The following is a 144,179-nucleotide window of genomic DNA, read 5'->3' as shown; positions in this document are numbered from 1 at the left end:
GGGAAATTCCAGTGATTTAGTCCTGCTTTTCTGGTCCGGGGGGGGGGGGGTGTAGGGGTACTGTGTTACTTACCTCTGTGGTTTTCCAGTACTCCAGCTCTTCTCTGCACATTCCACTTACCTAGGTGGGAGTCCTGTGTTCGCATTCCATTCTTTTAGTATATGGTTTGAGCTCGCCCTAGGGTCACTATTATTTTCTACATTTGCACTGTTTTCTAACCTTTTCTATGCCTTTTACTGTTTACTAGTGTATATATGTAGTGTATTACCCCCTATTGGATGTTTGCTCTTCTAGTATTTTGTAGTATTGTGTAACCAAAAATAAAATACGTTTATTTTTGTACACCTGAGTGTTTTCTTTCATGCGTGTAAGTGCTTTGTGACTACAGTGGTTTTGCATGAGCTTTGCTTGTCTCCTAGATACGCCTTGGCTGCTCATCCACCACTACCTCTAGAGAGCCTGGCTTTTGGACACTGCCTACACTTCACTGAGAGGGGAAACCTGGACCTGGTATAAGGTGTAAGTACCTTAGGTACCCACCACACACCCGGGCAGCTTCCTACAGCCATGATTACGAACAATGTGTAAGGAGGCTTCAGCTGCGGGTAGACTTTCGGATTCCCAAAGGGAGGCGATTATCATCTTCTTAGGCAAACTGAACAAAAACCCCATGCTTACCAGTTCCTATCAATACTGATTATACAATATTAGCAAAAATACTTGCAGACTGACTGGCAATACTGGTTCCTGGCCTGGTTCATGCAGACCAAAATGGGTTCATGCTGGCTTGCAACACCACTGTAAATCTACGTTGCTTCTTCAGGGTTATGACATGTGCCACCCAACATTGGCCTTGTGCAGGCTGTGTGGTCTTAGACCTAGAAAAGGCCTTTGACTCACTGGATTGGGAATATCTTTTTGCAGCGCTGTCACATTACGGTATTGGCCACTGCTTTATGCCACTGGTAAGCTGCTATATACTGACCCTCCTAATAAGGGTCAGAACAGGACCTCTCGTAATCTAACACGATTCCCATACACAAAGGAACAAGACAAGGCTGCCCTCTGTCACCTTTACTGTTTACACTAGCAGTGGAACCTGTAGCTTTACACATGCATGATAAGGGAACAGTTCGGGTATCCCACTAAGGAATGGGATGCACGTGGTTTTGTTATATGCAGATGACATCCTATTATGTATTTGGTATACACAGAGCAAAATGACACAATTCTACAATTATTGACACGCTTTGTGAACATATCTGGACTACAGGTAAACTGGACCAGGTCGTGCATGTTCCCCTTTTTATCTGCTGTTAATGACCCCATCTGCATTATCACGGGAACGCCCCTAACGTGGCAGCAGCACACATTTAGCTATCTGGGTGTCTGTGTGTATCATACTCAGACCGACCTTTTTGATGGTAACATCACACGTACAGTGACTTCAACAAGGAGGAAATTGGCGTTTTGGCGCACTTTGCCCTTGTTAGACTGGGAGAGTAGCTTTTTTCGAAAATGGTGGCTCTGCCTAGATTGCTATATTTTTTTTAAACTAATTTGCCTACTTATATACCAGCCACCTTCTTCAAAGTCTTTGACCAACAGCTTCACAACTTTATCTGGCATGGCTCAAGGCGCCTTCCTACAGACAAGGGGGATTTGGCCATCCCGCACTTCGAACACTACTGCTTGACTACCCAAGTTCACTGGATTGCCGAATGGTTAACAGGATTGCAGTTACAGGACACTGCTATATTGCTACATTGTCACCTAGTTGGAGTTTATCAGCTCTACTACATCGATTCCATCATTATTGCAAGGTATGACCTATCAATGCTACCGACAATGTCTTGCCATCACAAAACAATCTCCTCCATTTGTGCCAGGACTGCCCCTGCCGGGAATACCCAGACTGACGGGACTCACATTAGCAATGGAACTCAACACATGGCACGATGCAGGGCTGCACACATTGCGTAACCTATACAGAGACTGTATCCTAACCACATTTAAAGTACTGACAACGGAAGAAGACTTACCACCTGGACAATTTCTGTTATACAATTCATTAATCACCACACTGGAGGGTCACTAGGGTGACCTTTACACAGAGCCACCGACACACCTCACAGTACAGTATTTACATGTCCTGGGACGTGGGAGATGCCTTGTGCTGGTTTGCCGACTCCCTTTGAGTCGACACAGCCCCCTCCCTTTCATAACTGCGACGTTGTTGGGAAACTGACCTCACACGTCCCTATATTGGTCGACAATGGATAACTAATGGAAGGTCCCAACCAGATACCTCGTAACACCTGTTTTAAAGCTATCTGGCTATATATTGTACATAGAGCATACCTTACTTCTGTGAATATAAACCAGTTTTATTAGAACTGAGGCGGCCTGCCCATGGTGCAAGTTGGTAGATGCCCACTTTTTACACATGTTATGGCATTGTCCCAGTCTTTACACTTACTGGCTCACTATTACTTCCACCTTAACAGCATGCACAGGACACGCAGACCTCCATAATTGGGACTCATGTTTGCTGGGACTCTATCGTAGAAATAAGAAACAAAGGGTGACTTCCCGCTTTCTTGACCTGGGATCTATAGTGGGCAAAAGGCTCATTACGGGAAGATGGAAGTCATCAGACCCCGGAGATATATTGTCTGGAAACATTCCCTGCATGTAGTGTTGTGCAGAGAAGATACCTTGGGGCTTCATAAATATTCCACAGCCATACTGGGACAGCATACTTGCAAAATTACAGATTGACACAACATATGCTTCTGATGACAACAAGCGTATTATGGCTCACTCACTACCTACTTAACACTGAATACTAGTGAGATATCAAAAGCACCAACTGGCAAAATACTCCTTATATGTGTCTTAACTTTAGAATTTCTAAATAGTGGGGGGAACTATGCTGCTGTTTCAGGGCATTGCTTGAACAACAGAGAGGCTGCTGTTGGAGCTTAAAAGTCTAGGAAGTTGTTTTTGTATTGTTTTTCTTATAAAGTGATTGTTAATTATATGAATATATTGACCTGAACATAGGTGACTAGCCTACCACACTGGTATATTCCTCCTGACACTATGGCCCACATTACAACTTTGATGGTAAGTACCGCCTACCGCTGCAGCAATGGCCGCCAAAAGACCGTTTGCCGCGGCTAACATCCGTCCGCCATAATATGACCACAGCCGGATTTCTGCCACAAGAAGGGTGGAAATCTGGCTGTGGCCATGCTGGTGGATGGTGTTAAGGTGGCACTACTACCACCAGCAGCGCCACACCAGTAGACCGCCGCCAGACGTATTATGAAAAATAATACGGCCTGGCGGTGTTCTGCTGGCATTAGCAGTGCCCCGTCACGTTCCCCTGCCGGAAGACTCCCTGGATTCAGGTAAGTCGGGTTTCCGACAGGGGAAGGGGGTGTTGTATGTGTATGTGGGGGGGAAGGATGTGTGTATGAATGTGTGAGTGTATGCGTGCATGCACATGAGTGTGTAGTGTTGCTCGTGTGTGTGTACATGTCTGAGACTGCGTGTATGAATGCAAATGTGAATGCATGTACGTTTGGATTTGTGTACGGATGTGTGCGTGAATGAACGGATGCATGCGTGTATGCCTATGTGAGTGAGTGAGTGTCTGAATGTGTGGTGTGCCTGCGAGTGTGCGTGTATGGGGGGAGGATTGGAAGGGGGTAACATGGGTGGGGGTTGTCTGGAGGGTGTTGTGGGGGGCTCCTACCAGTTACAGGGTCACAATGCCGCCGTCGGGACAGTAGCGGCCTCTGGGTTAGAGATTGTTATCTCCAGCCCGGCGGCTGCTACCGCCATAGGGAGTGATGTGGTACATTGGTGGATTGGCTTCAGCCAACCCCATAATGTGAAGGTATGTACCACCAGCCTGTTTGTGGTACTACCGCCACATTTCCACCGACCGCCGGGGTCATAATGACCCACTATATGCTTATTCATGTATCCAATGGATATATATTGATATTATATACTGTTAATTGTCATACTTAGTATAGATGAAACCTTGGCTGTACTCCTTAATGTGATAGTGTACATGTGAAACCAATAAACAGATTCAAACAAAATTCAACTGAAAACAATCCAGAAATACTTTAAAGTCCATAAGCATTCACTGAATTACTGATGAAACCTAGACATTTTAATAGTTCTTTTATACAATATTTACAAACTTTGCATGTCAGAACTCTCAGATGAATAGGGGTAGATGTGTGTCTCATTAAACGTTTGTTCTGGCCTCATTTAATTACTCTCCAAATCAGTATTAATGTTGCTTTGTGTCTCAGAGCTGCATTTGGGGTTCAGAGTTTACAATGTAGATGTGTAGAAGTATTCACTTTCCAGACAGCCATCTACTGTAGTAACTCAAATGGTGCTCCCAAGGCCTACATCCTTTTATCCAATGTCTGATGGCTTTGCAGATGGTCTCCCACCTAGTGGCAAATTTCTGACGTTCAAAAGAGTGCACATGAAGGTTCAGATGTCCTGGTAATAATACCTATGATTTACAGAGCTTACACACCTAAAAAAAATACAAATTCTCCATCACGGGAATCTTCCCTGAATTCATAAATACTAAAAAGCACTGCCTGTTGCCAGCATGAAACACAGTATAAAAAGGGTATTTTCTAAAAAAAAAACTAAAAAAAAAAACTCAATTGGTCATGCTACTCTCTAACTATTAGACAGTCTTCATTGTTTGCTTCCAAAATTCACAAAAAGCACATCGACAGTTAGTGTCCTTATGTTTTTTAAACAGAACATTGCCTTGACTCTGTCCAATTGAGTTTCCATCTCTACATAGCGCAGAATCTTCTCTTCTTGAAGTCTAATAAAGTTAGTTCACATAAATGAATCAGGCAGTTCTGATACTCCTTGATGTTTCCTGTACTGCTGTGGGACATCTGCTGTACCTGACCAGACTCACATTAGTTGTCACCGCTCAAGGCCACTTTGGTTTCCATCTTTTCTCTCCCAACACTCTCAAGTAGTTCCTTGGAACTCCTCACACCCTTATCATTTGGTCCAACAACATAGTACATGAAATACTAACCAAGCCAATATTGAAACCTTTAAATCATTGGTGACGTTATCCCAATCCAGCAGTGCTGTGAGGCATACTAAACGCAATACCAGGTAATACAGATCTCTGTTCACATAACCTAAAGTAAGCCACAAGTGTCCAGTGTATGCCAAGGATGGACAGATCCATGCCAGATTTTCAGGATAATAGTAAATTAGATTTACTGCATGTATACTTTTATGTCTATATCCTAACAGTCAAAACAGTGAACATTGGCTTACTTCATGCGTGATGGATTTCTTGTTACATTTACCAGACTTTTTTCCGAACTCCTGATTTCATACGACAGACAAGGGTTCCTTGGCGGCTCTTAAGGACTTGGCAGCTGGGGCATCGGTGTTGGGAAGCATCCTTGTCCTGAACTATATCTTCTGCTTTTAGAGAAGCAGAAGTTTTTAAAGAATGCTGCTTCCTGTGCCCTCTTGCCTCGCAACTCTTAGTTTGTTGCACGGCTTGCATGCTAAACTCAACAGTTTGGTAATCCCTTCCACTCCTAACACCTTGTTGTTTTTCTCCAAATGCTCCCCTTGGGGCTTCCTTTCTTCCGTTGTTGGAGACTACTACCTTGCCCCTTTTTAACCATTCTACTGGCACTTGCAGCTTCCACACGGCTGGTCATCTGACCGCTCCTGCTAGATTTACAGTGGCCTATTCTTGGAAGATGGTAAATACAGTTTGCATTCTATAATTGGACTCCTCAGCACTCTGATTATGGTTATAGTGGTGGAGGAGATGTATGTGCTACTTTGTTTGTGGTGCACACATTGCCTTGATGTTCTGGTCCCGAGAACCATAGTGCATGGACACAAGAAGTAGGTGCCAGTTCTCACCCATCAGAGACCTAAGGCTGCAAGTACTCTTTCTTCTCACTTGCCTCCTCGGCACCCTTTCCACCTAAAGATTGCCTTCTGCTCCTGCAGGTGTTCTTAGTGAGAGTTGGAAAGACAAGGGAACCGAGTGACTTGGGATCAAGATAATGTTGCATTTCATCACTAGGAGGAAGAGAGTAAAGTGCTGAGTATAAACGCTCAGCAAAAAGGTGTAATCTCAGGTACCATCTCTGTTCATGAGACAGCAAAGCACCTAGCCGAGAACCATGATGGCTCCCAGTCCTGGAAGTAAAACCATTGCTTCGAAGGCTGCCTTGGACTGTCAGATCAGCACCCTGTCTTTGTCTAGGGGTGGAGCTCCCAAGCTGCAACGCCAGTCTGTCCTTCTTGACGCTGTGGTACTGGCTCATTGCACCAAGAAGTTAAGGACATTTTCATCCCTCCGAGTTTTTAAGACTCATCCTGTTCCGGGGCATTTGCATGGGTGAGTAGAGTCCTGCTTCTTGTATGAGCGCTTTCTATCTCATTTCTATTTGATGAGGCCTTTACTAGTGGATGCTTCAGGAGGTACACCAAGGGAGTACGAAGCTTCTGTAGATATTTTCTCCTGACATTCTTCTCCCACAAAAGCCATGTTTTGGGGGCTTGAACACAGATTCCAATGCTGGTGGCAACAAACACTCCCTCTAACCAAGTGGTACTACTTAGTGCCAGCTCAGACCCTGTTGCTCTGCCATAGATACACCACTGCCACCACCAGAGAATGAGGGTACCTACCTACCGACGGCTGCCTCTGCCTGCAACCTAATCTCCCCTCCCCACTACCTGCCCCCCCACTAATACAAGTTCTCATCATCATGCTTAAAGTCCTGAGGCAGCTACAGTGTTCTGGAAAAGCTAACACTTAAGACAACAAATATCAGACACCAAATAACAAATCCATCCTTATCTCTGTGAGGCCCACAACTCAGTGTGTCATGGTGATGGACTCCTTTTTGTAGGACCGAGCTTAATTCATCCTCCCAAACAGACAAAGCAAAATATCTAAAGCCCTATTGCATAAAGATTTTAATTTCCATGTGTTTCACTCAGACAGTCTAATGCCAGTGCCATCGTGGCAATCTAACAGCAGCCAACTTGAGTTCCTCTGTCCTCTTCCTCTGTCTATGCCGTGAAGGAGTATAATTTTAGGCTTAAGATGGTCAAAGAAGTAGCTGAACAGAAACTGCAAATGTCTCTGGACCTCATTGACAACACTGCCAGGACGATTAACACTCAAATGTTTATGCATTTGTGAAGAATTCAGCCTCCAACCTAATTCCAAGGAGAAAGGGGTCGACCTCCCATACCTTGGAATGAACATGTTTAACCAACCCCCCGGCCCTACACTCCCTTCCCCTACGGATAAGTTATTTCAGAAGTTCAAGAGTGAGCAGTCATGGGATAATTACAAATGATCGTTCATGTAGTAAAAGTGTGACCAGGCCTCTTTTCTAGTAGAAGAATGTGTTGCAGTCATTCAAGGTCAGAACCTCTTTTTGTTATAGGCCTCTGAAACTTGCATCTTCTTCCTCGAGCTTGGTCCCTCGGCGGTCAATGTCAAGGCACTCCCACAGGCCTCAGTAGTGACTATGAAATCACACATACATCCACATGTCAGGAGCCCACTCAAGTGAGGTGACTGTACAAATCACCCCTGCAGCATGAGTCCTCGTAGCACTATGAAATACTTATATAGGATCCCATGAGCCATACACCCATGCCACTGATTCCACCGTCGAACATTTCAAGAGCTTTTGCATTACCCCAAGAGGGTATTCTTTTTAGTAGTAGCAACACAGTTTTCACTCTCAGACGGGTGCAGGGATATTAATCCAATTTACAAGGAAAATGGAAGGAACGCTACACATCATATGATATTACCCAACTCCTTCCAGTGCAAAATTTCTGTATATTAACTGTGGCTCATTCATTGCTTGATACCACTCCAGAAAAACAACTTGCTGTGATTGTTAAGTAGGGTTACATTGTTTTACTCGTCCCACAGGAAAATTGATTATACCTTATTTTAACAAACAGAAATCAGTATGATCAGTAGATAAAGATGATGCTCATTGGACTACATGCAGCTCTCTGGGTCTTCCCTGGGATTCTTGCCCCAGTGCCAGTCTTTCTTTAGGTGCAGAAGATCGATTGCTACAGCTACGTGGTTGAATGCCTCATGAGAACCTCATTAAGAGTGTGTGCAATGCCAGACCTGACTCTTAGCCTCGGGTCCATGTTTGATTTTGAGTGCATAGTGAACTACCCAAAATCGTCACTCACCCCAACAGAGTATTGCACTTTTCTGGGCTATTCTGAATTGGGGCTCAAAAATCTCATCTCTCTACTAAAGAGTGTATTGGCCATTAGTCAGACCTTGGAACACTTCTTTAGAAACAGCATTAATGGCCTTGTGATTCCACAGGAGTCTTGGTCAGTTGTGTCTCTTGTGCCAAAATTTCACTCCACTCCCTTCAGCTCCTCCCGGCAAGGCAGTGGGATCAGTTGCTGGACAGTAACCCCTAGTGCTAACCCTCAGATGGCATGGCATGCGCCCAACTTGTGGTGTGATGCTCTTTCCAATTACCCTAGACACAAATTGGAAATAAGGTTTGAGTGGGAAGTTCACAGTGGAGATCTCTTTATTGGTGACTTGTGCACTGTATCATATCAGATGACTGCACAAAATATTCTGAGGTGCAAGGCAGTCTTACAGACTCCATATACACTCCATATGAACAGCCTTCCTTTATATTCGGAAACAACAGGATGCTCATTCCCTGCATCTCTGATATTTGACAAGAGTGAACCAACAGAAAATCCTTGACACACCCCCCCCCCCCCCATCACCAAATTCTAGCGATTCCAAATCATTGACAACTTTGTCACCCATCAGACCTCGAAGTACACTCAGCATCTAGACTCTTGATTGGAAAAGGATGGTTGATGCGTGCCTTTCCTCTGACTTTCTGATCCCGAGCTTTCTCCCAGAAGTATAAGAGAAAGCCCCAGATGCTGTGTCATTCCTGTGGGCAAAGTTGCCCTTATGAATCTTTCGACTTTCATTCCCAAAGCGTTGTCTGAGTTCTACTTTAAACAAGAGATCTTCCGTTTTTTTCTCATGGCACAGGTTACATAACACAAACTCAACATCAGGCATACGTTTTTTAAATGTGGCTAGAACCTGGGCGCTGCCGTCTATTTAGAAGTCCTTTGTGATCTTTGGAGACAGTGATATTGGCTGAGCAACGGCTGACAACACCGTTGCAGGACAGAATCAAATATTGCATGTCCGGTCTATCATCTTTCACTGCCATATGTCCCATGTAACTAACCCCTACTCCCGTGTGTAGTCACACTCCATCCGAGTTAATGCAATTTCAGTGGAATTCTTCATGTATTTAAGTGACAGAGAAATGTGTAGTGCGACTACCTGGACGCCATTTTGCAAAAACAGCTACTTTTCGCAGGCCTCCTCTTTAAAGCTCAGTTTGGCTACGGAGCATCTCTTGGCATATTTCCCTAGGCTTAGGCTGCCCAGTAATGCCCTCGTTCAATAGACGTCACTACTTCCCGTTTCATGGCAGCAAAATGTAACTTATTTTAATGTCACTGCTGTCTTTTACATTCGTACATCTTAAGTTCTTGCTTGTAAGTCTAATTTTTAGGGTTAATATTCTGTTGTACTTGTGTGCTTTCAGCAAATGGCAACAATGATACCCAAGCATCAAAATCAAAACGTGCCCACAAAAAGCAAGCTCAGCTAGATGTTAGGCAAGGGGCAAGCCACCTAGAAACGGAGATTTTGGAGAGCAATACGGAGAAAGGACTGGAAAGGACGGGGGCGATCCAGCAAGAGGCAGAAACAAGTGCTGCAGAGGAATCAAGGTCGATGCCTGAAGGTACTCCACCAAGGTAAGCCGGCATTGCACAGAGAGTGACATAATGTCTGAACCTGACCCAATGTCCTTTTCTTTCTGCATCTGAGAAAAAGTGCAGACCCTCCTTCACTGCATCAGCTCATTTCGAAATCGTGCCCCTGTCCGAGTCCTACTTATGGGGATCTCCAGTAAGTGGGATGTGTAAAAGTGTGGACAACTCATGCCTAAACATTAATCTTCAAAGGTGGATGCACCATGTAACCATTATGAGAGGGTTTATAAATGAAATGTTAACCTCGTCTGGACCTCAACAACAGAGTAAAATCCCTCCATAAATTGCACCAGCAAGTAGTCCCTCACGATTTCTAAGCTGCTAATTTCTGTCAGCGAAGCCTCTTCATTAATTTAACATTGTGCTTGTGATCTGTGATCATTTCCTCTATTATTTATTATGCTACACATTATAGTTTCAGGGGAACCTCTAATCCTGTGGAACAATGGTAAGATGAAACATGAGAGTTAAAAGGCATTTCTAGAGGGTTTTAATTAATAAAACAAGTTCATACGCTGAGGACAGACTTTAAATTGCCCCGGGGATTTTTTACTTTCTTTAATGTTTCTTTAGTTCATATCAATGTTCAGCAAAAATAAAATAAAGTAAGTGGTTGCCGGATAAGGCACATTCACTCACAAACAGCCACCTCTAGTTCTTGGTGGATGGTTCACCAGGGGGGTGAAGGTCATGACCTACATCCCATTGGGGTAGGACTGTCCGTCCTATTTAAAGTAGATTCTGACCCATGTCACAGGAATAAAACTTTTTTAAGCTTTCGAGTCAAGAATTTTGAATTCTATTAAGGTCATGGAGGCGAGGATTATGATCTTTTTCTTTACTTCAAATTTTCAGCAGTCAATCATGTTAAGTAAAACAAAAACTACATTATATATGTCCCCCAGAACATCTCATATCACATCCTCCAATAGTATGCAATCACCACACATAAATATAGATGCCACCATTTTGTACCCTTTTTCTTTGTAGGCTAATGCCATAAGTACTGCATATTTCATGAGAAACAGGGTAATAGTCACCAAGTCCATATGGATCCAAATGTGGATTCCATAACTTGCAAATGATCCAACGGGGATGTTACACAACCAACCAGGCCAATGGACAAATTCAAGACTAGAGACCCAATTATGAATTAGGCAACAAGCTCTCCATAACTATGCTCCAATGGAAATCCTGACCCAGATGAGCTGAAACTGTTTAACGGTTCTTTTGTTCATTTCCTGAAATACAAGAAAAATCTCTGTAGCATCCTCCAAATGCAAAAGACCTTACAGACAACTGCAACAATTACAGGAAGGGAAGAAATCATCAAAATTGTACATTAATACTTAGATTTCACATTTGATATACACAGATGTAATACTATTGATTACCATTCTTGTGATTAGTGGGTGGGATAATCCTTGCCGAAAGCTAGAAAATGTTTTATTCTATGCAGGACCGGAGGCTCTGCTTATGCTAGTTTAAAGCTGCATCACTACCACAGACGCTACATTCGCAATAGGCTTATAATAATATTTTTGAAATGTAGATTCTGATGACCAGTCTGCATCTCTCATAATGTCCTCAAAACGGGACCCTAAAGCGTACGACTTGGATGCCATAGCTCCCCTGGCTGAATGAGCACCAAAGACCGAGATGTCAATACAAGCTTCTGTAAGCAGCCATCTTACCCACCTGACTAAAGTCGCTAGTGACACCAGTCTAAAAGGTTTCTGTAATACAATAAGTAACTGTCCACCAGACTCCTGTCTTCACAGTCTGTCAGACATTGAACTACACAAAGTTGTATTATCTGGAAAACTTGGGTATGTTACCAACCTTGAATTAGACTTGGTCCGTCGGGTGGTAGTTAAATGTACCACCTTCCGGAGAAAAAACTTTGCCTGCGAGGTCAAGGGCCTGGACATTAGACACCACCCTCTTACATGATATCAGGCATAGGAAGATGGTCAGCTTAGTGGAAATTTGTTTATGCAATAGGTAGTTGTTAGTTGGCCATTGCTCTAGAAATCTGAGAACCTCATTCACATCCCAAAAGGAGGCATATTTGGGCCTTGGAGGATTGAACATATGAATATCTCTCATCAATTTGCATATCATTGGGTGTTCGCCAATTGGCTTACCATCCACCTGAATATGTCCAGCTGAAATAGCAGACGTAAAATTATTTACAGTTCTATATGCTAAACCTGAGGATGCAAGATCCAAGAGGAAATTTATTACCATACAAGATTCTGCCCCCATAGGATCTATACACCGTTCATTGCACCAAGCACACCATCTCCTCCAAGATGAGGAAAAACGTTTGTGGGTGCTACAAGACCAGGCTTGTCTAATGAAGTCAGCAGTTTGTTGTGAAATACCTGGGGTATACCATCTTTCCCTAAAACCATCCAGGCCATCAACCTGAGTTGATCTGACATGACTAGCGGGTGAGGGCATCCCTCTGGGTCCAATAAGAGATCAGGGAGGATAGGAAGTCGAACTGGAGGAGCACTTGCTAGAGATTGGCTATTGGGATCCAAGGCTGAGCTCTCCTATAGGGAGTCACAAGAATGATCTCTGATTTCTGACGTCTAAGCTGAGTCAGGACCATGGGTATCATGAGGAATGGAGGAAAGGCATACCCCCGGAACTGAGACCAGCCTTTGAGAAAAGCGTCCATGGCTTGGGCATCTGGATCCGGGCGCCAGCTGAAGAATTGTGGAAGCTGTTGATTGAGCTGAAACGCAAACAGGTCCACATTGCACGGGCCTCATCTCTTGTGAAGTTATTGGAATACTAAGGGATTCAATTTCCAGTCGCTGAAATCCCATAGATGACGGGATTGCCAATCTTCTATCATATTGTTCTTGCATGGGAGATATTCCACTGTGAAGAAAATCCAATGACTGAGGCAATAATGCCAGAAATCCTTGGCAGTCTCCACTGAGAGCCTGGAATTCGTACCCCACAGCTTGTTGACATAGCGGACCGCTGAGATACCGTCCATCTTCAGCAAAATACAACAATGCGTCTTGATAGGGGAGAGACTCCTGATGGCAAAGGAGCCTGCCAGGAGTTTGAGGCAATTGTTATGGAGACCCATTTCCTCCTCTGACCAATGACCCCGCCACACCTCACCCCCCCAGCCAGAAAGGCTGGCATCTGCTTCTATCACCACTTCTGGGGGGGTGCCGAAAATGGCTCTGCCATTTCTAGACTCCCTGTATTACAACCACCAATTCAGTTCCAACCTGACTTCTCTGATAGGGGAACTTGATCCGAGTAGTACAGACCCTTCCATAGATGATGAATTTTTAATCTCTGAAGCGCCCTGTAATAAAGGCGTCCAGGGAAGATGGCTTGGATCAAGGAATCCAAAAGACATACAATCCTGGCTGTTTATCCAGCTTGTCTACGCAGTTCCAACCTCAGTTCCCTCTTGATGTTGCAAATCTTCTGGTGGGGTAAGATAAACTGCGTTTGAACCGAATCTGTATGGAATCACAAAATTCCATCTGTTGGGCCGGAGACAAGACTGACTTCTGCGAGTTAATTAAAAATCCTAAACTCTGCAAGAGTTGGATGGTCCAAGATAAGTGAGTTCTGAGTATCAGCGGATCTTGGGCCATCAAAAGGAGATCGTCCAGGTAAACAATTAGACGGACCCCTTGAGGTCTCAAGGATTCCACTACCAGTCTCATCAACTTGGTGAAGCACCAAGGAGCTGATGACAGGCCGAAGGGAAAGGGACATGAATTCTAGACATCGCCCTCGCCAGAGGAATTGAAGGAATGATCTGTGAGGTGTTAAAAATGGGGACTGACAGGTACCGGTCCTTTAAGTCCAAGCTGACCATCCAGTTGCCTTCCTGGAGAATATCTCTTAGCAAATTAATTACCTCCATTTTGCAGTGTATGTACAAAATCCAGACGTTGAACTCTTTCAGGTTTTAAGCCAATCCGAAACCTCCTCCTTTCTTTTCGACCAGAAAAATGGGGCCTATGAGCACCCTGGGGTGGGGAGTCATTGCAGTTATTGTCCCTTTGTCCAATAGCGTTTGAATTTCTGACTGTATAAAAGTCTGTTCTGTATGGGGAAAAATACATTAGTTTTGGAGGGGCAGACTGGACTGGCGTGTCGAAAGACTCTAGTTTGAATCCCAAGATGGTGTCTAAGACCCAAGCGTTCCTGGACATTTATCTCCAGTTGTTTGGGAACAAGCCCACTCCCCAGCCCCTTGAGAGTTCCTCAACAAAGGGACCTCTGAAGAGCAGGCCTTCTGCCACCAGGCCGGCCTAAGATGTGGCTAGGTCTTTGAGTTTAGGGTCTATACCCATAAGAATAGATCTTTGACGATCTGTCGAAATAGCACAGTTGGCCCAACAGACAAATGACTCTCTGTGCCCAACCAATTAAGTCCTCTAGATCTACTGGACAGTTAGACTCTTTGGCTTAGAATGCAAGCTCCAGTATCTTTGTTAGTGGTCCAGCCATGTCCAGGAACTTGTCCTGGCAATTTCGCCACTCTCTGTCAAGGCCCTTCTTTGGGTCCTTGGTGTACTTTTTTAATAAAGGTGACCAGGTAGTATCTGCACTTTGCCTGCCAAATCTGGTCTTGAGCATTCTTTTGCAGGCGTTCACGGACCACTTTATTACAGCTTTGTCGGAGGTGGGCTTGAACATACTCTGTAGGAGGTGCCCAATTGGATGCTCTGAGGTGAATTATTTCTACCCGGTCAAAAGTCAGTACCCAAGGAGTTTTGTACTGGACCCTTTTCTTCTTACTAGGGGCTGGATTGTCATCCTCATCGCCATCCTCAACATGTAAGGAGGAGTCCAAACCCTAAGTATCCGCAGCTGGTGAAGTGCGAGAATGAGAGGGTCCTCCTGGGGGTGAGAGGGCACTGTAATCATGCTCCGGGTCTCTCTTACGCCTCAGTTGCTCAAATGCGTTAGCATAAATGTCTGGCTGACACTTAGTTTTAGATTTTCCCTTTTTTGAAGGGGCAGCCTCGTCTCCAGTTGGAGGGGGCATGGGTTGCCAGCCCTGTTGGTGCACATAATCATGCAAATGCCCTGTAAAAGGGCCTGATGCTCGAACAAGGGCCTTATTCACTGATTGCCAGACACTGCAGCCACGAGCCTTCCCTAAGTCTAGTTCAAACTGGTCACCAGCTTTATCAGGGTAGTACTGTACCTCAGTCTCGTAAGGCTCCCATTGTGCCGACGCACGCTTTGTTTGTCAATTTCAGCGCTTGTTTGCAATTCTGCAAGTATGCTGTGTGGTACAGACAATTGTCCTAGAAATGGGACTGTGTGAGTCTGCAAGATGCGCATAATCTGCTCCCGGCGCCTGCTCCACAGAGCTAAGACCGTTAGAGCCCGACCGCTCGAAGCACCGTCACAAGCATAGCCTTGCATTGTAATCGCAGCGTCTTGTCAAAAGCATTTATCACACATGGTTTTAGCCAGTGTCCCAGCGTCCTCCGTAATGGGAGAAAAAGCATGAATAATTCACTGCTATATAGCGCATTAATAATAGAAAAAGTACTTATCTAACCGTGAAGCAGCAAAAAAAGAGGACTCAAAATGGTGGCATCTATATGTGGGGTGATTGCATACTATTGGAGCATGTGATCTGAGATGTTCTGGTGGATATGGGTAATGTAGTTTTTGTTTTACTTAATGTGATTGGCTGCTGAAATTTTGAAGTAAAGAAAGAGAAGCATAATCGGAGCCTCCAGTCCTGACATAGAATCTTTGTGCCACAGCAGCTCTATTTACAGCACTGGAGGTTTGCTGAGTTGGTACGCTGTCTAGAATGAAGTGTTTTTATTCATGTTTTGGACCTTGACACATATCGACGCCTGCAAACAACTGGCCGACAAGGAGATAAATAATTAAAAGCACAATAGTTTCCTGAGTCCTTTTTGAAACCATCCCCTTCCTCACCATTAACATGATTGCTGAGTCCCCATCTTCAGATGCAAAAAAGAGGCGCCTATGACAATTCAGTTGCATTCTGCAGGTTTGTCAGCTTCAGGAAACACCTGTAATTCTCATCTTTTGAGGATTTGTATAATTTCTGGTGGGACAATCCTTAATTCTGTGTAGTAATGCTGGCTGGTCAACTCACCAAACCTGGATGATGGGTGTTTCAATAAGGAAGACCGATCGCATTGTTCATTGTACGCAGCTATTTTCTGCATTGCCTGTGGTGCCCAAATCGAGTACAGCTAATGTCTCTCAGTGGCAGGTGTGTCCTTTCCCCAAAGGGGCACTATGAGTTGGATGGCGGGCAACAGCAAGAGGACATTATGCTTCTCCCTAAGGGGTTTGTAAGATATACCTCTTTGGTATGGAAGACTTAACAGTACCAACTGAGGATCCCGTGGAATGTAAGTGTTGAGCATCAAGTTTACAGACTGAAGAATGTAATTCCAAAAGGTGCCTAGTTTTAGGCATTGTCACAGCAAATGCAGAGGAGATCCTATTTTGCCAAAAACTCTCCAGCATGTAGGAAAGTTTGTGCTGTGCCATTTGTGTGTGTTTTCCTGTGTATGATAACAGTATGTAAGAAGTTTTTACATAATCTGCCTTCCATTCACACACCTTATCGTGACTCTAGATTTATCATGAGCTTTTCCAAAGTTGGTGATGGAGTACTGCACATTTCAGCCTCCCAACTTCCCTAGGCTGGGATTTTAGGGACTTGTGTATAAGACCTTCGCTAGTATCAACATTTTCACTGCAGCAATCCTGCCCATCAAGGAAAAGTATTGCATGTCCCAGTGTTATAATTTTCTGCAGAAATTTGCAATCAGTACTGTGCCTGAGCTTCCCGTTTTTGTGCTGTAGGGTCCTTCTACCAATCCACCACCAGGTCGCCCCATACTGTCTTCTCCGTCTGCCTCTGTAAATATGTCATGGCATCTTTCAGGAAGGTTTATTGATTTGCATCTGGGCAATAGGACTTGAAAGTAAACATCTGTGAGCCTAGCTGAAAAAGCATAGTGACCGGTCTGACAGTTTCATCTTCCAAGACATGTTTGTTTTCCAGCTGAATATGTTTCACCCTTAATATAGCCACTCTTCATTTCTTAGTGGGGCACCATAATAAAATATTGTTTGGGGAACCATTTATATCCAAGTGTAGAGGAAACAACTCTTGCTACCTTGTGATCTCAGAAGGTTGATAACTTCAGGTGTTTGGAACGCACATTGAATCCTTTGGCATTCATGCTAATTATTTTTACCGCAGTATGTATATAATATGTAAGTTGAGCAATGGGGTGAGCCTTGATTCAGATGCAGTGTATTGTGAGGTCCATCTATCCTGGGGACACACAAGCCCCGTTCTCTCTCTACCAAGTACTCCAACTAAACATAGCATAAAATCCTATTACACAAAAAACTAGTGATAACTCAACAATTTTCACACCTTCAATAACCCTCCCTAATGTGCAGCAGCATGGTCAACATGTCTGTTTGGGGAACTCTCCCGCTAACCCCCAACTAACCTGATGGAACATTCTTACCCCCAAGCTGCTGTCAAGGCGTTAGTGATGAGGGAGGGCAGTTCCCTTATCGCCTTCAGTTCTAGTCTGCAGAGTCTCTTGTACTTTCATTGCCACAACCAGCATTTTGGTTATGAAGCTTCCCAACCATCTGTAGTGCCTCTGCACTAGCCTTCTTGATTTTTCCAGCTGAGTACACCGTGTGTCAATGTTTGCTCTTCACTGTCATCCATCACCAACCCCTCACTGCATTGCCATGATCCCTTCCTTCAGCAATCTCCAGGATGGCATGGCCTTTAATAGAGACATCATCTTGTGCTTTTTGTCTTCCCACTCAAAGACGAGTTGGAAGGTATGGATACCTTGGGTAGGGTATTTTGCAGTAGTCTAGCCAGTCAGTAATGGAAAGCAGATCTCTCCTCCTTTTCAGGGTTGTGGCCTCAAGATCATGGCCCAACTGCAGTTGTGCCCTTCAAAGTCAACATGGCTAGAAGAGTGCATGAAGGCCATGACATTTTCTTTCATAAATATGGACGCCTGTCAGGATGTCAGTTGGAGATTCATGCTAAGCTCCAAGCATTGGTAAGCTATGTGTTCGGCCTAGCCATATCAGGGTTGAGAGGTCTGTTCCTTACATGACATAGGAAGTGTTGTACGTTTGCCTGAATACTTTGCCCTTCCATGTTCCTTAGAACACCCTGGACCCTGATGTCGTAGACCTATTTTTAAAATTTTGAGTACAACCTATTGGTACTGTTCCTCCTGTGCACTGATCTCGTCACCCAAGAAGTTGTTTTCATCAGATCAGTCATGAGAACTTTCCTTAAGCCATCTACTCTAATTCCCAGTTTACCCACATCCTTTTGCAGCTTTCTGAAGCAGGACTTTAGGTTGCTCCTGATCATTACAATTTATTCCTTTATTTTAGACATGAAGTGATGAAGGAACTCTTGAGTAATTGCCATATGGGGGTCCTCTTCTATCCATCTCTCAGGTGAAGACAAAGTGGACCATGGAGGTTTGCCACCTTTTTAATTCTCATATTTTTCGAGGTCAACATGTCCTTAATGCAGATGTCCTTCCACCACCTGCTGGCTGCCTTGGCTTTAACTTTGAAGTGCTTCCACCGCGGTTAGGCTTATTGTCAGGATGGTTCCCCTGCCACTGACTGTACTGTGGCTTCATAGTAATGTCCTCTTTAAAGCTTTGACTGACCTTCTAGATGGCCCTGCAGGATTGGAATGTGCCATGGATCCACTTTGCCTCTGAGACCGAGGCAGCAAGCTCCAACGTTCCTTGCATGTCCCTTAGTGTATGTCAACGCATGCCCTTGTCTGCAAAACCAACTCTCAAGGCTATGCAGTGTCTGTGGTTTACGGGAACCACATACACGTATTCTGCCCCGAAGTTCTACCTGCTGGTGCTGCACATATGTGTCATCCAGGCCAGCGATCGGTCCTAAAATAAGTTGTCTTTGGCTCTCCTTTTAACCAGTAGGGGCTGCTTTAATTTGTGGGGCTACTGTTTCGGGGGTTTGCTTCCACCCTCTGTAGTTTGCAAAGAGCGCTAAGTGTTTCTGTAGGTTCTCCCATCTTGGCTTGCAAGGCATCACCTCTATAACTCCTTGTCCTAATTGGGCTTAATTCGACACAGCTGCTCCAAGCATGTCTGGGCTTCCTCTATTCTCTTTACCAGTTTGTGACCTGTTCAGTCAGCCTCCACTCCTCCCAGGTGGTAGAATCGCACGATCCATGATTCAATGGGCATTAGATAGGCAGGCTCAGCAAGTCACTTACAGGGGACCGGGCAGCTTCCATCTGCCTTTCAGTGCCATCTGGACTCCTCTCCACCTCTCTGTCGTCACTGGGACCTTCCAACACTGCGCAAGCTTCCAGACCAGAAGGCTCAAGATGGTGGCTGCCATCTGCGTTGTTCCTTTCCTTTTCTACTTTGCTCTGCAGAGCCCCTGAGCTCTTGAGTTCCTGAATGGTGGTCCATAATGGTCCTCCCTTGCAGACAGCGAAATTCGGGGGCAGCTGGGTTGTAAGTGAATGCCCAAATCAGCAGGACTTGAAAGTTATAGACAAGGCTCACATGTGGCCAGGTTCCATCCCAAAACTCCCTACACTCCCTTCCCAGGTAGCATTGAACTTTTTCGTCAGAGAAACAAAAGTCAGAAATTGCCTTGTATAAACAAAAAATGTCTCTACTGGCGGGACAGAATGGGATATAGCCAACTTGCCAGATTACTCTAACTAGGCAGCCCCTTGTGAGACAGTGCTTGCCCTTTGTTAATAGAGCGGGGGAAGCTTGAGTCTAGCATGGCGGGAGCGCCGGCGATTTATGGTAGTGCTTTTGTTCTGCACAACTCTAAATGAGGCATATAGTCCTTAATTTTTAACAAACAGTTTCATTAATCAAAACAATATTCTTTCTACAATTCATATTTATTTACATTATATAAAGAAATCAAGTTTAAGGATCACTAGATGTAAAGAAAACAAAAGGTTTTCATAGGAAAGCATTCGGAAAAGACCTTCAAAGTTATCCTCAAAGAAATGCAAAAATATTTTAAAACAAATGACTAATTACGAGTCTAGGTGGTATTCATGGCACATGATAAGTAATGATGCCATGGGGTACGTTATTCATTAGGTGAGATAAAAAAATACCTATTACGAGTTGTTGGGGAATACCATGCAGATTTTGGTGTTTAATCCACCAAAATGCGCATTATACCGTAAATACTGTATGGTTGTCCCCCATTACATTTTGACAGGTTTGACCTACTGCAGTTTAACAATGGTTGAGTCATTTACTCACCCGATAATTATCAAATGTGTTAAATACCTAGCAGCTTGTAATTCCCATCTTTGTGCAAGGGGTGGAATTTAATGAGCAACTCGGAGTCAGGCCCTATGGATCTCAATTAGAACATGACAGATGAGTAGCTAGGCCACTGGGGCGTCGGAGGCCCTTTCTTCTCCAGACATGCAGTAGCCTACTCTCCGTATTTAAGTATCACCTCTGGGTCAGTAGGATTTCTTTTGAAAGAGCTTACACCAGCAAAATTGGGAGCTCTTTTGGAGAAAATACTCAATGCCGACTATTCAGTGAAGTTATAGTGGTATGGCAGGCCAGTGCAATTTATTTTTGGTTTTCAAAACAAATCCCTAATGCAGGCTTGTGTTTTTTAAATTGAAACATTCAGGGTCCTTGATGTGCCTAGGAGTTTTCTCTCAGTGCTCCGAGAACATTGCTCTATTTTTCCAGCCGGCACTGCCATGTTATGCATAGTGGTCCCAGACAAGAAAATATTGTATTGAAGCCCGTGCCTAAATAAGGTGACCTTCAGATGCCATGGGAATGGTGACACTGTGGTGTTTGGCTGGCCATGAAGTGAGTTCTGAAGTTAGAGACAGCTGAGGCTCCACCATCATAAATGAAACAGTCCTCTTCCTCTCAGTGTAGTTAGGAACTAAGAGGAAGGTGACTGTCCTTATACCTGCATCTTCTAAATGACCGCCTCAGTGATCTCTGTGCAGTTGGCAGGAGGGGTTCTCTCATTGAATGCATTCAGATACAAGTTGGTGAATGGTCTCATAAAAAATTATAACTTCAGACCTAACACATTTTCTGGAGGAAAAAATATATTTAGTGGGCTTTTTGAAGACAGCATCCAGCAGGGGCTTCATAGTGGTAGATGCATTGATCAGCGACCCCCACTGTAGACATGACCTTAGGCCAAAAGGCACAAAGTGTGAAAAGCACACAGTTGAACACACCAATATATCATCTTGTTTGAGACTAGCGTAGCAATTGTCCACCTTTTCACAAGTTGAAGCTTTTGTTTTTATAAAGTCCCACCTATTTCCATAACTTCTGATAGCAGCACTGCCTTCAAAAAGAGTTATCACATCATCTGACTTGGATCCTGGGCATCTAGTCCACTCCCTTCAGATGAATATGCAACCCCACAATTCAGATTATAGGTTCAAAACAAATTTCCATTGCCAAAAGGGCAGCTTTATTTCTTCTAGGCAGGGATCTTCTTCTGTCTCAGGACCTGCTATACCTTGCAGTCGCTGAATGGAAGTTACAGGTGCAGAACTCTTTAATGGCAGAACCTTGGCCTCCTTTAGACTTATGAGTTAGCAGGAATCTGGCGCTACAAGCCCCATGGAAAAATGGTGGAAGTGGAATTTTAGTTGTCAGAAGTCAACGTGTTAGGGTGCTAGGGTGTTAGGGTGCTTTCTGGAAGGCATGCTGGAATTTATCAGCAAAACAGGGATCATTGTCTTCTCTCATGTTTAAAAGCAGTCAAATTCCCTCTTATTAATGGATCATGCTAGGTGTTTTAAAGCAAAACCCTCTCAGTCATTGGTCTTGAAATGTAGTCAGCCCCAACTCGTAAGTGGTAAAGGCTTGTTTCAGTTGTAAAGAGCTATTTCTTGTCTTCCACGGTTATCCTTGTATCTCTAAGTTTAGCCCCTTTAGCTTTAAAGGAAATCTCCCCAGACCCATTGTTTGGCTCAGGCTCCCTCTGAGGCACAGATCCACCGAATCGGCTGGACCTCCTTACTGCATAAGGAAAGGTATTATAAGCTCTTATCAGTCAAAGATGTTCTACGTGGTCATCCTTAGTGGACTTCGCTCTCCTAACTTAGGCATTGTGCGCTCTTTCCCTTGATATGGAACATGGAGAAAAGGGTCATCAGAAAGTGGGATGTAAATGTACATCCAGACAGAAATGTGAATGTCCTTGGAATGTATTTAGCTGAGCCCTCACAGATTATCTTTCATATCTCATAATTGCTGGAGACGTAAGTAGGTAGGTGGAAAATAATTTCCATGCTGGTATCTCTGGCTTTGGTTACCTAGACTCTGGATTTTCTGTTCAAAAGTTACAAGTTAAATGTTACTTTACTTTTTATTTAGCTGGAGATGTATTGTGCAGCAAGGGCTTCCAGCAAAGTTTGCAATTTTAAATCACAGTTGATGTTTTAGGAGCAGGTGGGAAAAACATAGCTTTCACTTCTGCTGTCATATCTGCTTTTGGGTGAACGATTACACATCGGCATCTGCCTTACATTAGTGACAGTTAAAGCAGAAAGCTGTGAATTAAAACATCTGTCCTTCAAAAAGAGCTCTTGGGGCTGGACCTCTTCAACATGCAGTTGCGACTGCGGAGGTCAGATAGACCAAGCAAAATTGAGGGAACACAACAGAATTATTATCCCTGCAATTGCATTGGTCCAACCAAACGTATTAATAACCTGTTACATCTTGCTAATAATTGTGATAGCATGCATAGTAGTATTGATTAGAATACAATGTTAAACTTGACAAGGAAAGCAACCCAAGATGGCCAAAAGGATTATGTTGCAGCAATCTGAGTGATTACCAGAATCACTGGGTTTGCAAACACAAAAATCATTTTTGTGATACAGAAACCCCATTTTCAAGTTTGATTTTTTCCTGATTCATAAAATGAGTTCAGAAGACCTACTTAACACATTTGATAGTAACTTAAGAATCTTTAAACTATTCACTTTGCATGTAGCCTGAATAAAAGGGTCTTCGTAGAAGACAAACATGACTGTCCACATTGTGTGTTCCTGATGGTGTCTCTATTATTTTAAACCCTTTAGACAGAATCCTCTGTATTGTTTCTTGTGCTTTGATCATAAAAACATTTCAGAGGGATATAGAATTTTCGCTGCACCCCATCTTGGTCATGACTGCACAGAGAAACACCCCTGAACACACTATGTCACCTTTTGTGTGCCAAGACACTCTGTTAGATTGTGTAATGTTACTACATTAGTTCTCGGTCACATGACTTTTTAAACTTTTTTTGTTTTTGGCTAGTTACTAATTTTATTATTGCATGTAGCTGATTCACCAACTTGTTTGTCCTAATTTGATGGTCAGCAGTTCAAACTGAAGTTGGTCTTTCTGATTAACACAATTAGGGTCTTAATTAGGATTTGGAGAGATTGTTGATCTTTCATGCTATAATCTTTGTATCAAAAGAATCGAGAACACTGACAAATGTGACATATATGGTTTCTTTAAAATTATAATACAGTTCCATTAAATCATCTGTCATGGGACCTTCTAATTTAATTTATCAATTTCCTAATTTTCCACTAAAGTTGATATAAGTCAACTTCGATGCAGTTTCTGTAGGAAACGTTGATACATCCAGTTTATTTCGGTACTGTTTTCTCTCATCTACTCTTAATTTGTTAGGATTGGTAGGTCTTGAAAGACAGAGTCTAATGGCAACCTGCCCCAGTTCCCAGAATGCAATTCTGTCTGTATGTGAATAAACACAGAAAGCAAAGCTAAACACTGGACGGAATGGGGGGGGGGGCAGAGAGAGAGAAGAGACAGCCAACGTCTCACGGTCTCATTAGGTACATGCCTCTCAAACTTCAAAGTATTCATAACAATGTTCTTATGGGTTGTCAGTCTCTTTCTGGATAAGTATACACTATTTTTGCATTAAACAAACATCATTTTAATATGATTCACATTTTTAGAGTAACAGCAATTAGATTTATAGGTGTTATGCCTACCAGCTTCAAAGAAGAAGGACTTAGTGAACCTAAGCCAGAGTTGGGGAAGAGGGGACAAGGAATAACAAACTCCAAGTCGATTGCGATGTGGAAAACAAGTAATTGGGAGAAACGGAGCTAACAACAGCAAATTGAAATTCACACAAGTCTAAAGTCATGCAATGGATCAGGAAACCTAGGGAACAAAATAACAAAAGTGAGGAGCAGAACAACGGTGAAAAAGCTGAAATAGTAGCAGAGGCACAAGTAGTCAGGCACCTTCTTAAGAGAAGTGAACTGTTATAGAGGACCACTGCCATTCATGAACCAGAAATCCACTCCTTATGCCTTTCCAGGCTAGTAGTCCAGGGGTTCCAGCCACTGTAGGCCGGTCTGCAGTTGTCTCATAAGGATTCTTTCACAGATTCGGCTCCTTAATGCATGACCAAACCATTTCATATCATGCTTATTCCTGGCAGTACCCCGACTACTTATGGCCTTCCCCTCTGGATGCTGGTTTGATTTGGAACTTTTGACGAATAAGGCTAGTAGGGGCATGAGCAAATCTCACATGTTCCCAGGAGCACTGTGCTGGTCCAGAACCCTTTCAGGGTACTAGAAATTACAATTGTCCTTTCATTGTTCTGTCCTGGAATCAACAATAGCCTCCACCTCAAATGCCATTGACCTATCATTAATAATTGGAGGAGAAGTGTTAGGTTAACATGTGTAAGGTTTCATTCTAGCATTGTGACTGGATGGATCTGCCACCCCTTGCAAACGTCTAACACAGGTCTCCAACCTTTTCTGCAATCAGAGCTGAGCTGCGGTAGTGATATGTGTTTTGAACACTGACTTTGTGTTGCACCAGGCTTAGCTGTCCACTGTCACATTAGTGGTCACCAGTTACAGACTCTGTTTTGTATTCAGCTTAGCCTTAGCTTCACTCCCACATTAAAAGCTGAAAATGATTTTCCACATTGTACAATGTGCCTTTCTATCTTGTTTTCGTACTTTTTCCCCGCCAAGGGCTTTGGATGATAAGAATGTTCTCAGACAGCAGGGAACGGCCTTGTTTTGTGTTGGCACTTTGGGATTTTGGCCACATCCTGATGTTATTTTCAAAGCTAGCCAAAAGCAATCAGCATTTCTTTTGAATAACTAAACTTCTGCAGGGAGAGGGAAGTCAGGAATTTTCCTATCTTGTTTGTTTAAAGTATAAGTGGCCGGGAACAGATTGGCCAGGGACAGAGCAGATCTCAGGCGCATCCAGGGCGCTGGAGTGTGTCATCCTTCCTGTGAGGATAATTGATCTCTCTCCTCGATTGATTCTGGGATCTGGCGATTTGATGCTGATTAGGAGAGGGATGGAGTGTTGTCCTTACCTCATGATGATTGTAGGAAAATGCCACTGTTGGCATGTTTACCCCCTAACATTTTGCCTTTTGTTGATGCTAGTTATGATTGAAAGTGTGCTGGGACCCTGCTAACCAGGCCCCAGCACCAGTGTTCTTTCTCTAAACTGTACCTTTGTCTCCACAATTGGCACAGCTCTGGCACACAGCTAAGTCCCTTGTAAATGGTACCCCTGGTACCAAGGGACCTGTAGCCAGGGAAGGTCTCTAAGGGATGCAGCATGTATTATGCCACCCTGGGGACCCCTCACTCAGCGCATGCACACTGCCTCACAGCTTTAATGTGCTGGTGCGGAGAGGAAGACTAAGTTGACATGGCACTCCCCTCAAAGTGCCATGCCCACAACCCACTGCCGGTGGCATAGGTAAGTCACCCCTCTAGCAGGCCTAAGGCAGGGTGCACTATAGCACTGGTGAGGGCATGGCTGCATGAGTACTATGCCCCTACAGTGCCTAAGCCAATTCTTAGACATTGTAAGTGCAGGGAAGCCATAAAGAGTATATGGTCTGGGAGTTTGTCAAACACAAACTCCACAGTTCCATAATGGCTATACTGAATACTGGGAAGTTTGGTATCCAACTTCTCAGCACAATAAATCTACACTGATGCCAGTGTGGGATTTATTGAGAAATGCACACAGAGGGCATCTTAGAGATGCCCCCGGCATACCAGCCCAACTACCAGTGCTAGGCTGACCAGTTTCTGCCAGCCTGCCACATCCAGATGGGTTTCTGGCCACATGGGGTGAGTGCCTTTGTGCACTCTGTGGCCAGGAACAATGCCCCTACTGGGTGGAGGTGCTTCACACCTGAACCTGCAGGAACTGTAACACCTGGTGGTGAGCCTCAAAGGCTCAAGCCTGGTGTTACAGCGCCCCAGGGCACTCCAGCTAGTGGAGATGCCCTCCCCCTGGTCACAGCCCCCACTTTTGGTGGCAAGTCCGGAAGAAATAATGAGAAAAACAAGGAAGAGTCACCCTCCAGCCAGGACAGCCCCTATGGTGTCCTGAGCTGAGGTGGACACTGCGTTAGGAAATCCTCCATCTTGATTTGGAGGTTTCCCCCAGTAGGATTAGGGATGTCGACAGTCCCACCCCCCACAGGGAGGAGGCACAAGGAGGGTGTAGCCACCCTCAGGGACAGTAGCCATTGGCTACTGCCCTTCTGACCTAAAACACACCCCTAAATTGAGTATTTAGGGGCGACCCTATCCCTATTCAGATTCCCGACGACCTGAATCAAGGAGACAACAACTGACTTGGCCCCAGCCCTACCGGCCTGTCTCGAGACTCAAAGAACCTGCACAGCAACACATTTAGCAGGACCAGCGACCTCTGCCGACTCAGATGACTGCCCTGCAACTCAAAGGATCAAAAGACTCCCAAGGACAGCGGCTCTGTTCAAACAACAAAGAAAGAACCAACTTTAAAGGGACTCCAGCCTCACTCCGGAAGCGTGAGTCCCCAACACTCTGCACCTGACGCCCCTGACTCGTGTTTAGAGAAACCAACACTGCAGAGAGGACCCCCAGGCGACTGCAACGACGTAGACACCCTGAGACGTCCTCCCTGCACCCCAACAGCGACGCCTGCAGAGAGAATCCAGAGGCTCCATCTGACTACGACTGTCCGGTAACAAAGAACCGGATGCCTGGAAGAAGCACTGCACCTGTAGCCCCCAGGCCCGAGAGAAACCAACTACCGGTGCAGGAGTGACCAGCAGACGGCCCTCATCGTTGCCCAGTCGGTGGCTGGCCTGAGAAGCCACCCTGTGCCCTGCTTGCATTCCCAGAGTGACCCCCCAGGTCTCTCCATTGATTTCAACCTAAAATCCGATACCTACTTTGCACACTTCACCCGGCCCCCCTGTGCTGCTGAGGGTGTATTTTGTTTATCCAGTATTGGATCTTTCATAAATTCACATGCTTGAATCATCCCCGTTGTCGAAGTGGGAGTCCCACTGTACATAGAATAGCAATAATTAACAAATAAAACTTTTTGCCATAGGCTATAGTGGAAACAGTAATTGCTCATATAGCCTATCCATGTCCTTTTGTGAAAAGGTCCCAAACCTGCCTGCTGACCAATCGGGCACCAGCACCCTCTAGAACACTCTCCAGAGACGCTCATTCCCTCAGATTTTCTACCACACATCGTGTGAAGGGAGTCTCCCTGAGCTCTGCTCAGTTTTCTACTTCTTCAGAAGCTTTTTTCTCTCAAAGAAGTTAAAATATGTCGGATTCTTCTAGAAAAGGCCTTTTCCGCCCTTACAAGACCTGTGGAAAGAAAAGGTTCCATGTGGATGATCCACATAAAGACTGCTTGTATTGTCTCTACCCACAACATCAGGTGAAAGACTGCAAGATATGTCGTACTTTCTCCACAAAAACCCTCAGAGACCGTGAGGGTAGACTCCTGACATGGTTACAGGCTAAATCCTGTACTTCAGGTGAGGAGAGTGGGTCAGAGAGGCCACACAAAAGGTCCAAATCTGAGGACCTGGGCCAGACAGAAAAATCCAGAAAGAGGCAGAAATTAGCCCATGGAAAAGGCTTATAGACTTAAATTTCCTCTGAGCCATCCTCTCCTCTTCAAAAGAAGGAGTCCTACCGTCTTTCTCCTTCCTCAGAGCCTGATACCTCTAGAAAGGTGACTATTAAAATCAAATCAACGACGACACCACTGTCGACGACCGTGATGATGACGACGGTACCAACAGCTACCGTCTCCACTGCATCGTCGACCAGACCATCGTCAGCGACGACTACTTTGACATTAATGGTAAGGGATCCTATCCCCTCAATCAAACCTCCGTCTACAAGGACTCCAGAATGGAGTGCGTCGTTGACATCATCGACGACAACAACATCGTTGCTTAGAACACCGTCGACGACAGCCCCGTCGACTATAATATCAACGATGGCAGCGTCATCGGCTGTCTCACCGTCGACGAGGACACCGTTGAAGAAGCCGTTGTCGATGAGACCACCGTCGACGAGACCACAGTCGACGAGTCCATCGTCGATGGAAAAATCATCACTGGCCACATTACCGTCCACGGCATCTTCAACTCTGACACCATCTATGACTACACTGGTGCCTGTCAGGCAGATAGAAGCTACTCCTACCTCTTCCAGGTCTCCGGATCTCAGAGCCATGGTCAGGATCACATCTCTGCCCAGATCAGACATTTATCCCATGGACACGTCTCCAAGCAAAGTGTCAACTTTAGTACCCAGTCATCTTCTTGACTGGGAGGAATCTGATGAGGGTCCATTTGGAGATGCACACAGCCCATCACAGCTCCACGTTAAATATCAAGAGGAAGATGATGAGTATGAACAATACCAACCATACTACTCACATCAAGAACATTATTACCAACCAAGAGAGCCTCAGCCAAGAGACTCTACAGATGCCTTCCTCCTTAATCCAGGACTTACAATCTATGCTACAGGATTATAGGAGAAGGTTCCCAGTAGCAGCAGCAGATCAGCCACCACCGCCAGTTTCTCCTGCTACACCAACCAATGTCCCTCCTCCTCCAGCTACTCCAAGAATGACACCCCACTCTGTGTTAGCTGCACCCCCTAGAGAAGAAGGTTCCACTTCAGGGGAAGAAGAGGAAGAAGGAGAGATTTCTACCCCACAACATCCTACCTAGGCATGGGATGACTACTTGGCCCCCACTCCTTCTCCACCACCTCCCTGCCCTTCTGATCCTCCACCCGAGGATATAGGTGGTTTCCACAATCTTATGGACAGAGCTGCTGCACGCTTCCACCTTCCAACATCTGTCTCCCAGTCGGAATGTTTCCTGCATGATTTTAAGGAGCAATCAAGGAAGTCTGTATGGTCCATTCCGATTATCGATTTTATATGGAGCGAGGGTATAAAGATTATGCGCAACCCGGCAACAGTCCCACCATATAAATCAACCAAAGATTCTCTGGCATGTCTTACTGGCCACCCAAAGCCTGACTCGGTTATTTCACAAGCTGCTCAAAGACGATCTAAGAACCCATCGACGCCTATCTCTACGGCTCCAGACAGAGAAGGAAGGAGATTGGATAATGTGGGCAAAAGATTCTCCTCCATGTCAGCAATCACTGTCAGAGCAGCAAATTCATTGGCAATCTTGGGTCATTATGACTGGCAAATGTGGTCTGATATGCAACCTTTCTTGGATCTCATCCCTGAAAGCAAGCAAGCAAGCAGAGGCACGGAAGATCCTCCAAGAGGGTGAGCGTACGTCGGAAGAAATAATCGACTGCGCTCTTGATATAGCTTCTACTGGTTTTCGCCAGCTAGCTGGTGCCGCTGTCTTACGCCGCCAAGGTTGGCTCAAAGCCACATCTTTCTGGCCGGAAGTGCAGTCCCGTATCCTCGACATGCCCTACGATGGCGAATCTCTCTTTGGCAAGCGTGTAGATGACGTGCTGCAAGCCATCAAGACCGACACAGACACTGCCAAGTCCCTAGGTACCCTGCAGTACCGGAAACAGCCCTTTTGGGGTGCTAGAGGAAGAGGTTTTACCTCATTTCGAGGTTCCTTTCACAGGCAGTAGCAACAACCCCAATATAGGCCTTCCTACCAACAACAGTTCTGGAAACCATCTACGGCTTCCTACGCCAGACAGGGAGGAAAGAGAAGACAGGGTTCACAAAGCAGAGATCAACCCAGAAAGCAATGATCTTCTCCAGGCACCGGCTATGCTTCCCCAATGTTCACACCATCAACAAATAGAAGCAAACATTTCCAACTACATCCAGGGGTGGAAGAAAATAACATTAGACAAATGGGTGCTGGATATAGTGACAAGAGGTCATACCCTGGAATTCATACAAAAACCACTGCATCATCCACCAAGAACAGGCAGACCTCTCCATCTTCGTCTGCTTCAACAGGAGGTATTCATTATGCTTGCCAAGGGAGCTATAGAGACAGTCCCAGTTCAGCAACGAGGTCTCGGATTCTACTCCCGTTTCTTCCTAATAAAGAAGAAGTCAGGGGATTGGCGTCCGATACTAGATCTCAGGAAACTCAACAAGTTCCTTCGGAAGCAATCTTTTCGGATGATCACACTGTCAGATATCCTGCACCTCCTCAATCCTGGAGATTTTATGACAAATTTAGATCTCCAGGATGCCTATTTCCACATACCAATACATCAGAAACATCGCAAATATCTCCGCTTTACTGTAGCCGGTGCCCATTATCAGTTCAAAGTCCTACCATTCTGGCTGAGATCAGCTCCAAGAATCTTTACGAAATGTCTTGCCCCAGTCGCAGGTTTCCTCCGCAGCAAGGGTTTCCTGGTGTTTCCATACCTGGACGACTGGCTCATAAAAGCTCAGTCTACGCTACTAGCCTCCAAAGCGACAAACGCTTGCTTAAAATTATTCCACAGCTTGGGGCTAACAGTGAATCTACAGAAGTCGGTCACACTTCCCTCATGCAGAAGAGTTCTCCTGGGTGCAGAATTACACTATCCAGAACAAAGCATATCTCACTCCAGCAAGGCAGCAGAAGCTAACCCACTTAGAATCTCCACAAAAGAGTTTGTTTCAGTACGACTGTTCAAGTCGCTTCTGGGCTTGATTTCCTCGGCCATCGTCCTAGTTCGACTAGCAAGGCTGAGAATGAGACCGTTGCAAGAAGAACTACAACTCCAGTGGACCCAGTCGCAAGGGTCCTTCGACGACTTAATAACTATCACACCAAAAATTCGGCAGGCGTTGAAGTGGTGGTCTCAGACCAACCACCTCTCCCAAGGTCTTACGTTTCTAGCACCAATAACAGGCTTTGTCATCACCACAGACGCTTCCTTGGAAGGCTGGGGAGGCCATTTGCAAGACATGCACATTCAGGGCAGATGGTCCAATCTCCAGAAAGGAATGCACATAAACCTGCTAGAACTGAAGGCGATCCATCTCATGCTCAAAGCTTTTCTTCCACGCATCGCAGGGTCCTCAGTGTTGGTCAGGACGGACAACACGACAAGTATGTTTTACATCAACAAGCAGGGAGGAACAAGATCCCTCTACCTCTCAAGGGAAGCTCAGTCTCTTTGGGACTGGCTCACACTGCACAATGTTCGCCTCAGGGTGGAGCACCTGCCAGCGGTCAACAACGCCCTAGAGGACTCTCTCAGCAGGACGGACGACAACTTCCACGAGTGGGAACTCAACTAGAACATACTCGACGGCATCTTCCAACGATGGGGTCAGCCGATCCTAGACTTGTTTGCCACCAACCTAATCGCCAAATGCCAGTTCTACGCCAGTCAATACCCACTCCCGGGGTCGTGGGGAAATGCTCTTTTGATGAGATAGTCCGGGATCTTTGCCTATGCTTTTCCCCCCATCCCTCTGATTCCCAGGCTTCTCAGGTAAATGAAGTCCGAATGCTGCAGGATCATTCTCAAAGCCCCCAGAAGGCCCAGACAGTACTGGTACACGGAGCTCCTACTCCGGTCCGTGGCCAATCCAGTCCGCCTTCCTTGCAACCACAACCTTCTCACGAAGATTCAGGGTCTCATCCTTCATCGCGACCCAGCTTCGCTGCAATTGCATGCTTGGCTCCTGAGTACAGAGAGTTTCACGATATGAACATCGATCAGCAATGTAGACTGATATTATCTAGGGCACGAGCAGAGAGCACAAATAAGACGTACAAACTCAAGTGGAAGAGATTTTGTGTTTGGTGCTCTCAGAACAACTTCCACCCGTTACAAATTAACCCTGTACAAATTCTTTCTTACCTGCTCTCACTCTCCAATGCTGGTCTTTGCCAAGCATCAGTCAAGATTCACCTAGCAGCTATAGCCTCCGACAGGCGATCGGCTGAGATGCCCTCAATCGGTTCATTCAGAATCATTAAGCAGTTTATGAAAGGACTTTTACCTCCGCCAGAGTGGCACCTTAATATAGTCCTGTCTCAGCTCATGAAAGCTCCTTTTGAACCCATTCACAGGGCGGAACTCAAGTACATCACATGGAAAGTGGCAACCCTGCTTGCTCTCACTTCTACCAGGAGAGTCAGTGATATACAGGCGTTCACGACTAAAGAACCCTTTTTGTTTTTTTCTGATGACTTTGTTATGCTCAGAACCAACCCCAAATACATTCCCAAGGTGCCATCTTCATTCCATCTCAATGAGCCTGTGATACTACAAACCTTTTTTCCAAACCCAACTACAATCGCAGAAAAAACTCTACACTCTTTGGACATCAAACGATGCCTCAAATTTTGTCTTCAAAGTACCAAACAAATCAGAAAATCAGATCAGCTCTTGGTATCTTTTTCTATTGGACGACAGGGAGTAGGAGTCACCAAGGCCACTATAGCCCGGTGGATTTCCTCGACAATACAATTCTGTCACACCAAGGCCGGCAGACCGTTGACTAGGCGCCCGAGAGCCCACTCCACGAGAGCAGTCTCCACATCAGCTGCTTTGTTTCAGGGTATTGCCCTGGATAAGATATGTCAAGCTGCGACATGGAAAACTACGCACTCCTTTACGCAGCACTATTGTTTGGAGTCATCACAGAGAACCGACTCTCTAGTAGGACAAGCTGTTCTACGCCATCTCTTTCATTAATGTGAGACCTTTCCTTGGTTATACAGAAATAGTTTGATATGCAAATAACCGTGATTTCCATCATATATACTCTGATATGCTTCTATATAAGTATATATATTTAGTTTATATGAATATATATATATATATATATATATATATATATATATATATATCTATATATATGTGTGTATTTATAACACGAATGTTCAGTATATGTGTACATGTGCTTAGAAGTATCTATATTTCTCTGAAGTTCATAATGCAAGATTTATGAGCTAACTATTTTATATTGTGAATAAAAGATTTTTATGCTCCCACCCTCCATCCACTGCGGGTATAAGGTTTATCAACAGTACTGCTGACTATTCAGATTCAAGCATGTGAATTTATGAAAGATCCAATACTGGATAAGAAAACAAGTTACTTACCTGTAACTACAGTTATCCAGTGTTGGTATCTTTCATAAATTCACATACGACCCACCCTCCTCCCCTTTGACGCTCGCATTTCCTCTCAGGTTATAATCTTTCACTCTCGTGCTGGAAAATCTGAGGGAAGGAGCTTCTCTGGAGAGTGTTCTAGAGGGTGCTGGTGCTTGATTGGTCAGCAGGCAGGTTTGGGTCCTTTTCACAAAAGGACATGGATAGGCTATATGAGCAATTACTGTTTCCATTATAGCCTATGGCAAAAAAGTTGTATTTGTTAATTATTGCTATTCTATGTACCATGGGACTCCCACTTCGACGACGGGGATGATTCAAGCATGTGAATTTCTGAAAGATACCACTACTGGATAACTGTAGTTACAGGTAAGTAACTTGTTTTCGTGCCTATTTGTGAACCCCCCTGGTCTGCTCCCTGAGGACACAGGTACTTACCTGCTAGCAGACTGGAACCGGAGCACCCTTGGTCTCCATAGGCACCTATAATGTGTGGGCCCTACTTTGAGCGCCGCACCTGACCGGCCCTGTGTTGCTAGTGCTGGGTGTTTGGGGTTGACTTGAACCCCCAACGGTGGGTTGCTTATGCCCCGGAGACTGAACTTGTATGTGCTTTACTTACCTGACAAACTAATTTTTACTTACCTCCCCCAGGAACTGTTGATTTTTGCACTGTGTCCTCTTTTGAAATAGCTTATTGCCGTTTTTACCAAAACCGTGTACATTACTGTTTTAATTCAAAGTTCTATATTTACCTATGCCAAGTACCTTACAATTTATGTACTTACTTGAATTATGAACCTTGTGGTTCTAAAATAAATTAAGAAAATAATATTTTTCTATATAAAACCCTATTGGCCTGGAGTTAAGTCTTTGAGTGTGTGTTCTCATTTACCGCCTGTGTGTGTGCAACAAATGCTTAACACTACCCTCTGATAAGCCTACTGCTCGACCACACTACCACAAAATAGAGCATTAGTATTATCTAATTTTGCAACTATCAACCTCTAAGGGGAACTCTTGGACTCTCTGCACACTATCCCTCACTTTGTGATAGTATATACAGAGACAACGTCCTACAGTGATGCATACTTTTTAATTCATTATTTGCTTTGCATTATAATATAGATACATATATTTGCTGTATATATTGCAGTGGAGAATTATTTGTACATCATTGCTGTGACCATTTTTAAACGTGTGCTTTCAACATGCTAATCTCCTTTTAGGAACATTGCGTAGTGAAATAATAAGTGTCTTCTTTGGACTAAGAAGCACATTCCAGAGATTTTTGTCAGTGTGTGAGTGTTTCAGCTCAGTCATTAGTGAAGCAAAATAGCTACTTATGTTCAGTAATAAATCATCCCAAACTACTAATATTATAAGTGTTGTAACAGTGACTACATCAGACTAGATTCTATTAGTGGCCACTGTGTGAAAAATTACTAGGAGTAATCAATCACCTCTGCATCAGGCTGGCTTTCCAGCAATAATGTTTAAAAAAAAAAAAAGTAATGAAATTAATAATAAGTCTCTCCAGCGTGGCATGATTTGTCACTCAAATATCAGCTGTAAATATATTGAAAATTCAGCTATTTTTCTTCAATCATCAGCTTATGATTTCTAAAAATATGTACATCTATGTCTTGAATACACACTTTTCAGTGTAGCTATACATATATCAATTCAACCAATCAAAAGCTTCAAATTTAGTAGGCTAGGCTGTATGTAGGACAGCTACCAAATAGTAGCTGGCGAGCTACTTGTTGGAGAAGCCTTGTATAACATTACTACACTTTGTCCCACTAATCGTAGCACAGGATTGGTGGGACAAAGTGCAGTCCATTTTGGATAGAATCTAGATAGAATCAAAAAAAGGGCGAATAACTAAACCAAAACCTCTTTTTCATAATTAAGAGTTTTTTGACAATTGTCAGCTGTAAGGAAATGCCTCCTTGGCATGGTTACCCCCTGACTTTTTGCCTTTTGCTAATGCCAGTTATGATTGAAAGTGTGCTGGGACCCTGCTAACCAGGCCCCAGCACCAGTGTTCTTTCCCTAAACTGTACCTTTGTTCCCACAATTGGCAAAGCCCTGGAACCCAGATAAGTCCCTTGTCAATGGTACCCCTGGTACCAAGGGCCCTGATGCCAGGGAAGGGCTGCAGCATGTCTTATGCCACCCTGGGGTCCCCTCACTCAGCACATGCACACTGCCTCACAGCTTGTGTGTGCTAGTGGGGAGAAAATGACTAAGTCGACATGGCACTCCCCTCAGAGTGCCATGCCCACTACATACTGCCTGTGGCATAGGTAAGTCACCCCTCTAGCAGGCCTTTCAGCCTTAAGGCATGGTGCACTATACCACAGGTGAGGGCATATGTGTATACCCCTGCAGTGTCTAAGCAAAACCTTAGACATTGTAAGTGCAGGGTAGCCATAAAGAGTATATGGTCTGGGAGTTTGTCAAACACAAACTCCAAAGTTCCATAATGGATACACTGAAATCTGGGAAGTTTGGTATCAAACTTCTCAGCACAATACATGCACACTGATGCCAGTGTGAAATTTATTTTATAATGCTCCCAGAGGGCATCTTAGAGATGCCCTCTGAATACCAGTCCGACTTCTAGTGCAAGGCTGACCAGTTTCTGCCAGCCTGCCACAACCAGATGAGTTTCCGGCCACATGGGGAGAGTGCCTTTGTCACTCTGTGGCCAGGAACAAAACCTGTACTGGTTGGAGGTGCTTCTCACCTCCCCCTGCAGGAACTGTAACACCTGGCGGTGAGCCTCAAAGGCTCATGCTTTTTGTTACAGCACCCCAGGGCATCCCAGCTAGTTGAGATGGCCGCCCCTCCGGCCACTGCCCCTACTTTTGGCGGCAAGGCTGGAGGAGATAATGAGAAAAACAAGGAGGAGTCACCCACCAGTCAGGACAGCCCCTAAAGGGGGCCTAAGCTGAGGTGACCCCTGCCTTTAGAAATCCTCCATCTTGAGAATGGAAGATTCCCCCAATAGGATTAGGGATGTGCCCCCTCCCCTCAGGGAGGAAGCACAAAGAGGGTGTAACCACCCTCCAGGTCAGTAGCCATTGGTTACTGCCTTCCTGACCTAAACGCCCCCATAAATCTAGAATTTAGGTGCACTCCAGAACCCAGGAAATCAGATTCCTGCAACCCACAACAACAAGTAAGACTGCTGACCTGAAAGCCCTGCAGAGACGACGGAGTCGACAACTGACTTGGCCCCAGTCGTGCTGGCCTGTCTCCAGACTCAAAGAACCTGCACAGCGATGCATTTGACAGGGACCAGCGACCTCTGAAGCCTCAGAGGACTGCCCTGAACCCGAAGGACCAAAAAACTCCCAAGAACTGCAGTACTGTTCAAAAACAGCAACAGCTTTGCAACTTTCTTGCAACTTTTAAAGACTTCACTTTTCCTGCCGGAAGCGTGAGACTTCACCCTCTGCACCTGACGCCCCCGGCTCGAGCTCCAGAGAACCAACACTACAGGGAGGACTCCCAGGTGACTGCGACCTCGTGAGTAACCTGAGACGACCCCCCCCCCTTAACCCCCACAGCGATGCATGCAGAGAGGATCTAGAGGCTCCCCCTGACCGCGACTGCCTGGACCAAAGAACCCGACGCCTGGACCAAGCACTGCACCCGCAGCCCCCAGGACCAGAAGGAACCAAACTCCAGTGAAGAGTGACCATCAGGTGACCCTCTGCCTAGCCCAGTCGGTGGCTGGCCCAAGAAGCCCCCCTGTGCCCTGCCTGCACCCCTAGAGTGACCCCGGGTCTCTCCATTGATTCCTTTTGAAAACCCGACACCTGCTAAGCACACTGCACCGGGCCGCACCTTTGCTGCTGAGGGCGTGTTTTGTGTGGCTGCTAGTGTCCCCCCCACTGGTCTGTCCTGGTCTGTCCTCCGAAGATGCAGGTACTTACCTGTTGGCAGACTGGACCCAGAGCACTCCTGTTCTCCATAGGTGCCTATGTGTTTTGGGCCCTCCTTTGACCTCTGCACCTGACCGGCCCTGTGTTACTGTTGCGGTGTCTTTGGGGTTGCCTTAAATCCCCGGCGGGGAACTTGTAAGTGCCTTACTTACCTGAAAAACTAACCAATACTTACCTCCCCCAGGAAACTGTTGATTTTTGCAGTGTTCCCACTTTTAAAATAGCTTATTGACATTTTAACTAAAACTGTGTATGTTACTGCTCTAATTCAAAGTTCCTTACTTACCTGTGTGGAGTACCTTGCATTTTATGTATTTACTTCCAATCTTGAATCATGTGGTTGTGAAATAAATTAAGAAAATATATTTTTCTATATAAAACTATTGGCCTGGAGTTTAGTCTTTGAGTGTGTGTTCCTCATTTATTGCCTGTGTGTGTGCAACAAAAGCTTAACACTACCCTCTGATAAGCCTACTGCTCGATCACACTACCACAAAATAGAGCATTAGAATTATCTAATTGTGCCACTATATTACCTCTAAGGGGATCCCTTGGACTCTGTGCACACTATCTCTTACTTTGAGATAGTTTATACAGAGCCAACTACCTACATCAGCATACCCTTATAATTAGCTTTTGTTTGTTTTAAGTGCAGTAGGGTGCTAGTTTGTACTGAAGCCATAGTGAACAAAAATGCTGTAACTAAGGGAACAGAGGTGGACTGTGCAATATCGGGAAATGATTGAGGGTTGAAACCAATGGAACAGAAGAGGGAAGAATGTTCTGAAGAATAATGTATGTTAATATTATAAGCAAATTCCACTAATGACAACCAAATAACCCATTGCCTCTGTGGAATCATAGTATAGCAACAAAGCTACTGCTCAAGGGAGCAATAAAGCCGCTCAGATAGTTGTGTAGCCGTTTTAGTTATAGCTTCATGCACGTTATTTTAACATACTAGGCCTGCTGCTGTGCACTTTAACCTAGATATATTTTATTCGGCTTTGCTTTATTATTGTTACATTAGCCACTTTTACGGTCTTGTTTTATTTTCTCTCTATCTGACTGTTTTTGCCTAGGCCAGCACTATGTTCTCAAACAAGACATTCTTGCTCACTCTGTGCTTTTTTTCCAAGCTGCAGGAAGATAGGTTGTTGGTGAACGTGGTATAGGTTTAGTCTCTGACAATCATAGAAAATACACATCCTTACGTAGGGACATTTTCTAAGAACTCCAGCTGTTTTATTATAAAAACACTTCCCTGTCCTTTACATGTTAGAGGGAGATTACAGCCAGAGAACCACAACTCTATGCTGATTGCCAAATGCTTCGCTACAGCTGTCTTTACAGACTTCAGGTCTTTGCTCAGGTATAGGGGATGACATCTTCCCAGGGGAACCTAAAGGGCAGAATTAGAGCTTAACACGCTGTGCTTTATCATAGCCTAGGTAGGAATTAGTCTGTTGACTCTAGTGACAATATGGTAACATTATTTTAATGTTTCACTCTCCTTGTCACAATTTTAATCTTGTCATGCTGTATTGTCCTGGTTATTGTAGTCCACGTTTTGCTATCTAAGATGCAGTCTCTTTATTAAAGCATTATTGAAATATATACTGCCTCTGTTCGTCATTTTGTATGTGAGACTAATGTAACTGGGAGAAACGGATGAGACCTGAGTGATCACGGCTTCCCTGAGAAACCAGTTATGTCATGCGCTCGGCTGCCCAATCATCCCTGCCCTTGGGTAGAGATGAGGCACTGCTAGTTAGACTTAGCAGAACCTGGATTGGAGCAACAGGTGTCACCTATAGCGGGTTAGACTCAGTCTCCCACACCACAGGCGATTCTGTCACTTGAAATCCAGTAGTGTCATTAGAATAATGAGAGCCTACGCGACATGGCGCTGCCAACGTTTGGTCAGGCTCTAATTTTCGGGTCCTCCTGAGTATCTCTGTCTCATTATATACAATGACACCTCTGTACTATGTACGGAGACGTCCGTGGTATTGTGGATTTCCTCCTGAGCAAAGTAGGACATCCTGTCTGATGCTGGAGGTTGTTCAAGCTTGAACTCTAAAAGGATACTCCCCATTTGGAGTGCCTTCTCTGAACAAATTTATCATTTATTATGGTGAATCTGCAACAGGTAGCAATTGCAGTAAATATGAGACAACCCCTGACTGCACATTTATTGGCAAATGGCCTAACGGCCCAGGGGAGTCCAGTCACATTTGTTGTTGACGCAGATGCAGCTTATAGAACAGAGCTATTTTATTCTTGGGTCACATTTCTAGCAGTTAATGGGAACACAAATACATTTCGTCACTATACACTTGCAAACTTAACTGGACAATACAGAGCATATGCATATTTAGAAATACCTCTATCTTATCAAGAACATAATAATTGGCTTGATGGCGCCCTATCCCACACAATCTTACCAGTTAGGTTAGGTCCTCTAAGTAATGATAGTCCTAACTGGCCTTTATTGGCCACTTATACACCTCAACCTGCAGTAGCAAATTTAGCAGTAGCATAGGTTTGTCGCTTCTATACTGAACTGACAACAATATACAGACGATTAGTACAGTTTGTAATGCAAGCATTGAATACAAACCCAGCACATGCTGCTCCATCGCAACCACATGCAGTGACGCCAGATATTAACCCTGCAACTGTACATTCAATTATGGGTAAAGTACCCGCCAAACGAGAGGAAACACCGTTTTGGTTAGCTCAAAAAATAAATGCACTGGAAGCAGTATTTCCCCATACGGGACCTCAGGATAAACATAGAATTCTAACGATGTGCTTGCCATTTGGAATGGTCCCCACAGTAGATAACTGTAATACATGGGGACGGTATTTGCCGCGCTCTATACTACCGCACATGGTACACCAACACTTGCCAATTTACCGGAAGTGTTGAAGCAAATTCAAAATGAATAAGGGGCTGCCACGGCCCTGGACTTGGGGATGCAATTAATGAGCAATTTTGCCACAGTATCCGCCATTATTTTAAGCAATCTTAAAGGGGAAGCAGTCACACTAGCAGTGCACATGCAGCTCCGTGATGTTCTTCAACAGGATCAGGAACGCAAGCTGCCCAAGATTATCGCAGAGACCTATTCTAGCATTGGTCGAGATGGTCTAGGGGCCAGCCCAACTAAACCACAATTTCAGGGCAAATCGAATAAAGATTTTTCCAAGCAAGCTCCTGAGAGTAACAAGAAACGCTGGGATAAAAAAAATAAAAAATAACTCCTAAAAAAGAAAGGGGAGAATCTCTGCGTATGGAGACCCCGCAGAATAGATATAATTTCCGAAATAGAGATAATATAAAAATGCCTTTCAGGACTCATCGTAAAAACGCAGTGAGAAAGGTGGGCGATCAGAGCGAAGAACAGAGTACGTGAAACCGAGACATGACTCACAACGCTCATCAGAGGTTTCTGTAAAAAATGGTAGACAAACCTCCCCAACAAAAACCCCAATTTAAAAAGAAAAAAGTGGCAGCACTTGCAATACGACATGCCGCTCAAGAAGAGGTTCCTCTTGAAGAACAGGAAGTGGGCACTAGCGCTGCTAGACAGCGCGGCAGAGGTCACAATAGTTCGCCGGAGTCTTCTAGAGCATCTGGAGCTGAAAGCAACTGATGACTTTCTACAAGTAGAAACTGCGGACATGCGAGTCTCCACACTTGATAAGGTGTATAAAGTGACATTACAGTCAGAAGGAGACATTGAACGCACAATAGACGCAATCTTTTGGGATCGCATGGTAAATATATTTGATATCTTAATGGCCGAACAAGATTGGCCACCTGAATTTGTCCGTACCTGCCCATATGGAGAAGAAGTTATTAAACCTTCTTTCTCGCCCCTTGTTCCGGAGGGACTCGCTGAATCCTACGCCATCGATTTAGCATTGGCGAAGGCACCCGCATTATATCGCAACCATGTAGGATGGGATAAAGAATCCCCCTACCACGTAATACCTATTAAAAATGAACCTCAACCTCAGTATCCAATAAAACATGATGCAAAAGCACCTATGAGAGAAATCCTCACACAACTAGAGTACCAGGGCGTAATTGAACGCTGCGTCTCCCCAATAAATAATCCTCTATTGCCTGTAGCTAAACCGGACCATTCATATGGAATAGTCTTAGACTACAGACATTGAAACAGTCATACACGCACATATGCTATACAAAACTCACACAGCACAGCACTAATGAACAACATAGTGCGCAAAAAATAGAAAGCAACACTGGACATTTCCAATGGTTTCTTCTGCCAGAATATAGCACCTGAGAGTAGAGACTTAAGTTTCAGGTTCTCAGAAAAAAATCTATTGTTTACCTCAGGGGTACAAGAACAGTCCAGGACTGTTTGCAGCTCGTGTGACTGCAATTTTGCATGACATTGACCCTGAAGCATTGTCCTATGAAGATGATATCTATCTTACGGATGATGAATTACTACAACATTTCAGACGGGTAGCCCGCATTGTTGTGGGATTTGCTGAATTTGGCTACAAATTCAACTTCAAAAAAACAAAAATAGCCTTCCTCAGCGTCCTGTTTCTGGAATATGAGCTATCGAGTGAAGTCAAGAGCCTATCTCCACAATTCTTAGAAAAGTGCGCACAATTACAACCTCCAAATACAATTAAAAAAACTCCAGTTTCTATTGGGTTTCCTAAATTTGGTAGAACATATACTCCAGATTATGCGCCATGCACAAAACCCTTATATGACTTAATACGTCCTGACTTCTGAAGCAAATTTTGGACCGTCGAACACACATGCATTCTCAGAGACCTACAGACAGACATGCTTGCAGTACAACATCTACACACAAGGGACAACAAAACACACTTGGTCATCACAGTGATTGCTGGTGCCATCGGTTTCACCTAGGTAACCTTCAATGAGGGTGAGACTATCCTGATTGCATGCAAATTACATTTATACTCAGCAGCAGAACAACGCTTTGCTCCTACTGAGAAAGTTCTCACTGCTGTTCAGATGGCTGTCATTAAAGAAAGACCTCTAGCCTAGGGCAAACGCATTATTGTTGTTTCTCCCATCCCAGCCCTAGAAGCTGTCACAAAAGCCAGCGTTCCTAACGCAAAAGCATTACATCAACGTTGGATCCAATGGGCCACATCTTTGGCAGCCACTGATGTAGATTACATTTTTGACCCAAAGTTACAAACTCAAGAATTTTTGCAGTACGAACTAGAATACCCAGTTCCAGCAAACACACTGCCTATTGAACAATATCAGAGTCATGTACACCGATGGCTCTGCACAACCTGCAATTGGCACAAAGCACCATTACTCCACTGCTTGCGCAGTTGTAAGCGGCTACATGGAGGATAATACATTTTGTCCCCTACACACATTTACGTAAACCCTAGGGCAGGGTTCTGCAAAGTCGGTCCTGGAGAGCCAGGTCCATGCCAGATTTTTAGCATATCCCCATTTAAAAACAAGATGTTTCAGAAATCTACATTTTTCTAAATGTGGATATGCTAAAAATCTGGCATGGACCCGGCTCTCCAGGACCGACTTTGCAGAACCCTGCCCTAGGGGATTGCACAGCACAACTAGCAGAGCTAAAAGCTCTGGTGATGGCACTGGAACATACGGATCCTGCACAGCGCCCTGATTGTTTGTGATTTTTACTATTGTGTCCAGTCCTTCAATTAATACCTGCATTATTGGCACCAGAATGGGTTCAGAGATTCTAAAGGCAATACCATTAAACACAGATTACTGTGGGGTAAAGTAGCGGATCTGAAGGAAACGCGATCAAATGTCTATGTTGTGCATTCACTTGGACACCAGCGTGATGTAATACACGTGGCTGGGAATACACTGGCTGATGAAGCCGCAAAGTCAGCAGTTGGTACAGCTACTGTTGCTGCAGTAACCCGCTCAGGAGCGAAACCGTACGCAGACATCTTGACTGCCGTGAAAGCTATGACTGGTGGTACGCCCTATCCAAAAGCATTCCATGCTAGGTATATTCCTACCGAATGGGAGGCTTCCTAAATGCTGAAATTAAAATACCAGGCGTAGGGGTTCGAAAAATTCCCAATAAAGATATAAGACCAGAGTTGATTAAAGCAGCGCATGAGGGGGCAGCATCTGCCCATGCTGGGATGGTCGCTATAATATCATTGCTACAGGCCTGTTTTTGGTGTCCAGGCCTATACAAGGAGCCCAAGCAGTATGTCCTTTGTTGTGACATCTGTCAAAAAATCAAAGTTTCCACTGCTAAATGCCCACCGCAGACACCTCTCCAAGGGCCAGATGTAGCAAACTTTTGCGAGTCGCAAATGGCCCGATTCGCTATTTGCGACCCCGCAAAATCGGAAATGGGATGCAAAAATCCCATTTCCGACTCTCAAAATGCGATGCGAGCAGGTACCGACTCGCAAAATTTGCGACCCGCAAATAGGAAGTCGCAATTTGCGAGTCGCAAACCATATGCAGTAGCAACTCGCTAATTGCGACTAGTCGCAAAAAAAACATTTTGCACTTCCAATTTACCACTAACTCAGAGCAGGTGGTAACCATTACAAAAGTATAAAAGGAGACCCAGAAGGCATCTGGGTTACTCAAGATGGCGTAGATATACCTGATAGCAGTGAGGAGGAGAGCCCACGCAGCCCAGCAGAGGAGGAGGAGGAGCCAGAGACAGGAGAAGATATACAGAACAAGGCAGACACTCTTCCAGCAAACTGAGGAGGAAATTTATGACAAATACAGACTTAGCAGCGCAGCTATACTAGATTTAATAGATTTACTCAAACCACAGCTAGAACGCCAGACTGTGCGCAGCTGCGTAATCCCTACGCATGTGCAAGTGCTATGCTCACTGCACCTCTTGGCCTCGGGTAGCTATCAGGGGGTCATTGCTGTGGCAGGTGGGGTATCCCAAAGTGCACTATCACGGTTCCTCAGGGCATTCCTAGATGCCTTACTCACACACATGTCCCAATACATATACCTACCCAGGAATGAGGCAGAAATTAACAGCACCAAGTTGGACTTTTACCAGATTGCCAACTTTCCCCATGTCATAGGGTGTTTAGACGGGACACATATTCAAATATGTCCTCATGCAAACCTGGAATATCTGTTCCGCAATAGGAAGTGTACCCACTCACTCAATATTCCGGTGGTTTGTGACGCCCATTATGTCATCACTGACATGGTTGCTAAATTTCCAGTCAGTACTCATGACTCCTACATTTTTAGGCACAGTGGGATACACCAATGCCTGGAACGTGGGGAGTTTGGAGACGGATACCTCCTAGGTAGAGCTGAATACACCTTGTAGACATGCACACAGATCAATGTGCAAACCACCCATGCCTTGCTAACAGTGTACGTTTTGTGCCCAACAGGTGACAGTGCATATGCACTACGGCCATGGATACTGACTCCTTACTTAACACCCAGCAATGAATGTGAGAGGCAATATAACAGTGCACATAAGAGGACCAGGAACATAATCGAAAGAACCTTCAGACTGCTAAAAGCAAGGTTCAGATGCCTCCACCGAAGTGGAGGTGCCCTCCAGTATACCCCCATAACGGCATTCAAAATAGTTGTCGCATGCGCTATCCTGCACAACATTGCCTCCCGACGTGGGCTACCTCTCACCCCTGCAGACCCAGATTCGGAGGATGAAGAGCAAGAGCTACCACATCGCCATCAAGGGGATAGGAGCATCGCAAATCAAGGCAGAATGAGACGGGAACACATTGCAAACCAATACTTTGGAAGGTACGTGCCAACTTCTACCATACTCACCAATAGAACAAACAGTCCATGTGTTAAGTGGAACGAACAAATGATTTAATAAGTGCAAATTACCAAACTATATACAAGAAAAAACTGTTCAGGGACTTCAATAGTCCACCTGGCATGGGACACATTGCCATCATGTGCCCCAACATCAGGGACAGTGTTTAGCTCACACCCTACGGTGGGCTCGGCCAGCCTGGCTGGTACTAGGTGGGTCAGCAGTGCTCTGCCTTGTACTCCCACTCCGTAGCACCCTGGTGTCACCGGCAGAGACACTGCTGACAGTGGAGCCCTCCTCACTGTCTTGTGGGGTGTCACCTGTACCCCTGGACACCTGCCGTGCCTCCATGAGGTCTATTGCATGGGTGATCCGGCCCAGTCCCCGTGCCACATCACCCGCAAAGTGGCCCATGTCAACCTGGAGGCTGACTGTTCTCCTAGACAGCCCAGTTGTGTTAACTGCCAGCCTGACGATGGAGGAGGCCATCCTGTCCAGGCGTTGCAGAAGCTGACGGTCCCTGCGCCGTGCACCGTCACTTTGTGTTAGCAGTCCAGCCACCAGTTCGCGCATAGACAGGGCAAGGTCACCTCTGTGGTTCCCAATTACCTCCAGTTGTGAATGCACCTGCCTCATGCTGTTGGCATGGTTCCTCTCAAAGCGCTGCAAAACCCCACTAATCCTCCTTAACTGTTGGTTTTGCAGGCGCTGACCCCGTAGCAGTTGGGCCTCCGTTGGTGTTGTGGAGGGGAGCCCTGACTCTGCCTGCTGCTCTGCTGTCATCATCCTGCATCGCCTGCGCAGCGGTGGAGGCCCTGTAATGTCTGATGTGGCACTCTGGCTTGTACCTGGTGCAGGCTCCAACACAACTGTTGCAACAGGTGTTGCCAGAGAGGGGATGGTGTTGGTGGTGCAGGTGGGAGTGGTGGCTGGTCCTGTTGTCTCCTCTCTGTGCTGGCTGACCATTGGCACCTGGCTGCTTGGGCTGGTGGGGGTGTCTTGTGGGAGACCTGTGGGACATGGGGAAAACACTGTCAGTGTCTACTATCAGTTAAAAACTTCCTAATAAACAATAGCCTATGAAATGCCTACATGACTACATTGCCCATAATGCATCATTCTGATGTTTGCTACTCTGAAATGGAGCTATCTTGGTTGTGCATGCCCCTGTGTACATGGTGGGTGGGGGTATGGCATTGATGGGGGTACAAGCATATCACATGGTACTCACCGGTTGATGGTCCGGGCTCAGAGGTGTCAAGTTCTCCAAATCCAGTGACAGCCTCCGGCTCAAGGGTCTCCTCAACCCCTTCCTCCAGGGGTGTGGGTGGTGGTATGGTAGATGGTCCCCCTCTTGTGCCTCTCATCTCCCGGAGCCGCTCTGCCACCTTCTCCAGACGGTCGTACCACCTCTTCTTTAGTCCTTCCACACTCCAGTGGCTGACCCCCAGGGAGTTTACCTTGTCCTGGATATCCTGCCAAATTCGTTTTTTTTCAGAGTCTGGCACAGTGAGGGCTGCCTTGCCAAACAGCTCATCATGGTGCTGACAGCACTCATCCATTAGCATCTCCAGCTCCTTCTCAGCAAACTTGAGCTTTCTCTTCCTGTGAGTGCCAGCCATGGTTGCTGGTGCTCTGTTAGCTGTGCTGCAGTTAAAAAGGGTGTGGGCCTCCCTCCTCCCAGGTGTATTTGTAAACTTCCTGGCTGTGATGTCATCATCATGTGCCAGGAAGTGTTTTCCTCAGTGTTCTGGAGTGGTTTCTAGAGTGTTCTGCAGCACCTGCTTTCAATTTTCAGCACAGTCGCAATTTGCAACACCCACTCGCAAATTGCGAGTCAGTTTTTTGCGCGGTCGCAAAAAGCAACCTCGCAAACAGCAGACTCGCTATCTGCGGTGCGACTCCGGGTGCGAGTCGCAATTTGTCCGCGCACTTTCTACCTGCATTGCAGTTAGCGACACGCAAATTGCGAGTTGCAAATGCTCACAATTTGCGAGTCGCTATTTTTTTCCTACCTACATCTGGCCCCTAATTTCTAATCCACCTTTACAATGTGTGTACTTGGACCATTGCGGTCCCCTAACACCGGATAGTGCATACAAATATATTCTAGTCGCTGTTGATTCCTGCTCCAGATTTCTATGGTTGTGGCCACAACCCTCGGCTGACGCTTGGACTGTTATTAAATATTTGCAAGTCTTTATCGGTGCATATGCAGTTGCGGCTTTCCACTCAGACCAGGGCCCTGCTTTCGCCTCAAGGGCTTTCAGGGACGCACTGGCTTCCTTGGGGGTCCAACTCCAGTACTCGTCTCCATTTCATCCGGAGGGAATTAGTGTTGTGGAGCGAATAAACCGCATTTTAAAGCAATCCTTAACAGCCGGAGTCTTAGGTACAGGTCTCAGTTCAAATCAAATCAAATCAAATCATTAACATTTATAAAGCGCGCTACTCACCCGTGCGGGTCTCAAGGCGCTAGGGGAAAAAGGGGGGGTTATCGCTGCTCGAACAGCCAGGTCTTTAGGAGTCTCCGGAAAGCGGAGTGGTCCTGGGTGGTCCTGAGGCTGGTGGGGAGGGAGTTCCAGGTCTTGGCCGCCAGGAAGGAGAAAGATCTCCCACCCGCCGTGGAGCGGCGGATGCGAGGGACAGCAGCGAGTGCGAGGCCAGAGGAGCGGAGGAGGCGGGTGGGGACGTAGAAGCTGAGGCGTCTGTTGAGGTATTCCGGTCCCTTGTCGTGGAGGGCTTTGTGTGCGTGGGTGAGAAGTCGGAAGGTGATCCTTTTGCTGACTGGGAGCCAATGCAGGTGTCTCAGGTGTGCGGAGATGTGGCTGCTGCGGGGTATGTCGAGGATGAGGCGGGCCGAGGCGTTTTGAATGCGTTGCAGGCGATTTTGGAGTTTGGCTGTGGTCCCGGCGTAGAGGGTGTTGCCGTAGTCCAGGCGGCTCGTGACGAGGGCGTGGGTCACGGTTTTTCTGGTGTCGGCGGGGATCCAGCGGAAGATCTTGCAGAGCATGCGGAGGGTGAGAAAGCAGGCGGAGGACACAGCGTTGACTTGCTTGGTCATGGTGAGAAGAGGGTCCAAGATGAAGCCGAGGTTGTGGGGCGTGGTCTGTGGGGGTCGGTGCGGTGTCGAGGGCCGTGGGGCACCAGGAGTCGTCCCAGGCGGACGGGGTGTTGCCGAGGATGAGGACTTCCGTTTTTTCAGAGTTCAGCTTTAGGCGGCTGAGCCTCATCCAATCTGCGACGTCCTTCATACCCTCTTGTAGGTTGGTTTTGGCGCTGGCGGGGTCCTTGGTGAGGGAGAGTATAAGTTGGGTGTCGTCGGCGTAGGAGGTGATGATGATGTCGTGCTTGCGTACGATTTTGGCGAGGGGGCTCATGTAGACATTGAAGAGTGTCGGGCTGAGTGATGAGCCTTGGGGTACGCCGCAGATGATCTCGGTGGGTTCTGAGCGAAACGGAGGGAGGTAAACTCTTTGGGAACGGTTTGCTAGGAAGGAGGCGATCCAGTCCAGGGCCTGGCCTTGGATCCCGGTGGAGCGGAGGCGGGTGATTAGGGTGCGGTGACAGACGGTGTCAAAGGCAGCCGAGAGGTCGAGCAGAATGAGGGCGACTGTTTCACCGTTGTCCATCAGGGTTCTGATGTCGTCAGTGACTGAGATGAGGGCGGTTTCAGTGCTGTGGTTGGTTCGGAATCCGGTTTGTGAGGGGTCGAGCAGGTTGTTGTCTTCCAGGAAGGTGGTCAGCTGTTTGTTGACGGTCTTCTCTATTACTTTGGCTGGGAAAGGCAGAAGAGAGATGGGGCGGAAGTTTTTCAGGTCGCTCGGGTCAGCCGTAGGTTTCTTTAGTAGGGCGTTGACTTCGGCGTGTTTCCAGCATTCGGGGAAGGTAGCAGAAGAAAAAGAAGAGTTGATGACGGTCTGGAGGTGCGGGGCGATGATGTCGTCGGCTTTGTTAAAGATGAAGTGAGGGCAGGGGTCCGAAGGGGCGCCGGAGTGGATAGAGTTCATGATGGATTTGGTTTCTTCCGTGTTGATGTGGGTCCAGTTGTTGAGGGTGATGGCCGTGGATGCCGGTTCGGTGGTGTTTGGTTGGGTCTGGTGTCCGAAGCTGTCGTGGAGGTCGCTAATCTTGCGATGGAAGAAAGTGGCGAGGGATTCGCACAAATCCTGTGAGGGCGTGACGGCGTTGGCGCTGGGGTTGGAGAACTCCTTGACGATGCTGAAGAGTTCTCTGCTGTTGTGTCTGTTTTTGTCCAGTCTGTCGGTGAAAAAGTTCCTTTTGGCAGCGCGGATCAGGTGGTGGTGTTCGCGGGTAGTGTTCTTGAGGGCGGTCATGTTGTCAGCGGTGTGGTCCTTGCGCCAGGCTTTCTCAAGGGCGCGACAAGTTTTCTTTGATTTTTTGAGGGTGTCAGAGAACCAGAGAGGTTTTTTGGTGTTGGTCTGTTGATGCGTGCGTTTGAGGGGAGCAAGGATGTCTGCTCAGTTGGAGATCCAGTTTGTGAGGTTGAGGGCTGCGTCGTTGGGGTCGGTGGTGAGGGTGGGTTGGTTGGCGGCGAGTGCGGAGAAGAGTTGCTCTTCGGGGATCTTGTTCCACTGTCGACGAGGGATGGGTTGGGTGCGGAGGTGGCGGGTCTTGCGTCGGAATGTGAAGTGGACGCAGCTGTGGTCAGTCCAGTGTAGGGCGGAGGCGTGGCTGAAGAAGACGTGTTTGCTGGCAGAGAAGATGGGGTCGAGCGTGTGTCCGGCGATGTGCGTGGCGGTGTTCACCAGTTGTTTGAGGCCGAGGTTGGCGAGGTTGTCGAGCAGGGTGGTGGTGTTGGGGTCGTTGTTTTGTTCCAGATGGAAGTTGAGGTCGCCTAGGAGGATGTAGTCCGGAGAGGCGAGGGCGTGCGGGGAGATGAAGTCGGCGATGGCATCGCTGAAAGGGGCGCGTGGCCCGGGAGGACGGTAGACGAGGGATCCTCTGAGGGTGGTCCTCGTGTCGGTGCGAATCTGAAAATGCAGGTGTTCCGCGGCGAGAGGGGTGTCCTCGGTGGAGGTGGTGACGCTGATGGAGTCTTTGAAGACGATGGCGATACCTCCTCCTGCTTGGTTGGTGCGGTCTTTCCTGGAGATCTTGTAGCCTTCGGGGATGGCGGTGGCGATTTCTGGAGCAGAGGAGGCGTTCATCCAGGTCTCTGTGATGAAGGCGACGTCCGGTGCTATGGAGTCCAGGAGGTCCCAGAGTTCAACGGCATGTTTGTGGACGGAGTGAGCGTTGACTAGGATGCACTTGAGGTGGTTGATGGCGCGTGGGCTTGTGGACGTGGTTGTTGCGTGGGGGAAGATGCGTTTGCAGGAGTTGCAGGCGAAGGGTTCATGGGTGCGTTTGGGGTGAGCTTGGAAGCAGGTGTTGGAGCGCCCTGGGTTGAGGGCGTGGAGGGTGGTGGGGTCGTAGCGGATCAGCGGGGTTTGGGAGAGCTGGGGACCAGGGGTCGTGGCGTTGGGCGCGGGACAGGCGCGGATGGGCGCAGATGGGCTTGCCTCTGGCGCGCCAGCGGCGCGGTCGCGCAGCGGCTGCCATATGAGGTAGGAGGGGGGGAGGGGTCAGCTGGGGGCGAATGGGAGCTGGGGGGCGGGGGCGTGCAGGAGGTCGCGGCAGGAAAGCGTGAGGGAGGGGGGGACAGGTAGGGTGAGAAGAGCTGGGGGAGGGGGGTTTAAGGGTGGAGGGGGGTGAGTGTTAGGAGGTTTAGGAGATTAGGGAGAAAGATAGGAGTAGGGTTGTGAAGATAGGGGAGGGGGGTTTGTAGAGGTGGGTGAGGGTGAGAGGTAGAGTGAGAGGATAGGAAGATAGGTAATAGAGGGGGTGGTGGGAGGGGGGGAGAGATAGAGAAATAGATAGAGAAAATAGATAGATAGGGAAATCGATAGATAGGGAAATAGATAGAGAGATAGGAAGATAGGAGGAGGTGGAGAGTGAGGGAGTTAGATAGTGGGATAGAGAGATAAAGAGATAGGTAGATAGGAGGAGTGAAGGAGGTAGATAGTGAACGGGTTAGATAGGGGAGATAGAGAGGGGGATGCGAGTGAGGGAGGGGGATGAGGCAGGAGCAGGAGGGCAGGCGCGGGGAGAAGAGGACGGAGGAGGCAGAAGAGCCGAAGGCAGAAGATAGAAGATAGAAGACAGAAGACCGGAAGAACAGAAGACCAGAAGACCGGAAGACCAGAAGAACAGAAGATAGAAGACAGAAGACCAGAAGAACAGAAGACCGGAAGGAGAGAAGAAAGGAAGACCGGAAGCACGGAAGAACACAGAAGAAGATACAGAAAACGAAGAACAGAGGGCAGAAGACCACAGAAGAAGATGAGGAAGAAGAGAAGAAGAGTGAAGACGGGGAAAAGAAGAGTACAGAAGAAGATTACAGACGAGGAGCGAGGAGGAAGAACAGAAGAACAGAGAAGAAGAAAAGAAGAAGAGAAGCAGGAGCAGGAGAGAGGGTGAGTAGCGCGGGGCAGAGCGAGGGGCTGGGAGGTGGGGGGTACTTACTGTGAGGTGGGTCTCAGGAACTCAGGAACCTGGAGGGGCTGCAGCGGCAGGGGGAGCGACCTACTCTTGGGTCAAGGGTCGCTACCACTGTCGCGCAGCGGCCGCCATATGAGGTAGGAGGGGGGGAGGGGTCAGCTGGGGGCGAATGGGAGCTGGGGGGCGGGGACGTGCAGGAGGTCGCGGCGGGAAAGCGCGAGGGAGGGGGGGACAGGTAGAGTGAGAAGAGCTGGGAGAGGGGGGTTTAAGGGTGGAGGGGGGTGAGTGTTAGGAGGTTTAGGAGATTAGGGAGAAAGATAGGAGTAGGGTTGTGAAGATAGGGGAGGGGGGGTTGTAGAGGTGGGTGAGGGTGAGAGGTAGAGTGAGAGGATAGGAAGATAGGTAATAGAGGGGGTGGTGGGAGGGGGGGAGAGATAGAGAAATAGATAGAGAAAATAGATAGATAGGGAAATCGATAGACAGGGAAATAGATAGAGAGATAGGAAGATAGGAGGAGGTGGAGAGTGAGGGAGTTAGATAGTGGGATAGAGAGATAGAGAGATAGGTAGATAGGAGGAGTGAGGGAGGTAGATAGTGAACGGGTTAGATAGGGGAGATAGAGAGGGGGATGCGAGTGAGGGAGGGGGATGAGGCAGGAGGGCAGGCGCGGGGAGAAGAGGATGGAGGAGGCAGAAGAGCCGAAGGCAGAAGATAGAAGACATAAGACCAGAAGAACAGAAGAACGGAAGACCGGAAGGAGAGAAGAAAGGAAGACCGGAAGCACAGAAGAACACAGAAGAACACAGAAGAAGATACAGAAAACGAAGAACAGAGGGCAGAAGACCACAGAAGAAGATGAGGAAGAAGAGTGAAGACGGGGAAAAGAAGAGTACAGAAGAAGATTGCAGACGAGGAGCGAGGAGGAAGAACAGAAGAACAGAGAAGAAGAAAAGAAGAAGAGAAGCAGGAGCAGGAGAGAGGGTGAGTAGCGCGGGGCAGAGCGAGGGGCTGGGAGGTGGGGGGTACTTACTGTGAGGTGGGTCTCAGGAACTCAGGAACCTGGAGGGGCTGCAGCGGCAGGGGGAGCGACCTACCCTTGGCTTAATCACCTCTATGGTGTCCATAGGGAGGTCGTACTTCATATGAGTGCCTGTTCGGAACTCAAATGTATGTTCCAGATCTTGATGGTCTGGCGTGGAGGCGGCAGAAACCCTTTTGACATAAATGAACGTGTCAGTGTCTTAGAGGAATTACAGCAGTTCCGTGACAACAACTCTTCTGCCAGTGCTGCCCCTTTAGGAATTAAGGATGTACTTGTAACTCCTACCGACTGGATTCCTAGAGTGGGGGATCTAGTACGTGAAAAGGTTGCTGTGAAAAAGGAATTTGGCCCTTCTTATCGTGCTCCGGTCCCAGTTTTGGGAATACACAGTACCAGAACTGTCATTCTACTGCCGTTGGCTGGTGACAAAGAAAATAGTTTTGTCTCCATTGACAATGTCAAACTACACCATGTGGCTGATCCTGCACAGCCAACCAAAAGGAACAGTCAGTAGTTCGCAAATCCCTCTCACTACTGGTCAAGAAGTTCCCCTACAAGTTGTAAGCAGCAATACTGACACCTCTCTGGGCTTGGGGAGGGTGGAAAATGATTTTGCATTAGTTCCACTGATATCAAATAATACGGAAATTACTGATCAATTTGATACAGCTTTGACACAGACAGATGGTGCTATTTATTCGGTGCCGCCACGGGAAACACCAACTCCACCAACAAACACGGCTCCAGTCTTTGTACAAACTGCTTCTGGATACTTTGCCGACATCAATGATGACTTTTCGTACTCATTCACCTCTTCGACACCTGATCTGTCAAAACCACGTAAGCTGATAAATTGGCTTAAAGCAACTTACTTCATTCTTCCATGGAGCTATCTATGGCTTTCTTTGACTGTACTAGCTTTTTCCTGCTTTGGATTGGGTTTGTCATCACTTTCTTTTTATTAATACATGGTCATTTCCTTCCTGAAAAATCAGCAGTTTAAGAGGTGGATGAGGTCCTAAAACAATATTTTTCTTCTCACAAGGTCCACAGAGACTTGTCGTTTGTGAACATTTCCGCTATACCAATTCCTGATGGGATTGTTTGGGATAAAGTAATATTTGATATATACGGCCCTACGGAGGTCATTCAAATACCATATGTGTTTAAACTTTCAATGAATGATGTAATAATACCCAGGGTTGTTTCTGATAATTGGGATGTGAAAACAGTTGATTCAATGATGACTGAATTGCAGTTTCATACTGTATTTGAAAACAAAGATGTTGATCAATCTAGAGAAAATTATGGTGATATGTTTTGCTATAATTATTATGGGCATCATTTCATCCACGGAGCAAGCAGCCCAAAGACTGTTTTTAATAATACAAAATGGGAACATTGTCCAACTCCACCACAAGGAAGTTCTAAAACGTATTCTGAAAAGTTTACATATTTTTCTGGACACAATGTTAAAAATGCTGAGTCATAATATTTTAAATTACCACCTACAGAAAACATATGCATACTATTGACAAATACGAAATGTATATATTCAGATTCCTTTGTTTCCCGATTAACTATAGAAGGCTATAAATATTGGCTAAAGTCTATTGACTTGAAGAGTGTGTGGGGAACTAGACATTGGCAAATACAGGGGAAGGAAGCTTTATTTGGAGCATGCCTGATACCTGTTCAAATGATATTTTTAAATGAAATTGTACAACAAACAAGTTGTTTAGGCTTAGCAAAGATTAAGGAATTGAACACGCCCAGTATACCTGCCCCTGCAAAATTGTATAAATGGCAAAAATATATAAATGCAACTGAAGATCAGCTCGATGAATGGGTCCAGAATGGCACATTTAATGTTTCATTGACACGTCCTGGCGGGTGGTTATTGTGGCCAATAGATACACAGGGTGTCACAAATGTTTTATTAACTCCTCGGGGGTTTTAGAACAAGTAGGCCGGACCCTCGCTATATATCGTCCGAAAATGCGGGTATAGTAACAACATACAGTGTAGGGAAACTCTGCCAGCAATGGTTAAAGACTTTCTCACTAGACATAGTTACAGAACACCTCAGTCTCCTGTCTCATAACACCGACTTACAGGACTTCCTGTTAGGCCCCAGAAAACAATGCAGAAAACGCATCTTATATGAAGTATATAATGAAATTTGGAAGCTTTCACAACAAGAAGCAGCTGCCAGGTTAAGGCAAATAGACCAGGAAAATTTAAAGAAGGCATTAACTGTTGTGGATTATGGTATTAATACCCTGTCTGACCGAATATATACCTTAAATAACATTGGGGTCATTACAACATTGGCGGTTAAAGCCGCTTACCGCCCTGCAGAAGACTGCCAACACACCGCCGCTGCAGTGGAATTCCGCCACGGTCATTATGACCCACAGCTCGGAATTTGCCCACATTTAGACACCCACACAAGTCCGCCACACCAAAGGTCAGTGATACACTGGCGAAAACAGAACCTCCACCGTCACGCCAACAGGAATACGCCCACACTATCACGACCCACGAATGCACACGGTGGTCTTTCAGCCGCGGTATTCCATTGGCAGTACACACTGCCGCGCTCAAAATACACACACATTTATAAAACGCTACCACATTGGGCAAATCGAAATATACACACACACCTGATACACATACACACACCACTCCCACACACCCAATACAATATAAAACACACACCCACATCACCCACAAACCCCTACGACCAAAATACCGAAAGAAGGCCAGAGAGAGACACCACAATCTACAAACAAGCATCCACAGGCACACAACACCATCACCCACATAACATCCACGCACCTCACACAACACACCACTACATTTCACCCCTCATATCACAACACACACCACCCCACACATCACCCACACCACCCCATGGCACGGCAAAGACACCCCAGCTTCTCTGAGGAGGAACTCAGGGTCATGGTGGAGGAAATCATCCGGGTAGAGCCACAGCTATTCGGATCACAGGTGCAGCACACCTCCATAGCTAGGAAGGTGGAGCTATGGCGATGAATAGTGGACAGGGTCAATGCAGTGGGACAGCATCGAAGAAATAGGGATGACTTCAGGAAGAGGTGGAACGACCTACGGGGGAAGGTGCATTCCGTGGTCTCCAGACACCACCTTGCGGTTCAGAGGACTGGCGGCGGACCCCCACCTCCTCCCCCACAACTAACAACATGGGAGGAGCAAGTCTTGGCTATTCTGCATCCTGAGGGCCTCGCAGGAGTAGCAGGAGGATTGGACTCTGGTAAGGCAAATCTTTACTACTTTATCCCCCACCCTACCTGCATGCCATTACATACCTTACCCTTACACCCGTCACCCCAACAACCCACAGATACCCCACCAACACAACCCACACATCCCAAAAACAAGCCCTGCATGTTACACCAATGCATGGAGACCCATCACCAAAGCATGTCCACTACAGATACCCACACAGACCCCAAACCAACTATCACACAAGGACCAAGGCAAGAATGCAAGCACTGGAGTACAGGGTTACTCACCCATTGCACATGATGGTACACACAGATGCAGTAATCATGCCTTTACACCCCTACAGGACCCCTACCCGGCGTCACCGGACAGGAGGTGCCAGACATATCCAGTCCCCCCACAGAAGAGACCCACAGTGATGACAGCAGCTCTGCACAACTGGATCAAGATGACCAGCCTGGCCCATCAGGGACCTCGGGACAGTCGGTTCCCCTGACACTGTCACAAGCCACCACAGAGCCTCCCCCCTCAGGAAACACCAGCACAGCACCCACCCAGAGGGCCCATCCCTCTGTCCCCAGGACACATCAATCAGCAGTGTGTCCACCACTACAGGGAACCCAGGCACCCCCACTAACACAGGATGATCAGGGACCTGGGGCAGTGTCAGTGGGCACACGGTTCAGGGGACAGAGCATAGGACAACAGGGAAGCTGGAAGGACTGCTGTGCGACAGGGGGAGGACAGGCCTAGGGAATCCACTCTCCACGAGGCACTTTCCATCATGGGAGCTTACCATCATTCCCAGGAGACGATGGCAACGGTACTGGCCAAGTTTCAGGAGACCCAGCGGCTGCAGGAGGAACACTAACTTGGGATCAGGTAGGACTTGAAGTCCATTATCAACAGCCTGATCACCATTGCAGGGGTGCTGCAAGACCTTGTCAACACCAGGAGGGCCACAATGGCACAACAAGGGGCCCCTGACACTATCCTGGACGATGAACAGCCCTCCACCTCCGCCGGCGCTAGTGGACAGGAGGCACCGCCACAGGAACACAACACCAGCACCCCACCCCCCTGCAGATGGAGAACCACCCCGCAAACGGTCTCTGAGATCTAGGAACAAGACAGAGAACATTGCCAAGACCCCTGCCAGGAAATTAGACCCCCCTGAATGTCACCCTTCTGTCCCACTTTGTCACCCTGTCCATCCTTAAATTGACATTGCTCCACTTCCTATGCTCCTTTGGACAATGCACCTGTGAAACAAATAGACTTCAATCACAAACACTCTGGAGTCAGTCTGTGCTTTCACAAATGTGTAATTTCAATAACCATGGAATACAGCAATGTCAATTTACTTGTGCCCATACCAATGTAACACAGCTGTAGGCCTGGAGGAAATATAGCAGAGGGCACAAAGTGGGACCCACATCTGTGAAATGGAAAGTCAAAGTGACAAGTCAGGGTCCATACACTGAGTGAAAATGACAGACTTATGCTAGCTCCAAAAATTGTATGAGATGTGCGAGGCACTGACAGCTTCTTACCTGTGTCTCACTGGAAGTATTGCATGATTATGTTGTTTCGATTGTCGATATCCTCTTCTTCTGCCTCCTCTTCTTCACTGTCCACAGGCTCCACAGCTGCCAAAAGACCACCAGCTGGCCCATCCTCCTGCAGAAAAGGCACCTGGCGTCTCAAAGCCAGGGTGTGCAGCATACAGCAGGCCACGATTATCTGGCACACCTTCTTTGGTGAGTAGTAGAGGGAACCACCTGTCATATGGAGGCACCGGAATCTGGCCTTCAGGAGGCCGAAGGTGCGTTCGATCACCCTCCTAGTTCGCCCATGTGCCTCATTGTAGCGTTCCTCTGCCCTTGTCCTGGGATTCCTCACTGGGGTCAGTAGCCATGACAGGTAGGGGTAACCAAAGTCACCTGCAAATATCGAGGGACAACTTTTAGACACACACTAACCCTTAGGGACAACCCCATACCCAGACACCTATTCACACTGTATTGGCCCCTTGGCCTCACCTATTAGCCACACACTGTGCCTCTGGAGTTGCCCCATCACATAAGGGATGCTGCTACGTCATGCACCGAGCCTGGAAACTTGGCATTCACATGGGAGATGTACTGGTCTGCCAAACACACCATCTGCACATTCATAGAATGGTAGCTTTTGCGGTTTCTGTACACCTGTTCACTCCTGCGAGGAGGGGTACTAATGCCACATGTGTCCCATCAATGGCACCAATGATGTAGGGGATATGTCCCAGGGCATAGAAGTCACCTTTCACTGTGGGCAAATCCTCCACCTGAGGGAACACGATGTAACTGCGCATGTGTTTCAGCAGGGCAGACAACACTCTGGTCAACATGTTAGAGAACATTGGCTGGGACATCCCTGATGTTATGGCCATTGTTGTTTGAAAAGACTCACTTGCCAGGAAATGGAGTACTGACAGGACCTGCACTAGAGGGGGTATCCCTGTGGAATGGCAGATAGCTGACATCAGGTCTGGCTCCAACTGGGCACACAGTTCCTGGATTGTTGCACCATCAAGTCTGTAGGTGACTACTATGTGTGTCTCTTCCATTGTCGACAGGTCCACCAGCGGTCTGTACACCGGAGGATGCAGCCATCTCATCACCTGCCCCAGCAGACGTGCCCTATGGAGGAAAACAGCAAGCAGAGAGTCAGCCAACACTGAGGTATCCCAAAATGTCCTTTGCACACATTTATTAATCCGCAATGTGCCTGTAACTGTGTGTACTCCAGGCCTACATAAGTGTGACGCAGTTATTATTAATGCCATGTGGCCCCCTGAAATGGCGGCTGCCTGACCTGTAAGTTGGGACAAGGGGAAATGAGGTAACTGCGCTGGCGTACACCGTTGCGGTGGGCGGTCGAAGACCGCAGCGCAATTCTGCATTGGTTAACATTGGGCCCTATGGGTCCGAGGAGCCAATGACGATGTACGCCGACGGGGTGACGGTACGCACCGCCGCGGACGTGACCACCATTTTCTGTCTGTTCACTCACTTGATACCTGACCTTCAACAGGAGAGGACCTACACTGCAAGTGCTACTGTGACCTGTGTCTGGAAGCGACGATGGCTCATGTGTCTGGGGAAAGGGCCCGTGCCTTTACTTCGGAGGAGTTGGAGAAACTAGTGGATGGGGTCCTGCCCCAGTACACGCAACTGTACGGTCCTCCAAACAAACAGGTGAGTACACTGTAAGCATGCTGAATGGGCAATGCCTGCTTTGAGTGGTGTGGCTGGAAGATACAAAGGGGGGGCTGAGGCCTACATGTGCGGATGGGGAATTTGTGTGCGTCCTGGCATTGGTGGGAACTGGTGGGCAATGAGTATGATGGTCCGGCCGGGTGAGTAATGTCCTTTCCCCCTGTACCATTCCTCTAGGTCAGCGCCCACCAGAAGAAGGCTATTTGGCGTGCCATCGCCAAGGACGTCCGGACCCTGGGGGTCTACCACAGACGGAGCACCCAATGCTGTAAAAGATGGGAGGACCTGCGCCGCTGGAGCAAGAAGACGGCGGAGGCCCAGCTGGGGATGGCCTCCCAACGTGGGAGGGGTACCCGTCGCACCATGACCCCCCTGATGTTTCGGATCCTGGCGGTGGCCTATCTGGAATTGGATGGGCGCTTGAGGGCATCACAGCAGCCACAAGGGGATGAGTACACTCTCATTCAGCTGACTTTGCTCGCATTACGAGGTGTCTGGGCGGGGGAGGTGGGCAGTGGGTTCCCCTAGGCCAGGGCGATCTTGGTAGGCAAGGTCCCTTGTGAGGCAGGCTATGTGGCACCCCAACCCCACTAGTGGTTAGAGCCATCTACACCTAGTCAGGCTCCTGTGGCTTCCAGTTGTTCAGCAATTGGGCTTAGCCTTGTACACCATGGGCATGTGATAAATCTAGGAACTATAAGTGCATGGCGTAGTGCAGAGGGCTGCTCACTGTCTGTTGTGTCCGCCAACGATAGTAGTGTTGCATGTACTGAACGTGTCTTTCTTCTGTCTCTCCCCCCCCCTTTTTGTGGTCTCCCTGTTCTTGTGTGCAATAGCATCATCAGGTGGACGGGCATTGGCACCGGAGCAGGAGGGAGATGCATCCTACTTGGCCCTGGAGGGTGGAGCAACGGAGTCTGAAGGCACCAGTGGGACGGAGGGTGAGGGGAGCTCCACGGCGGGGACAGGAGAAGAGACCAGCGACTCCTCCTCTGATGGGAGCTCCCTTGCGGTAGCGGGCCCCTCTGTGCCCACCGCATCAACAGGTACAGCCGCCCCCCCCCCCCCAACCAGCACCGCCCTCCCAGCAGCCCCTCAGCGTCTGTCCCGTGCCCACTCACCCAGGAGGGTGGGCATCTCCTTCGCCTCAGGCCCTGCCCCAGTCAGCCCTGCTGCCGTCAGTGGGGAGGCTATTGACCTCCTGAGATCCCTCACTATTGGGCAGTCTACCTTTGTGAATGCCATCCAGGGTGTTGAGAGGCATTTGCAACAAACAAATGCATACCTGGAGGGCATTCATTCTGGCCAGGCAGCCCAACAGAGAGTATTTCAGGCTCTGGCCTCAGCACTGATGGCAGCCATTGTCCCTGTGTCCAGCCTCCCTCCTCCACCCAGATCCAATCCCCATTACCTCAGCCTATCCCAAGCACACCATCAGACCAGCCTACACACACATCAACACACGAGTGGCTCAGGCAAACATAAGCACCACAGATCCCACAGGCACTCACAGAAGCACCATACCCATGCACACATACCAACATATACTTCCTCCACTGTGTCCCCCTCCTCCACGTCTCCCTCCTCCCTCCCAGTCTCGTCTCCACTCACATCTGCATGCACTACATCCTCATCCACTGCCTCCATCACCAGCACGCCACTCACCACCCCCACTAACATTCACACATCACCAGTGTCCTCTACCAGTGTGTCTGTGAGCCCTCATCCCAAAGTACACAAACGCAGGCACCCACCCACCCAACAGCCATCCACCTCACAACAGCCTCCAGCCCATGCACCTTCACCCAAATTCAGCAGAGGTACACCTCCTACAACTACTACCTCTTCCTCCACTCTCAAACCCCCTCCATCTACCCGTCCCAGTGTGTCTAAAAAACTTTTCCTGGCAAGCCTTGACCTCTTCCCTTCACCTCTCCCCACCCGTCCTTCCCCTAGGGCCAGGCTTTCCCGGTCCCAGCCCAGCTCCTCAGCCACCACATCCCCAGGCACAGTGGTGCCAGCAACTGCGGGATCATGGAATGCGCCAACCAGCAGGGCTGCCAGTGTGCCACGTAGCGAGGGCAAGGACATTCAGCCACCTGCCAACGAGAAAAAGGTGCCCACATCCCTCAGGGAGAAGCAGAAAACACCAGGCACCAAGGGGTCAGTGAAAACGAAAGGGGATAGTGGCAAGACAACTGCGCCACCATCAAAGGTGGGAAAGGGCCAAAAACAGAAGGGCAAGTCAGGAGAGGGCATGGTGGAACAGACTGAGGGACCAGTGTCACACCTTCTGTCCACGCCAACATGTACGGCGGCGAACACCTCCACCTGCACGTCTACAGCTGCTGCGACAGTCCCCAGCCTCTTCCCCGGTGGGCAGCCGTCCGACGCTGCAGGAGACATCCTGCTTTCTCCCTCAGCAGGTGCTGACACATGCACCGCCGCCACAGACCCTGCAGCCAGCACCGCCACCATAGACCCCGCAGCCAGCACCGCCGCCACAGACCCCGCAGCCAGAACCGCCGCCACAGACCCCGCAGCCAGCACCGCCGCCACAGACCCCACAGCCACCACCGCCGCCACAGACCCTGCAGCCAGCAACGCCGCCACAGACCCCGCAGCCAGCAACGCCGCCACAGACCCCGCAGCCAGCAACGCCGCCACAGACCCCGCAGCCAGCAACGCCGCCACAGACCCCGCAGCCAGTACCGCCGCCACAGACCAAGCCGCCAGCACCGCCACGACAGACACCGCCGCAAGCACCGGCAGCGACCCTGTGACGTCCTCGTGCAGTGCCACCACCGCTGACATGCCTACTATACCAGTGGTCAGTCGTCCGAGGCTGGTGGTGAGTTCCAGGACCCTGGGCAGCTTCCATGAAGCATTACCGTCATCACTGTTGTCATGAGCAGGTAGAATGCGAAGCCACAGCAGTGTGGGGTATGTCGGTGCCTCCATGGAGTATCATGTTACCTGTACCTCGGCAATCTTGTGGCACACACACCCAGGTGAGGGAATTGTACCGGCCCCACTGCACTTGGAGCACTCTGGGCACCAGGCCCCCTCCAGAACCAGTGGAGAGATACATCGACTACCTCAGTCCTTGGCAGGATGAAGCACTCTGGGCACCAGGCCCCCTCCAGAACCAGTGGAGATTGACATCCACTACCTCAGTCCTTGGCAGGATGAAGCACACTGGGCACCAGGCCACCTCCAGAACCAGTTGAGAGATGCATCCACTTGAGAGACCGTGGCTTTGCACTCCCCAGGATAAAGCAGTGGGAAAACCACCCACTGGAGAGACTTGAGAGACTGTGGCTTTGCACTCCCCGGGATGCAGCAGTGGGCAAACCACCCACTGCAGAGACTTGAGAGACTGTGGCTTTGCACTCCTCAGGATGCAGCAGTGGGCAAACCACCCACTGGAGAGACTTGAGAGACTGTGGCTTTGCACTCCAAGGATAAAGCAGTGGGCAATCCACCCACTGGAGAGACTTAAGAGACTGTGGCTTTGCACTCCCCAGGATACATCAATGGGCATGGAGCCCCCTCTTGCAGCCGTGGCGTCATGCGTTCATCTGGCTGAGGTGCCCCCCTCCCCCTGAGGTGCCTGTTTCATTTCGATCTGACGCCCCTCCAGTGTTCTCTCCGTTTCCAGCCAGGTATCATGTGTGATCTTCACCCATGCATTTTGGGCCCAGTGGTCCACGGACAAAGATTGGTGCACTATCCGGACTTGTGTAGTTGGTGTACATAATTGTGTTTTACTGGATTTTGAACTTTGATAGTGAGATTTCACATGATTACATTCGTTCAAATCAATTCCTTTTGTCCTTGTGTTCTGCCAGTGGGTGGGGAGGGGTGGTGTATGTGTACTGTTGCTGCATGTATTTGTGTGTATGGTGTTGTGGGTGGGTGTGTTGCGTGTGTGTGTGTCACTCTCTTTTCCCTCCCCCCTTGGTGTTGTAGGTGCAGTACTTACCGTGGTCGTCGCCGGCGTCGTCGGTGCTCCTGATAGAAGAGAAGGAAGACCAGAATTGGCTATCCTGGTTCCTCGTGGGGTGTGGAGAGGTGGGTGTTTTCCCTTCTGTGTACTGTTTCCGCCGTGTTTTTGTTCGCGTTGGTTCCTCCCCGGAAAAGGTAGCGGATAGGCATCTTGTGATAGGGTGGCCGGTACATTGTCTTCCGTCTGTCTGTTGGCGGTTACCGCCGCGCTGTTTGTTTGTTCCGCCGTGGTGGTCGGAGTGTTAAAGTGGCAGTCTATGTTGGCGGTTTCCGCCATGGTCATGATTCGATTTTTTTATTTCCCGCCGGCCTGTTTGCGGTATGACCACCGCTTTAACACCGACCGCCAGGGTTGTTATGAGGGCCATTGTCCTGTAGAATAGGCAAACATTGAAGTGGTTGATGTCTTCAGCTTGATCCAGCATCACAAAATACAAGATGCAGACAGATGGCAATACAACAGTTTCTGATAACTGTGCCATTATAATTCAGTGCTCATGCATCTGGTGTTATGACACAAACATGTCAGTGTTTTGGCACAGGCTCTGTGGTCTACAATGATGAAACATATCAACAGCTAGGTACAGGTCATACATAAAGTGTTTAGCCAATGTGAAGGGGAACTGACATGGTTGTGGCCTAGGACTACATTTTGTCAGACCACATGATGCATCAGGGCCACCACAGGACACAAAACAAGTCCAGAGGACACTTCTAAACTTCCATTTCAACACTGCAAGCTGTCTTGGCACCGGTCTCCTACACCCAAATTATGTGACCTACATTACCTGGAACAACCCATGTCCACTTTGTATGTTAGAACAGCATTGTGTACCTGCCAATGTCACAACTCTGAAATGCCCACATGATAGATGTCATGGTGAAGGTACCTCTACAAAGAACAAACAAGGAGTATAGGCTTGAAACCATACATATGACACAAGTCACATAGCAAGCATCTGGGAAACAAAGTACATTGCAAGAAATCTGACACAAACAAAGCAACATCATCAAGGTCGGGATGTGTCAAAAGCTATCTCATCAAGCAGCCTGTGGTGGCGGTGACCAAATGTGGGAGGTGGACAAAACCATAGAAGTCAGCCTTCACATTGGCTAACTACTCACATCGGGGGAACGTGATATAGCTGTCATTGTGTTTCAGCATTGCTGAGAGGAGATCTCTCAACACCAGACTGAACATAGGTTGGGACATAACATTAGATAGGGCTATTCTATGTTGGAACGACCCTGTGGCCAGGAAGTACAGTACGACCATGACTTGAACAATTTGTGGTATGCATTATGGATAAGTATTTGCTGGCATCATATCTGACTCCAACTGATGCCATAAATCCACTATTGTTTGCCCATTCACATGGTACAGCTGGATAATGTGGCATTCCTCCATGGTTTGAAGGTCTGGCAATAGAGAGACAGGAGGTTGTCGCATCCTTCCTCTCCCAGGGTACCTATGTGTGAAAATGCATGATTTGGAACCTTAATCACTGTGTCCACATCAACGTACATGATGCATACCAACAAACTCATGTGACAAAGCATTTCTAACTGGAAATACATTACACCCAGTGCACATCACAACTGTCACCTACACAAGGTTCAAATGAGACCCCCCCATGTTTGTGAACACGTGTCCACAACATGGATTTAGGCGACAACCAACTATCTGCTACTCAAGAGCCCCTCGAAATGTGACAGTCTTTTCCGACTGCCAAAAAACTGTCAGCGGTGGTGGACAGTGCACCGCTGTCATATGCCATCTGTGTCCTGCAACACACTACACTGATGGTTGTGTAGTAGGACCTACACAACAAGACAGATTTAGGATGTTTGTGATTATCCTACACATATATTGTTGTTGTGATACATTTAACATTCTGTATTTCAAACCGCCAAAATAACAGATGCCTGACCTATTCCACTGGACATCAGGAACCCCCCATGGCCGCCGGTGGAAGTCATTCACAAGATAGGCGGTACCAACCACGGCAGACACAGCCATAGGCTAACATTGTTGCCTGTGGCAGTTGTGAGTCACTGGGTGTGGCCGTCTGCAGTGATGACCACGTATGTAGCGTAGGTGTGCGCCGGGTTTTGCAAAATCAGTCACTTGACTCCTGACACTACTGCCATCAACACCTCCACCACTTCAGTTGCTGTGTGCCGCCTCTGGGAGCAATCATGCCACGTCCAGCAGGTGAAAGGGTCCCTGCCTTCTCTCCAGAGGAGCTGGAGAAGCTTATTTATGAGGTCCTTACCCTGTATGGTCAATTCTATGGCTCACCAGAGGAGCAGGTAAGTGTCTCATAGGCACAGTTGACTCTGTCATACACCATCCTTTCCCTCCTCACAGGCTACAATATGCTCCTGTGTACCAGTTAGTCTTCTTATATGCCTGTTGTCGCAGTTTGTGTGGCATTAATGGGATGAACATGGTACAGATATTGGAGAAAAGTAATGAATGTCTTGGACATTCACATTGTATTGTGTGATATGTTTTGAGGCCTAGATCCTCCTTGTGTTGGATGCATATATATAGGTAAGGCCATACAATGAAATTTAATTGGATATGATGGTTGAAAATGTTAGATAACATCTATGTGCATGACACCATAAGCTGTGTATGCATCTTGTGTGAGTCATTTGTGATCTTGTAAGTAATACGTATTGTGCCACCGATCTTTCACCCCACATCTGGCCTTGACAAACTGTTGTTTGGGAGGCATAGCATGACTCACTGTGCCCATCAGGATGCCACACAAGACATATTGATGTTGGCCACATGGTGTACTGTCATGCATGTAAGTGATGGAAATGTGAATGTCATGTAGGTTCTGCATGCTCAGCTTGTAGAGAGCAGGGCCTGTCAAATGTATCTCCCAGTATGGGACATAATCCAGACTGTGGACTGTGCCCACTCTCTGTAGACCTGCAGATCCTGTCATGTGGCGAATATGAGGCTCTAGTGGCAAAGCTTGCTCTGACTGGCTCAGTTCATTGACTAGATTAGGAATGGGAGCTGAACTAGTCAATATGTGCATTTTGCATCATTGTCATTGTGTGTCTTTGATTCATGACAGGTCCCTTACTCCCACAGCTCTGTTGTCACCTTCACATTAGTCATATTTGCCCAGTACAGGCGTATTGCACAATTGACAAACCCACAGTGTAGATAGTGTGTAGATTCCAAGGAGGCCATGACATGTAACTCAGAGGCTTGGTTACATAGCATATATTGAACCAAACATACCTTTGTATGTTGTATGCCAACTCTGTAGGTTCGCCACGTATGCTTACAGGTGTGTTCTATGGTACAGGTACATACCACAGAAACCCACCATGAAGTGGCATGTGTCTGCAGGCCACATGTCCACTCATGCACAAGGTAGAGACTTTTCGTGCCCAACATGCCAGCCTTTCATTGTCACTCAAGTCTTAGGGTGAAGTCTGTACTATGGCAGTTGCCTGTAGGGGCTGTATGCATTGAGTCAATGTTGGAGAGTGTAAATATGTTGGTCCAGTCGGGCCAAAAGAGTTTACCTTTCAGAGGCCACAATGGTGTGTAGTGTTTCGTTGTGTCTCGCATCACAGTACATGTTGCTTGAGGCTGGGCTAACTGATGTCAGTAGGCTTGCCAAGTCATTGTAGGCCATGAGCAGGGTAGTGGTTGGTCTGCAGGTAACCTCAAAAGTGTGTAGTCATGTCCCTGTACTTATCAGCATGTGTGCTTTAAATTGTGGTATGTTGACAAGCTGCAAATGTTGTGCTTGGAGTTTCTAACGTATGTGGCTCAACCATTTATGAAAAAATGTGTGTTTGTGATCTTTGGATTTGTCTCTTTCATTCATACAAGCCAATGCATATCAGAAGAAGGGCATCTGGAGAGCCATTGCCTGGAAGATGCGGACCCTGGGGGTCCATAGCTGGTGGGGGCACCCACTGTTGGAACAAGTGGAGGGACCTGAGATGCTGGGCCCAGCTATAGCTGTCCTACCAACATGTGCGGGCGCACGTCGGAGCCTGACCCTCCTATTGGCCAACATTCTGTCAGTGGCCTCCCCAGAGCTTGATGGGTGTTTGAGGGGAGCACAGCAGACACAAAGTGCTTAGTCCCTGCCATATTCCTGTCTATCACATTGCTAAGTTGATGTGTTTGGTTCCAGCTGGGTCCAAGCTGGGGTGGCTTGGTGAGCAAAAGAACGATGGATTAAACCCAGATCTGTGTCTGGGGTGAGTGTTTTGCATTGTTCAGCGCTCTGTCCATCATCCTTTTGTGTTGCTAAAGTTGCCCTAAGTGTGAAGGGTATGCCCAGATGTGGGTCCTGTGCTCACTGTGCCACTGTATTTAAGCTAACATGGCTTATGAAGGGTGATACCCAGAAACTGGTCCCAGGATGTGTGTTTCCAGTCCAGGGCGAACCTGGCCTTGCAGTTTGGGCTGGACTGTTCCCATGAGGAACAGGGTCAAGACTGATTTGTATATGGCTGGGTTCAAACTAGGGTGGCAATGTGAACAAAAGAATGATGGCTTAAACCCAGATCTGTGACTGGGGGTGAGTGTTTGCATTGTTCAGCACTTTGTCCATCATTCTTTTGTGTTGTTAAAGTTGCTCTAATTGCGATGGGTATGCCCAGACGTGGGTCCCGTGCTAACTGTACCACTGGATTTAAGCTAACCTGGCTGATGAAAGGTGATACCCAGAAACGGGTCCCAGGATGCATGTTTCCGGTCCAGGAAGAACCTGGCCTGGCAGTTTGTGCTGGACTGTTCCCATGAGGAACAGGGTCAAGACTTATTTGCATATGTCTGTGTTCAAACGGGTGGCACTCGAAAATATTGAGTGTATTGCTTAAGGTATTAAGACAAATATAGAGTAAAAGGTGTGAAAGGAACTAGAACCTACAGCCTTAAGGAATTGCGCAATCCCAGTAGTACTGGATGCGTTAAATATTCATCACACGAGTTCACCAAAGTGTCTCGGAAAGTTTTACTTAAAAGGGACTGTATTTCTGTAGATGACCTTGCAAATTGAAGTGCATAGTTCTGGAGCGCAGATGTAATCGGCACATGTTTTGGAAACAATAAAGCCTTGAGTCTGCTCAGCTTGTCAAAATTCAGATTTGAAATAGCAATATGAGGCCAAATATCTGCTACTTTCCTCTGTTGTGTAGGGGGACAAAAGGTCATTCCCATAACAGGTGACAATTTGGGAGACAAAAACGACATAAGCTCTTCCGGCTCCTGTTAAGGAGCACATAGCTTCCATTCAAGAGCACCTAGAACCAGGTCTAATGAAGGGGACTGGAACTCCCTTTAGATAGCAAGGTAGGTTCGCTGCCGAAGCATTACACATCCATGCAAGGACAGCTGCTTACAAACCATCGAATGACTCACAGAAGTCTTGCATTCACTGCGACTAAGAAAGACCTCTTTCATGCCATTGAAACATTTGTACGAAAAGGGAAGCTCCCACACCTCGTGTATGTAACTATCTACCAGCCTTTCAATGGAATCCGAATAAATCAATTTTGTAACAGTTCTTAAAATATATGACTTTCTATGACTGGCAATTTAAAATAATACAACTCAGCATTTTTCACTTTGTGCCCAGAAAAATGTGCAAACTTTTCAGAATATGTTTTGGAACACCCCACTGGCAGAGTCGGACAGTGTTCCCATTGTATATATTTAAAAATAGTCTTTGGTGTACTTGTTCTGTGAATGGAATGATGTCCATAATAATTATAACAGAATATACCTCCATAATTTTCTCGCCATTGATAAACATCCTTACTTTCAAATACAGTGAAATATTGCAAATCAGACATCATGGAATCAACTGTTTTTACCTCCCAATAATCAGAAACAACTCAAGGTGTTATTATATAGTTCATGGAAAGTTTAAATACATATGGAATTAGGATGACCTCTGTTGGGATATATATATATATATATATATATATATATATATATATATATATATATATATATCTCAAATGAGACTTTATCCCAGACAATCCCATCAGGAATTGGTATGGCTGAAATGTTCACTAAGGAAAATTCTCTTATGGGAGGAGAAATGTGGTTTTAAGACCTCATCTGCCAGTTCAGCTGTAGAGAGTTTGAGAATGTAGTGACCATGTATTATTAAAAAGAAGACAATGACAAACCCAATCCAAAGGAGGAAGGCAAGTACAGTTAATAAAAGCCACAGATAGTTCCATGGAAGAACAAAATAGTTAATTTTGAGCCGAATTATCAGCTTACATTGTATTGACAGTTCTGTTGTAGAAGAGGCAGATGAGCTCTTGGAAGTGTCATTGATGTCGGCAACATATCCAGAAGCAGTTAGTGCAAAAATAGGAGCTGTGTTTGGAAGGGGAGAGCTGGTAGAAGTCTCCCTTGGTAGTTCATAGTAAACTATACCATCCGTTTGTGTTGAATTTGAGTAGAATTGTTCAACGTTGTTGACATTATTTGTGGCAGAAGAAGTTAATGGTACTAATGAAAGATCATTTTCCACCCTCTCCAAGCTTGGAGAGGTATCAACGTTGCTGGGAGTGAGTGTTAGAAACGTTTCAGCACTCCTTCCATCATCCTTTTGTGTTGCTAAAGTTGCCCTAAGTGGGAAGGGTATGCCCAGATGTGGGTCCCTTGCTCATGGTGCCACTGGATTCAAGGTAGCCTAGCTGATAAAGGGTGATACCCTGAAATCAGTCCTAGGATGCTGGTTTCCGGTCCAGGGAGAACCTGGCTTGACAGTTCGGGCTGGACTGTTCCCATGGGGAACAGGTTTAAGACTGATTTGTATATGGCTGGGTCCAAACTGGGGTGGCAAGGTGAGCAAAGGAATGATGGATTAAACCCAGATCTGTGACTGGGGGTGAGTGTTTGAAAAGTTTCAACACTCTGTTCATTATCCTTTTGTGTTGCTAAAGTTGCCATAAGTGGGAAGGGTATGCCCAGTCGTGAGTTCCTTGCTCACTGTGCCACTGGATTCAAGCTAGCCTAGCTGATGAAAGGTGATACCCTGAAACAGGACCTAGGATGCTTGTTTTCGGTCCAGGGAGAAGCTGGCTTGGCAGTTTGGGATGGACTGTTCCCATGAGGAACTGGGTCTAGACTGATTTGTATATGTCTGGGTCCAAACTGTGTGGCATGGTGAGCAAAAGAACAAGGGATAAAACCCAGACCTGTGACTGGGGGTGAGTGTTTGAAAAGTTTCAACACTCTGTCCATCATCCTTTTGTGTTGCTGAAGTTGCCCTAAGTGGGAAGGGTATGCCCAGACGTGGGTCCCTTGTTCACTGTGCCACTGGTTTCAAGCTAGCCTAGCTGATGAAGGGTGATACCCTCAAACTGGTTCTAGGATGCTTAGTGGCTTGGCACTTCGGGCTGGACTGTTCCCATGGGGAACAGGTTCAAGACTGATTTGCATATGGCTGGGCCCAAACTGGGGTGGCATGGTGATCAAGAGAATGATGGATTAAACATGATCTGTGACTGGGGGTGAGTGTTTGAAAAGTTTCAACACTCTGTCCATCATCCTTTTGTGTTGCCAAAACCTGTAGAGGAACATCCTGGTCTGTAGTGCGAGGGATTCGAGTACTATCCAGGAGTCCTCTATGTCTGCCTGCAGCATCGGCCATATGGTGTAGCTTGACATTTTCGATGGAGACAAAACTATTTTCTTTATAACCAGTTAGCAGTGGTAGAATGACTGTTCTGGTATTGTGTATTCCCAGGACTGCAACCAGTGCACGATAGGAAGTACTCAACTCCTCTTTCACAGCAATCTTTTCACGCACTAGATCCCCAAGTTTAGGAATCCAGCTGGTAGGTATTATTGGTGCATCTCTTATTCCCAAAGATGCAGCTCTGGCAGATGTGTTGTCATCATGGAACTGTTGTAAGTCCTGTAAGACAGTGACATGTTCATTTATGTCAAAAGGTGTCTCTGCTGCCTCTGCGCCAGGACCATCAAGATCTGGAACATACATTGGTTTTCCAAACAAGCATTCATATGAGGTTCACCCCCCAAGGACCTTCTGGGTGGATTATTAAGTGCTGTCTAGATTCCGTACAGGTGATTAAGCCAAGTATGACCTGTGCCTAATACTCTAGTTGTTAAGGATTGCTATAAATCCTGGTTTCTTCGCTCCACTACAATGTTTCCATCGGGATGAAATGGAGTGGAATAATACAGTAGGCCCACTAATGAAGCCATGGTGTGCCTTAAAACCCTTGAGACAAAAGCTGGGCCCTGGTGGAAAGCTGCAACTGCATATGTGCCGATAAAGATTTGCATATGTGGCGATAAAGATTTGCAGATCTTTAATAACAGTTCGAGCATCAGCCGAGCGTTGTGGCCAAACCCACAGAAATCTGTAGCATGAGTCAACAGCGACTAAAATATATTTGTATGCACTATCATGTATCATGGGACCACAATGGTCCAAGTACACACATTGTAAAGGTTTGTTGGAACTTTGGAGGGGTGCCTGCGGTGGACCCTTTTATTTGCTGACAGATTTCACAACAAAGGACATCCTGCTTGTCTGTTTGTATAGACCTGGCCACCAGTAGCGTGCTTGCAACAATAAAAAAGTAGCTGCCACACCAGCATGGGCAGAAGCAACTCCGTCATGCGCTGCTTTGATCAACTCTGGTCTTTGATCTTATTTGGGGATCACAGGCTCATCCTCCCCTGGTATTGTTACTAGGGCAGTATTGAGGCTTGATATGTGGTAGAAGTATTTGGTAGGATATGCCTTGGGCATGGGCTTGCTGTCAGCCAAAGCTTTCACAGCAGCCAGTGTTTCATCACCCAATTTCATTCTAGAATCAGTTACTGCAGCAACAGAAGCCATAGCTACTGCTGACTTGTCTGCTTCATCAGCCAAGGCATTGTCGGTAGCTTGTATTTCAACAAGCTGATGTCCCAGTGTATGTAAAACATGGACATTGGGTAGTGTTTTTCACATCTGCTACTTTCTTCCACAGGAGTCTGTGTTTGATTATGTTGCCTTTTGAATCTCTGAACCCATTCTGGCGCCAGTAATGCAGATATTCATAGAAGGACTGGACACAATAGTACGAATCAGGCGATTAATGTTAACTGTTCTGCATCTGTGTCTTCCAGTGCCATCACCAGAGCCTTAAGCTCTGCTAATTGTGCAGTGCAGTCCCCTAAGGTCTGCGTGTAAATGTGTTGTGGATGGAATTCACCTTCTTTCATGTAGCCACTCATGACTGTGCAGATGGCAGAGTATTTATGTTTAGTGCCCACTGTGGGTTGGGCTATGCCATCAGTGTACATAATTATTTGATATTGTTCAATAGGCAGTGTGTTTGCTGGAACAGGATATTCAAGTTCATGTTGCAAAAATTCTTGAGTTTCTAATTTTGGGCCAAAAATATCGGCAACATCAGTGGCCATCAGAGACGTTGCCCATTGAATCCAACGTGAATGTAGTGCATTAACGTTAGGAATGCTAACTTTGGTGACAGCCTCTAGGGCTGGGATCGGAGACACGAAAATAATGCGTTTCCCCTGGGCCATAGGTCTCTCTTTAATGGCAGCAGCAGTGAGAATTTTCTTTGTGGAAGCAAAGCTGTAGAATGGAAAGACGATTTGTATGCAATCGGGACGGTCTCACCCTCATTGAATGTTACATAGGTGAAACTAATGGCACCAGCAATTACTCTGATGACCAACTGTATTTGTTTGTCCCTTGTGTATAAGTGTTTAGCTGCAAGCATGCTTTGTTGCAATGCTCTGAGAATACATGTGTGTATGACTGTCCAACATTTGCTTGAAAAGTCAGGACATATTAAGTCATATAATGGTTTAATGCGTTGTACATAATCTGTATTGTACCTTCTACCAAAGTTTTAAAAGCCCAAGAGCGAACAGAGCTTTTTGATAGTATTTGGAGTTTGTAGTTGTGCGCATTTTTAGGAAAATGGGCTCTTGCCTTCATCCGAATTTATGTCCCAAAAACAGGACACTTAGGAAGGCTATTTTTTTTTTAATTGAATTTGTAGCGTAATTCAAGAAATCGAACAACAATTCGGGGAACCCGTCATAAATGTTGTATGAGGTCATCATCTGTAAGGTAGATGTCATCTACATAGGGCAGCGCCTCAGGGTCAATATTGTGTAAAGTAGAAGTAATCCGAGCTGAAAACAGTCCTGGGCTGTTCTTGTACCCTTGTGGGAAATGGCAAAATTTCTTCTGAGTGCCTAAAGTGCTGAAACTTGTTAAGTCCCTGCTTTCAGGTGCTATATTTTGGCAGAAAAACACGTTGGAAATATCCAAGGTTTTTTTTATTTTTTTTAGCACTATGGCCCACATTCTAACTTTGGCGGTATGTACCACCTACCGCTGCAGCGACAGCCACCAAAAAGACCATTGCCACGGCTAACATCCGTCCGCCATAATATGACCACAGCCGGATTTCCACCACAAGAAGGGCGGAAATGCAGCTGTGGCCAAGCTGGCAGACGGTGTTAAGGTGGCACTGCTACCACCAGCAGCGCCACGCCAGTAGACCACCGCCAGCCGTATTATGAAAAATAATACAGCCTGACGGTGTTCTGCTGGCGGATGCTGCTGGCGGTAGCCGTACTCCGTCCAATCCCCTGGATTCAGGTAAGTCAGGTTTCCGACAGGGGATGTGTGCATGAATGTATGAGTGTTTGCATGTGTGAAACTGCGTGTATGAATGCAAATGTGAATGCTTGTCTGCGTGTAAGTTTGGATGTGTGTATGGATATGTGCGTGAATGAATAGATGCATGCATGTATGAATGCGTGTATGCCTGTGTGAGTGTATGAATGCGTGGTGTGCCTGCAAGTGTGCATGTATGGGGGGGAGGATTGGAAGCGAAGGGAGCGTAGTAGTAGTAGGGCCTACCACCATGGTTTCCGTGGCGTTATGAATGCCACAAAAACAGTGGCAGTAGGCAGGGTCATAATGCCGCCGCCGGGACAGTAGAGGCCGCTGGGTTGGAGATCGTTATCCATGACGGTCGGTGTTGTACATTGGCGAGTTGGCTTCAGCGCACTTGCCAATGTCATAATGTGGCGGTATGTACCGCCAGCCTGTTGGCGGTACTACCACCACATTTCCACTGACCGCTGGGTTCATAATGACCCCCTATATTTTTAAAAGTGCTGTGTAAATGTCTGTAGTCTAAGACTGTTTTATATGAAAGGTCCAGTTTAGTCACGGGGAACAATAGATTGTTGATTGGTGAGACACAGCGTTCGATTACGTCCTGGTACTCTAACTGTGTGAGGATTTCCTTCATAGGTGCTTTAGCTTCATGCTTAATTGGATATTAGGGTTGAGGTTGGGGTTGGGATCTGATTGGTATTACATGATAGGGTGAATCTTTATCCTACCCTACTTGGCTGCAGTATAATGTGGGCGCCTGCGCCAATACACAGTCAATGGCGTAAGCCTTACTGATCTGTCTAGGAACAAGGCGCAAGAAAGAAGCTTCAATTACTTCTTCCCCATGAGGAGATTACAGAACAATTCTGGTGGCCAATCCTTTTCTGCCAGCAAAATATCATAAATGGGAATGACGCAATCCCAAAGGATTGTGTCTATTGTGCACTCAGTGTCTCCTTCCAATTGTAATGTTACTTTGTACACCCTATCAGGTGTGGAGACACAAGTGGCTGCAGTCTCAACTTGTAGGAAGTCATCAGTTGCTTTCACGTCCAGATGCTCTTAAACATTCCTGCAAACTATTGTGATCCCTGCAGTGCTGTCTAGCAGTGCCAGTGCCCACTTTCTGTTCTTCTGTAAAGCTCTCTGCCTGAGTCGCATGTCGTTTAACAATTGCTGGCAATTTTTTATTTTTGAATTGCGGTTTTTGTTGAGGAAGTTTCTCTTCTTTCTTTAAAAAAACCTCAGACGAGCGTTGAGTCCTTTTTTTTGTTTCAGGTACTGTGTTCTCTGCTCTCTTTCACTGCGTTTTTCCTGTGAGTCCTGAAAGGAACGAGATTGGGTGTATCAGTATATTGTGTCAGGTGTTTTTATATTATCTCTATTTCCAAGATTATAGCGATTTTGAGGGGTATCCGATTGCAGAGATTGTCGCCTTTCCTTTTTTAGGTTTTTGTTTATGTTTATCCCAACATTTTTTAGAACCCTCACGTGCTTGCTTGGTAGAATCTTTATTAGATTAGATTAGATTTACCCTGTAATTGTGATTTGACGGGTCTGGCCCCCAGACTCTCGCGACCAATGCTAGAGTAGGTCTCAGCAATAATATTTGGCAGCTTGCGTTCTTGATCCTGTACAGGAATGTCTCTGAGCCACATACGCACTGCTAGTGTAATTGCTTCCCCTTTAAGATTACTCAATATAATTGAAGATACAGTGGCAAAATTAGTTGCATTCCCAAGTCCAGGGCCGGGGTAGCCCCGCATTCATCTTGAATTTGTTTTAACACTTCCGGAAGATTGGCAACTGTTGGTGTACTGTGTGCGGTAGTACAGAGCGCAGCAAATACTGTGCCCGAAGTATTGCAGTTCTCTATTGTGGGAACCATCCCAAATAGCAACCACATAGTGAGATTGTTTATCCTGAGGTCTCATATGGGGAAAGCCCTGTTTGGCTGGTACCTTACCCATGATTGAATGTACAGTTGGAAGATTAATGGCTGGCGTGACTGCATGTGGTTGCGCTTGGGCAACAAGTGCTGGATTAGTATTTTTTAATGTCTGCATTATAAACTGTACTAACAGTCTATATTTTGCTTTAAACTTAGTATACAAGCGTTGAATCTCATCAACAGGTACAGCCGCCACCCCCCTACCAGCACCGCCTTCCCAGCAGCCCCTCAGCGTGTGTCCTGTGCCCGCTCACCCAGGAGGGTGGGCATCTCCTTCGCCCCAGGCACCTCAGGCCCTGCCCCAGTCAGCACTGCTGCCCTCAGTGAGGAGGCTATTGACCTCCTGAGATCCCTCTCTGTTGGGCAATCTACCATTTTGAATGCCATCAAGGGTGTTGAGAGGCATTTGCAACAAACAAGTGCATACCTGGAGGGCATTCAGTCTGGGCAGGCGACCCAACAGAGAGCATTTCAGGCTCTGGCCTCAGCACTGATGGCAGCGATTGTCCCTGTGTCCAGCCTCCCCCCTCCAACTTCCTCCACCCAGACCCAATCCCCTGTACCTCAGCCTATCCCAAGCACACCATCAGACCAGCATGCACACACATTAACACACAAGAGTGGACATGGCAAACATAAGCACCACACATCGCACAGGCACTCACACAAGCACCATCCCCATGCAGACACAGCAACATCCACTGCCTCCACTGTGTCCCCCTCCATGACGTATCATGCTACCTGTACCTCGGCAATCTCGTGGCACACACACCCAGGTGAGGGAATTGTACCTGTCACACTGCTCGTGGTGCACTCTGGGCGCCATGCCCCCTCCAGAACCAGTGGAGAGATACATTCACTACCTCCGTCCTTGGCAGGATGAAGCACTCTGGGCACCAGGCCCCCTCCAGAACCAGTGAAGAAAAGCATCCACTTCTCTTCCAGGGGATCCTCATCAATAGTCATAAACATTGAATATTCCTGCCCTCGTGCGGGGACCCCGGTAGATCGACTGGTCAGGGATATTTCTCTACGCTTTTCCACCGATCCCCCTCATACCTGCGGTGATCAACAAACTCTACAGATCCAACACCAGAATGATTCTCATAGCTCCGCAATGGCGTCGTCAGTTCTGGTACACAGATCTCCTTAACCTATCGGAACAGCTTCACAGGAGGCTGCCGTGCAGACCGGATCTCCTTTGCAGGCTGGGAGGCAGGATTCTTCACCCCAACCTTCCCTCTCTGAGCTTGACGGCATGGCTCCTGAATTCCTGCAGTAGGGGCACCTAGGGCTCTCGCAGGAGTGCATGAACATCTTAAAGGAGTCCAGATGGCCTTCCACGCAGCGTTCTTATGCGTTCAAGTGGAAGAGGTTCTACATATGGTGTCGTCAGCAAGGTCAGAATCCTATACTGGCTCAGGAGGAGGTTATACTGTCTTACCTACTCCATTTGGCAAAATCGGGTTTGCAGGTGTCATCTATTAAGGTACATTTATCTGCCATTACAGTCTATCGTAAGTCACCTTCTCAGGAATCCTTTTTTACAAGACCAGTAGTCAAGGATTTCTTAGAAGGTTTGAAAAAAGTTTTTCCACCCATTCGGAAACCCTCCCCTCCCTGGGAGCTGAACATAGTGCTATCAAAACTTATGGGCCCTCCTTTCGAACCTATACACAAAGCCTCTTTGCAACACCTTACGTGGAAGACGGCTTTTCTGGTAGCTATTACTTCCGCGAGGAGGGTTAGTGAAATTCAGGCTTTGTCCTCCAAAGAACCATACACAGTCTTCCACGAGAATAGAGTGGTTCTACTAACTCATCCATCCTTCTTACCGAAGGTGGTGTCAGATTTCCACATCAATCAGACTATTTCACTACCAACTTTTTTCCCCAATCCGGATACTCCAGCAGAGAAAGCTTTGCACTCCCTAGATTTGAAAAGAGTGCTGAACTTTTACTTGGACGAAACCAAACTAATTAGACAATCTAACCACTTATTTGTAAATTATGGTTGTTTGAGAACAGGCGAGGCAGCCTCAAAACGAACCATATCTAGATGGATAGTTTCATGGATTGTTACTGCATATCAGATGGCTAATAAACAACTACTTGCTAGGCCTAAGGCGCATTCGACAAGAGGAAAGGCGGCTACGGCTGCCCTCCTTAATAATGTTCCAATCTCTGAAATTTGTAAGGCTGCTACATGGAAGTCTGTACATACATTTACTAGGCATTACTGTTTGGACTCAGATGCCAGAGCAGACGCCCAAGTTGGGCAAGCATCTCTGAGAAATTTGTTTGCATGATACAGATCGATTCCTGCACTTCTATTAGACAGTCCGCAGAATTAAGGGATGGGCTTGCTAATCTATTCAATGTTTATGACTATTGATGAGGATCCCCTGGAAGAGAAGGATAAGTTACTTACCTGTAAATCCTAGTTCTCTTCCAGGGGTATCCTCATCAAAGTCATAAACAACCCACCCTCCTCTCCGGACGCAAGTCTTCTAGAAGTGCAGGACACACTATCTTTTGAATCTGCTGCACAACTTGTTACCGTAAAAAAAGAACTGACCTAACTGTGAACCAGCTGTCACCTCTCCTTCACCCCTGAGGCATGGTGGGATACTGGAGGTGCTCAGGGTCTTAAAGGCACGGGCTTTGGAAAGTGTTTTTTTTCTTATTGTAATTTTGAAAAGGACTGTTTAAAAATAAATATTATAGTCTGCATTGCTGTTTCACACATGTATATATGAGTTGAGTATGAAAATGTGACTACTAAAAATGCTATATATATATATATTTTGTGTGTGTGCATATTTCATACTTTATATGTGTGTATTTTATGTATGCTCCGGGGTCCCCGCACGAGGGCGGGAATATTCAATGTTTATGACTTTGATGAGGATACCCCTGGAAGAGAACTAGGATTTACAGGTAAGTAACTTCTCCTTCCCCAGTCCTTGGCAGGATGAAGCACTCTGGGCACCAGTCCCCCTCCAGAACCAGTGAAGAATGACATCCACTTGAGAGACTGTGGCTTTGCACTCCCCAGGATAAAGCAGTGGGTAAACCACCCACTGGAGAGACTTGAGAGACTGTGGCTTTGCACTCCCCAGGATAAAGCAGTGGGCAAACTACCCACTGGAGAGACTTGAGAGACTGTGGCTTTGCACTCCCCAAGATAAAGCAGTGGGCAACCCACCCACTGGAGAGACTGTGGCTTTGCACTCCCCAGGATAAAGCAATGGGCAAACCACCCAATGGAGAGACTTGAGAGATTGTTGCTTTGCACTCCCCAGGATACATCAATGGGCATGGAGCCCACTCATGCAGCAGTGGCTTCGTGTGTTCATCTGGCTGAGATCCTCCCCCTCCCCCTGAGGTGCCTGTATATTTTCGCTCTGATGCCCCAGCCGTGTTCTCTCCGTTTCCAGTCAGGTATCTTGTGTGGGCTTCACCCATGCATTTTGGGACCAGTGGTCCACGGACAATGATTGGTACACTATCCGGACTTGTGTAGTTGGTGTACATATTTGTATATACTGAATTTTGATTTTTGACTATCAGATTTTTTCATGATTACACTGGTTACAATAATTTCATTTTGTCCTTGCATTCTTCTAGGGGATGATGGGGTGTATATGTAATGTTGCTGCATGTATTTGTGTGTATGGTGTTGTGGGTGAGGGTGGGTGTGGTGGGGGTATCGCGTGTCGCGTGTTGCGTGTTGCGTGTGTGTGTGTCACTCTTTTCCCTCCCCCGCTCCCCTGTGTTGTAGGTGCAGTACTTACCGTGGTCTTCGACGGCGTCTGTCCTGCTCCTGATAGAGCAGGAGGAAGAGCAGCATTGGTAACACCTGTAGTTCGGGCTCCATGGCGTCCTGGTTCCTCGTTAGGTGTTGAAAGGTGAGTGTTTTCCCTTCTATGTACTGTTTCCGCCGTGCTTTTGATAGCGTTGGTTCTGCCCCGGAAAAGGTGGCGGATAGGCGTGTTGAAATACAGTGGGCGGTACTTTGTCTTCCACCTGTCTGTTGGCGGTTACCGCCAAGGCAGTCTGAGTGTTAAAGTGTCTGTCTATGTTGGCGGTTTCCGCCATGGTCGTGATTCCATTTTTTTTCCGCCGGCCTGTTGGCGGTATTACTGCCGCTTTAACACCAACCGCCAGGGTTGTAATGAGGACCTTTATCTTTTGATAAAGTTTTGAAGAGACTTGTCCTTTGTGAACATTTCAGCCGTTCCGATTCCTGGTGGGATTGTTTGGGATAACGTACCCTTTGACACGTATGGTGCTACTGAGTTCATACAAATTCCATATATATTTAAAATATCAAAGACTGATGTTATTACACCAGGAGTTTTTTCCGATGACTGGGGTGTTAAAACAGTAGATTTTATGCTGGCTGAGCTAGACTACTACACTGTTTTGAAAGTGAAGATGTGTATATGAACACAGCAAATTATGGGGAAACGTACTGTTACAACCATTGGGGACATTACGTTCTGCACCGAGCTAGTAAACCCACAGTAGTATTCCCCCTCCACAAAAGAGATAAGAGTAGCGGAATTGTGGCCCCACATGGCTACTTTTAATGTACATTTTGACAAGCTGAGCAGACTAAAGGCGCTAGTGTTTCAAAAACAAGTGATCCTGACATCAGCCAGAGACGTATGATCTCCAGATAGCGAGGTCATCAGGTGAGATACAGGCCTTATTAAAAACCAGTTTCCCGAAGCACTTTGGAGAGTTGGTCAACAGAATGTTTAACGTCTCTAGCACTGAAGGGATTGTGCACTTTTTTTTAAGGATTTCGGTCCTGGGTTTGTCAGCACCTTCCAGGCCATGTTTGGAGTCATACCTTCAGCAATACACTCACTGTTTTCAAGTGTCTTTGGAGGATTCCCATTTACTTTGGCTTTAATTGGTGGAATATTGCTACTATTATTTTCTCTATGCAGCGGCTGTCCTATTTCAGCCAAGCTAAGTGATGGAGCAAACACCAACCCCTCTGAATAGTGGTTGCAGGATGCAGTACTTCAGTGCCTCTTTGATGGAAGAACTGGAGCATGATTGGTCATTGACATTTAGACAATCCTAACCTGTGTGCAGCTGGTTAATCACTGTATTTGGTGTACCTTTGAATGTGCACCAATAGTGTGTCTTGCCATGCAGCCCTTTCCTCCTGTGGAGAAGGATCTGTTAATGTTGTTGATGAGGGTTCATTCACAGACATGCCCCTTCAGACTGAGATTGCTATGCAAGGCATCTTATGAGCCACCGTTTGTGGATTTCCTGCTCCAACGACATCCGGCAGAGTGGATGGTATCGCCTCCACAGGTCATTCTGCCCTTGAGGTACCTGCACACTTCTGCTTTGTGAATCCCTCTGCTAATCCTTTGATCCAGCTATTGTCTGCTGAAGTGGAGTCCTTTCTTGTCTCAGTCTCCATTGATGCCATCGGAGAACTTTTGCAGGACCATGATTATTGTTGATTTGACCATTGGCTTTTTTCTAAAAAATATAAAATGTGACACTAAATTGCCTTTTAATTCATCCTGTCTGCCAGCCTGTTTTGCTTGTCACTGTAGACAGTATGCCCCTCACTATGATTTTGGCGGACGGAAAAGGCAGTCTGCCAATGTCCTGCGGTCGGGTTGCCGCCAGTGCGGTTCGCTTCCCGTGGCCTCTCTTAAGAGTTTCCTGCTGAGTCAGCAGGCAGAAACAGAGCCAGGGTCGTAATGAGGGGCTATTGCGGTCATTATGAACATTGCGGTAAAGACCGCCGACCGCCGTGGCGGCGGTGAACAGAATCCCGGCAGCGAATGGAAACCTGCCATATAATGAACAAAAAACCCAACCCCGTCAAACATTCCCACACCACCACTCCCCACCAGGACCCTGTTGGCAGGAATCACGGCCCACCCCGCCACCGCCAAGCACACCCACATCCCACCCTCCAAATAAAGATGCCCAAATCACCTCGGCGGACAGTGGAGGCCAGACGACCATTGGCGGCTGCGACCGCAACGGGTGGCCAGTGGGCCCAACAGCAACCACTGCACACATTGGCTAGGCTTAGCACCCACACACCTGACACACATCCAGAACACCATAAAACACCCCCAGACACACCCCACAATCCCTTGCAAGGAAACCAGGACCAGAAGACGGAGAGCACCAGAGCCAGACAGAGAACGCCAGCAGACAGGACACGCATAGCGACCTGCACAGGAGCACCCAAACACTGTGCCCAGTGCCAACGCCATCCACCACCCTCACCATGTCCCCCCAAAAAAATCCACGCTTCAACGAAAGGGAGCTAAGGACCATGGTGGACGAGATCCTAAAAGTGGAGCCACAAATATTCGGCTCCGAGGTGCAGCACACACCCATCCCCCTGAAAATGGAGCTGTGGCAGACCCTCGTCAACAGGGTGAATGCAGTGGGACACCATCCACACACCAGGGACGACATTCGCAAGAAATGGAACGACCTGCAGGGGAAGGTCCGGGCCATGGCATCCAGGCACCACATCGCAGTGCAGAAGACTGGGGGAGGGCCGCCACCAACACCCCCCGACTACACCGACTGGGAGGAGAAGGTACTCTCCATCCTGCACCCAGAGGGACTCACTGGAGGAATGGACTCGGGTAAGTCGTCTACATTTACCCCATATACACCATACCTGTAATGCATGCACCACCCCACCCACACCCACCTAGACCCACACCCCTCCCAGCCATTACCCACCACATCCACCACCCTGCATCACCCACAACTCACTACCAGGCCCACATCACTCCCGCTGTACACAGCCACCCACCTCTTCTCGTTCCCACAATGGAATAATAACCCCCACCACAATGTAACACCACCACTGCCACTAGATGCTATGTCCACCTCACAAAGGCACCCCTAAGGCCACTGAAAGGCACACCAGCACTAAATTGTGCAGTACTGCCCACCTCAGACCCTCTTGCCTATGTAATAAACACTTCTATGTCCCACAACAGGCACCACCACCCATGCAACCCTAATGGAGGGGACAAGGAGTGCCACAGAATTCCAGGGAGACAGAGGCACATCACGGGACACTGGTGAAGGATCCCTGGACACTGATAAGCAGGCAGGCCCCTCACACAGCTCTGGATGCTCACCATGCAGCAGCCCCACCCAGGAAAACACTGTCAGCAGGCCAGGGGAGGCGTGCCCACACCAGTGGACCCAGGGCACAAACAGGTGGACCACAGCAACAGAGGCCACAGACTCCCACCCCCAACATGCAGGAAGACGAGGGCCCCAGTACTAGTGGCACGTCCAGACCTGCACAGGGGACACAGGCACAGGGGGCCAGGGCAAGGTCAAATGCCCCAGTGGGTCAGGGGGTAGGGCACCAGATAGATGCAGCAGCCTACAACGTCATTACAGAGGTATTGGGGGCATACCAACATACCCAAGACAGGTTGGCACAGATTCTAACCACCCTGGAGAAAAGTCAGAGGATGCAGCTGGAACACCACCAACAGGCCATGGAGCAGTGGAAAGAACACAATGCCACAATGGCCACCATTGCTGGAGCACTGCTGCAGTTGGTCAACAAACCCTCAGACACCCACACTGGACAAGAGCCCCCCACAACAGCCCTGGACAAACAGCAACAGTTGTCCCAAGCAGGTGAAACAGCACAGGAAAAATCCTGCCAGGAATCACAAGGGCGGACCATGTCACCCCAAGTAGGTTCACAGCAGGCGCCCAAACGTAGCCTCAGGCCAAGATATGGCACTGGAAACCCAGCAAAGAACAAGGCCCCTACCAACAATTGACACTGCTGCTACTACCAAGCAACCAACACACCCATTCACAAACTGCACTTAGCTGAGGGCTAAATGATGAATAGAACTACAAATAGGACCAACCTAAGAAATCAAAAAGGCCTGCCACCAAGTCGGTTTTTAGGACAACCAACCATAACTGCTTCCATCACTGTACATAGCACATTTCACTGTATTCCACCAATAAACAACATATCTCACCTGTAACACTGTCCCCTGTCTTCAATGTTGAACAAAGTGGAGTTATGATGCAACAGGCAGGGTTAAACTTTATTGTCAAATTGTGCATGCTGCTGGTACAGTGTGTTTCTAAAAAGTCAAGAAGGGAATCCTTATGTTGTCTGTCTGTACCATGCTGAAGAGGTCCATGACTCGCATGTCATGACCAATTCCCCCTAGTTGACATGACACACTTACAGTATCAGTCACTAACCACATATACAGGCTGAAGTCCTTATTGGAAGTAGAGTTGTATCAGTTGGTTTCTGGAATTTACATCTTCCCCTTCCTCATCCTCACCATCACTCTCCTTACCTCTCTGAGGTAACAGATCGGGGCCTATAGCACCCTCCACTTCCAAAAGGGGGATTGAATGTCTCACTGCCACGTTGTGTAGCATGCAGCAGGCCAACACTATCCTACAGACCTTATCAGGCCCATAGGCCAGGGAACCCCCAGAGATAAGTAGGCACTGAAATCTAGCCTTCAGGAGACCTATAGTACGCTCTATCACCCTCCTAGTACGTCCATGGGCCTCATTGTATTTCCTCTCTGCATCCGTCCTGGGATTCCTCACTGGTGCCAGGAGCCAACGCAAGTTTGGATAGCCAGAATCACCTAGAGAAATGGTCAATACAGAGTCGTCATTGGAATGTCCTTAGTCTGACAGGCTGTTTTTCAGCAATGTGTCAGTTAGTGACAGGCACACTTACCTATGATCCACCCTCTGTCCTCTTGGAGTTGTTCCATCTTTTGTGGCACACTACTGTTCCTCAAAACAAATGAATCATGGACTGAACTAGGAAACATGGCAGTCACATGGGATATGTACTGGTCTGCTGTACATACCAATTGGATGTTCATGAAGTGAGAGTTCTTCCTGTTTCTGTACACCTGTTCACTCACTCTTGGGGGGATGATGGGTATGTGGGCTCCACCGATGGCACTAATAACATGGGGAATGTTTGCAAAGGCATAGAAGTCTGACTTGATGGCAGGGAGCTCAGCACTTTGGGGGAATCGCACATAGGATTGCAGATGTTGTACAAATGCATTTAGAAATCTTGTAAGTAACTGGCTGAACATTGGCTGTGAGAAACCAGCACCCATGCCCACTGTCACTTGAAAGGAGCCTGTGGCCAGGAAATGGAGTGCGGAGACCACCTGCACCTCAGTTGGAATGGCATGCTGATTACGATTTCCGGGAGTCAGTGCAGGATCCAGTAATGCCCATGGGTCCTGAATAGTTGCACGTGTGAGTCTGTAAGTGATAATGATCTGACGCTCCACCATGGTCCCCATATCCACAAGTGGTCTGTACACAGAAGGTGCCCTTCCTCACCACAAGGGTCTGTACCTGTGAGGGGTAAGAACAAGGAGTCATGTGCACACATACACAGGCATATTTGCTAAACACATTCACTGCATTCTTCATAGTAGTGTCTGTACAATAACTGCAACCTGACAGATGTACATTGTCATCACTGAGAGGGAACAGAGTAAATCATGTGTGATAATATACTCTATGGATAGACATATGTGAATCATATGGCTAGTAGGCCCAGCATTGTGGGAATTTCAAGATGCGTAGGTGATGGCAAAATGTCTGCCCACTGTAGTTCGGCCCCTTCGTTGTGGAAGTGACCTAAGACCGCTAGCGGTTGACGTCACAGCGTTCGGCGGTATTTACCGCTGTTTGCACCCTCATTGGATAACATGGATGCCAATGGGGAAGCTTGACGTATCATGATTGCCGCCGGCGGTGACGGTGCATTCCGCCGCAGAACGTACGCGCGTTCGTCATTTTGTGCTTACTTGATTCCCTGATCTTGTGCGGACAAGTACTCCACTCCGTGTATTGCTGTGGCCTGCCTCTGGCTATGGATGTTCCACGTGGTGCAGGGGAAAGAGCCCCGGCCTTCACCCAGGAAGAACTGGAGAAACTGGTGGAAGGGGTCCTGCCCCTGTACAGCAGACTCTAAGGCCGGCCAGAGGTACAGGTGAGTCCGGGTTTGAGGGGCACTGTGTGTGTAATGGATGGAGTGGATTGCTCTGATGTGCATTCCTGTGAGCCAGGATGGGGCCTGGTGCATGGAATGCTGCGTGCCACTGTCCTGCATGTCTGGGAGTACTGTCTGTCCTATGTCTAACAATCAGCCAGCTATTGCCATCATGCAGGTGCCTAACCTCTGTGTTTCTTCTCTGTGTCTCCCTACTAGGTCAGCGCCCACCAGAAGAGGGCACATTGGCATGCCATCGCCAAGGAGGTACGGAGCCTGGGGGTCTACAACCGGTGGAGCACCCACTGTCGGAAGAGGTGGGAGGACCTGCGGCGCTGGGCGCAGAAGATCAGTGAGGCCCAGCTGGGAAGTCCTCCCAACATCGGGCACTGACCCCCTTAATGCGAAGGATCCTGGTGGTGGCGTACCCAGACCTGGATGGGCGCTTGAAGGCTGCACAGCAGTCACAAGGGGGTGAGTACTTACAGCCCATACTTCAGCCTGGAAGGATGAGTATGTGTGCGATAGGGTTCATGGGGCTTAGGGCAGGGTTTTGACTGGTATCCAGCTACTGTCTGCTCCCCAAAGGGTGTAGGGGTGTCCCTGTCAGGTTTCACCTACCTCAGCTTCAATGCAATGACAGGATATGGGTGTAGGTCAATATACTGCTCGGTAGTCGGGGCCGTGGTCATGGGCCTAGTGCACGGTGCTGCCTGTTGGGTGTGTCTGCTGGGTAGGTGTATGTCTGGCCATTGTGTATCAGCATTCAGCTACTTACAAGTGTCTCTCCTGTTTTGTCTCCCCATCGCTGTTCTCTTTTGTGTGTCTGGTATAGCATCAACATCAGGCGAGGGAGCTGAGGCACCGGCTAGTGGGGAGACAGCAGCCCATGGATCCTCGGAGGCAGAGACAACGGGCGCCCAGGGGACCAGTGGGTGGGAGGGCGAGGGGACTTCCACGGGGGAGGCTACTACCACCGGTGGTAGTGACTCTGAAACCTCCTCCGATGGAGGCCCTCTGGCGGTGGCGGACACTAGTGGACAAATCACGACCGTGACATATTCCGCCCATACCATCAGTGCCCTCCCTTCTGCTCCCCACCGAGTTGGCCGTGCCCGCCCACCCAGAAAGGTGGGCGTCTCCTTTGCCCCAGGCACCTCCTCCCCTGCCGCAGTCAGCCTTGCTGCCCTCACAGAGGAGGCTATTGACCTCCTGAGAACCATCTCTGTAGGGCAGACAACCATTGTCAATGCCATCCAGGGGCTAGCATCAGAGGTGCAGCAGACTAATGCCTGTCTGGATGGCATTCCCGGTGCCGTGTCTGCCCTACAGAGATCTTTTCAGGCTCTGGCCTCCTCTTGGACTGCAGCCAGTTTCCCTGGCCATTCTGTCCCCCCTCCAACCTCCTCTACCCCTTCCAGCACCCCACTCCCTTCACCCGTCCAAGGCACACATCAGACATGCAGTCAAGCACTTCAACACAAAAAAAACCCACTTCCAAACACAAGCACCACACCTCCCACCACAAGCATTCACACAGCCAACATATACCTGCACACACAACAACGTCCACTTCCCCCAGTGTGACCGCCTCTTCCGCCTCCCTGTCTGTCCCCTCTACATCCACACCCTCATGCACTGCACCGTCACTCACTGTTACTGCTCCTCTTCCTGCACTCACCACAATAGCAGACAGCCATACATGCACCCCATACACCACACCTGCACTCACCACCTCCACTGTAGTTGACACATGCAGCACACTCACCTGACTTGCAGACACCCACTCAACATACATCCACACTAACTGTCTGTCTTCTCCCACTGTGTCCACCCCCACCTCCCAAAACACTCAAACGCAGCAAGACACCCACCCATCAGACATCCACCACACCACAGCATACTGAGCAGTCACTGGCACCCACTACACGCACACCTTCATCCCATATATCAACTCCCTCTGCCTCCACTCCCACGCCCTCATCCACGCCCACCCCAATTGCTCCCAAGAAACGTTTCCTCTCTAGTGTAAACCTGTTCGAACCCACTGGCCCACCCCGTCTTGTCCCGAAACGTGCTCACCTCCTTGCCCTTTCCGCTCCTTCCACATCGCAGCCCACCCCGGTCCAGCCTTCCCATTCCCGTGCCCCTTCTCCAAATAAGAAGGCCCGCTCTGAGCCTAAGGCATCCAGCTCCGCCCGTACCAAACAGCCCCCACCCCCTTTTAAGGAGAAGCCCACCTCCCCTCCAGCCTCCTCACGCATGTCAAAGTTCCACCCCTGTCGTAAATCCACCCCCTCCCCCCAATTCCGTGAGGTGCCTGATCCCCCCTGTGGTGCCCTGTTGAGTGGAGTACCCAGCCCTTGTGGGAGTCGGGTGTGGCCAGTTGTGGCCAAGGAAAATGGACTTTTTGTGGACTGGTCATTGGCCCTGTTTTCATTTCGCTCAGTGAGCTTCATAATAACGTTTCGGTGTGGCCTGTGTTTGGGATGCACGCAGTTCCACCCTGGTGTTTGTTTATATAATTTATGGCTGTGATGCTAGGCTGTGGTGCTATTGAATGTCCTATGGCCAAGTTGCAGTGGCCTTCGGTCAGGTACGTCCCTCTTGGTGTGGGGTCTGACAATTGCTGCTGGGTAGGGTTGGGGGGCTTTGCGGGTGGGTGGAGTGGTTGGGTATGTAACTTTGCCCTTTCCTCCCTTGGTTTTGTAGGTTGCGGTACTTACCGTTGTCGTCTTCGTTTGCGGTCTCGGTCGTGTAGATATAGGGCAAGGAGCAAGGCTGGCATGATCTGCAGCTCTCTGTCCATGGCTGCCGCTGCACGTTTTGTTGTGCTCCGGTGAGTGTTTCCTTCTATTTGTTTCATTTCCGCCTGACTTTGCGTGGCGGTGGTTCCCACCCTGGAACTGGCGGCGGAATGGTGGTTCATAATTTGATGGGCGGGTTGGGCCTTTCTGATGGCCTGTGGGCGGCCTCTGCCGTCGTCAGCGGGAATCCTTTCCTGGCGGTGGGTGGTGTGCGGGATGCATGAGTTTAATTTGGTTCATTATTTGGCGGTCCAGAGTGCTCCTCTGTTGGCGGTTTCTGCCACCACCGCCAGCGGTGCGGAACGGACCGCCATGTTCATAATGAGTGCCTATGGGGGTCATTCTGACCTCGGCGGTAAAAGGCGCTTACCGCCGGCCAGAAGACCGCCATAACACCGCCGCAGTCGCGGTCAACCGCCACGGTCATTCTGACCCGCAACTGGCAAACCGCCAAAAACCCGACATCAACAAAAGTACGCCCCACCAACAGCCAGCGAAAAACTGGCGATGACCAAACCTCCACCGTCACGCCAACAGAAATACGCCCATGCCATTCCGACCCACAAATCCCCGCAGCGGTCTTTCAACCGCGGTATTCCATTGGCGGTACACACCGCCGCGGTCAAAATACACACACCTTTACAAAACACAACCACATTGGACAATTCAAAATACACACACCTGATACACATACACACACCACACCCACACACCCAATACAATATGAAACACACACCCACATCACCCACAAACCCTTACGACCACAATTGCGACTGAAGGCCAGAGAGAGACAGCACAGAATAGAGTACACCATCACACAGAGGCAAATCACAACATCACCCACACAATATCCACGCACAAAACACCACACACCACCACACTCACCACACTCTACAACACATACACCACCCCACACCTCATCCACACCACCCCATGGCACCCCAAAGACACCCCAGGTTTTCTGACGCAGAACTCAGGGTCATGGTGGAGGAAATAGTTCGGGTAGAGCCCCAGCTCTTCGGGACACAGGTGCAGCACACCACCATTGCCAGGAAGATGGAGCTATGGCAAAGAATAGTGGACAGGGTCAACGCTGTGGGACAGCATCCACGAAATCGGGACGATATCAGGAAGCGGTGGAACGACCTACGGGGGAAGGTGCGTTCCATGGTATCAAGGCACAACATTGCGGTGCAGAAGACTGGCGGCGGACCCCCACCTACTCCCCCAGAATTTACAGCATGGGAGGAGCAAGTCTTGCACATCCTGCATCCTGAGGGCCTCGCAGGAGTAGCTGGAGGAATGGACTCTGGTAAGTCTAATCTTCACTACTTCATTCCCCCCACCCCACCTGCATGCCAAATCATACCCCCACCCTCACCCCCACCCCCATCACACCAACTCCTTGCAAATGGCTCACCATCACAACCCACCCATCCCAACACTTAGCCCTGCATGCGTCCACAAAGCATGGACACCCATCACCAAAGCATGCCCACTGCACATACCCATCTCCCCCACAAGCCACTGGCACAACAGCCCCCACAAGGGAAGGCCAGCACTGGGGTACACGGCCACCCACCCATTGCACACTATGGCACACTCAGAAGCAATAACCATACTCTTATACCCCTGCAGGACCCGAACGCCACCACACCGCCCAGGAGGGTCCAGAAATGTCCATCCCATCCCCAGAAGAGGCCCCCAGTGATGACAGCAGCTCTGTCTCCCTGGACCCAGATGACCAGCCCGGCCCATCGGGGACCTCTGGACAGTCGGTTCCCCTCACACAGCCACAGGCCACAGCAGACCTACCCCCCTCTGGGAACACCACCACAGCTCCCACCCAGCGGGCCCATGCCTCTGTCTCCAGGACACGTCAATCAGCGGTGTGTCCACCACTACAGGGCACCCAGGTAGACCCACCACCCCAACAACAGCAGGGACCTGGGGGCAGTGGTAGTGGGCACACGGTCCAGGGGACACAGGCCCAGGGAAACAGGGGAACTGGGAGGGCTGCTGTGCGACGGGGGGGACAGGCCCAGGGAACCCACTCTCCACGAGGCCCTCTCCTCCATCATGGGAGCATACCACCACTCCCAGGAGACGATGGCTACGGTACTGGCCAGGTTCCAGGAGATCCAGGTACTGTAGGAGGAACAGTACATGGGGTTCAGGGAAGAACTCCGAAGCATTAGTTCCGCAATGGGGACCATCGTCGTGGCTCTTAACCAGATTGTCACCACATTGCGGGACCATGTGGCACCACAAAGGGCACCTGTCACTAGCATGGACCAAGAACAGCCTACCACCTCCGCCGGCGCTAGTGGACAGGAGGCCCCCACACAACAACAGGCCACCAGAACCCCACCTCCTGCAGAAGAAGAACCACCCCGCAAGCGGGGCCTGAGATCTCGGAAGAAGACAGAGTAGGATGTCAAGACCCCCGCCAGCAAAGGATACCCCCTGATGTCATCCCACTGTCCCACATTGTCACCCTGTCCAACCTTAAACTGCCCCTGCTCCATCCTTCCACAGGCATATGGCCAATGCACCTGTGAGACTGAAAATCTGGACTCTGCCATGGACATTACTCCACCATCACCCATCACCGATTCCCAAGCATGTCCCTAAAATTAGCACGTAAATAAAATCACTTATTGCACTAAAATTATCTGGAGTCTGATTGTATTTTGAACAAATGTATTAGACATAACGGTGCCAAAATGTTCAGTTACATTGTGATGACAACATACCACTGTCACACAGCTGTAGTCCATGGGCAAACAAAGCAGAGGTCACGCAGTGGGGCCCACATCTCTGAAAACGGAATGGAAAGTCACAACTCAGTTAACATAAACTGGGGGGAAACTCAGACAGTAGAGAGGCAGGAGACTGTAAGTACATGTAAAATGGTTTCTAGTGATATTCTCTGTTCCAATAGATTTCAACTCCTATCCACTTCTAGCGAGAGCCCAGGATGTTCTCCGCCCTTAATTTCTGCGGAACCTGATACAGAGGAATTGGTCTGGCAGGCTCAACGCAAGATGACACTTGAACTGGGAATTGTTTCCCAGAAGCTGGACAATTTAAAATCCCTGGTAATGGTTATCCTGGATAAAATTTCTGGACTATCTGAGATGAAGGCATTGTTCCTTCCTGAGTTGATTGGAGGGCCTAACGTGCTAGCTACTTTAGACACCGGGGACAATTTAGTTTTTCATCCCAAATGTCCTAAGCAGGGGGCCAAACCTATGAGTGTGGTTACAAAAAAAAAGGGGAGTTGCCTCTCTCTATCCGATGGCAACCCCTTCGACCCCGGTCGCATGTTTATCCCCGCTCCAACAAATAACGATCCACGTCCTTCTTGTATAAATCCCCTGTCCATGGGAGCCTTGGTTGGGAAGGGTGCACGGGTGCCCGCAAGTCCACCCAGAGTCTCATGCCCAGGTCAGTCCAAATTCATTCAGGTGACAGTTCCAAAGGGGAGACACGACCAGAGCAGGAAGGATGCACACATCTATATGACAGGGGTCCCCAGGCTACCTGCTGGGCAGAGAGAGTCTCATGATTCTCTCATTAATAAAGTTGTCTATTGGTTTTGCATCCAGAGGAAATGTTTGTCTGTTATCCGTTCTGATATTCGAGAGGCACGTAGATATGCCCAACCAGACTCAGATTTTGATTACATTTCAATCCTCTTTTTTGATACCTCTATGGTTGATAACCTCATGGCTTTCAACCTACGGACTCTTCATCTGACATCTGGTAGAAATATCGGAATTGGCCACTGTATGTATTCTTCAGGGGGGGAGTTACGAAGGACTGATAGATCTTCCAATACCCATGAGGGAAAGGCTCTGGGTCCACCTAATAGCAATCAATCAGCTTTGACCAAGATTCATTCCCCCCGGTTATCTGATTTAGACTGACTAAACGACGTCTCTCCCTTAGCGTCCCCTATTTCAGTTGTTATGTCTCATAGAGGCAAACGATCAAAGGTTCTGAACTCAATCATATCCCCGAGAGCTAGATCCATACCCGTGCCCTCGGTACTTAATATTTTATCTTGGAATGTGTCTGGAATAAGGAAAAAGATGAGAGATCCTGGGTGGGTTAACTTCATCTCCAAACAAGATTTATGCCTTTTTCAGGAAACCTGGGCGGAAGAGTTAATATATGTTGAGGGGTTTACAACTTATTTTGTCGCAGCTCAGCCCGCCTCTGGAGGCTTTGGTAGACCTATGGGTGGGCTCATGATTCTAGTGAATAAGAAACTGCAATGCGACCATTCTGTATTTCCCCTTAACTCATTAGATCTCATGGGTGTCAGACTTATATTCCACCCTGGTTTCATAGTGATCTTGGTTAACGTGTACGCGAGGTTTGTCCCTCCCAACATGGAATCAAGGGTACTTGCCCAGCTAGTTGAGTATATGGAATCTTTGCATCCTTCTAACCATCTGGTGATAGGGGGCGATATAAACTGTTCTTTTGTATCCCCGAACCTCGTAGGTAATTTAACAACTGAAGAAGATGACTTCTGGGGTATCCCCCAAGCGAAGGATGATTCTCTTAGCATTGGTTCTTGTGCTGCCACACAGATGGCTTCCCTCTGCCTACGCCATGGTCTCCGGGAATGTAATGGTCGGACTAGATCTGATCTAAACCGTGCCCCCACTTTTAAGCGGGGGTGTTCTTCCAGCACTATCGATTATTTTTTTGTTGACATCAGGCTTTGGTCACACATTCTGGATATGAAGTTTGAATCCCGTCATGACAACGATCATTACCTCTTATGCCTTACTCTATTAAACAAAGCATTTGGGAGAATTCAACACCTAGAGATCACTGACGTCCCGATACCTTCCCTAAACTCCAGGCAAACCCATGTTACTTGGCCAAAAGTTATATCTAACCCACTTTTGGTTAAACAAATGTATTCTTTTTTTCTACAGTCGTTCTCTGGTCTTGAAAATCAAGAGGTTGATAGTCTTCCAATCATGAAAATTCATGATGAATTGAAAAATTTTCTACAGAACGTTTTTTATAAAGAAACCACTGTGAGACATGCTCCAGATGCCATCCGATCCAGGGAATGGTTCAACAATGACTGTGACCTTGCTAGGCTCAATCTTAAATTGGCCCTCCGCAAGCATTCACAGGAGGAGATTAGGACCGCTAGAGTTAGCTATACTAAGGCCTTGAATCTAGCGAAGAAAAACTGGGAATTTGAGATCTGGCAGAAGTTGTTGGAGGCAGTCGAAAATCGAGACGAGGGTTCTTTTTGGAGGTTGTTGACTCACAGGCAAAGAGAGGGTAGTGTTATTCCTAATTTTTATATCCAACCTGAAAGATGGGTGGCTCATTTTTCCGAGATTTATGCCTCATCTGTGCACAGCATCACGAGGCCTATACGGGTTGTAAATGCAGACCTCTTATTGAGGGTCCCATGGAGGGCATTGTCTTTACAGTTGCTGAAACCACAGTAGCTATTAATTCTTTGAAACCTGCTAAGGCTCCTGGTCCCGATAAGATACTGAGGGACATGTTTAAGTCTGAACCTGTTATTTGGGCATGGTACATTAATACTTTATCAAATGTCATTGCAGCAGGTAACCCCATTCCGGACTCGGAGCCGAAATTATCCCTATTCACAAGAAAGGAGATGTGGGACTGCCTGCCAATTACCGCCCAATTAGCCTCATTGATAATCTTCAAAAGATTTTCTCTAAGCAAATCCTAGACAGGCTAATGGACTGGGTCCAAGCTAACCAAGTCCTATCTCCCCTCCAGGCTGGGTTTCGTTCAAAAATTAGCACTATGGACCAAGTCTTTAGATTTTATTTGTTACTTTGGAAATACGCTACCCTGGCCAAACAAAACTTGTATGTTGCTTTTGTTGACCTTAAGTCTGCGTTTGATCTTGTTCCAAGGCAGAAATTGTGGGAAGTCTTAAAGAAAATTGGCGTCCCGATGAACTTGGTGCATCTGATTCAAAGATTACACAAGAATACCTATGCCCGAGTAAGATGGGGCAGCCAGGGGGAACTTACTGACCGTATTAATATCAGGTGGGGAGTACGCAAGGGCTGTGTCCTGGCACCTACTCTCTTCTCGTTGTTTATCAATGAAGTAGTGCAAGTTGTAACTGACTGTCAAAACGATGCCCCTTCCTTGAATAATTCAAAAGTTCCAATTCTCTTATTTCCTGATGACTCCCTCTTGATCTCTAAAACACCTATGGGCCTTCAGGTTCTCCTGGATAGGTTTAGTGTGTTTTGTGTAGATCATGGATTGGAACTTAATTCTAGTAAAACAAAACTTATGATTTTTGGTCCTGGCAGCTCTAAACGATGCAACATTTTGAATAATGGGGTTCCCTTGAGCAAGGTATGCTCTATTGATTACTTAGGGGTGAGAATCAGTAATGACATGAACTGGCAGGCCCAGGTAGGGAAAAGCTCAGCCCTCCTAGCACATAGGTCAGGGGCAAAATTGCGATTTCAAATGTCTAATATCGAGAAAGTTATTTCCCCAGCTATTAAAATGTATCTAGCCAAGGCTCAGAGCGCCGCCGTTTACGGTGCTGAGGTCTGGGGTTGCTCTAAATCTAGCAAGTTATCTGTGAGGGGAAAACAGCTTCGCAAGATCACTCGTGGCATGCCCTCGTAGTACGCCCCTGGTCCCAGTGTTTCTGGACCTAGGGTCCCTCGCATTTCCGATGTAATAGCTTTAAGGCCTTTAATTTTTTGTGTTTGTATCTGGACTACCCCTGAATTAGTCACCTACAAGGAATCTTTGCAAGACTTACTGGATAGACCAAACGTACTTTCTATCCCTTGGTTCAAGCACATCTCAGAATGGTTCCATATCTTGGGACTTAGGGGGTCATTCTGACCCTGGCGGTAAAATCCGCCAGGGCCAACGACCGCGGGAGCACCGCCAACAGGCTGGCGGTGCTCCCATGGGCATTCTGACCGTGGCGGTACAGCCGCGGTCAGAAACGGAAAACCGGCGGTGTACCGCCGGTTTCCCGCTGCCCTGGGGAATCCTCCATGGCGGCGCAGCTTGCTGCGCCGCCATGGGAATTCCGACCCCCATACCGCCATCCTGTTCCTGGCGGTTTTGGCCGCCAGGAACAGGATGGCGGTATGGGGTGTCATGGGGCCCCTGGGGGCCCCTGCAGTGCCCATGCCATTGGCATGGGCACTGCAGGGGCCCCCATAACAGGGCCCCACAAAGATTTTCAGTGTCTGCCATGCAGACACTGAAAATCGCGACGGGTGCAACTGCACCCGTCGCACCCCTTCCACTCCGCCGGCTCCATTCGGAGCCGGCATCCTCATGGAAGGGTGTTTCCCGCTGGGCTGGCGGGCGGCCTTCTGGCGGTCGCCCACCAGCCCAGCGGGAAACCCAGAATACCCGCAGCGGTCTTTTGACCGCGCAGCGGTATTCTGGCGGTTCCAGCCAGGCCGGCGGCTTCCGCCGCCGGCCGGGGTCAGGATGACCCCCTTAGTCATTTTTGGAGCCAGCCCAACAACTTAAGGAGGGCTCACAAGGACCACCTGAAATTTGTTTACTGGTCCCATGTTAGGGAAAAACATCTGTTTTGTGTTTCACATGGCAGGTTGACGTCTCTTTTTCTTGATTACAAGTGGTTTCCCCACTTCGAACCCTTCCTGGACTTAATTACCGATCAATTAAGCAAAAGTTTGTACGTTCTTTTTAGGTATGGATGCCTCCCTCTGAAGTCCTTTTATAGTTCATGGAGCTCCACCCTGCTATCCGACAAATGCCCTTGCTGTAATGGTTCTGTGGAAACTGTAGTGCACTTTATGTTCATTTGTCCTGCCTATGGTATTGCTCGGTGGAAATGGCTTTGTCCCGTTTGTAGGAACATGGGGTTGAGAACGTGTAGAGATGCTCTTAGGTTGATGTTGAGAGATTGTTCCTCTCTCCTAACTTGTGCGGTCAGCAAGTTCCTTGCGTCCGCTTGGCACACACGTACATATTTTTAAAAAAAAGGATTATAGTGATTTGATATTAATTGAACCCTGATTTTATCTTATTTAACTTAAATTGTTTTACTCATTGAATTTCTTATAAATTATTGATGATGAAGTTTAAAGCAGTTAACAAAAGGAACTTTGACATTTGCCCCTCACTTATAGGACGGGATGCATATGTGAAGTTTTATTTCAATTTCTTTTCTTTTTGTATACTTGCAGATCTCTCATTTTATAGTATTTTTATCTTACTTTTATTATCTACTTTTTAGTCTTGTTGCTATATATTTATTATGTATAGATCATGATTTCACTGTTGTAAGTTATTGCTTTGATGGTTATTTAGACCGAATAAAGCTTGTGTGACCCAGTACTGGTATTAATAGCGGGGCTAAGGAAATTTGACAAACAATATACGCCTTCTCTTCGACTGGTACTGCGGGCTTATCAAGCCATGGTAAGACCACAGTTCATGTATGGGGATGAGGCGATGGGTATCGAGAGTAAAAAGAGCTGGGACCTGGAAGAAGGAAGGTGCTTGAAAAAGTTACTCTACCTCCCTTCCTGTACTATGGCGCAGGCAGTTAGAGTACAAACAAGTCTATTAGGGTGGACACAGATCGCTTGTGTAGAGGTATTAAAATTGTGGACAAGAATTGATAGTGCGGGAATATCGAAAACTCCCTCGTATGTAAAAAGAAGATACTACAAAGCAAACTATCTTGGGCATGGGGAGGAAGAATTCAGGCTTGCGCCAGGGCATTAAAAATACAGGTAACATGGGGTATTGATGAGGTGGGAGTAAAGGAGTTCAAAAGACTATTAAAACAGGTCTCTACAGAAGAGAATCTTTTGTACTTGAGTAATAAATGTTTAGTCTTACATTTGCTAAATTCCTGTGAGAACGATGATATTTTCCTCTATTTGGAAAAGATTCTGAACATTAAGATGCGCCAAAGTATATTAAGGTTTTGGTGTGGGATAAACTAAGCGGCATATATTATTACTCTGTTTGCACCAAATTAGTGTCTTTTTTTTTTTTTACTTTAATTCGGTGCAAAACTAACTCCATATTTATACTATGGCGCTAGACCCGTCTAGCGCCAAATTTATGGAGTTAAAGTTATTTTTTAGATGTGGAAACCTACCTTGCCTTAATGAGATGCAAAGTAGGCGTTCCCTTGCAAAGAATGACTCTATGGCCTTAACGCCATATTTATACTCCCGTGCAAAAATGGTGCATGGGAGGGAGGAGGGGTAAAAAAAATGGTGCAAAGCTTGCTTTGCCCCATTTTTTAAAGCCTGGGTCACGGCAGGCGTTAGGGGACCTGTGGGTCTATTTCCATGGTGGAACACCATGGAATAAGCCCACAGGTGCCATCCTCAGGCCCCAGAGACACCCCCACCCACACCAGAGGGACAGCAGAGGATGGAGGTCCCCATCCCAGGTAAGTACAGGTAAGTACCCATATATGGCACAGGGTGCAATGGCCATACCAAGGGACCCTGGTCCCATCTGCTGGCCATTGGGGTGGTGGGCATGACCCCTGTCTTTTCTAAGACAGGAGTCATGTGGTATGGATGGCTTTGCAGCAGAAAATGACTCTAGGCAGGTTCATTTTTTTGGTGCAAAACCCCCTCCTTCCATATTGCCAGACCCACCCGCCTAACGTCATTTTCTTTTTTTTTTTACACTAGCCTACTCTTTGCACCGGCTTGCACCATTCCATAAATATGGTGCCCGGCTGGTGCACAGAAATGGTGCAAGCCGGTGCTAAAATTTTTGGTGCAAAACTACGTTATTGCAGTTTTGAACCAAAAAGTATAAATCAGGGCCATAGACTTTATGTCAGGGAATCGGGAGGTTCTGTAAAATGAAGAGAAAATCTGCCAATGTAAAAATTAATTCTCTCCATATCATGGTTGACTGTTTGTGGTTTGTACCCCAACTGGTGAAGTACCTAAAGCCCGTTATTTTTAAATATGGTATCAGAGATAGGGGACAAGCAACTGACTTATAGATGGACATGAGATTCTTAGATGTGACGTGTGCGGTGGGTTGATTTTTAATTGGGTTGAGGGAGAATTTTTTTTTTATTTAACATTGTTTTGTATATTGTGGTTTTACATGGTTGGGATATGTTTTATTGTATTTCATGACAGTATTTAATTGTGCATATTGCAATTTTTATGTGGTAAAGTGGTTTAGCAGTGTTTTAAAGGCTGTGGTCTAAATAAACATATGTTTTTGACTGACTGACTCACTGATGCTGTTAATTGTTTTACAAATTGTAATACAATTTTTAAACATAACATTTAGCCAAGAAGTTAACTAGCCCAGCACTAAATGACAGATAGTTTATGTGGTGTGCACTGGGAGAGCAGATCAGTTGCACATCGCAGTATCTCAGAATCCAGGCACAGTGATTGTTGATCTCTTGCCTTCTATCTTTGAAGTGCATCTCAGGTAGAAGAGAGGACCTCCTCACAGTGGACGCAGCACAAGACTTCAGCCTTTGGTTCTTCAGTGCAGTCACAGGTAAAGTATGTGAAATTACGGTTTCTCCAGTATTGGATCTTTCATAGATTCACATGCTTGAATCATCCCCTTTGAGGTAGGAGCCTCATGGTAACTTCAAATACATATAGCAGTAAGTGTCACACACTAGGCCCTAATGGCCCAAATAGGCACTTCTTTAGCCTATCCATGTTCTTTTATAAAAAAGACCCAAACTTGAGCCACCGTCAATCAGGCGTCAACGCCCTCTAGAATACTCCCAAAAGAGGCTGATTCCCTCAGATTTTCGACCGCACGTCTGGTGAAGGGAGTCTCCCTGAGCTCTGCTCAGTTTGTTTTCTGACAGGATTATTTCTCTCCAAGAACCCAGCTTTACAGTGGACAATATGTCTAAAAAAGGCCTTTTCAGAGGTTGTGGCAGTTGGAAGAAGAGACTGCATATAGATGATCCCCACAAGAAATGCATCTACTGCCTGCATCCAGATCACAAGGTGAGAGACTGTAAGATCTGTCGCACCTTCAGTCAAAAAAAACATCAAGGACCGTGAGGGTAGGTAGACTTTTGTTGTGGCTACAAAGGCAGAAAGCCATGGAAAACCCGTCTTTAGATGAGAGTGAGACCTCATCTCATACTTCTCACTCCTTAAAAAGACCTGGAGAGAAAGGAAGACTGCCTGAGGAGCCACCGAAGAAAGTTGCTAAAAAGAAGAAATATACATCTGTGGAGAAGCATAAGCGCCAAGAGACTACTACCTCGGGATAAGAGACCCACTTAAAACTCTTGAAAAAGGTTCGCTCAGAGCCTACTACGCCTATGGGAAAAAAGGCACCCACCAGAAGTGCATCTCTGTCCCTGTCGCTGGAAAAGGATCCAGTAAGACTCTCCTCAGATGCTGCCAAAAAAAGCCCGTTGACGACGACCCCGCCGATGACCGTGTCGACGTTTACTACGGCAGTGTCCCCGATGATAGTTACGTCATCGCCGTGTTTCGTCCAAATGTGAAGCGCGAGTACGCGTGTGTATCGATGAAGTATTGATACTTCATTGATACCAAACTTCCCAGTTTTCAGTGTAACCATTATGGTGTTGTGGAGTTCGTGTTTGACAGACTCCCAGACCATATACTCTTATGGCTACCCTGCACTTACAATGTCTAAGGTTGTGCTCAGGCACTGTGGGGGCATAGTGCTCATGCACATATGCCCTCACCTGTGGTATAGTGCACCCTGCCTTAGGGCTGTAAGGCCTGCTAGAGGGGTGACTTACCTATGCCACAGGCAGTGTGAGGTTGGCATTGCACTCTGAGGGCGTGCCATGTCGACTTAGTAATTTTCTCCCCACCAGCACACACAAGCTGGCAAGCAGTGTGTATGTGCTGAGTGAGGGGTCCCTAGGGTGGCATAAGACATGCTGCAGCCCTTAGAGACCTTCCCCGGCATCAGGGCCCTTGGTACCAGGGGTACCAGTTAAAAGGGACTTACCTGAGTGCCAGGGTTGTGCCAATTGTGGAGACAAAGGTACAGTTTAGAGAAAGAACACTGGTGCTGGGGCCTGGTTAGCAGGGTCCCAGCACACTTTCAAATCATAACTTAGCATCAGCAAAGGCAAAATGTCAGGGGGTAACCATGCCAAGGAGGCATTTCCTTACACCTCTCCCCCAAGCGAATCAAGCGCATGTTTCCGGCCCGTACACCGGCGTGTCCTCCATGTAAATTACTGGATGCTGGGTTGTATCAAATGGAATGGGAATGTCCGATGCTGTGACCGGTCTGGCAAGTGGTTACTTTCATGGTGGTTGAACTTGCAGATCATACACTTGCACCCACACCGAATCCTGTTTGTTGGGGTTATGTCCCTGAGTAAAAGTTGATAGGTACTTTCAAAGGTTCATTGATCATGCCTTTGTTCTATTTAAAAGACAAGTAGTGATGGAGTGGAAGGGGCCTGTCCTCCTGATCTTCATCACTGGCTGGCCACACTGCTTACGTGGACACTTGCAGAAGCCAACACCTGCAAGGTGCTTCACATGGGGGATCTAACGGACTGGTGGGGAGTGCTGGTAAATCTTTTTAGTTAACGTTGAAGCTAAAAGTATCACACGTCCACCATTGCGCTCTGTACCTAGGTTGACAATCACACAGCCGCTGCACGGCTCATTGTCACGAGGGGCAAAGAGGGATTCTGGACCTTTAAATACTACACCAGCAGACTCCACACTTTGTCAGTATCACTAAAAGGCCTAGCACTTACTGCTTTGTGTAACTGCCACCGACCCTCATTGACGGCCTTCCCGTTCTGCAGCACCTTTGCCAAATAATCCCCACTTAGAATTGCTTTCCCACAGCTGACTCACATTGCACAACACGGCACACTCCAATCCTAGGCAGCCTCCACGGTTTCAGTTGTTACGAATAATTGGTTATGTGTTTGATCATAATGTTTCACAAACTGATGTGTGAAGATGGCTACAATGTCAGGCTGAATTGATATCTCATTTACAAAATGGTTCAATGTAACGGTATGCTTGAACTTGCACTTAATGCTACTCTCATATTATGCCATGAATTGATAAAATACATTTATAAAAAAAACAAAAAGAGGGACAGGCATTCCCGAGACAGGTGGCACCGGAAAATGGTAGATTACGGCAGTGACTAGCGCTCTGAGGACATTTCTGGTGTCCCAGGGCAGGGTTACTGGTCATTACTTATAACAATGAATGTCATTTAGTGGTGTCCTGTGGCCACATCAATACTGCAATTAAGCTGGATGAATAAGTGCCTGATTATGAGTCTGGCAGTCCGAATACTGCCAGTCTTGCAGTGGAGATCGGACTGCTGCAGCTGTGTATGAGATTGCCGGTCGGTGCCGCCAAAAGACCGCCATGTCCTCCAAGATCTCTGATACCGACAGGATGACGGCGGCCATGGTTGTAATCAGCCATTATGGTGATGAAGTTAGCGCTGCCATGCTGATTACAACCATGTTTTCCGCCTGCGTTTTCATGGCAGTTTGGTCGCTATAAAAAGGCTGCCAGAGAACAAGTGCAACCCCCCCCCATCCCCCCTTTGCCCCGTAATCGGAATGCACACTGTCTGCTGGGCAGACAGTGTGCTTTCTGAGGGTCCTGGGGGGGGGCCCTGTGCGATGCATTTTGACTCGCTCCATGTGGAGCCGAGTCCAATGCCGCTGCATGTTTTCCACTGGCCCAGTGCAAAACTCAGAATGGGGCTGGTGGGAAGACCGCTAGCTCCATGGTGGTCTCCTCACCATAGGTCTGGCGGTCGGGTATTATGACCACCAAACTCACAATCAGGCCCTAAGTACTTTAATTTAGCACTTGAATGTCAGGCTAGCAGGGTTGAGCAGTCACGTCTTACCCTAGAAGATGTTGTAAGTTGCAGCACTTAATAAATAGAATGTTTAGACAGTTCTTAACTTTATAAAAAGAAATGTACTATACTTACTTGCAGGGTAAAGATTACACATACTTAATAGAGTTACACATTGAATGTCCGAAGTGCCAAGCACTTCTTGCACCAGATATCCAACCACAAACCATTTGGTAGCTTCTTAGCATTTTGAATCCTGTGGCCTGTGTTGTTCTGTAGGGGGAAGTTCAGCTTCACTCAATTCTGTTCAAAAGTTGTGATATGAAGACATTTGGTTTCAGTTTCAGAGAGCATAATGATGTCAGTACTGCACATGCTAGGAAACCTAAAATGGTGGGCACAGTGCCTAGAGAACCACCATCAAAACAGGTGAAGTGCCCATTTTTCCAGAAGGTAAACACTTGCTCTTGGATTTCTTTGGTCTGTAGTGTGGTGGAGGTGGTGACCAAGTGTTTGGATACTGGTGCCAGAAGGAGGTGTACATAGCCACTGGATTCCAGGACCAATAGAACTGGATGTGGGAACAGCATTTACATTGGTTAGCTAGGGTGCCAGTTCGCCCTAGCTGATATGGGTTAAAGGGTATGTAACTCAGAACTTACTATTATGATATAGGTTTGAAGCTGGAGAAGGCATCCATGACAGACACCAGTGGACAACCGGTCTGGACTTCGGCAAGTGAATGGGCAATGTGATAGAGTGTATTAGCAGCAGATTCCTTATCTTAGAATTACCTCTAGGCAGCAGACTGAATTCAGAAATTCTAGAGCAGTACCACTTTGTGCTTCTAGGTGCTGTCATTTGGCTCTGCATCGTCTGATTTGTTTCTGACATGTGCAATTTCTCTATATGAATCACCCCAGCACCCTAAAATAAGTTCTTTTTTCTTTCAGTGTCATTCAGCGCAGATCTGGAAAGCCATACCCAGTCACTTTTTGACTAAGCGTTTTTTGAAGAACTTTTTTAGAATACTTTCTACTGCTGTGTGAGAGATGTCTCCCAAGAAACCAACGGGGTTTAAAGCCTGAGGTGCCTCTTAGAGGCAGATGCCTGTGACAGACCCACACTTGGTTTATTTGTGGTGCTTGGAGCAGCACCACCATTCCAAGGCATTCGAGGACTGCTGAGCCATGAACCTGAGAGCACTGAGAGAACGTTCCTTGAAGCTCCTTGCCAAGTGACATCAGATGACCCGGTGACACTTTTGATCCTGGTCACACCAAAGGGCCCTGGACTGTTTGCAGAGCCGCTCCCAAAAACTGTCATCACAGTCTAAATAATCAGCTAAATTCCACAAGCGCAAGAAGTCAAGCATCCTTTGACTTCTCTGCGCTGATGGAAGTCACTGGACGAGGTGTGGGAATGACAACACCTCATAAGGCCTCTCTCCTCGGCAGAGCATGTGCCTGGGTCTGTGCCGCACCTCCAAGAGTTTCCCAGAGCGACCCTTGTTCCAACTCAAGGTGTTCTATGAAGCCAAGCATCTCATATTTGGGTGGCCTGATCCCTCTGGAGTACCTTTGGGGCCCATGGGATTGAGAGGAACCTCTACTGGATTCCCATCAGTGGGTTCATTCTCGGTGCCAGATGGGCCTCATGGATCCAGTGTTGGATCCAGTGCGACCTCACACCCACAAGACCGTGACCTGCCTCAAAGCCCACTCCAGTGCCATTGTTTCTGACGCTAACCCCATCGTCATTCCCTACTCTGATACGGAGTCGGATCGGTATCTCACAGTGTTGACTGTGGCGCAGGCAGGTACCATGTCTCCAAATTGGAACCAGTGCCTTTTTCTTTTAATAGGCCTGGAGATGGAGACGATTGGGAAGGGTTTGTGGGTCCTTATTTGTCCCATCACCCCCTAGATGAACCAGATGACAACTGGCATGTGGAACTGGTGGATGCCAGTTGGGTTAAACACCTCAATGGACACTGGCTGGGTCTTTCCTCCTGCTGTGCCTACGGAAGACAGAACCTCCTCTGCAATGATGGTGAGGAGGGCGGCTGAGGTCCTTGACCTTCAGTTGCCTATGGGTGCAGTCAAGATGAACGTCTTGACGGAGATGCTTGAGCCGGGAATTACCCCTTCGGAACCACCCTTCCCAATTAACAAAACCTTCACTGATCTCCTACTTTGGGCCAGGGTGGAGCTAGACCCAGCCTCACTCACACCTGAAAAGGCTGTGTCATATCCAGGGATGTAGACCCTGTGAGGCGTTGGTTGATATTCTGTAGACCGCTGAGTGAAACGCTGCATATAGAAGTTTTGTAACATTGTAGCAAGAGCTCACTGAGGCTGATAGATTGCAAGAGGTTTCTACTGTATGAATATATACGTACTTAGAAAGATAAACATTTTTTTTTTTGAAAGAGAGTAAATGCTGAGTGATGCAGCGCAGGTCTTTGGTTTCAGGTATTTGGTGATATTCCCTGGTGGTGCGTTTGTATATTGGTTATACGCATTTAAAGGTGATGATGTGAGCAGTTATTCAACTTCATTCTTAGATGTGTAGCTGAAACAGCAATATTGGATGAGGAGCCATGGTGCCGTCACCTGCTACATTCCATGTTTGTCCGGATTTGAAGATACATGGTGCATAACTCTGGGTTGCCCCTTTCTGGCTTAGTACTGATGAAGACCCATCATTAAGATTTTGAATGACTCCTCTTTCTGAGTTGAAACGTCGACGATAACTTTTAAATTTTGCCGGTACTGGACGTTGCCTTCTTTTTATCTCGGAAATTCTGAATGCAAGTTGTTACCCCGTTTTTTTTCCAGTGAACACATTGCTGATCATTGCAATTGTATACAGACATACTTTGAATGAACTTTTGTAGTATGTATTGTGTGTCTTTTTGTATTCCTTCACAAATGCACCTTCGTAGGAACTTTGTATATACACAGGAGCAGCCACTTTAGTTTTTGAATGTCATTATTGTTTTCAAATACAGTTGATGAATTTTGCCTTTTTTGTTTTGTATGCTCTTTCTCCTCCGTCTGTCAAAACAGTTATATGTTCACCCTAGGGGACTATGTAATATTTGAATTATATTGTTCTGTAGGTCTTGCGACTTTTGGGTTACCCCACTGTTTTGTAATACTAACATAAACATGGAGCAGCATACCCCACTGTAGCGAGTCTGGAGCCAGAGCAGGAAGAGCAGGACCTATGTGTACTTCAAAGACATTTCTTTGAAATCTTCTCCCACTTCAAAGGCACCACTGGGTATGAGCCAGGGACCTTGACACCACCACTTCAATACACTTCTGGACTTGTGAATGCTCTGCCAGGAAGAAGTACTGCTGTGCTTTTGAAGGACTGCCACTCTGCTGGACTCCTGCTTTGCTGGACTCCTGCCTTGCTGGACTCCTGCCTTGCTGTCTTGCCCTACTGCCTGCTGTTTCACTTTCTGGGTGAAAAGGACTGGACCTACATCACTTAAACCCAGAGTGACTCCAAGGGCTAATTGGCTGCTTCCTTTTCTGAAACCTCGGGGACATACAATACTTCCAACCACCTTGCCTTGCCTTTGCACCTGCACTCTGCCATCTATGAGTCTACACTGCCAAGTGGTGCAACCCCAGTCCTGGACCCTTGGAAGTAGGCCTAAGGAGCTTTCTCAACAGAACCGACTCATCTTCTGTTGAGCGATGCATCCCTGAGCAGAACCAATGCATCTCCTCAGCTTAGTGGTGCATCTTCGAGTAGAACCAACGGATCGCCACTGTTGCGTGGATTTGACCCATTGCAACATACTTTAATCGCAGCCAAATCCCACATATTGGGTTTTGCACATTGTCTACGGAACTGCCACTGCGCAACGCATTTCCTGGTGCAAGATCCTCTCATCTCCCATTGACAGCATTCCCGCTGCTGAAACTGCGCATCTCAGCTTCTCAGCTGATCGAAACCGACGCATTATCTAGACTGCGCCACACATCCTCGACACCGACCTTTCAATTGCAAGCCCAGTCGACAGGGTCCTCAATGTTGAGGCACCAGAACCTCTCACTGCTGCCTCGCTGCATCTCTGAACTGATGCATCGCCTTGGCTGTGCCTCGCATCTTTGTGGATCCACACAACACTCCTCAAACAGGATTTAAGGTACTTTGGTTCAGTGGGCCTTACTGGGTCCCTGTAGCCGGCCCATGCTCTATCGTGGTTGGCCGAAACTTGTGACTTGGTCCCGGTCCAGCGCAACTATATATCCCCAATAGTGCTTCTTGGTGTATTTTTACTTGTAACTTTCAAATGCGATATCTCCAGTTCTACTTGTTGGATTTTTGTTGTTTTGGTCCTGTTTTATTTATTAAATCAAGGTCTGTTTTCCTAACCTGGTGTGGAATGTTTTTTGTGTGGTGTTTTCACTGTTTTACTGTTTGAAGTGTTTCACAAATATTTTACACATTGCCTCTAAGTTAAACCTGTTTGGATATGTGCCAAGGTACCAGAAGCTGACCACAGGTTGATTTAAGGTTTGCTTGTGCCTTACCCTGATTAGGTTTGCGGTTGCTGCTTGAGCAAGGTTCACACCCCAGTCATTCAGCAGCCTAATTTCTAACACACGTTACCTGTGGTCCATGGTGGGCCAAGAGCACTTTCAGTTAACTGTGCTTCCCTTTAGTCTTAGCAGTGCCTCATGTGTTCATCAAGGTAATTGCAGTGGTTGCAGCCCATCTGTGGAGGTTAGGGATTATAGTCTTTCCCTACCTTAATGATTGGCTGTTGAAGGAAGGCTCGCCCCAGGCAGTTGTTTACCACCTCCAGCAGACTTTCTGCATTTCCTAGGGTTCACTATAAATGTGACAGAGGCACACCTCCCTCTTAAACACTCCCTTTCATCAAAACTGTTCTAAACACAGTTGAGTTTTGGGCCCATCCTGCCGAACAGTGAGTCCAGGATATTGGGGTTATGATTCCTATGTTTCAGCCTCTGTCCTGGATTTCAGTGAGACTCACTCAGAGACAATTCTGTTGGACTTCATGGCCTCCGGCATCCTGCTAGTGACATATGCCCATTGGCATATTCAGGCTCTGCAGTGGGACCTGAAGTTTTGGTCGGCATAGCATGAGGGAAATCTCTCCGACCTGGTCCAGATCTTGTATGGAATTGCAAAAGACCTGTAATGGTGGCTGACAAACTGCAGTTTGGTAAGCGGCAGATCGCTCTCCTGTCCCCAACCAGAGCTGAATGTAGTGACATGTGTCACTTCTGGACTGGGGTGGCATCCTGCGAGAAGTGGAGATCAGAGGACTCTCATCTCCGGCGGAGTCCGTGCTCCACATCGACCCACTGCCATGTGGTACTGCAGCAAACACGGCTGTGTTGGGTCATGGAGCCTTTGTCAAGAGGCCATGCATCTCTGGACATATCTTTAATGCCACAACATTTCCCTGGTGGTTCAAGACCGTGTGGACTATCTGAACTCTAGGGCAGACTGAATCAGCCATCAGTACCACGCGAATAAAGAATGGTGTCTACATCCGGAGGTGGTTCAAGGTCTCTTTCACGATTGAGGAGAGCCATGGTTAGATCTCTTCACCACCGTCAAGAGTGTGCAATGTCAGCAGTTTTGTGCGCTGGCATCTCTCACTCGAAGATAGTTTTCATCTTGAGTGGAAGTCAGGCCTTCTGTACGCCTTTCGGCCTATACCACTACTGCTCAGAGTTCTCAAGAAGATCAGGAATGACAAGGCAAGTATACAGAGAGAATGGTATCTCAAACTCCTGAGCATGAGCATCGGTTCTCCAATCAGGCTGCCCCTTCGGGAGGATCTTCTATCACAGCAACAGGGCAGGGTCTTACACCTAAATCTGCATACCCTCCGCCTACATGCATAGAGATTGAGTGGTGAAAGTTGACAGCTTTTAACCTTTCTCTTGAAATCTGTGATGTTATTCTGGCAGCCAGGCATTCTGCCACCATGACATTATACTCCTGCCTTTAAGACAAATTTGTGACTTGGTGTGCATGCAAGGACATTGATCATCTTTCTGCACCTCTCTCCTTTGTTCTTTTTCTGGCTCAGCAGGGCTCTGCTCTGCGCACTGTTAAAGATTATTTGTCAGTCATCCCAACATCTGTTCCCTCCAAGACCATCCAATCTGCCACAGTGAGATCTCAACATTTCTCCTGTGTGCCCTTCAAGCCCCTGCACAACTGCCCAAATTACTTACCGTCAAAACAGCTTTTCTGGTGACCATATAATGGCCAGGAATATCAGCGAACTGTAAGCATTTTTTTTGTGCACTCTCCATACGCAACTTTTTATCCGAACTGATTCCGAGAAACCATGCGTCCTTCCTTTTGAAAGTTGTGACCTTTTCACGTAGGCCAGGGTATCACCTTACCTACCTTCCTTTCTTCCCTTCACCCTTCTAAAGAAGAGGAGAGACTCCTGAGCCTGGACCCAAAAAAGGCATTATTCTTCTACTTTGGTCGTACCAGAGAGTTACGGATGGACAATCAACTGTTTGTTTGCTATGTTGGGGCAAAGAAGGGAAAGGTTGTCCATAATTTAACCATGACACGATCGACAGTGGGCTGCATAAAAATCTGCTAGTTATTGGCTACAAAGCATACTCATTCCACCAGAGCCAAGGCTGTGACTACTGCATCAGCTTGCATAGTCCCTGTCCTGGACATCTGTCAAGCAGCAGTGTGGGCATCACTGCACACATTCACTAAACACTAGTGGCTGGGCAGTGAGAAATGTTGTGACAGGCATTTTGCCCATTGGATCCTAGAAGTCTTTTTGGTGTAATCTGTTTGCAGACCCACATCTGGGGAAGTATTGCCTGGGTATCTACTCTAAAATGAGGAATCTGCGGCTTCAGATGAACAAGCTACTTACCTTTGGTAACTCGTTAGCTGGTAGAGACTCTACCGAGGCATATGTTCTTTTTGACCCTCCCATCTTCCTCGCTCTGCGAACTGCATGGGGTTACCCTTCTGGGGCTCTTAGCACTGCACACCAGTGCATCAGCATTCTTTGTGGTGCGGATGCTGCTAACACGGAGCTGAATAATGCTACCTACATGCATGCAGGGGTACTGCTTAAGTATTCTCTGACCCAGTCTGATGCCTGGGGATAATTCTAAGGTAAGGAATCTGCAGCTTGATAAAGTCTCTACCACATAAGGTGTTACCAAAGGCAGGTAACTTGTTCTTGAAACCAATACCTACAGAACTGCTTCAACCCTAGGGTTGTGGTCCATCTGGGTGTTCTTAACAGGTCATTCAAGTCAGCTGAGCTTTGGTGGTTTTTGGCCTTTCTGGCAAGGGCATTCCAGCTCTTTCTACAAGGAAGTAAGTTTGCCTTTCTGTGCACAGCTTACAGCAAGGTATCTTCCACAGGGCTTTAAAGGTTATGTCTTAGTTTGTAAGGAGCATGGCAGCCCTCCAGCAGTTTCACTCCATTCTCTATTGGTCTGGTGCACAGGACCTCCTTGGTTGTCGAGTCTCCTAGGGTAAACAATGCGCTGATCTGGGGGATTGTGCAGGGCAGTATTTATCTTCCCTGATAGCCTGATTAATCAGGTGGTCTGCAGGAATTTCCTGTGGTCCTTTCAGTTCTGGTGGCATTATTCTGAATCCAGGTCAAACACCCCTTTAGTCCCTCCTGAGATTGGATTAGGCTGGGTCAGGTGAAAGTGTATTGTCTCCAAAAGCCACTCTTAAAGAAATGCAGATTTTGTCCAGAAAAGGGGCGAGATAGATTTTGTCCAGGCAGGGGAACTGCTGCTAGATAAAAGGGACCTTGCTCCCACACAGTGTTGTGTAACAAGTGAGGTCTAATTGACTCCACTAACCACACACATACAGAATACGTGGTATATGCACACACTTTACATAAAGGGAGCTGTTTGGCCAAACTTCCATAATGGTACAGGTAAAGAAGCCTGAGCCCCTGGCTATAGATTTAGTCTGCCTCTATTGTCATTTTCTCTCAGCCTAGATAGAGAAGATGATAGGAGTATATGAGTGCACTTTGGGCCCCCCTCTACATCAGAGACCTTTTCTTGGGTCTCACAACAGTAAACCTGGAGTGCCTTCAGTGGGTTTGCATGATTGGCAACACACAGGGTAGCCCCACTAGCTCCACTATAGTCTGTGCGTCATAGACTGCCTGTCTCTGAACAGAGATGCAGTATCTTTCCCTTCATCTATCTGCACACCACACACCACCCCCTGTGCTCCTCCCCCTTCCAGCACCTATTTAATGGCCCCACCACAGGCATGCCATAGTCAAGCCCTACTGTACCCATCCACGCCTGGTGCACGCTCATCGCCAGGACCCCTCATCCTCCACATACCCACCTCTACACCCCGTGGTCCTCTGCGGTCTGAAACCTGACCGTCGCTTGCTGCACTGCTGCCACACCGCACCATACAAGACGAAGGGAGTGTTCATATGCTTCTCCTGTAACTTCTCAGATACTCTCCCACACCCTAAACCCACCAGTCCCAAGCCAACAGCACCTTACTCACTCACATTGCCCCAACCGCCAGCTCATGCTCCAATAGACCAAACACCACTCACGCAACAGCCCATACTCTCATGCATGCTCCTAAACACACTCTTGCTCACCAAATACACCACAGCTACATGGGACATAATGAACAGCAACTCTCCAGGCTTCTTTTTCCTTACGGAAACATGGCTAAACCCAACCACTGCTCCAAACGGTTCACTGACAAAATATTGAAACCCTAAATAGCGTTATAAAAAAATACTGTGACAAAAATATCAAGCAGAACAAGATTGTTATCCTATACATCTAATTGAAAATACAAAAATATTGAAAAAAATATAGTTTTACACTAATATTGAAATATAAATATAAAAATATCAGTTTATCTAAGATATATATAGTTAAAAATAGTAAACATTAAATATATTAAAATATATTAACATGTAACAGTAATATAATGTTAAGTCATTATATTTAAATACAAAATATAGATATGTACTTATTTAAACAAACACACAAATACATATGTATGTGTGTGTATGCTTAGTTAAACACACAATGTAAAACTATTAAAATAATTTGTATTCACATAATTTACAGGTTTAAATTTGTTTTAAATCTGATAATATAAGAAGTAGATGTGTGTGTGTATGTATATATATTAAAAACTAACAATTAACCTAGAAAAATGTAAAAACATACCAATTTAATTACACATAAAAAGTAAACAATATAAAGAAAATGCATTTTACTAAAATATAATATATATTACAAACATTACTGATTAAAAATATATATAATTTTAAATACATAAATATTATAATAATATAATTGTAAACACTGTAAGCAAAACTATACATTTCTAGGATTAACACATATAGGGGGTCATTCCGACCCTGGCGGTAAAAACCGCCAGGGCCGTGACCGACGGAAAGCACCGCCAACTGGCTGACGGTGCTTTCCTGCCCATTCTGACCGCGGCGGTAAAGCCGCGGTCAGAAAAGGGGATCCGGCGGTTTCCCGCCGGATTACCCCTGGCTGGGCTGAATCCATGGAGATTCCGACCCCCTTCCCGCCATCCAAACCGCCAGAAACAGGATGGCGGGAACGGGTGTTGTGTGGCCCCTGGGGACCCCTGCACTGCCCATGCCACTGGCATGGGCAGTGCAGGGGCCCCCTAACAGGGCCCCAGCATGATTTTCACTGTCTGCTTAGCAGACAGTGAAAATCGCGACGGGTGCAACTGCACCCGTCACACCCCTGCAACACCGCCGGCTCCATTCGGAGCCGGCCTCTGTGTTGCAGGGCCTTTCCCGCTGGGCCGGCGGGCACTCCCTTGGGGGGCGCCCGCCGGCCCAGCGGGAAAGTCAGAATGGCCTCCGCGGTCTTCTGACCGCGGAGCGGCCATTTGGCGGTTCCCGTCAGGCGGGCGGCGTCCGCCGCCCGCCTGGCTCAGAATAACCCCCATAATGTTCCCACTCCAGTCTGTGCAACAGCAGGGAAAGTGTTGGACTCAGGAGGGGTAAAATTTACAATTCCCACTCCAGTCAGTGAAGCAGTAGGTAAAGCATTGAACTCAGGAGTGGTAACATTTAATATTCCCACTCCAGTATGTGCAACAGTAGTAAAAAAGGCGTTGGACTCAGGAGGGGTAAAATGTTATATTTCCACTCCACTCTGTGCAGCAGTAAAGTGTTGAACTCGTGGGGAGGGGGGGGAATTGACTATTCCCAATACAGTCAGTGCACCAGTAGGGATAGTGTTGTACTCATGAGGGGTAACATTTACTATTCCCACTCCAGTCCGTGCTACAGTAGGGAAAGCATTGGACTCACGAGGAGTAAAATGTACTATTACCACTCCAGTCTGTGCAACAGTAAGGAAAGTACTTCACTTCAAACACATACCTTATTTTAATACCGGTATTAATTTCATAAAGGTATTAAACTATTAACATGAAAAAATTAAAATGTATACATTAAAAAATAATTAATATAATTATCATCTTTACATAGTCATTATAAATTACAACTTTACAATTAAATTAATAAATATAAATAACTTAAAATTACAAACTATTTAAAATCATTAAAACAAAATAAAACATAGAGTTAAATTATTATTTAAACATCAATATTTTTGTCCACGATATTTGTGCTCACAATATTTCTATCACAACATTTAAAACTTGATATGTCTTTACCTCAACATTTTTATAATGATATTTAGTCCGAACCACTGCACTCAACATCACTACAGCCATCCCCACTGGCTAGAAGACCGCCTGGAAAGATCAGCACAAGCCTGGAGGCAGAGTTGCCACTATATTCAAAGATACCATCAGCTGTACTACCTATAAGGACACCTCCCCCAGCTACATGGAAGACCTCACGTTCAAGATCTGCATCACAGCCAACTACTCCTTGGCGGAACCCTCAAATAAAGACCACCAGGATCCCGCACCAGTTTTGCCAGCAGCTTCACAGAATTTGTCGTACCACCTCATCATCAACATCAGCATCCTCTTCAGAGACCTTAACTTTCATCTAGAAGACTGCACTGACCCAAACTCTACGGCCCCTCTAGAAAGCCTCCAAAATCTCGGCCTCACTCAGTACATTACTGAACCCAACCACACTGCCGGACCCCTATTGGACCCGATTTTCTCCTCAAACAGCAACATCACAGTCTAAAAGCCAGCAACTATGACCTGGACAGACCATGTCAGTTTCAGTGTACCTATACTGCACCACAACAGACCTACCACCATCAACTCCCCCACCACAACTGGAAAAGCATCACAGAAGAGGACTGAGCTTCTGCCCTCTCCTTATATCTGCCTTAGCACACCAGCAACTTAGTGAAAGCCATACGGAACCTCAAGAGCTGGATCATTGCATGTGCAAACACCCTGGTTCCCTTCAAGTGCAACTCAATGCCAAAAGCCCGACCACAGGCCTGCTGCTACACAGAGGAACTCAGGCTCACGAAACGCCACTGCAAGCAATTGAAGCACAATGGAGAGCAAATCAAGTCACCACTGATAAAGATCTTCAAATTTGCTCTAAGATGCTACCACCAGCAGATACAGAACACCAAGCATGCAGCCCTTGCAGACCTCATCAACACCAGCACAAAAAGCAGCAAGGAAATCTTCACAATCATCAAGATTTTATTGCACCTCCTGCCATCTCCATCAACATCACCTCCTCACCAGACTTTTCCAACAAGTTGTCGGGATTCTTCTATAACAAAATCATCTTCTTAGATGGGATCTTCTACCATCAACCAGAGGCTGTCACTGTTACAACTCAACTTCCCATCACGGGCAAAGAAAGTACCCTGAGCTTGTGTCCTGCTGTCTCCATCATCAAAACCAATGTTACTATGAAGAACATCCACTCATGGGCCCATCTGACCCTTGCCCCGATCACACCTTCACCAAAGGATTCCTACAGATGAGTGCAGCACTAACATCCATCTTTATTGCCTCCAGCTACTCAGCCACATTTATGGGCAGCTGCAAACATGTCCCCATCATGCCTCTGCTCAAGAAACTGTCTGCTGACCCAGCCACTATCCAACTACAGACCCATCTCCCTCCTACCATACCCTGCCAAGGTCATACAGTCTTAGAGAAACTTATCATCTGATGTATCACTGATCACCTCAGCTACCACCAGCTCCTCTACACCACACAATCCAGATTCAGGCCCAACCACAGTACAGAAACAATACTCCTTGCCGCCACAGACTACATCCGAATTATCCTTGACAGAGGAGACACAGCAGCACTCATTCTTTTGGATCTCACTTCAGCATTTGACATGGTCTCACACCCCATCCTCATCAGGCCCCTCCATGATATTGGAATCCAGACAACCTCTCAGGTTGATCTGCTCTCTTTTAATGGCTATAATGCAAGCTATCAATCTGGCACCTTACTCGCTGAAACGGATATGCAGATGCCTCAAGTTTCAACTGTCAACCCCACCCTCTTCAACACATACATGATGTCTCTGGCAAACATAATCTGGGTACACAACATTAACATCCTCTTGCGCATCAGGGACAAACAACTCATACTAACCTTATCAGACAAGACCCTCCAACATAAGAACAAGTTTCCCACCTGCACGACTAGAGTGGCTTACTGGATTAAAGGCACCTGTCTCAGGCTCAACACCACAAGATACAAGATAGAAGATCTCCAGGCAAGGACATTTCGCCATAGGATTCTAACTGGTGGCTGGCTTAACTCAGATCAACACCCAGTGCCCACCCCAGGAACCTTTGAATCATCTTCAACAGTGGGCTGTACATGCACTGCATCCTGCTTCCACAACCTGAAGATGCAACACTAGAAAAACCACCACGCATGCTGTAGTCACCAGTACGTTGGACTAGGGGAACACTATCAACACTGGGGTCACCAAGCAACTCACCTGACGACTACAAATTATCCAGATATCGGCAGCCAGGCTCATCCACCACTTCCCACACAGAACTCATATTACATCACAACTCAGGGAGCTCCCCTGGCTTCTGATACACAAGTGCTCTAATTTTAAGCTCTTCACACACACATTTCAGGCATTATAGAACACAGGCCCTCACCTAACTGATTAGCAGCACCTTCTTCTACCAACCACCCAGACGCCTTTGCTCCCCAGGATCCCTACTTGCACACATCCCAAGCATACACAGAACCAGATCAGGAAGACGGGCCTTCACTTTAATTGCTCCTAAAGCATGGGATGACCTCCCACTTCATTCCTCTACTCTTGAATTCTGCAAGAAGCTGAAGCCCAGGCTTTTCAGTTAACCAGCCTGCCCTAGTCAGGGCTAGGCACATACCTGCTCAGCGCCAGGATACACTTGCAGCTGATAGTGTACTTTACATATAGACATAACATTACACTTTCAGAACAAAGTGAGATTATCACCTGATGACCACAAGATGATAAGCACAGCTAGAGCTGATGGAGCCAGTGGAAGAGGGGCACATTATTGGAGCGCACATAAGTAGGCACAGTCAGCATTTGGTGCAGTTGTGGTCTTACGATCTTCACTAGTCCTCCACCTGATGCCCTGGTCTTGTACCAGAAAATGCTCGGTAGTAGGGCCCATCTGTTCACCAAGCTCTCAAGGTGTGCCGCTCACAAAACAGGAAAACAAGCAGCACTGACCTCCTCTCCAACAATCCGATTCCCTTTTCAAGCTAAATCTACCCATAAAGTTCTGCGTATATAATGCCATATGCAAGAATTTTAGATGGAGACAAACTCTACCTTTGAGCAGAATTTTCTTAGTTGGTTCACAGCAATAATACCAGTGGGCATTGGAGATTTCATGGCCGTTCCCAGCTTGCCCTAATGGCTAAAGTGGTGTGAGGTATTGAAAGGATGATATTGTTACACATTTGTGTAATTAGTTTGGTTGGACTTGGGTTTGTTAGTAGCATGGTCTGGAGTAGCCACTGGTAAGGTTCAGCAGTGAATGTTTGGTATAGTGCCCTAAGTGAACTACGGAGCCAAAAGTAAGGAAGTGAGAGTGTACAAAAAGGGTGCCTAAAGTATAGAAAACCTTGGTTTGCTGGTTCTGTACCATCCAAAGGCTCCACTGACAGTGGCGGGCGTGGGTTTTGTATTAATGGCAGGTGCAGGGAATACATGTCAGGGTGTTCGGTCAGCATAGCGTCCAAGCCCAGTTGGTGCATCAAACTGGGTGTATGTCAGCAATTGGTTGAGTATTTTTCTGCATAATAGCGTTATGGAGTCGAAAGGGAGCAACCAAGCCCCCCTTTAGATTTCAGTGTGGTGTCTGGCATGTATCATGTGTCCAATAATGTGCACATTGGGCCTATGCCTCTAAATAGTATATCTCAAAATTGGAGGCAGCAAATCCACCTAGGTGGTACTCCAACTGCAGGATATTCCATATGATTCTGGGTTGCCGGCCTGTCCATGCTAGTCCAGTCATAAGGGTCGTGAGGTGAGTAAAGATGGAGCAGAATAGTGGGAGGGGAATGTTCTGATTTGGATACAGCAACCTAAGGAGTACTACCAGCTTCATTAGCACCACCCTGTCAGCCAATGTCCGAGGACGTTTAAACCAAATCTCCATCTTCTGCTCTAGTCTCTCACAGCATCTCACATAGTTTGCCCAGGGAAGAACCTCGCAGTATGGGTGAAATCTAATGCCTAGGTAGCGAGTGGGATCCATTTGCCATTGCAAAGGAACTCTCAGGGCTGGTTGGCTTACCACTGGATTTGGAAGCATAAGGAGTTATTTGCCCAGGTTAATCTGAAGCATGAATCGAGTCCCATGGGCCAGTGGTTCCTAAACGTTTGACTTCTGTGAATCACCCCCCGTATCAATACTGGAACCTAAGGACCCCCCACTGAATCCCTATTGGAATCCTGGACCCCACTGAGTCATTAATTATCTAGGTCCTTGGTGATCAGCAGGATGCCATCTGCAGACAGGTAAATAATCAGCTTGCATGTGTAAAACTCGATCCCTCTCTGGTGATGATTCAGCCTAATAATGCAAGAATATGGCTCCATCACAAGCGTAAAGATGATCGGCAAGATTAGACAGCCCTGTCTCGTCCCTCTGCCAATAGAGATCGGGGATGAGATCAAGTAGTTAACTCTGACTATGATGATTGGGCTTGTGTAGAGCAGAGCGATTCACTTGAGCAGGGCCTGCCCCATTCCCATTCATTCCAGGACTTTGAGGAGAACCCCCTATTCTACAGAGTCAAAGGCTTTTGCTGCATCCAGAAAGATTGCAGCCACCACCAGGGCGGGGCCTATCTGATGTGAGAGCGAACAGCGTGCGAAGGTTATCAGGAGTGGATCTTTTCGGAACAAACCCGGCTTAATCGAGTCTTATAATAGAGGAACAAATCGCATTAATGTTTGCCAAGATTTTGATGTCTTTATCAGTGAAAATATGAGATAGGAATCACTGATGTGTGGGGACTTGTCATGTTTGAGAAGATTGATCACTGTTGAGAAGTTAATATAATGCAGGGACCCTCGTTTGTATTGTGCCATGACCCCCTGCAGTTCAGACACCTCTTTGAATTTTGCAGGTTAAAATGTGCCCTTGCAGGATGGGTACCAGAGAATGGGCAATGCAAGTGTTTAATAAGGAAAAGTGCCCTCAGTGTAGAACAGATTAGGTACAAACACATGTTCGGCAACCGCGGCACTACGGAATTTGGGCCAAGATGTTCACATTTATCTGCACCTCTCAGGATAATTACCCAAGGTTACAGGGTGCATTTAAAGCTGTTTGCTTAGCCGATCACAGAGTGGGAGACAAGTGTTTGTCCCCCACTTGGACTTAAGTTTTAAGATCCCATGGCCCACAGAACAAAACCATGGGACAGATCTGCAAACATTTGAATCTCCCTAGGGCCCCATATTGTCTTGCGCATCCTCTGCTATAACAACTGGAAAAGGGGTTGATTAAATATACAAGACTCCATGTCCAACACATTCCACATCCCCGTTAGCCGTAAGGACGAATAGGTTTTGTGATGCTTTCGAACCCATATATTGATGATTTGCCAGATGCCCTAAATGGTCAATACCGGACAGAGTGAAACTTGGCTGCTAAGATTGAATATATCAAAATTGAGACGAGCCATTGACAACAGTGAAAGTCGAATTGTGTCCACAGGCAATAAAGGATGTAAACTCTCCTGGCACATTAAGAAACACACTTTGCAAATGGTCAGAGAATAAAGTTCTTGGCCTTAGTCTTTCATGTCACAGTCTGATGTAGGTCTGTATGTAGCAGGCACAGTAAGTTGCAGTGAGGCCCAGTCAGCACACCTGGAGAGGAGTCCCACATTGCTGGAGCAGCAGAGAGGAGACTGTCCTTGCAGAGGTACAGTGCTGGGGGGCCGAGGCTACTCCCTCTGAGCAGGAGTCAAGGAGCCTTGGTTGGTGCAACAGTTGCAGTGCACAGGGATTCTGTCCCAGTGGCAGAGGCAAGGGCTTACCGTCTCCACGTTGGACAGAAGACAGAGAGGACCCAGGGGATCCCTCAGAGCCACCACCTGTGTTGGAGAATCTTTGCAGATCCAGAGGTCAGAAGATCCCACCAGCCGGACAATGTTGCTTTAGGTACCTGCAGATGCAGGGGAGTGACTCCTTCACTCCAAGGGAGATTCCTTCTTCCTTCTTTGGTGCAGCTGAAGTCTTGCCGACCCCAGAGGATGCACAGCTGTGGAAATGTTGCAGATTGCTAACAGGCCCATTCCTGGGTAAATTGAAAGAGCTGTCCTCAAAACTATACGTGGTGACCTAAAATCTGCTATAAGCAAAAATGGTGGTTGCTGCAGCACTGCTTCTGGACTTGACGCTGTTCTTCTCAAGACGTTATTACTGAGACGTTGACATCTTTCTGTAAAGTGGGATTGCATCTTACCTCAAAGACAAAGGCGGTCATTACAACATTGGCGGTAAAAGGCGCTTACCGCCGTGCAGAAGACCGCCAACACACCGCCGCGGCCTCGGAAATTCCGCCACAGCTATTATGACCCACATCTCGGAATCCGCCAAAAGTCAGACACCCACACAAGTCCGCCACACCAAAAGTCAGTGATAAACTGGCAAAAACAAAACCGACACCGTCACACCCACAGAAATACACCCACACTATCACGACACACAAATCCACGTGGCGGTCTTTCAACCGCGGTATTCCATTGGCGGTACACACCGCTGCGCTCAAAATACACACAGTCTTACAAAACACAGCCACATTGGACAATTCAAAATACACACACCTGATACACATACACACACCACTCCCACACACCCAATACAATATAAAACACATACCCACATCACCCACAAACCCCTACAACCAAAAATTCAGAAAGAAGGCCAGAGAGAGACACCACCAGCAAGAACAACAGCATCCACAGGCACACAACACCATCACCCACACAACTTCCACGAACCTCACACAACACACCACTACATATAACCACACACTCCACCCCACACATCACTTACACCACCCCATGGCACGGCAAAGACATCCCAGGTTCTCAGAGGAGGATCTCAGGGTCATGGTGGAGGAAATCGTCCGGGTAGAGCCACAGCTATTCGGATCACAGATGCAGCACACCTCCATAGCTAGGAAGATGGAGCTATGGTGAAGAATAGTGGACAGGGTCAACGCAGTGGGACAACACCCAAGAAATCGGGAGGACATCAGGAAGAGGTGGAACGACCTACAGGGGAAGGTGTGTTCCGTGGTCTCAAGACACCACCTGGCGGTTCAGCGGACTGGCGGCTGACCCCCACCTCCTCCCCCACAACTAACAACATGGGAGGAGCAGGTCTTGGCGATTCTGCATCCTGAGGGCCTCGCAGGAGTAGCTGGAGGAATGGACTCTGGTAAGACAAAGCTTTACTATTACATCCCCCACCCTACCTGCATGCTATCACATACCCCCACCCTCACCCTCCCCCCCAGCACCCCAACTCCTCACATATGTCCCAACATCACAAACCACACATCCCAACACCAAGCTCTGCATGCAACAACAAAGCATGGACACCCATCACCAAAGCATGCCCACTGCACATGCCCATACACCCCCCTAAACCATCATCACACAAGCTCCCACACAGGAATGCTAGCACTGGGGTACACAGTCACCCACCCATTGCACACCATTATACACACAGATTTAATAAACATCCTTTTATACCCCTGCAGGACCCCTACCCAATGTCACCGGACAGGAGGGTCCACACATGTCCACACCACCAACAGAAGAGGCCCACAGTGATGACAGCACGTCTGTCCAACTGGATCTAGATGACCAACCCCGGACCATCGGGGACCTCTGGACAGTCGGTTCCCCTCACACAGGCACAGGCCACCACAGACCTTCCCCCCTCTGGAAACACCAGCACAGCACCCACCCAGCGGCCCCATACCTCCGTCCCCAGGACACGTCAATCAGCTGTGTGTCCACCACTACAGGGAACCCAGGATAACCCACCACCCCAACAACAACAGGGACCTGGGGGCAGTGGTAGTGGGCACACGGTCCAGGGGACGGAGGCCCAGGAACACAGGGGAACTGGGAGGGCGGCTGTGTGACTGGGGGCGGTCTGGCCAAGGGAACCCACTCTCCACGAGGCCCTCTCCTCCATCATGGGAGCCTACCACCACTCCCAGGAGACAATGGCAATGGTACTGGCCAAGTTTCAGGAGACCCAGCGCATGCAGGAGGAACAGTATATGGGCTTCAGGGAGGAACTCAGAACCATCAGCTCCACCCTGGGCACCATTGTAGGGGTGCTGAAGGAAGTACTCAACACCAGGAGGGACACTGTGACACTACAAGGGGCCCCTGACACTAGCATGAACGATGAACTGCCCACCACCTCCGCCGGCACTAGTGGACAGGACGCCCCGTCACAGGACCACCACACCAGCACCACACCCCCTGCAGACAGAGAACCACCCCGCAAACGGTCCCTGAGATCCAGGACAAAGACAGCACGATGCCAAGACCCCCGCCAAGAAATGAGACCACCCTGATTGTCATCCTACTGTCTCACTTTGTCACGCTGTCCATAATTAAACTGCCCCAGCTCCACTTCCTATGCCCATATGGGCAATGCACCTGTGAGACTAATAGACTGGACTCTGCCATGGACATTCCTCCACCATCACCCCTCACCATTTCACTACCCCCTCCAATATTGAGCATTTAAATAAACACTCCTAAAGCACAAAATGATCTGGAGTCTGTCTGTGATTTCGAAATAGTGTATTAGCAATTACAGTGACAAAATGTTTTTTAGTAATGTCAACATACCTATGTCACACAGCTCTAGTCCATGAGGAATCTAAGCAGATGTCACACAGTGGGACCCACATCTGTGAAATCGTAAGGGAAAGTGACAACTCCGTGACCATACACTGGGTGAAAATGACAGACAGTAGAGAGGTAGTAGTGTCAAAGTACATGTAGTAGGCAGGTTTGTATTCCTACCTGTGTCTCACTGGAAGTATTGCAGGATCACTGAGTCCCTGTTCTGCATGTCTTCTTCATTGTCCTCTGCTTCCTCCTCATCACTGTCCACAGGTTCCACAGCTGCAACAACACCGCCATCTGGACCATCCTCCTGCAGAAAAGGCACCTGGCGTCGCAACGCCAAGTTGTGAAGCATACAGCAGGCCACGATGATCTGGCACACCTTCTTTGGTGAGTAGAATAGGGATCCACCTGTCACATGGAGGCACCTGAACCTGGCCTTCAGGAGGCCGAAGGTCCGTTCGATCACCCTCCTAGTTCGCCCATGGGCCTCATTGTAGCTTTCCTCTGCCCTTGACCTGGGATTCCTCACTGGGGTCAGTAGCCATGACAGGTTGGGGTAACCAGTCACCTGCAAATGGCGAGGGGCAACTGCTAGACACACACTAACCTGGAGGGATAACCCCAGACCCAGACAACCATTTCCACTGACTAGCTTCCAGGTGCTCACCTAATAGCCACTCACGGTGCCTCTGGAGTTGCCCCATCACATAAGGGATGCTGCTATTCCGCAGGATGTAGGCGTCATGCACTGAGCCAGGGAACATGGCATTCACATGGGAGATGTACTGGTCTGCCAAACATACCATCTGTACATTCATAGAATGATAACTCTTCCGGTTTCTGTACACCTGTTCACTCCTGTGGGGGGGGGGGGGGACCAAAGCCACATGGGTCCCATCAATGGCACCTATGATGTTGGGGATATGTCCCAGGGCATAGAAATCACCTTTCACTGTAGGCAAATCCTCCACCTGAGGGAAAACGATGTAGCTCCGCATATGTTTCAGAAGGGCAGACAACACTCTGGACAATACGTTGGAAAACATAGGCTGGGACATCCCTGATGCCATGGCCACAGTTGTTTGAAAAGAGCCACTTGCAAGGAAATGGAGCACTGACAGCACCTGCACTTGAGGGGGGATTCCTGTGGGATGGCGGATTGCTGACATCAGATCTGGCTCCAACTGGGCACTCAGTTCCTGGATTGTGGCACGGTCAAGCCTGTAGGTGATTATCAAATGTCGCTCCTCCATTGTCGACAGGTCCACCAACGGTCGGTACACCGGAGGATGCCGCCATCTCCTCACATGTACCAGCGGACGGTGCCTATGAAGGACAACAGCGAGCACAGAGTCAAACAACTCAGAGGTACGTACCCACAGTTTACCCAGAACTCCAATCATACACAAAAGGTGGCCTGTATGTGTGTTGAGTCTAGGCCTAGGTATGTGTGACGCAGTTGAAAATGAAGCCATGTGGGCCCCTGAAATGGCGGCTGCCTGACCTGTAAAGTCGGACAATGGTATGTGAGGTAACTGCGCTGGCGTTGTACACCGTTGCGGTAGGCGGTCGAAGACCGCGGCGCAATGCTGCATTGGTTAACATTGGACCCTATGGTTCCCAGGAGCCAATGACAATGTACGCCGGCGGTGACGGTACGCACCGCCGCGGACGTGACTGCCATTTTCTATCTGTTCAATCACTCGATACCTGATCTTTGACAGGAGAGGACCTACACTGCAAGTGCTGCTGTGACCTCGGTCTGGAAGAGACAATGGCTCGTGCGTCTGGGGAAAGGGCCCCTGCCTTCACATCGGGGGAGTTGGAGAAGCTCGTGGATGGGGTCCTCCCCCACTACACGCTACTCTACGGTCCTCCAGACAAACAGGTAAGTACACAGGGAGCATGTTGTATAGGATATGCCTGCGTGGAGAGGGCTGGATGTAAGAAGGAAGGGGGCAGAGTGCTGCATGCATGAAAGACGGTGAATGCATGTGCCACATGGCAATGGTAGGTATGGGGGCCAATCACTTTGACGGTGCAGTTGGTAATGACTTCTCTTATTCCCCTGTACATTTCATGTAGGTCAGCACCCACCAGAAGAAAGATATTTGGTGTGCCATTGCCAAGGACGTCCGGACCCTGGGGGATGGGAAGACATTCGCCGCTGGAGCAAGAAGACGGCGGAGGCTCAGCTGGAGATGGCCTCCCAACGTGGGAGGGGTGCCCTTCGCACCATGACCCCCTGATGTTCAGAATCCTGGCGGTGGCCTACCCGGAGTTGGATGGGCGCTTGAGGGCATCACAGCAGACACAAGGGGGTGAGTACACTCTCATTCTGCTGACTTTGTGCGCAGTGGAGTTGTCTGGGTGGGGGAGGAGGGCTGTGGGTTTCCCTAGGCCAGGGCGAGTTCCGTAGGCAAGGCCCCTCCGTAAGGCAGGCCATGTGGCACCCCACCCCACCTCTGTAGAGTGACAACTACACCTAGTCATGCCCCTGTGTCCTCTATGTGTGCAGATGTCATCCATACCCTTGTAGGCCATTTCCCAGGAATTGAACAGTGGAGCCCAAGAGCGCGGCGTAGTGCAGAGGGCTTCTGTGTCTGTCGTGTCCGCCAACGGTAGCGGTAATCCATGCACTCAACATGTCTTTCTTCTGTCGCCCCCCCCTTTTTGTGGTCTCCCTGTTCTTGTGTGCATTAGCATCATCAGGCGGAGGAGCAGTGGCACTGGAGCACGAGGGAGCTGCATCCCACATGGCCCTGGAGGGCAAGACTACGGACTTGGAATTCACCAGTGGGACGGAGGGCGAGGGGAGCTCCACGGCGGGGACAGGAGCTGACACCAGCAACACGGACTCGTCCTATGATGGGAGCTCCCTTGTGGTGGCGGCAACATCTGTGCCCCCCGCATCTACAGGTACAGCCGCCCCCCCTCCACCAGCACCGCCCTCCCAGCAAACCCCTCAGCCTTCGCCCTGTGCCCGCTCACCCAGGAGGGTGGGCATCACCTTCGCCCCAGGCACCTCAGGTCCTGCCCCAGTCACTCCTGCTGCCCTCAGTGAGGAGGCCATTGACCTCCTCAGGTTCCTCACTGTTGGGCAGTCTACCATATTGAATGTCATCCAGGGTGTAGAAAGGCAGTTGCAACAAACTAATGCATTCCTGGAGGGCATTCATTCTGGTCAGGCTGCCCTTCACCGAGCTTTTCAAACTGGCCTCAGCACTGATGGCAGCCATTGTCCCCGTCTGTAGCCTCCCCCCTCCAACTTCCTCCACCCAGACCCAATCCCCTGTACCTCTGCCTATCCCAAGCACACCATCAGACCAACATGCACACACCTCAACACACAAGGGAAGCTCTGGCAAACATAAGCACCACACATCCCACAGGCACTCACGCAAGCAACACACACATGCAGACACACCAACATCCACTGCCTCCACTCTGTCCCCCTCCTCGTCGTCTCCCTCCTCCCTCCCAGTCTTGTCTACACTCACCTGCATGCACTACCTTTACAGCCACTACGTCCCTCACCAGCACACCCACCAGCACACCCCGCTCACGTGCAATCACCACCCCCACTACCATTCACACGTCCCCTGTGTCCTCTCCCAGTGTGTCTGTGACGCCCCCTCCCAAGATACACAAATGCAGGCACACACCCACCCAACAGCCATCCACCTCATGGCAGCCTCCAGCGCATGCACCTTCACCCAAAGTCACCAAACGAACACCTCCTACTACCACCACCTCTTCCTCCACTCCCAAACCCCCTCCTGCTACCCGTCCTAGTGTGTCCCAAAAACTTTTCCTGTCCAGCCTTGAACTTTTTCCCACACCTCCCCCACCCCGTCCATCTCATAGGTCCCGAAGTAGCACCTCAGCCAAGACATCTTCGGCACCAGTGGTGCCTGTAGTCACCGGTATGTGGAGTGCTCTGGCCACCAGGACAGCCAGTGTGGCATGGAGCCACAGCACAGACAGTCCCCCACCTGTGAAGCATCAGAAGTTGGCCAGTGCCCTGCGGGAGAGGGGGAAGACTCCAGCCACCAAAGCTGCTCCCAGGGGTCCCGGTGGGAGTGTGGAGTCAGCTGTGACACCTTCCAAGGTGGGGAAGGGCCACAAGAAACCCGTCAAGTCTGGGAAGAGCTGCACGGCGGAGAAGACCGCCATCATCCCCGCTGGCCAGGAGGCCACCGCCAGCCCCAGCCCAGCTGCCCAGGAGGCCACCGCCAGCCCCAGCTGCCTAGGAGGCCACCGCCAGCCCCAGCCCAGCTGCCCAGGAGGCCACCGCCAGCCCCAGCTGCCCAGGAGGCCACCGCCAGCCCCAGTCCAGCTGCCCAGGAGGCCACCGCCAGCCCCAGCACAGCTGCCCAGGAGGCCACCGCCAGTCCCAGCCCAGCTGCCCAGGAGGCTACCGCCAGCACCAGCCCCCCTGGACCATGAAGGACCGCCAGCAAAAGCCCCGCTGGGCCATGAAGGACCGCCAACTCAAGCACCGCTGAACAGGGCACCGCCAACTCAAGCACCGCTGAACAGGGCACCGCCAACTCAAGCACCGCTGAACAGGGAACCGCCAACTCAAGCACCGCTGAACAGGGCACCGCTAACTCAAGCACCGCTAGCCCATGAGCGGCAGGGGCACTGACGCAACTGGGTCCGTCACAGGGTGAGTGATGCACTCTGAGCACCAGTCCCCCTCCAGAACCAGTGGAGAGATCCATCCACTACCTCTGTCCTTAACAGGATGAAGCACTCTGGGCACCAGTCCCCCTCCAGAACCAGTGGAGAGATCCATCCACTGCCTCTGTCCTTCACAGGATGAAGCACTCTGGGCACCAGTCACCCTCCAGAACCAGTGGAGAGATCCATCCACTACCTCTGTCCTTCATAGGATGAAGCACTCTGGGCACCATGCCCCCTCCAGAACCAGTGGAGACTGTTATCCACTTGAGAGACTGTGGCTTTGCACTCCCCAGTATGAAGCAGTGGGCAACCCACCCACTGTAGAGACTGTGGCTTTGCACTCCCCAGGATTGAACAGGGGGTATGTGGCCCCCTCATGGATTTGTCGTCGTGCACTCAAGCGGCTTAGGTGCCCCCCCTTTCCCTCCCCTGAGGTGCCTGTTTTCTTGGTATCTGATGCCCCTGCAGTGTTCTCTCCGTCATGGTCAGGGATCTTGTGTGGGCCTCGCCCATACCGTGTGGTCCCAGTGTTCCACGGACTTTCTTTGTGCAGTACCTGGACTACTATGCCTGGTATTTATTTTGTACATGGTGTATGTATATATATATATATATATATATATATATATGTTTCTGCCTACCAGTTTTTAATATATTCCGATGGTTACACTCATTTTCTTTGGTCTTTGCATTCTTCCGGGGGGGTTGGGTGGGTGTAACTGTGATGTATTGATATGCATTATTGTGTGTGTTGTAGTGGGTGAGGCGGGGTGGGGCTGTTGCGTGTGTGCGTCCCTGTTTTTTGCCTCCCCCCTCCCCTGTGTCGTAGGTGCAGTACTCACCATGGTCTTCGCCGCCGGCGTTCGTGCTCCTGGTAGAGGAGCAGGAAGACTATCGCAGGTAGGATTTGGAGTTCCGGTTCCATGGTGTCCTCGTTCCTCCTGGAGTGTGTAGAGGTGAGCGTTTTCCCTTCGAAATTCCTGTTTCCGCCGTGTTTTTATCTGCGGTGAATCCGCCCCGGAAAAGGTGGAGGATTGGCCTGTCATAATAGTGTGGGCGTTACATTGTCTCCCGCCTGTCTGTTGGCGGTGACCGCCGCACTGTTTGTTTGTACCGCTGTGGCGGTCTGAGTGTTAAAGTGTCTGTCTTTGTTGGTTTCCGCCACGGTCGTAATTGCACATTTTTTACTGCCGGCCTGTTGGCGGTCTTACCGCCGCTTTAACACAGTCCGCCAGGGTTGTAATGACCACCAATGTCTGGAATTCTTGCTGCCTGTTTTATCCACTCGCACAGCCTGCACTGTGTATCCCACTGGGGTCCATCACCTCTCCTCTTCTGTTTAACGTTTACTTGAATGCCTTACCAGCCATAAACAAATTCTCCAGGCTCGTGGGCTACAAATACGCAGGTGACACACAGATCATCCTAACAATTGACAGTTCAAAAGCCCTGATGATTGCCTTTGTACCTTAGGTGCTTGGATGATGTGTAACCGCCTAAAACGTAACACTGTGAAAAATGAAATAATGTCCTACCCTTTTCTAGGTCATGGTACAAACATTTCCCTACAGGCCACACATACGGTCTCTGATGTGACCAATGGCCATATTGATACAAGCAGAGAGGAGGCTGTTTGGGGGTCAGTGGGGATTGGGTGTAGTGAAGGATGTGCACAATGAGGTCTGTGAGTTATGAAGTTATTTTGAGGGTTTTGTTCCATGCTATCCACCACCACATTAGGGGCCAGATGTAGCAAGCCGTTTGCATGGCGCAAACTGCGAAAAACGCAGTTTGCGCCATGCAAACGGCCTCACGCGATGCTCATTCCCAAATTACGAGTCGGTACCGACTCGCAATTTGGGAATGCGACTCGCAAATAGGAAGGGATGTTCCCTTCCTATTTGCGACCGCATCGCAATTCAGAGTTGCTTTGTGACCGCGAATGCGGTCGCAAACCAACTCGCAGTTACCACCAGTGTCACACTGGTGGTAACTCATTTGCAAAAGTGAAGGGGTCCCCACGGGACCCCTTCCCCTTTGTGAATGCCGAAAAAAATATTTTTTCAGAGTAGGCAGTGGTCCTATGGACCACTGCCTACTCTGAAAAAAACGAAACCAAATGGTTTCGGTTTAGTTTTCATTTTGCAGCTCGTTTTCCTTTAAGGAAAACGTGCTGCAAAATGATTTTAAAAAACTGCTTTATTGAAAAAGCAGTCACAGACATGGAGGTCTGCTGACTACAGCAGGCCACCATCCCTGTGAGTGCAGGGACTCGCTATGGGGTCGCAAACTGCGACCCACCTCATGAATATTGATGAGGTGGGTCTTTGCGACCCCATAGCGAGTCGCAGAAGGTGTCTGAGACACCTTTCTGCATCGAATTTTGCGACTTGCATATTGCAAGTCTGTAAGACTCGCAATTTCCAAGTCGCAAAATTGGAGTTTCCTACATCTGGCCCTTGGTCTCTAGTCTCTAGGGGCGTGGCCAAATTGGCAACCCGGACGGGCGCTTGCTGCTTAGCTCTGCAGACATCCAGTATCCTGCGGTGATAGTCACTGGTGTGTGAGGGTTCAGACGGTTCCAGATAGGTGCCACCAGGGGCTGCGGGACGGGGTGATGCCGCGCAGGAAGACCCTGCTGTAGGAGGCTGGACTGGCTTGTAGTGAGTACCTAGGGGTACTTGCACCTTGCACCAGGCCCAGTTATCCCTTATTAGTGTATAGGGTGTCTAGCAGCATAGGCTGATAGATAATGGTAGCTTAGCAGAGCAGCTTAGGCTGAACCAGGAGACGAGTGAAGCTCCTACAGTACCACTAGTGTCATATGCACAATATCATAAGAAAACACAATACACAGATATACTAAAAATAAAGGTACTTTATTTTTATGACAATATGCCAAAAGTATCTCAGTGAGTACCCTCAGTATGAGGATAGCAAATATACACAAGATATATGTACACAATACCAAAATATGCAGTAATAGTATTAGAAAACAGTGCAAACAATGTATAGTTACAATAGGATGCAATGGAGACACATAGGGATAGGGGCAACACAAACCATATACTCCAAAAGTGGAATGCGAACCACGAATGGACCCCAAACCTATGTGACCTTGTAGAGGGTCGCTGGGACTATTAGAAAATAGTAAGGGTTAGAAAAATAGCCCACCCCAAGAACCTGAAAAGTGAGTGCAAAGTGACTAAAGTTCCCCAAAGGACATAGAAGTCGTGATAGGGGAATTCTGCAGGAAAGACACAAACCAACAATGCAACAACGATGGATTTCCAGTCGTGGGTACCTGTGGAACAAGGGGACCAAGTCCAAAAGTCACAAGCAAGTCGGAGATGGGCAGATGCCCAGGAAATGCCAGCTGTGGGTGCAAAGATGCTGCTACTGGACAGTAGAAGCTTAGGTTTCTGCAGGAACGACAAGGGCTAGAGACTTCCCCTTTGGAGGACGGATCCCTCACGCCGTGGAGAGTCGTGCAGAAGCGTTTTCCCGCCGAAAGACCGCCAACAAGCCTTGCTAGCTGCAAATTGTGCGGGTAGTGTTTTTGGATGCTGCTGCGGCCCAGGAGGGACCAGGATGTCGCCAATTGCGTCAGGGGACAGAGGGGGCGTCGAGCAAGACAAGGAGCCCTCTCAGCAGCAGGCAGCACCCGCAGAAGTGCCAGAAACAGGCACTACGAGGATGCGTGAAACGGTGCTCACCCGAAGTCGCACAAAGGAGTCCCACGTCGCCGGAGAACAACTTAGGAGGTCGTGCAATGCAGGTTAGAGTGCCGTGGACCCAGGCTGGACTGTGCACAAAGGATTTCCGCCGGAAGTGCACGGAGGCCGGAGTAGCTGCAAAAGTCGCGGTTCCCAGCAATGCAGTCTGGCGTGGGGAGGCAAGGACTTACCTCCACCAAACTTGGACTGAAGAGTCACTGGACTGTGGGAGTCACTTGGACAGAGTTGCTGGATTCAAGGGACCTCGCTCGTCGTGCTGAGAGGAGATCCAGGGGACCGGTGATGCAGATCTTTGGTGCCTGCGGTTGCAGGGGGACGATTCCGTCGACCTACAGGAGATTTCTTCGGAGCTTCTAGTGCAGAGAGGAGGCAGACTACCCCCACAGCATGCACCACCAGGAAAACAGTCGAGAAGGCTACTTTGTTGCAGTTTTGCAGGCTTCCAGCGCGGTCAGCAGTCGATTCCTTGGCAGAAGGTGAAGAGAGAGATGCAGAGGAACTCGGATGAGCTCTTGCATTCGTTATCTAACGAATACCAAGAGACAGAGACCCTAAATAGCCAGAAAAGATGGTTTGGCTACCTAGGAGAGAGGATAGGCTAGCAACACCTGAAGGAGCCTATCAGAAGGAGTCTCTGACGTCACCGGATGGCACTGGCCACTCAGAGCAGTCCAGTGTGCCAGCAGCACCTCTGTTTCCAAGATGGCAGAGGTCTGGAGCACACTGGAGGAGCTCTGGGCACCTCCCAGGGGAGGTACAGGTCAGGGGAGTGGTCACTCCCCTTTCCTTTGTCCAGTTTCGCGCCAGAGCAGGGCTAAGGGGTCCCTGAACCGGTGTAGACTGGCTTATGCAGAAATGGGCACCATGTGTGCCCATGAAAGCATTTCCAGAGGCTGGGGGAGGCTACTCCTCCCCTGCCTTCACACCATTTTCCAAAGGGAGAGGGTGTAACACCCTCTCTCAGAGGAAGTCCTTTGTTCTGCCATCCTGGGCCAGGCCTGGCTGGACCCCAGGAGGGCAGAAGCCTGTCTGAGGGGTTGGCAGCAGCAGCAGCTGCAGTGAAACCCCGGGAAAGGCAGTTTGGCAGTACCAGGGTCTGTGCTACAGACCACTGGGATCATGGGATTGTGCCAACTATGCCAGGATGGTATAGAGGGGCAATTCCATGATCATAGACATGTTACATGGCCATATTCGGAGTTACCATTGTGAAGCTACATATAGGTAGTGACCTATATGTAGTGCATGCGTGTAATGGTGTCCCCGCACTCACAAAGTCCAGGGAATTGGCCCTGAACAATGTGGGGTCACCTTGGCTAGTGCCAGGGTGCCCACACACTAAGTAACTTAGCACCCAACCTTTACCAGGTAAAGGTTAGACATATAGGTGACTTATAAGTTACTTAAGTGCAGTGTAAAATGGCTGTGAAATAACGTGGACGTTATTTCACTCAGGCTGCAGTGGCAGGCCTGTGTAAGAATTGTCAGAGCTCCCTATGGGTGGCAAAAGAAATGCTGCAGCCCATAGGGATCTCCTGGAACCCCAATACCCTGGGTACCTCAGTACCATATACTAGGGAATTATAAGGGTGTTTCAGTAAGCCAATGTAAATTGGTAAAATTGGTCACTAGCCTGTTAGTGACAATTTGAAAGAGATGAGAGAGCATAACCACTGAGGTTCTGGTTAGCAGAGCCTCAGTGAGACAGTTAGGCATCACACAGGGAACACATACCTATAGGTCACAAACTTATGAGCACTGGGGTCCTGACTAGCAGGGTCCCAGTGACACATAACAAACATACTGTAAACATAGGGTTTTCACTATGAGCACTGGGCCCTGGCTGGCAGGATCCCAGTGAGACAGCGAAAACACCCTGACATACACTCACAAACAGGCCTAAAGTGGGGGTAACAAGGGTAGAAAGAGGCTACTTTCTCACACCTGCTTATTGTAGGCCGTTGGAGTGGCTGGTGAGGAGAGCGGCACAGCCTGTGCCATCGGAGAGGCCTGAAGCAACAGCACCAGGTCAAGCAGGCAGACTGAGTCACCGCGAGGGAGGTACCCGCCTGCTGTGGACCTTTGCTGCGACTGACGGCGGGCGTGGCGTGGCCTACGCTGCTGGAGATACCCTGACTCCCTCACACCTAACTGTGGAGGTGAGCGCGGTGGAACTGGGGCATCATAGGGGAGAACCCTGACTGGCGTGGGCCTTTGGGCAAGCTGGCTGAGGGCAAAACCCTGTCTGCACCATTGTGGGAGCCCTAACTCCTTGTGACACAGCTGCACTGGTATGCGCAGCAGAGCTGGAGGGTGCCTCAGGAGCGGGCCCTTCCTGCTGTGGATTGATGGCACAGCCGCCAGAGGTCATGACGCTGTGCTTCGAGGAAGCACTGACCCACCAAGAACGGATAGGGAAGGCCTTTCTGACGCTCTTCCACCTGCGTGCCTTCCCGCTACCGGCTCAGTTATATAGGGCTGCCTGGCTTGCCCCTGGTCCACTGAAGAGGACATTGCTGCCAGGCCTAACGTGACTGTTACCCCTTCGCGCACACCCACAATGCCTTACTTGGACCTGAAGACCCAACACCACCGATGTACTGTTGATTTTGCATGGCTACTTATTGGCTGTAACACACAGGGGCTTTCTTTATTGAATCTGCTATGAGCCCCTCTCTCGATGTCCTGAAGCCCTGGGGAGTACTGAGAGTCAGCAGCTACCGATCGGACACTGCTCAAGGTTTCACCGGGGAGCTTTCATCATTCTAGAGTGATCACACTGACCGCATAATTTTGGGCAATATCGCACGCACAGGGGACTTGTGTGGGGAGCACAGAGTGCAGTGTCAACAGGCTTGCTACATTGTGATATCACTGGCCATATTTGATCTCAAACAAGGCCGTAGAGGAGCCATGTGCACAGTACCCACTTTAAGGCACATTAACTGCTGCTTTTGTCTGTTGAGAGGAGTTCTCTACAGGTCTGCTGACTCGAGATTCATACACACCCGACATCAGTGTTGTATGTCCTTGTGTGTGCATTGGTCATATCTGGTGCTGCCCTAACTACAGCAACCCCACACTATCAGATCCTGATTCACTCTTTGCAGGACTGTGTGCCTCCTCATACACATATTATCCTAAGTATTTGAAGTACTACACTCAAAGTGCCTCCCCCACAGTAGCTCATACTTCTCATCACGACAAAGACTCGGGTTTGTGACACTCACCTGAGTGTGCTGCAGCCCCTAATATCCTACAGAACAAGTGACTTGGACATTGTCATCCCACCCATTTGCTTCCTTATAGGGAAAACGCGGCCTGCGAGGACTGGGCCAGATGGAACAGTGATGGGCGATCCCACTCAGCCCATGCCGTCCCTGACCATGGACACCTTTTGTCAGCTTGAATCCACGCTAAATAAACACTCAGAACAGTTTGAGAAAGTCCTACATGCCATCCTTGATACCAAAACCTCACTAGAAGCAAACATTGACTCAGTATCTCTTGACGTGTGCCTCCTTTGTGCGGATCATCGCAAAGAGGCTGAAAGAGTTAACGTAACGGATGTAGGAAAGTACTCTCTTTTTGATATGGTTACCCCCACTTTTTGCCTGCTGTCAGTGTGTTTTGACTGTGTTCACTGGGATCCTGCTACATGTGGGTGTTCCTGACTTTATGCACCCCACAATTGGCATACTAGTGCTTCCATGTAAGTCCCTAGTATATGGTACCTAGGTACCCAGGGCACTGGGGCACCAGGGGTTCCCCATTGGCTGCAGCATGTATTATGCCACCCATGGGAGCCCATGCAAAATGTGTCTGCAGGTCTGCTGTTGTTGCCTGCGTGAAAAGGTGCAATACAGGTCACTGGACCAGGTCACTATAAGTCACCCCTGTGACAGCCCCTCCTAGCACAGAGGGCAGGGTGCAAGTACCTGTGTATGAGGGCTCCCCTGCATGAGCAGAGGTGCCCCCATAAACTCAAGCTCCATTTTCCTGGACTTTGTGAGTGCGGGGAAGGCATTTTACCCGTGTTCTGGACATAGGTCACAACCTATGTCCAGCTACATAATGGTAAGTCTGAACCTGGACATGTTTGGTATCAAACATGGCAGAATCATACCCCAATATTGCTGCCAGTATTGGTTGTATAATTCCATGCACTCGGGGGGGGGCTCTTTAGATTTGTCAGGTTTTACCGGGCAGCCCGCTCTGCTGCCATCCTACAGACAGGTTTCTGCCCTCCTGCTGCTTGACCAGCTCAAGCCCAGGAAGGCAGAACAAAGGATTTTCTTTGAGAGAGGGAGGCAACACCCTCTCCTTTTGGAAATAGGTGTTACATGGCTTGGGAGGCATAGCCTCCCCAAACCACTGGTATGCTTTGAAGGGCACATTTGGTGCCCTCCTTGCATAAGCCAGTTTACACCAGTCTAGGGACCCCTGGTCCCTGCTCTGGCACAAAACTGGACAATGGAAAGGGGAGTTACCACTTCCCTGTCCATCACCACCCCAGGGGTGGTGTCCAGAGTTCCTCCAAGTGGCCACTTGATTCTGCCATTTTGAATCAAAGATGGGCAGAGGCCTCTGGGAGCCTCTGAGTGCCCAGGGCAGGCAGGTGACGTCACAGCCCCCTGACATCCTTTTTAGGGCTATAGAGGGTCTCCCTCTTGGGTGAGTCCTCAGATTAGATGTGCAAGATTCCAGCAGGACTCCTGTAACATTTACTTTGAGTGCTGTACCACTGGAACCGCAACTGGACTTCACAGGAACCTATAATCTGCAGCTCGAGCCACAACTTCACTCCGTAACATTGTTTTGTTGGCTCCTTCCAGCAAGTACATTTCCCCAGCTGTGCATCCTCTAAGGGTGGCAAGTCCTCAGTCTGCACAAAGAAGCAAGAAGAGATCTCCCTTGGAGGGAAGGAGTCACTCCCCTGCATCCGCAGGCACCAACTTCAACGACGACCTGCCGCATGGATCCTCTCTCCTACAACTCTGCATGGATCCTGCAACACAAGTCATGGTGTGGAGTGGTCCCCTCGGTCTTCTCTACCAGCTGTCCAACTTGGGAGGTGGTGAGTCTTTGCCTCTCCTTGTAGGACAGTAACCCTGTGCACTGCGACTCTTGCAGCTACCAAGGCTCGTTGACTGTTCTTCCAAGGGATCGTCAGGCTCCTTGTAGGCCCAGCATCCAGCATTCTTCCGTGCAACGCACAGTCTCCTGCCTGCTGTTCCAGCGACATGGAGCTGCTTACCAGGTGTGTTGAGTGGGCCTCACTGTGTCTCCTGTGTCTGTGAGTTGTCTGTGGAGGCTGCATCCTCAACTTCTGGCTCTTCTCATTGCTGCAGGTCGCCTGGGACTCCCCTCCTTGGGTTGAGTCCCCTCGGACCTTCTTGGTCCCCAGCAACTCTGCAATTCTTCATTTGGGGCTCTTGCCTTTGCCAAGGCTTGTTTGTGGTTTTTGGACACCACTGATAGACTGCAACTCTTCTTCTGACGGGGAACATTGACTGCATCACTTCTGGAACGCTTCTTCTGCTCCTGTGCTTCATAGCCGACTCCTGGGCTTCAGCGTCAAACTGGTCCTGCATCTCTAGAAGTGTGGGTAGAGGCTCCTGCCCCAACCGGACACTCCAACTGGAACTGGACTTGGTCGTCATCATTTGAAGGTCCTCTTCTGTCAGGATCCATCTTTTGTTTCTTCCAGTCTTGCTTGGGTCTTGCACAGTCCTTTTACAAAGTTTACCTGTGGGGTTGGGAAAAAAACAGGTACTTACCTCTTCTCTACTGGTCGCTGGGGGGCACCCTGGTACACACTTACCTTTTGGGGTTCCTAGTTCCTCCAGCTCCCCTCTACAGATTCCACTTACCTGGGTGAGAGTCTGCCTTTCGCATTTCATTTTTTTAGTATATGGTTTGGCCTCCTCCTAGGGTCTCTATTATTTACTGTTATTAAACTGTTTCTATTGCTTTCAATGCCCATTCCTGATTACTAAGGTGTATATAATAGTGTGTTTACTCACCTGCTAGAAGATTATTGCCTATTCAGTATTTTAGTATTTGTGTCACTTAAATAAAGTACCTTTATTTTTGTAACACTGTGTGGTTCTTTCATGTGTGTAAGTGTTGTGTGACTACAATGGTTTTGCATAAGCTTTGCATGTCTTCAAGATAAGTCTTGGTTGCTCATACAGAGCTACCTCTAGAGAGCCTGGCTTGCTAGAGAATGACTACACCTAACTAATGGTGCATACCTGGTATAAGGTGATAACACCATAGGAGCTCACCACACACCAGGCCAGCTTCCTACATTGGTGGTACAGCGATGGGATAAGCACTTGCAATGGCATTACTACTCTGCCACTGGGTACTTTCCACAGGAAAGACCATTTACTAACTGTAGGTACACTATGCACTTAGGGGGTCATGTGGTAATGTGGCAGCAGTACCGCCAACAGGCTGGAGGTACATACCGCTACCTTATGAGAATGGCGGGTTGTCTGCAGCCAGCCCGCCACTTCTCCACTCAGACCCCGATGGTGGTAGCAGCCACCAGGCTGGGGATGACAATTTCCAGCCTGGTGGCCGCTATAGTACCATCAGCGGCATTTTGAGCCAGCCTACCACCATGGTTTTCGTGGCGTTAGCAACGTCACAAAAACTATGGCAGTAGGCCCTACCGGTGACAGGGAATTCCTTCCGTCACTGGTAGGCAGCTCATCCAAACCCTCCCAACACTCCCCAGACACCCCCACCCACTCCATCCACACTCCCCCTCTTCCGATCCTCACACCCCTATACATGCACACGCCCGCAGACACGCACCACACATACACCCACTCACTCACACTGGCATACACGCATATGTCCAGTCATGCTCGCACACACTTTCACACTGACATGCAGACACGCACTCACATTACACTTCTTACATGCATTCACACACATACATACACCCATGCAACAACACTACACACACAGGCGCATTCATGCACACACTCACTCATTCATGCACATAATCCCACACAAACACACACACAGCACCCCTCTCCCCTGTCGGAAGCCCAGCTTACCTTCTTCCAGGTGGTCTTCCACGAGGGAACGGGAAGGGGCGCTGCTACCGCCAGCCGAACACCACCAGGCAGTATCACATGTCATGATATGTCTGGCACCGGTCTACTGGTGTGGAGGTGCTGGTGGTAGCAGCACCACCTTACCACCATCCTCCAGTATGATCACTGCCAGATTTCTGCCCTTCTTGTGGCAAAAGTCCAGCAGTGATCATAGTATGGCGGACAGATGCTAGCCGCAGTGATGGTCTTTTGGTGGCCCTCATCGCGTCAGTAGGCGGTTTTTACCACCAATGACATAATTAGGGCCTTAGTGTTAGGGATCGAGGGATACATGTACGAAGCATTTTCCACGTCGCAAACGGCAAATCGAGCCGCAGTATCATGTATGATTTTTTTGTGACCCCGAATGCGGTCGCAAAACAAATGCAGTTAGCACCAGGTTCAAACTGGTGTTATCCCATTCGCAAACAGGAAGAGGTCCTTCCCCTTTGTGAATAGCAGCGAAAATATTTTTTCAGATGGACCACTGCCTGTTCTGAAAAAATGAAAAGAAAACTTTTCATTTTTTGTTTTTGAAATGCATCTCGTTTTCTTTTAAGGAAAATGGGCTGCATTTAAAAAAAAACAAAAAAACTGCTTCATTTAAAAGCAGTCCCAGACATTGTGGTCTGCTGTCTTCAGCAGGCTACCATCCCTGTGAGGGCGGCCACTCCCAATGGGGTCGCAAATTGTGACCTACCTCATGAATATTCATGAGGTAGGTCATTTGCGACCCTATTGGGAATCGCAAACAGTGTCATTGATACTGTTGTGCATCAGGTTTTGCGACTCACAAAACCTGAAGTTCGTACATGTGGCCCTTAGTCTCCTGAGTTTGGCTAAGGTAGAGTCTGGCTTAGCCTTGCTCCAAACTTTGCTGGGAGCCTAGTGGTTAGAGTAGTTAGTGTCACCTACACCACTCTAGCTAGACATCATGTCTTCAGTAGAGCTCAGCCCCCGGGCCCTGAACTCTCAATATGAGGGTTTAACTTTTTAAGAGTTAAGGGAGATGTGTGTTGAGAGGAAACTGACGACACGGAGAAATCCCATCAAGAGTCTGCTTGCTCCTCCAGGCTGATCAGGACACTGCTGATATCCAGCAGGAGGAAGGGGAAGCAGAGTCTGATCCACCAATCCCAGATAGGATAGATTAGACACACACTGGGGATCACCACAGCCCTACCAGAAGCCTAGTAGGTAGTGTGAAGGGGGGAGTCACACTTCTACGACCACCTTTACTCCTAGAGTCCTGGTTCAGAGGGTCCCCAGTATGAGGAATAGATCCTCCTCTGCTAACTTTCACTCAACCTCAGTATCTGAGGGGACTCCCTGTTCCAATTCAGAGGAAGATTCCCTAGATAGGAAATTGAGACAACTGAGATTGGAGGAAGATAAGCTGAGGCTGCCACAGCAGCAACAGCTTGCCCTAGATGGGGAGGCTCTGGCAGTGGAGAGAGAGATGCAGTGTTGTGGGTTAGTACCCCATCGTGGCAGCAGTTTCAGTTTCAGGGACATCAGGGTCAGGGAGGACACTTTTGACTCTAGGAACCTGAATAATGTAGTCCCACCTTACAAGGTGGGTGATGATATCTATAAGTGGTTCACTGCTTTGGAGAGGGCCTCTAAAGTACAGAGCGTCCCTCAGAGGCAGTGGGCAGCTAAATTGTGGCTCTCCTTCTCTGACAAGAGTAGAGACAGGCTCCCCACTGTCAGACAACCAGACAGTTTTGAAATCAGCACTGTTAGATGGGTTTGGTCTCAGTACTGAACAGTATAGGATCAAGTTCAGAGAGATCAGGAAAGAGTCCTCCAAGGATTGGTTTGATTTGGTGAACTGCTCTGTGAAAGCTCTGGAAGGCTGGTTGCATGGGAGCAAAGTTAATAACTACCAGGGCTTGTATAACCTAATTCTAATAGAGCACATTCTGACTAATTGTGTATCTGATCAGCTGAATCAGTACCTAGCGGACTCTGATCTGACCTCTCCCCAAGAATTGGGAAAGAAGGCAGACAAATGGGTTAGCACCAGAGTGAGTAGGAAGGCTCATACCGGGGTCATCACAAAAAGAAAGAAGCAGGTAAGTCTCAAGATGGGTGGGGACAAAGACAAACACAGAGACCCTCATTATGACATTGGCGGTAAATCCCACTTACCACCAAGCCGACTGCCGCCAGCATACCGCCGTGGATATCCGCTAACCATATTATAACACACACACACCAATCTGTCACTATTCAGACCCACACACAAATCCGCCAGCTCAAAGGTCAGTGATAAAGTGGCAGTAGCAAAACCCACACTGTTACGCCAACAGAACAACGCCCACAACATTATGGCTCACGAATCGCGGACATTCAATGGCGGTAAACCATTGGCGGTATATACCGCTGTGCTCAAAATACTCACACACTAACAAAACAGCACCACATTGGACAATTCAAACTACACACACCTGACACACATACACACACCACACACACACAACTATGAAACACACACCCACAGTACCCACAAACATATACAATTACAAACCATTGCCAACAGACTGACATCACAACTACTGATAAGAGCAGACCCACACACCACCATCACCTATACACCACCCACACACCTTACAACACACACCCCAACACATCACCCTACACACCCTCACACACACCACTCACACTACACTCATGGCACCACAATGACACCCCAGATTCTCTCGTAGGGGATTTCCATGTATAGTCATAAGCACTGAATAGTTCAGCGCGCCTGCGGGGACCCCGGAGCACTGATGTGAAGTATATTCTTAAGTGCCAACACCAGCCGTTTGAAGAAAAGGTCTGTCAAAAAACACTTAAGAATAACATTGTGCAGCCTATGTGAACAGCTACACAGGCCAAATTGTTGAAAAGAAAATCAATAGTAGTGTAAATTCATGTTCAAACACCTATTTATTCTAGAAATGTAATAACAAATACATTCTCATACTTTATTTACACCTCTGATGAGAATAAAAACAATGCAGGGCAGTGTAGCCCATAGGCTGCCATTATACAGAATGTAAATAGAGCTGTGCCTTTAAGAAAGCAAAGTCTTCCTGTATCCCATCATGCACAGCAACAGGCAGTTGCCTCAGTTCTTTTTTCCGGCTCCTGCTGACAGGACCCTGAAGCATTGAGCTCTACCTCACAAAGCTTTTTGTGACAGAAATTAATTGAGATATCTTCTGAATTTCATTTTCACTCGACGTTTTTACCTTTGAGTGATCATTTTCTACTGATTTCTGTTAAATTCTGACAGAATTTTGAGGTTTTTCTAGTTAGAAATGCCTTCACTTTTTGATAAATGTCCTTCTTGTGGCAGAAAGAAGGCTAAAACAGATCCACATAGGGTCTGTATAATTTGTCTTCCATCCAGCCACAAACCGGAGTCGTGTGACATTTGTAAAACCTTCTCTAGAAGAACCCTTCGTGATAGAGAGAAGATCCGACTTCAGGCGAGAGAGGACAGGAGAAAAAGTGGCCATTCCACTACAGAGCGAGGAGAAGGTCAGACTTCTACCAGGGCTCAACCTGTTTCCTCCATGACTCCTTCCAGACCTGCTGAAAAACGACATAGATCTCCGACGACGTCGAGAGCGTCGACGTCGAAGCAGGGAACGGCGCCAACATGTTCGCCGTCGAGGAGTGCTTCGCCGGCGAGAAAAAGACATTGTTCGCCGTCGACAGCTATTTCGCCGTCGAGGCGGCGAAGACACCCGACGTCGAGAGGATCTGGGTCGCCGTCGACACGGCGAACACAGTCCACGCCAAGGAGATCCGAGTCGGGCTCGCCGTCGACACGGCGAGGGAGATCGCCGTCGAGAGAGAGTGTTCGCCGTCGGAGGTGTTCACCGTCACTATGCCGACGTCGAGGTTCGACGTCGAGAGGTTCTCAGTGGCGAGACGAGTCGACGTCTAGAGGCACTCGCCGTCACCGCAGTTCGACGTCGAGGAGTGCTTCGACGTCGAGAAGACCATCTAAGAGGCCTAGAAGGGTTTATACAACCTCGGAATCCTCGGCCTCGCTTATCCTACTTACAGCATCGCCACAGCTCTCGCAAAGGCAGTCGCCGTTACCACAGACGCCGGTAACACCTACGGCTCCTCTTCCGCCGCCTCCTCCAGAGCCTGTTCCGAGGACTCCAACGCGATCTGCAGGGCGTTCTGGTTATTCCTCGAGGCGTACATCTACCTCTAGGCACCGTCGTCAGGAATCACATCATGGACATTCTTCATCGTCCACATGGGACTACTCTCCAACCTTATCGGACTCACCGTCCCCAAGAGTGTCCCCCATAGATGATATCAACACATTTCAGGAGGTCTTAGTGAGAGGGGCAACCAAGCTGAATATCCCGCTAGCAGCTCCGGCCCCATCGACATCAGTGATCTTTGAGACCTTGCATCAAAAGACATCTTCACGACCTTTACTTCCACTGGTTCCGGGTCTTATTGAGCCAGCAATGGACATTTTTCTCACGCCGGCTACAACAAAGTCTGCTCCTTCCAGACTCATTAAAAAGTACCGTCCACCAGAGCAAGATCCTCTATTCTTGAGGTCGGACCCAGTACCAGACTCGGTAGTTATAGTGGCAGCGAAGAAATCGCATTCGACGTCACCGTCTTCCTCTGCTCCTCCAGACAAAGAGAGCAGAAAGATCGATGCTGCAGGAAGAAAAGTATGCTCGACGGCATCCATCACCATGAAAGCAGCCAGTGCCACTGCTTTATTAGGGAGATATGATCGATCCCTCTGGGACTCTATACTGCAGTTCGCGGAGCATCTCCCTAGGGACAAAAGGGAAGATTTCCTAGAGGTCGTGAGCGAGGGAGCTATGGTTTCTAACCAGATTATAAGTGCTGCGGCGGATTCTTCAACACTGTCCGCACATAACTATACTCATGGTATAGCGCTCAGGAGACATGCATGGCTGCGGCTTACATCGCTTAAACCCGAAGCACAGCAGAGGATACAGAACCTGCCTTTCTCAGGCTCCACTTTGTTTGGCTCTCATGCCGATGACGAGATGGCCAGAATGAAGTCGGAGCTGGATACCCTGAAAGCGGTAGGCATGGAGCGACCTAAAGAACAGCGAAAAGGATTCCGCCCATATCAAAGAAGACTGTTCACCCACAGGTATCAGACTCCACATTGGACGTCTTCACGCCCTCAGCAACAGCAGCAGCAGCAGCATCAGAGGGGCTTCTCCAGAAGGTCGACAAGGGGTCGTTCAACACCTCAGACCCAGACACCTCGACAGGTGCCCGCGTCTAAGCCCTGAATCTTTGCTTCCCCCTCCTCCGTTACCCACTCCGGTAGGGGGAAGTATCTCAAATCATCTGGACGAGTGGCTACGCATCACATCAGACGCCTGGGTTTTGAATATTGTGAGACATGGTTACGTTCTCAGATTCACCAGTCCTCCACCATCTGTTCCACCCAAAACAACCAACCGACACCTCGAAGCTCTTCAGTTAGAAGTCACCATCCTATTGCAAAAAAGAGCCATAGAACCCGTCCCGATCAGCCAGCAAGGGAAGGGGATTTATTCGAGGTATTTCCTTGTGCCAAAAAAAGACAAGCAAGAGTTTCGTCCCATTTTAGACCTAAGGACAGCAAACAAGTGGATTCGCAAAGAGAAATTCAGGATGCTATCCTTGCACCAAATTTACCCACATCTTCGTCAGGGCGACTGGCTCTGTGCGGTAGACCTTTGCGACGCTTATTTTCATATTCCGGTGGCCAAGAAACATCGAAAATTCTTAAGGTTCACCGTCGGAAAACATCATTACCAATTTGCGGTTCTGCCCTTCGGCCTAAAATCAGCGCCGAGGACCTTTTCCAAATGCATGGCGGTGGTAGCCGCCCATTTGAGGAAGCATCGAATTTTTGTCTACCCCTATCTAGACGATTGGCTCATAAAGGCCTCCAGTTATCTAGAGACGCAACAACATTTCAAATGGACTCTACAGCTGTTACAGAAACTCGGTCTTCAAGTAAATCTCCTGAAATCCACAGCAACACCGGTTCAGAGGTTGCATTACTTAGGAGCCATTATAGATACAAATCTAGGACAGGTGTTTCCTTCGGAGGAACGACGATTATCGATTCTCCAAAAGTGCAAACAACTGCAAAAGGCTCCACAGACCACTGCAAGAGTAATAGCTTCCCTACTGGGCTCGATGGCGTCTTGTATCCATCTCGTTCCCAATGCTTGCCTCCATATGAGACCATTACAGGAAAACCTGGAGGATCAATGGAGTCAACTAATGAACGAATGGGAGAACAAAGTCCTCCTTTCTCCCCACGCCTTACAGTCCCTCAAGTGGTGGTGTCTACCCGACAATCTCTTGGTGGGGATTCCGTTCCAACGACAGCCTCCAGCTCAAACCATCGTAACAGATGCGTCACTGCTCGGATGGGGAGCGCACATGGGGCATCTTCGAGTCCAAGGCAAGTGGTCACAGAAAGAGAGTCTCTATCACATC

This window comes from Pleurodeles waltl, chromosome 4_2, assembly GCF_031143425.1.
Source record: "Pleurodeles waltl isolate 20211129_DDA chromosome 4_2, aPleWal1.hap1.20221129, whole genome shotgun sequence".
Classification (NCBI taxonomy): domain Eukaryota; kingdom Metazoa; phylum Chordata; class Amphibia; order Caudata; family Salamandridae; genus Pleurodeles; species Pleurodeles waltl.
Note: the sequence above shows the minus strand (reverse complement) of the source record.